At 39.3% G+C, this 144,179-nt stretch overlaps 1 protein-coding gene across 4 annotated transcripts; it reads right to left on the reverse strand.

The window, feature by feature from the left end:
• Positions 1-5,866: 5,866 nt before the first annotated feature.
• Positions 5,867-110,500, reverse strand: edil3a (EGF-like repeats and discoidin I-like domains 3a). Of its 4 annotated transcripts, none has more exons than XM_020100824.2 (10): positions 110,233-110,500; positions 85,330-85,359; positions 73,371-73,499; positions 53,021-53,134; positions 43,257-43,438; positions 35,523-35,678; positions 34,355-34,499; positions 33,719-33,903; positions 16,941-17,096; positions 5,867-6,281 (listed from the first exon to the last, which is right to left on the reverse strand). In XM_020100824.2, the coding sequence occupies exons 1-10, from the start codon at positions 110,294-110,296 to the stop codon at positions 6,132-6,134; spliced, it is 1,311 nt and encodes a 436-aa protein (XP_019956383.1). In that variant the 5' UTR covers positions 110,297-110,500; the 3' UTR covers positions 5,867-6,131. The 4 variants fall into 4 exon arrangements, with proteins under 4 accessions (XP_019956383.1, XP_019956384.1, XP_069379984.1 ...); XM_020100825.2 differs by having other exon boundaries at positions 85,330-85,356; positions 110,233-110,433; XM_069523883.1 differs by having other exon boundaries at positions 85,309-85,356; positions 110,233-110,433.
• Positions 110,501-144,179: the final 33,679 nt, after the last annotated feature.

The raw sequence follows: 144,179 nt of genomic DNA on the forward strand, positions 1-144,179 counted from the left end.
ATCCAAGCCCTGTCATTTCTGCTCACTTGATAACGTTTTACAGCACAGGGGTGGATACGCCCCTGATGGGAACAAGACCTCTAATCTCCACACGTTGCTTCAAAAAGCTTCTTGTGCATTCTACAGACGGTCATGGAGATTTCATCTGGATTATATTGCACTGTCTGCGAGCAGTTTTTCTACTTGCTCTCTCAGTCTGGCCTTTTAAAAACAACCTTCTGAATCATTATGTGCTTTATATCTGTCAGGTTTATGCAGCATCATGATTGAAACTTAAGAAAAATCAGGTAGAAAGGAAAGTGTTTGAAATGAAACCTGATGAGATTTGGTACATATTATCACTGTGTGATATTAAACACTATGTCTTCTCGGGATTTGGTATTCATGACATACTTAAGTACCACTACTCTATAACAGTAAAACTGCTTAGAGTTAATATAGAGCATATGGAAGAAATGAGTGTTTTCTGAAATGACTTTTTGCCACCTGGTGACTGGCTGCAGGTGAGGTCACAAATCTTGCCTCCTCTGGAATATGACAACATAGAGGTCATGGATCAAACTAAAGTCAAAGAACACAAATTATTTGTTTTTAAAGATGGCTTTTGTCATTTTAAGTAGTACTTATCGCACCTCGCTAACATGCCTCCATTTCCCCGATCGCCACTGTCCAGACTCTGGCTGCGCAAAAAAATGGATCTCTGTCTCACCACCACAAATTGGTTGCTTTCCTTTCTTAACTAAAGGCTATTTGTAAATGAATGTGTCTTCGTCTCCTTCCAACTCAGGATTACACCATGCAGTGATGCTTTAATCTGGAGAATCACTTTGCAATTTAATCAGCGGGTCACCTGAATAAATATGATTCGTCTTTTGGTTGTGATAATAGAATTATGCTCCTTGCATGAAGAAGAGATGGAAGAGGTGAAATTGGAACGGGAGTAAAAAGGTCAAGGAGAGAGAGAAATCCAGATAGCTGCACAAATGTTGAAATTGAGATGGTAAACAGTGCGGCTGCTGTATTATGCAGACTGCTTCTCGCATACAAACAAAATCTTGTTGAAACCAGATGAAGAGGCCAGGACATGTTGCACATACATAGAGAGATTGTGAGCGCAGAAGTGGGAGGTGAGAGAAGGAAGTGGAACAAATAAACAAGATGAGAAAATTCTAACAATAACTTGAAACAAATTAAAAGTAGCACAGGGGCAGCAACAGACGCCAACATATATTGTATTTTTGTTATGTATTTAAATGGCATTTCAGGGTAGACACTCAAACATTTTCATGCCACTTATATGTTCTGCTTTGGTTAGATGCAGGCAAAATATCACCTGAGCAACCATTTAAAGAGGGAACAATCCCTCACAAAAATCAAATTGCTTCCACTTTATATAAAAAAAGCTTTTTCTAACCGAGAAAACGTTATCTTTCAAATAGCTTCACTCACTTCAGTTACAGGGAAATTATACCAGAACAGATTGTTTACTGTACATTTCACCTTCCACTGTGCTTGCATGGTGAAAACAAGAATCAGACTAAACACTCAAAAATGTATCAGAAGTAAATAAGCAGATAAACAATACGCTTTATTGTATCTGAGAGAATCCAGTCACGCAGCTCCTCTGTCTGTTCCTGTAAACTCACCTGTGTTGTCAATTGGCCATGTGCAGATTCAAAGCACTAGACTTTTAGATGGCATGCCGTTCAGGAAATTAAACCTTTGAATATATTGAATGAAACTTTGAACATATTGAATGAAACTTTGAATATACTGAATGAAACTTTGAATATATTGAATAAAGTCTGAATATATGGAATGAAACCTTGAATATATTGACTGACGTCAGACTTGCGGCAATCTTGTGTAACGTGTGGATGCTATGGCTAAAAGTGAGTAACAATGAGTTAGTCCACTCACAATCTCGTTGCAGCAATATTAAACTATGAGGACATCAGTAACACACTGGCGAATGCGTGTACGGGCCAAAATCCCCCAAAGCTGTGTCGCGGATCATCAAATACGTTTAATGCTAAACGAAATATTCAGCCTGCATTGGTCTATGAATGTGGGTGATTCTTATTGTATTTAAACAAATTATGAAGAGCGTCTCTTTCAGTTCATGAAATCCCTGTAGCCGCAGCAGCTTCTCCAGTGCCGGAGAAGTGCCTCGTCAGAGTGCAGTGCCATTACGCATGGCCCTTCACTGTGTTTCACCTTCATTAAATCACCTGAAAGCTATATCAAGCTAACCATACAGTGTCTTGGGCCCTTTTCTTGTGTATGGGTGGAGATTGTACACATTGTGTTGTCGGGCACTCCTGTGAGGTTGAAGACATGCTGAGGTTGGCCTGATAAACAGCTGTCTGTTGTAGTAGGTCTGCCACGATTAAAAAGGGAAGGAACTTCCTTGTCAGAAGAACGGCATTGGGCAGGGCTATCGGGGGGATTTTGGGCCGTACACACATTCGCCAGTGTGTTAATGATGTCCTCATAGTTTAATATTGCTGCAACGAGATTGTGAGCGGACTAACTCATTGTCACTCACTTTTAGCTATAGCTTCCACGCGTTACACAAGATGGCCGCAGACACTGCAGTGAATTCTGGCGTCGGTCAAATTTCACTCCATATATTCAGACTTCATTCAATATATTCAGACTTCATTCAATATATTCAAAGTTTCATTCAATATATTCAAAGTTTCATTCCATATATTCAGATTTCATTCAATATATTCAAAGGTTTAATTTCCTGAACGGCATACCATACATAATATATATATTATATATATATAGAGAAGATTAAGGTAACTTTATTTCAACAATTTCAACAGTTCTTCTGTTGCAACCTGTTCGATATTATTACTACAGAACTGTTTGGACATGGACAGTGAATCTTTCATCCACAAATGGAAAGTAATTAACCATTTTAATCATATTTATAAACCTAGTATGTAACCAGAAGTCTATTTTCACACTTGTGATTATATTTATGATCTGGTAATTGTTGCATAAACACATTACGTCAAAGTTACACTTGATGCGATGTCGACACAGAATAAACAAAGATACTGTATGTTTCATAAAGAATAAAGAAAACAACAATGTCTTTTTTCACAGATTTTTTATTTGTCAAACTGAAAGAGCTTTTGTTTGAAGCAACATCTTACTTGACTGTACACAGTTTCTCACTCTCCTCTGCAGGCCTACGCCAGCTCTCTAACAGATTTACATGTTCTAGATAGTGATTGACACTCAGACTGAGGAGGTAAGAAAGAAGATGTGCAGCTGACGCAGAAATACAAAGACAGGATGAGTCTCCCACTTGGCGCCCCCCCCCCCCCCTTTTAACCAGTGAGATGAAGTTTTACAATGCACAAGACAATCCATTGGTGAGTACAAAGTAAAGGCTTGTAGATCTTTTATGATATGCAGGAACATAATGTGCCGGCGGACATCTTTGTTATACGGTACCGTTCAGGTTCAAACTCATACATCATGCAAAACTTCCTCAGAGCTTTGTAGACAGCCTGCTCTGTGATAAGAGCTCACAGGAAGAGAACTACAAAGATCACTCAGAGCAGATGCACGTCAAACTAGAGCCATTTGGAGAAATCATAGTGGAAAATGTTCAAGACAAATAATCTGTTAGAAATGATCTGTTTAGGCTTATTCTGTGTCCATGATCTTAAGGAATGACAATCACTGATTTACACCAATAACAATTTTCACATGGTACGTTACAGCAAAGTCTTTCAGTGTAACATAGAAGTACAGACTGAGTTCGGCAATAACACAAATAAAGTTTTTCCAACATATCCCTTAGATCTTCACATATCAGGCCATTATAATTTTATATCATATTCATTTGCCAAACCAGAAAGTTATTAGCTATACTCAGTTCCACTTATCCAGATACCAGTTCAAACTTTAGTTTTAGTTTTCAGACTTTATATGAATACTCGTCAACTACAACAACAATGATGTTCATGGCGTGACAGCTGGAGAAGCTCTGGAACACGACAGTGCAAAGTGAGCTCCGAAATATTTGGACGGCGACACGTTTCCTGATGTTCTCTGGCTGCGCTTGTCATCAGTGTGGATGCAGAAGTCTGTCCAAAAAACAGTTTGATTCCAATGCACTTACTGTATTCATTAAATATAAAGTGATGAGAATAACTGTGGCACGCTTGCTTATCTAATCTAGTCTATCAACCAAATTCGAAAAGGCTGATTACATTTTTTTTTGTAGTACTTTCTTTTTCAGGCTGTGCTGCAATCTCAGACCAAAAACACTCCATTTCAACAAAATGAAGAGATTGGCTGGTTAACTGACTGAAAGGTGACAAGTAAGTGAAACGTAAAGCATAAAAGTAGACATGGCTCCTTTCAGCTCTTATTGTAGCACTCCAGAGCTTTGGGGAAAGTAGTCAAGAGTGGAAACCACAAGACTAATCCAGGCCTATTTTTAACGCTGCGTAAGTAAAGGCTGTGAGGTTTGTAACCACTGCAAAAGACCTCAGGTACTTGTTTAATTCCATTTATTTAACCAGCCGAGCAGCACTGTTCATTTCCTGCAGGGTAAAACGGTGCAAAAAGAACACATGATCGGTATAACTGCATCTTTATCCCCAATGCCCGAAACCCTTTTCTCACCCTGAACCTTATGAATATGCAACATGCTGCTCTCACGTTTCATTACTGTATTTTCTTATTCCAGTATGGTGATAAAGATTAAACTCCCAGAAATAAAAAAACTTGAAAATTCTCTGTACTGTAACCACGGTTCATCATCATTGTAGGTTTGATAGAATTTCACATATTCATATATTATTAATCTTGGACATTTGCTCTCTTCTGAAAATAAATAAATGTAATAACTTGTCATTTATTATTTCAAAAGTTTTACAGAAATTAAAGGACTCCTTTTAATATTGGAATTTTCCACATATGGACATTATTTAAATAATTATTCTCACTTTTTTAAACAATACACAGAAATCTTGGCCAAAAATAAGACAGTTGTGAGTAACTGTGAACGACATCTATCCTGAGCTTTTGAATTGAATCAACTTCTACAAGACAACATTAAAAAAATAACATAATTGAATGCATCTGACAGCTGTGACAACTAAATCTAAATAAATACAAAAAAAGGGACGAGCACAAACAGTGATTCCAATTATAGAAAAAGCGTAGTGATAATCAAAGAGATAAATTTAAAAAAAATGGGAGCTTCTTATGAGAGCATTAAGATGTTCAACTACAGACAGTCTATAAGCCTTAGTGTCATCGCTGGAGTACCGAGTTTCACTGCAGAGCTCGTTTATTGTCTCGCATTTCAGTCATCTTCAGTAAGCTTTTGCAGTGTGTGGTAATGTTTCAGAACTATTTAGAAATGCAGATAAAAATAGGTCCCTAAATCAAAGCTCTCAGGGCTAGAGGTTTTAAATGATTTGTCATAGTATACATTTATAATTCACGCACCATGCAATTTCTTCTTTCTCTTTTACGTATAATACAGGAGCATTAATAGTGTGTTGATTGATGTAGTCATGTCAGTGTCCACTAGGGTAAAAGCATGGCTTGAGGAAGTGTAGTAATCCAAGTAAAAATATATTTGAGAGTGTGACCACGTGTGATCTCTACATCGTATTTTTATGCTTAGTTATGGTAGAATGACGTTGGTTAATCATGTCCAATGAATCACGGCAGACAGAATTCACATCTTTGTTAAAAAGTGACACTGTACAATAGCTTCCATGGCAACAAGGTAAAACCACAGTGAGACCCCCTTCTTCTGGCTCCACCACCGCCCACCCCCCATCCCGCCCATATATATTACAGAAGTTCATTCCAAACAGGATGGCAAATCTTCAGAAATCAAAAGACAAAGATCACGTTTTAAAGTGGAGAAACAAAAAGACAAAAAGTGGATGAGGGGCAGGTTTTAAATCATTGTACAAAAGAACAAACAGCAACCCACCACAACCAAACACGTATTCTTGAAAAATCCATTGGAAATTGATTTCTTTTTACAGGTTGCACAGTTCATTTTTAAAATACTGGGGGAGATACTCCAGTATGTTGAGGGGCAGGGAACAATGGCAAGAAAGATGGAGGACAGGACCTCACTCCTCCTCTGTGCATCCGAGTATTTCTACACGCAAAGTGATCCTGCCGTACCATGACCAGGGAAGGATCCGGATGAGCCGAGCATAGATGGGCGGGTCTATCACGTTCTTTCTGTGCGTGTCATTGTCAAAGTTCCCCTGGAATACCTGTGAAAACACAAACAGAGGACGTGTTTTGTCTGGATTTTCTTCACAAAAACAAACCCCCTCGAAAAAAAACATTAATTAGAAAATGTAATTTTAACACTGCTGTAAACGTCAATGGATTTTAAGACTCTAAAAAGGTTAACCAAATGATTAAGGAGTCAGCAAGTGGTGAAAAAATAAACAAAAAAACACCGAAAGGCAGGTGCAGAACATTTGGGAGGCTTTTATTACCTGATTTCTCCAGACTCTTGTTACCTTGAAGGCCTGAACAGGTAATGAAATGCAGCTAATCAGAGCCTCTATTCAAACACCGCCTGTACAATCTGAAGGGTACCATTTCTGAACTCAGCCTTATTATTCTCGCTTCTGTTCATTTATGCATCACACATGTGAGCACATTCCCACTGCAGAAAATGTCTGCATTGTTAAAGCGGCACAGCTGTAAGTTCCACCTCCACAATTAGGGACAGAAATCTAACGCAGATTTCTCTTATCTCACTGAGTGCCATTATTAACATGCACCCTATGCCTGTTGGTCCTATTTTTGTTCACTTCTGTCATTGTAGAATTTTTCACAGAGGCAATAAATAAAGAGCGCTAGCAGAGGGCAGGAATGCTGCTCGAAAAGAAAAAAGCCTGTTCCTCATTTTAGCTACAAAATCTCATGAAATATTGTGTTACAGACAAAAGGCTTATTTATGCTTAACTTTAGTTATGAATACAAAAGTAGACGGAGCCTTCTGTCCACACTCTGCGTTCAATTTGTCTTCATTTGTGCGCATCTTTTGAAAAACTTAAAGAAACCGACGAAATGGAGCAGTACCACCAGAAATCAAGGGGGGCAGTGCAGGCAATAGTTTCAATGAGACGACCATAAAACACGAGGAAAAAAAATCAACAATTGCAGAACTTTTTGTCGAGAAACTACGTGAGTTACTAAGTTGGATCCAAGTCGTTTACCACCTCTTATGCCTCTTTACTTAGGAGGTGCATAGTCACCTCCTCTTCCACCGTTGCCATTTTTTTTACCGTTTTCAAAAGCTCTCGACTCTCCGCTGCCCTCAGGTGGATGTATTGCTTAACAACGTAAAGGACACATGGAAATATGTGGGCAGTGACGGTAACACTGAAACAAACACATACATGAACTTCAACCTGTGTTTTACATTGTTACCCACTGACATATCCTACTATGAAAGCACTGGAAATTGTATTATATTTACTTTATGCAGCAAATTAAAGATGTCAAGAGACATTTTAATGTATGAACCACTTTCATATGAATCCAGTGGCCTTTCAGAGTCTTTAACTGGGCCCTGAAACACTGGTTCAAGGATTAACAAGCTGACACAGACAAACAAACATAATTGTTATGCTGGGACACATGCTCTGTTGTTGATTATTAGAAGCTTTGGTGTGAGCTTAATAGACAGTAGAATGAAGTATATTAGGAAGAAATGTATCTACTGGGACTGCTTCATTGAAGGATATGGTCATTTAATTTAAACGGACATGATTATGTCTGTGTAATTGGGATGTAATGGGATTCACTGTTGTGTGGAATGGAAAATCAGCATGCTTAATCCAAGCAGGTGCTGGAGATGGGGGTTGACCTTTTTTTAGAGCACAGCTCTGACAATAGTTTAATTTCAAATAATCAAAGTGTTGGTTCTGGATTGAGACATTCAAAGCATGATCTCAAAGGTTGTACTATAACACATGTCACAAAAAAGGCTGTAAACCATTGAGGTGTACTGAAGAAAAATAGTTTGGACTTTTGGTGGTTGGACATGTTCATCCTTGTGTCCTAAAACAGAAGGATGAACATATTGAAGTTGAAAGTAACACATCCTCTGTTAGGCGATGAACAGAAATATAAACTTATATTAAATTTGACAAAAGGAATTGGTCAAATTAAATGTGTCAGTGCTTCATTAACAAACACTAGCGATACAACGGGAATCCTTTCATTTCATTCACTAGAGACTGGTGCTGCTCATCATAACTTATGACTCTAAAAGGTGCAGTTTAGTGCAGTGCAGTTAAAAAAGGTTATGTAATCTTCTTTACAAATGACAATCTGGCAACAATGTGCCTTTTGTCTACTCATGAAAGAAGCATGGTCTTGTTTTTTTACTCCACTTATTTAGATGAAATTACTTCAAACTAAATGGATGAAAAGCTGAGCGATGAATGAAACGAAAACACTTTTGATAAACTTGTCTACTCTTGTTTTTTGAGACTGCACTCAATTGGCTATATAAACAGGATTTGAAGCAGTAATATAGATCAGTTTGTACAACTAATACTCATCCCGTGTTCTGCATTTTAAGGGACATGCAACCGTTCACTCTGCAGTTGAGAAAATCGTTACAATACTGCAGTTATTTTTAATATATAATGGAAGTGTGCATTCTCAATCACCATCATGATAACCACTAAATGAAATAAAAATATGATTGAGTTACGTACATGATGGTGAAAATAAATAATAAAATAGGAAAACTAAGCTTAATTATTCTACAAAAAAGTAACTCAGTTAACTTAAAGAAGAAAATATGAAACAATCATGCAATTATTTTTCCTTTCCTTTTTTTCTGTTGTTGCAACCATGGAGAACTGGAGTAATTTTTAGGCTGTTTGTAGTTATTCACATGTTCATATATAATAGCTTCTGTGGGGGATATATAAAATGTTTGTGCTTATAAAAACCTGAAATGTTATAATTGCTAATTCCATTTTATTTTTAACCCAATGCTGCTTTCTTGATTCTGTTTTTTAAATAACATATACCTAACTGAAACATATAAATGTACACATCTATACAAGATGAGAGCACTGTTTATATATTATGATTATATAGAAGCTGTAGCATGAAAGAAATAGTAGTGATACGGTTGTGAGACATTTCCTATCTAGTGGCAGCTGGACTCATAAGATGTAATTGTCCCAGATCAATATACAGTAACAAGATATCAAACCTCTGCTTCCTCCTCCCAGCACATGTGTAAGTTTTCATTAGTACAACTACTTTCATGTGATTTTTCTTCATTCAGCACGTTTTTAGTCCTTACTGAGGACTAACATTAAAATCATGTGAAAGGTGACTACTTTCATTACTTCTGATGTCTACCACAAACTAAAGCAGGCCATCTTTACGCGCTGCATTCGTTATCATCTCGTTCTCCCTGAAACCTATTCTGTCCCGTTTTTTTCTTCTTCTTTCTTTAGACTGTAGTCAAACAAAGATTACACTGGCAGGTCATCTCTCCCTCTACATATCCTCGCAACCTGCATGTTTTAAAAATACATTTCCTCATAAAAGGACTTAGTGGTGGAGAAATATCTATCCATCCATTAATCTTCTACCACTAATGTGGTTATGAATCAAAGTGGCAGAAGGTCAATCAAAGTAATACAGACGTCCCTCTTCCCAGCAAAGTTTCCTTGGGGCAGAAGAGTAGAATCCACCATTTTTAGGCAGAGAATCATGCCCTCACACTCTAAAAGGTGAAGCTTCTCACCGCCTCGAACATCTCCACTGCATACTTAAGATCACGAGATAGATTGACCGAATTTGGTGACAATGATCAACCTTGGCAGAGCCTGGAATGTCTGATTATTTGACGTGAATACAACAGAATAAAAGAGTCTGACCCCTCAAGTAACCTTACAAGAGTACCAAGGCTACTTTTTATTTTTGGTACATTGGCAAATTTTGAAACCACCATGCTTGTTTGCCAGTCCACAGGCCCTAACCTCCATGTGACATTAAAGAAGTGTTCTAACCAAGACAGCCTAGAAAATTCCAGAGCCTGCAGCATGTCAGGGTGGATCTCATCTGCTCCTGGTGCCTTGCCACTGAGCAACTTCTGAAATTCCTCAGTGACCTCTGCCGGGGACATAGGTAAGGCTTTTCCACGCTCTCCTACGTCCTCAAACGACATGTTACTTGGTTTCTGGAGTTCCATAAAGTGTTTGTTCCACTGACTGATGATATCCCTTATCTGAGACAGCTGTTTTTCCTGCCCAGCTGAAAACAGCCCGGGCTCAGCCTGCTTTCTCCTCCTATGCCAGAACTTTGGGCTCGACCAACATTCCCTCTAGATGAACTCTCCATTCCTGTTCTACGTTTTAAAACCCAGCAAAAAGCATATAATTCAAAAACGTATATGTAAGTACTAAACCATTTTGTGTTCACTACATTAGTCCTTCTAGCACATGCTAGAGTAGGACAATAAACATTTGACATTGGAAAGAGAGATATGTGTCACAACTAGGTGTGTTGCCAAAACTCTAATGTGACAACCAGGGTGCATGACAGTCAAATGTAAAGTGCTGAAGAGGAAGACCATAAAAACAGTGGCTGATTGAAATAACAATCTCTCCTTGACTGTCTGAGGATGTGCACGAGGCAATGTCTCTGAAACAAACTGTCTGGAACCGAATGTTTAAAGATTCTCCATAAAAAGGCCAAATAATGCGAACAAGAGAAAAAAGAAAAGGGATTAGCATCATCAGTATCCATAATAACAAATAATCTGCAAATAACTGTCAGTGAATCAAAATTATTTTATTTTAGGAATTTAATGGATGCCAACAACTGCCTTGCACTTACCAGTTAAAGTCACATTTCTTGTTAGTTATTACCAAGAGTAAAAGAAAAGATAATAATACAGCATTTTATTTGCAAGTGATCCATTGCCTTACTGAATCATGTTTGCAAATTCCAACAAAATCCATTTGATTCAATATTTTACATGAATGTTTCAAATTTTTGTATTGTGGCCTCTAACCCAAATCTTCTTGGTTTATTTTGGTTTTGTTTCTACACCTTACAACACCTCTCGCCACAAGGTTCACACACATCCACATTTACACCACTGATGGTACTGACTTACACACCTCACAATCCAAGTACAAATACTTTGCTGGCATTGCTGGCATGTGTGTTCCATTTTGTCATGGCCCACAGGCTGGGTTATGATACCATCCAGTCATAAGATTAAAAATTCAAAGTCAAAGTTAACAACATCTACCAAAACAGCTTCTGAGCTGAACTTTTGTTTTGGGGTTGTTAAAAAAAATGTGGTAAATCAGACATTTTCCAGAAATTTGTATTGTTTACTCAGTACTGCTGCTGTTGCTTTAGTTGTTTAATCTTTGGCAGAGCCTGTCGTCTTCTGTAAATAATGGGTTGATTGCACCACAATCAAATTACTGTAACCACACTTAGGGGTTTAATTAAAAATATGAAGTATTTGATATTATTTGTTCCAATTCAGTAATGAGATAAAAAAAATACATTATAAATGCGGCAGCTACTGCAGCTGAAGCCCAACCTGCTGTTTCTGACCTGTGGTCCGCCTGCCTGACATCAGGAAAACACAGGCTGAGTCACCGGCCACTGACATTTGGAGCTGATTGGTAGTATTTGTGCTAGTTGCCAGCTACTCTCAACTGAAATACTTCACCAAGTTTTTCCTGTCAGATTAAGTTAAATTTTTTTGCCAAAGTCAGACATCACAGCTGATCATTCTAAAGTTGGAAAATAAAGTCCAGCAGCAGCATCGACACAATAAACCCTTTGGCTCTTTATAAACATGCTCATCCAAGGTCTATTTACTTCTTATAGATTAAACCTTTCGTCGCATATGTGAGAACTACTTGAGGGCAGGTCTTGCTCCATTGCCTACAAGCATAATCACATTATCCAATAGTCAAGATAATGGCATCCAGGGCATTTCTCTGTGTGACTTCACCCTGAACCAGGAGCCACAACTCTGCTCCCGCCTATTGATTTTCCAGGCTGGTGGAGTCACGGGTGAGCTTAACTATAGTAGGGTGCCTCTGGAGACACAGCACTCCATACTTGCCCAGGCTCCATTATTTAAACCTGGTTTACGGGTCAGGGTAGCAGGTCGCTCACATCTTTTTGCTCTCTGCCCTGTTGTTGCCTGAGCCATGTGTAGCCGCTACATGTGGTTATATGAGGGCAACTCAACCATGTCTTATTTGAAAGGTCAAGACCAGCACGAGAGCTTAGAAGATGCTCAATCAAGCTCAAATGCACAAATGATCAACTTTTTGATAATAACTTATGTAGTTGTGAGTTTCTCTAACCCTCAGGATCATTTAATGTCCTGGCTAATATTTCCAAGACTGCAGAAAAGGAAGATATGAATATTAGTGGTTTATCCTAAGATGACTGTCACCAAACAGTCAGTTACCCTCTGACCTGGAGGGAATTGAAGGCTCTAATGGCTAATTAACCCCGTGTGGAACACTATTAAACATAAATCAATTAGTTTTGTGCTTGATTGGCCTCATCACCTGTATAAATATTGACACCCAGGAAGGGCCAGTGGTGCAAGAGTAGTCAACGTGGTGACCCCAGGTGTAGAAAGTGTGTGCATGTGGGAATGCAGCCAAGCCGATATAATTATGGAATGTATCTGAGTTTAATTATGTTCAAACAATGGGCTGTGTTGTTACTTGTCAGTTGTAAGTGCGGAGCATAGGTATTTGGGATTTCTGTGTAAAAAAAAACAACAAAAAGGCAAACAATGGGGAAGGTTTGTGTGTGTGTGTGTGTGTGTGTGTGTGTGTGTGTGTGTGTGTGTCACTGTGCCCCGCTTTGACAACATCTGTATTCTGACAGAGCCTCCTCTCTCAATCTAGATGTAACCGCCTGCAGCCTCTGCCACACAGGAGCTGGAGGGGGAGCTGAGGAGAATACTTACAAGCCTGTACCACTGTGCCCAAACCAGACACCCAGACACACACACACACATTTACACAAATACACAGTATACCCCTGCCAAGTCAAGCATTGTGGTATGTCAGGAGGACCCTCGGGAATCCAACAGCCAAATGTGTCCTCTGACGCTAATGGCTGCTTCAGCGGACTGAAGGGGGAAAACACCTTGAAGAATCATCTGTACAGCCCCTTGGCTACGCCAGGTACAAACTGATTGACATTTCAGATGCCTTGCTAAACACACCTGCCTTCTAATATATAGAGCACACAGACACTCTCAGATTGACTGGCTATCCTGCCTGTCCTCCTCTGAATTACACAAAGAGAAAGATAAAAACAATTACAGAAATGGCTTGTGTCTCGTATAATTTTTAAATCATGTGTAGCTGGATAAAAGTGCTGTGATACACTGATTTTTATTTTCTGAAAATTAGATGTAAAAATAATACCTTAAACATAACAGTTAGTCACAGTGTGTCACAGTTACTTTTCTCTCCATCTGCCTCAGATGATGCTTGCCAGGTCCTTAGAAGGGAAGCAGTGAGGTTGCCTGAGTGAAAATCGTGCTGAGCCTGCGATTATCCAAAGATAATCATGGGTGTTGAAATTATAAGCTCCTCCAGCAAAGAATTTGACTGCACAAATGGAAAAACATTTCCAACCATCAGCTGCTGTACTGGCTCTGCCACAAGGATAAGGGCATAAATTGATATCGGTGTATTATTTGGTTTAACAAGATGCTGTCATATTTCAGTGTTTAGATTTATCACACTGAGCCAAGCAAAAATAAAAATCTTACATTAAAATGGCAGTGGAAGTTGCCACAAAGCTCCCACAAACGGCTCAGAATCCGTTTTCATGAGAGAGGCAGACATCATAGCTTTTATGTGCAGGGACTGTGGAGTAAAGACTGCAGCACAAATATGGAACCAAATATGATGGAACATTTGAAACTTCAGGGTTTGAAGTTGTTATTAAAAATAATTCTTGAACAAATGTTTGAAAAAAAATTGCATTCATAAATAAATATGTGGCAATATTCTTTAAAGATTGAACCTGGAAAAGTATATCTTCATACAATAAATACAATTCCATCCCAAATGAAGGTTTGTACTTCCACTCACAGTTTCTTGTGAACTTGTTTAACTTGTTTAACTAAGTTACAGAGAAACCAAAAAACAGCACCTTCTAAGATGAAATTAAATTTTGCAAACCATTAGACTTGCTTACAAAATATTATGCTTTCAAATATTCAAGCAGTGGATTTTGGTTTAGAAAGCGAGAGCGAGGCGCTGCGTGGCTCCCACTGGTCTGACAGGTGCTTTTTAGCAGGTAAGAGTAGAAATAAATCAGATGCAGGAACCTTAAGTGTTGAATAATGCAACAACTGTGGAAAAAAACCCACTTAAATTCTAAAAACTTTCAAACAGATTGACCGTTATTTATTCATGAAAATGATCTCACAAAGTTTCTAAATGATGGTTGTGTTATAAAGGATTGTGATCATAAACACTTCAAATAAGTATTTTATTTTAATGTTGCTATTACTTATTCAATTCTAATTGGTAGTCACATTTGCAGCATGGGAATACATACACGATAATGTGCTGGGCATATTATGCCGTATGTTTTAATTACTCTTAATTGTGTGAACACTGTTGCTAAGCAACAAAGAAAAAATTGACACCAAAGTGTTTTAATGAGATAGGTTGTCCACATTTTCATGTTTAGAGTGGGAAATATACTGACAAGTAACTAGCTAACTCATAAATACATTAGACGATTAAAGTAATTTCTATGAGCTACAATGGTTTTGAAAGAAGGCAACTGGAGAAGTTGGACATATCTGCATATGTACAAAAAGGGTTGGTTACTGATGGAGCTAAAAGTTGTGTCGATTTATTCAAATCTCAGTAAATAAGAGATTTAAAGCATGAGTCCATATAGTCTTATTTCTTCAGCGCCAATGTCTCTGTTAAATTGTTGAGGAGCGAGCGTATCTGTAACCTCAGAACTTTTCATAAAGCTGCTAGTGTCGTCGCCTTAGCTCCTTTTCAGGCAACCAATCGGATGGACCAGAGATCATCACCCTGGTAATAAAGAAAACGGGGAGGCTTGTCCTGGCCGTGTCTGTCTATGCTGAGTGGTGTGACATGTCAGACAGAAGCTGTCGCAACAAAGACACGAAAGACTATTTGTGGCACTGACTGTTGATGGGGAGTAGTTGTGCTTTTGTTTTGTTGTCATAGAAACGAAACCCATGGGCAAAGCCTTTTTGATGAAGTGTAGGGGTGAAGCGCTCCCCAGCGCCCATATGCTGTTCTGCCAAAGTGAAACACCACATGAACACACGCCCTGAGATACAACTTCAGTTCCTTGTAATTTCTCTGGGTTTGTAGAGACACTGTAGAAGGAAATAAGCTTCATGCAATTTAAGAGTGACTGTACGTTAACATTACATTTGTTTCAGAAGAATGTTGTGCAATGATTTTTTGCAGAAGCTACTAAAATGTCACAATTTGGAGAGATTGCAAACGAGACACATTTTTTGGTCAACAATCCTGAATTAATACTGATCCACGCACTGGCAGAGTGGATACAGTTTGTGAATGCAGTAATATCCTTAGACAGCATTATTAATATAAAAATACTCTTAGGTCCTGCATGTGATTACTTGAGCGGCACAATTAGGCAGTGATGATTCAATTGGTCAATATAATGTCTGGTGAATTCTGACAGGATCATTTTACGAAAGAGAGTGAGAGCAAAAATCTGAGAGCAGAATTTATACAAACACAGAACCGAACTGAGCAAAAGGAAAATGACTTGTAGGACTACAAACAACAAAGAATCCAACAGTTTGGAGCAAAAGCATATTTGCACGTGTGCAGGGGCTATTTAAGAGGCAGGGCAGAATTCTGAGGGAAAGCATTGCAATCTGAACATAAAGTAAAGAAATGATGCTCACAAAATGAAATACTACTCCCTAATAATAAGAGGAAAGAAATTCCATAGATGAAAACCTAATTTACACAGCAGACTAAAATAGAACATGTTATACAGTAGACTATATTCCATGATCTCAGTATATATCTCATTCAAACACTTCAATTGTGTTTTGTTTTTTTTATGTGCAATATACATGTATGATATGTACTCGATCTCAGGTACTCGATTTTTCAGAGTAAACACATCCCAAATCAGTGAATGAGCAGAAGTTGGGCTTTATCTTTCATTAACACAGCAAGAGAGAAAAGTAAACACTCCCTCTCCTGGTGCCTGCAGCTCTTCCTGATATCAGCAGAGAGGCTGCTGCAGCCTCGCACTGTCGCTGCTGTTGTGGGCGATTGGAACGGACATGTGTACTTTGTTGAAGGGCCGTAAAACAAGATTTACGGCATAGCACTGGCCAAACCAGGTTGACAGCACAGCCTTATCTGATCCCAGACCAGAGAGAGGCAACAGGACAGACCAGGCAACCTCAGTTTGAGGCACAGATAAGGAGATGCTGAGGGGAAGTGGAGAAGAGAAACAGACAGGTCCCAAAATTGACATTTTCAAAAGAAAAACCTGTTTTTTTTTCTTCTCTACATTTACTGCTTTGTGCTTTTGTCTGCTTCAGGTTTCTGTCCTTCCTATTCATCGTTCTGTTGATGCCGTTCCTCTCCACTTAAAAGGGCTCTTTCCTTCTTAGTGTGATATATAATTCACAACTTCAGTACACACAGCACCCATAGGCATGCATTTATAATTCCACTGTATTTTTAATATATATGCCTTGTGTACACGACATTAAAAATGTGTTTGTGTGTACAGTCTCATCACTACATACGTTGATGCATCTGTTTTAAACCTCTTTGTGTTTATCATCGTGGTCTTGTGGTGTGAAGGCCACTTACCTTGTCCTTGCCTTGTTTCTCGTCTTGATACACACTCCACCGCTCTCCATCATTGCTGTACGCAACTTTGTATGAGCCAACAAACTGGACGTGGCCAAAGTCTTTAGCTCCCTGGGTGATGACACCTGTGACCTTGGTTGGCACAAGCAAGTCCACCTGTGAGAGGCAGAGAGAAAAAGTAGAACGAGAAATTTCATTTCTTGAGATAACGTATAAAAAGGTTTTGGAATTGCTATTTTTCCACATTCTCGTCAGCTTCCCAATTTTTTTCCCTTTTGAGGTTATTAGAGTTTTTACTGTATAAAAAACACCAGGCACAAGAAGTCAGTTTCAATTATTCACAGAATATTGAACAACAAGGCTAAGTCCACAACCTTGCCTCAGCAGAAGTGAATTCACACACTGCAGCAGCTTCTGAGCCGCACGTTGCACCACTTGGGTTAATTTTTAATATGCTCCCATTTGTTGCAAACAATTTGCAGCAGGAAGGTGGCAACACACAACACATATTGACATTTAGGATTTAATTATGCTTCACTAAATTGAAAAGCTGAACCCCAAAATGCTCCATGACAATAATAATTACATGGCCGCCATATTTACATATTCATATTTATTTATTTTGTACATTTCTAACAACTTGTTTATTATGTAATGTAAACAATGAAGAGTCATGTGTTAAAAAACGACATAATCCCCTGGAAATTATTGGCTTTTCTTCATATCTGAACAAAGACCTTTTTGCTCGTTGCAAGTGCACAGAAAAAAGGGATGTACTTGACCAAAGCCACACAGAAAATAAGACTTTTCAATCATTTATTAAACTATAATGTTAATAGATGCAATATCTCTCTGTGGAAAAGTAAGTACAGCCTTGGCCTTAGTTGCTGTTATTTTCTCCCTTTAGCAGAAATAACTTCCCGGAGGCGTTTTGCATAATTGTCCACCAGTCTCTGACATTGGCTCTGTAACTTTTTGTGACCACTCTTCTGTGCAGAATCCATTCAGCTACAAGATGTTCAAGGCCGTTCTTGTGTACACAGCCCCTTCAAAAAAGCCCCACAACATTTCAATGGGATTCAAATCTGGGCTTTGACTCGGCTGCTCCTAAAACTTCCATTTCTTCTTTTTGAGGCAATCCTAGTGGATTTGCTAGAGCGCTTACAATCAATACACAGCTGAAAGTCCTAGTTCTGGTACAACTTCAGCTTTTTTGGACAGATGGCCTTGCAGTATCTTGAATTCATAGCTGAATCAGTGGCTGCAAGCTGCCCTGTCCCTGAGGCAGTGAAGTAGCCCCAAACCATAACTGTTTCTGTAGCCAAACAATTTTCATTTTCTTTTCAGAACGCAGAGTGTAGGCTATTTTTGCAGGCAAATTCATACAACTTCTTTCAAATAGCAGTTAAATGCACATTCACACTAACAAGAGTTACCTGCAGATCCAATGATGACATTTTGGTTTGGTTCTTAGGTTACTTTGGTTCAGTTATTTTTGCATCAGATCGTTTATACTCTTGGGTTAAATTTGTTGGGCTGGTCAGAACTGGACAAATTGGCAGTTGATAAGAGATGTTTTTAATTCCCCAACATTTTTTATATTTATATTTTCTGTTCTTTAGATCCTGACATGATGACATAACTGATTCGATATCAAAGAGAAGCCCAGACCCTGGATGTCTGAGGTTTAATTGAGACAACATGTACTTCTTGCTTTATTTATGTCACTTGGATTTTCTTAATTGACTAAGCCAAGTTTTTATTGTTTGAATATATCTCATCTAATGAGCAGTGTTTCAAAGAGGATGTGTTGAAAAAGTCAACATTTCCAAGAGCATCATATGACTGTGTCAACAATGTCAAGTAGATATTAATAAAGTTAGAGCTGCTGACTCAAATAAGTAATTTTGTGTAGTGCAAAAGTATATCTCATACTGTGATGGAAGATTAAAGGTAGTAATATAAAAGAAGTCTCCCACAGTACATTTTAATAAGATGAAATCAGTGGGTGTTGTGTGTAATGTTAATTTAACACGCTGTGCAGAAATACCTTTAGTCTCTAAAATATATTAAACAAAGAGGTTCATTATTCTTTTGAATAGAATAATAAGTCCTAGATGACAAAATAAGGTTCATAATTCAAGATTTCACTTTCTTTAAAAGAGAATTTTGATTTATATTGACGGAAAATAATCTAAATGGTCATAGAAATAATTGCCTGATGTTTTTTTCCAATTTCCCAACCCAGAAATATAATTTTAAAACTGTCTCTCACACACACACACACAGTCAATGCAGGATGAAAAAAAGGCTCCACTTTGCATCTCGCTGTCACATGGAAAGATAGCAGCGACATTTGGAAGCACAGAGAGAGCAAGAGAGAGAGAAACATAAGCATGCAGATTTATTTCCTCTGCTGAATATACACAGCATCGAGACAGCAATACATCAAACTAATTGGCCTGGTCAGAGGCCAACATATACTATGTCACATTGCTCTGACATAACAGAATACAGCCCTGAGTAGATTAAACAAATAAGCAAACAAGCTGAAGTAATGCATGAGATATGGCTCAGTTTCATTCCACATCCCGGTCTCGACACATTGCAAAACAGCACAGTGCATCTTAGTACAGTGCACCAAACCTTTATTCTTTATTTCTCATAGGATTTAAAAACTACTCAGGAGCTTCTCTTTCCCCTCATAGACTTTAAGATTGAGGACTTTTCCCTGGGTATTATAGAGACCCTCCTAAATGCAGAGCCCCCTGCTGTGTGCACAATCAAATATAGACCCTGGGTACTGACTCACACAGACAAAAGCCATCCCTTAGTGACAACAAAGCAAGTTTGTGACTCTTCATAAGACATCCAAGTGGATAAACTCCCAGTGCTCCAATTGTGAGAGGTTGAGCCAATGAAAATAGACAAAAAGGCATTGAAGTTTGCGTGCAGACATAAATTAACTCCTAACAATGCTGCGGTTACAGGTATGCAATTATGCAGATGTGATGCGCAATGCATGCATGCTCCATTTGTTGTCAATACACTATTCATGAAGTTTCTCATTTAAAAGGAAGCTTCAACTCCTCCCTTTCTGTGCTCATTTCTGTTTCTGAATGCAGTCTGGGCTGTGATGTATATGAATAACTATAAACAACCGCTCTGCTATACTGACGATACTGCCACGACGAACCCCCAGTTAAAGAGGCCATATATAAACAATGACACTGGCTGCTTGGTTCATTTAGAGGGGAATGATACCTCACCATTGTGAGGCTTTGATTATGCTCCAATCTCAGAACGCTGAGTTAATCTCATTCTAGCCAAGCATTCAAGTCTGCCACCATAAACAAAGCAGAGTTGAAGGGGGAACCTGTAATTCCTGTCACAGGTTTGAGTCAAAAAATACAAGCGCCCCTAGCAACGTCAAGCTTTCAACACTTTGATGGCTCAAGCTGAATTAGGGAGCGAGACAAGCTTGTTAAAGCAAGGCCTCTCCTCCAGTCCTCTGTCGTCTGCTCTATCCCATCACACTCTCTGCCCCATTCTCTCCTCCATGAGCTGTTAACCCAGACAAACAAGGAGTGTGTGAAAGCTTTGTGACAATCTTTGGATGCTTGTGGCGCTCGCAGTTGTTCCAGAGAAATAAAACATTAGAATCAATTTTAGGACTCAGCCTGCTGTATCTAATCTTATCTAATCTGATCTCCCGGTTTAGCCAACAACACAGCTGCACATGCAAAGTGCACTTTGTCCAGACACACTCACCTCCCACACTTATTAAGACAAAGGTTGGTGTGTAACATTTATAGTGGCTTTGCCATCGTAGGATGAAAAGATTAATACAGTGAGAAGCAGCTTTATAAGAAGACAAATGAGGCCGAGTTTCGCATTTGCTCGCCTTACATATCATCTTGCTGATATAACTGTATCACTGAGACTCATTTCATCTTCACCGCCTGTGTATGCGTTTGTGTGATACATATATTCTCCTCTGATGTAACTGTGCAGGATTCAGAATTGCGTGCATACAACTCACAAAGCCGTGAGGAGAGTACTATGGCCCATCAACGCCACAGCAGGGTGGCTATCATTAAAACTTAAAGCTGGCGCAACAGCGAGAAAAAAACAGCCTGTTCCACTGCTCATCTTTAAACGTGACAATATGAAGTATAATGCCCCGTCACATCTCCATAACAGGCTACATGTAAGAACACATTGTCTGGTTCATGCTCCTGAGAAGAGACCATATCGACACCAAAAGTCAGCATTAAAAACATGAGGTGTGAGTTTATGAAAGGTATTAGCAGGGTCTTATGAAAGATGGTATTGCATTGCATTATGGGGTTTTGGAGCTTTACCCATAGTAGAGACTTTCAGTCATGATACCTCTGCCTCTTGACACTAAATTTATGGAAGTGAAATGCCAAATCACTATAGAACTCACCAGTCACAGTGTAGTTCTGTGAGATTCTTTCACAGCCTGCAGAATAAACTAATCACACAGGAAAACTCCAGTGAATATTCACATGCCAGCACTGCTTGACAGCTTTGGTGCAGTGACCCGACTCTTATTCTGTGTCCCATTTACGTGGACTTTTACATGTATTGTCTGCTGTCTGAACGGGGTGTTACTTTTGCCACATGACGTAATTCTGTTCTGCTGCAACCCTACCATCTTCAGAAAAGCTCCTTAGCCTAACAAGCAACTCCCCCCCCCCCAAAAGAAAAGAAACCAGAGATGAGGAAGGCATGAAGGCACACAATTTCCAGACAAATGGCTGACTGAGGGTAGCACTTCTCCACTGAGTACGAAGAAAAGCCTGTGTGTCATGACACCCCTGAGTATAAAAATGTGCCATTCCACACACAGGCACGCCAGCTTAGCCAATTCTGTATGATGAAGCAGGGGTCTGAGTCTCACTGAGCCTCAGAGGTTGTTGAGTGACATTCTGCTTTTTCTGCATGAAGTCTCAGCAGCAAGAAAGTAAAAAAAAAAGAAAAAAGAATAAGGTTTGTAGCAAACCCACCCCTACACTCACTACAGCTCAAATAAATTAGACTTTAGGTTGTAATAATTTAATTCTGCCTGTTTTGGTCTGCAGCCTTTCCATAAACTCAGTCTGTTGGACAAAGAAGCTTTATTAAAATGGAAAATCTAGGGTCTGATTATAAATAGCTGCAGGTCAAAATGAAAAACAAGAGAAAACATGTTTCCCTTTTCTTGGCTGAATTCTAATATTCAGAGAAAGCACAGCTTCAGGTATTCTTTAACAAAAGGTGGTATTGAGTTTGGAAACCTGAAAAACCCAGAGAATCTGTTTTGGGATGTAAATCTACAAATGAATCCACACGTGACGGATAACGATTATTTCTAAATAATAATAATTATTAATAATACAGAACCAAACAACTTAATTCCATCAAAGATTCCTGAGTGCCACGAGTTATCAAGTTAATTATATAGGAAAAGTAGAAACCCTGTCTGGAAATGAACAACTTAATTTTAGGTTAGAAGAATCACTGTCACTTACTGTGGTCGTCACCACTGACTGAAGATTTAATTATATCACTCAACTAAACACGAGCTATACCATCATGTTCACTGCTCAACCTCAACTATCAACACACACACACACCCACACACACATATGTATATATCGATTCTTTTTTCTAGTTTTACATCCATCGAGTTTCAGAAACCTCGCTCACGAAACATTCTCCAGATAATCTCCTGCTGTGTTCTTAGGTGGGCTCACTCATTTTTTACTACGGGGCTGGCAGGTGAAACCCCGGAGAGTGTCTGCAGCACCTGTCATTTGCAGTGCAGTCCTTCTGGATAAGCTCAGTGCATGCCTGAAAGCAGCTGCAGTGTTAAACCTCAAACAGCCCTTTGGAGTTCAGAGAACATACTGCCTAAAATGTTCTCACTCCGTAAGGTCTATAAGTCAATATAGAAGTACGAGTATCACACACACACACAGACACCGAGACATACACACACACACACTGAGTAAATCTACAGTGTGTCCACATGGGGTGGGGGGATCACAGCAGGTAGTGGTCCCTGCTGAGCGCTCACACAGTGTAAGAAGGGTGTGCAGACAATCTGAAGTGTGACTCAGTTGCCTGGGAGCATTGAGGATAGTGAAAGCAATGTCACAGATATCATATTGAGTTAGACCGGTCAGTGTGGCACTGAAAACACTTTCCTGCATCAATGTCAACACTCTCCCTCTTATTTTTGTTGAAATTTGACATGTATGGCCAGCATCATTTTTTGAAACTGCTCTTTGTGTGACTCAAACACAAACAAACATCTTCACGTGGGATGAGCTGTCCTGATGTGAGGACACACGTCTTCAGAGCGAGATGCTGTCTTGTTTTGGCAGTGCATTACAAGAGTCAACTGCTTGGCTGGTCAAGGCACATCTTTCAGCCAAAAGACATAAATAAGAGAAAAGCACTGTGTAGTGACTGATGGTGAATTGCAAAAAGGTGACAGGCGTACATATTTGTAAACAGTTTTCCACAGCATGAGCTTTGCTATGCATTAAGCATCACTACCTCTCCTCTGTGCTCTGGTCTTCATGCCAGCACACCTTGCTTCACATGTCACAAAAATTAAAATTTCAAATCTTTCATCTTTACAGGATGCCAATTGTGGTTACACAGATAATGAAGAACATTCACATGTCTGTAACCCAATGCAAGAAAAGACAGGATTAAACCTCAAACCTCAAAAACAGAATGATCACAGTTGAAACATTTCATTCATGTTGGTGTCATGGCCGGATGGCTGCACGGATGTGGACATGTAATTTAGAACAGATATTTGTGGGACCAGAGAAGGAATTGTACTCATTTAGATCCAAGTGCAAATCATTATTTCCATGCATTCAGTGAAACATCTCAATATCTACTGGATGGATTGGAACATTTTCAGACATGCATATTATTTATGTCAAATTTAATTCCTATTTTCCACATTCAAAACAAAGTCAGCCCTTTATAAACCATTTGTTTTAAAGCATGGACATCACTATCTGAAATTCTGCTATGCACATATATCTGCCCTATAGCAGATGGAGCCTCAGTTCAGCATGTCAAGTTAAGTCTAGTGGCAGGAGCCAGAGATGGGAATTGGCCATGGTAAGGAAGGAACAAGAAGGAAATCGACCATGGTGGTCTGGATCATTTAGAGCTATTACAGCAATGAGCAGCATCTGTAGAGCCATCAAGTTGCACACCGTGTCATTATGACCGAAGTGAGGAATTAAGATCCATAAGCGTAAAAAACAGCTTTGATGGTGCACAAGTATGGGACATGGAGGATTACACTCCCATGTGTAATGTTGCTGTAATGAGACATGTGATGGACACTTACTGATAAAATCTAAAGTAGTCTGTCTCTCCCTGTGATCTGGAAATCTGTGATTCATGCTGGAGGGGAGAAGAAAACTGCTTCTTGTTGGAATATTAAACAAGTGAAAAATGTGAAATAGTTTAATCATGTAAAGTCACGTGTTCCAATTCTAACAGTGATGATACAAGTTTTTAAAGGTCCTGCAAAATAGGGGAATTAAGAAAGAAAATCTTTTACAACCCTGGCTCCTGCACTACATCATACCTCACTGCTCTCTACCCTCTCCTGCGTCGCACACAGTATATCAAATATTCATATCAAATTCTCACATGTGCACACACACACCCACACACTGCACAAAAACACGGTGTGCTTCACACGCAATGAAAAAGCAACCATGTAATTCCTAATAGATAACAATTCTGCACATAATTGGTCTGTTCAAGAAAAAACTTAACATGGACCTAATTAATGCTTAGTTTTTTTTCTTTATTTCTTTTTCTATAAAGGCTTAGCTTAACTTTATTCTGAATTAATCATAATATTGCAGGATGTAGCAGTGCTGCTTAAGTGCAGGCAATACTCTCCTGGGTGCATAACATAAAGATGTCTGACTTAAACATATGGAAGTGAGTGGGGAATATCCTGCTTGTCAAGAGATGGCTTTCAGACACTCGGAAACCACAAGATACGCATGCAGCAACACACTGGACCCAATCTCGGCTGCACTGATTTAAGCTTTTGCACCTTCAAATCTGACAATTCCTGCAGATCCCACGATTACAGCTGGCACCGCTGCAGACTCATGAATCACTCATCCCAAGATAAAACAGATAAATGCGTCCTACGCTGGCTGAGAGAGAGAGACCGACATGGAGGGCGCGGGAGGGAGATGAGGATCAGGATGCAGTGTTGAAGGATAAGATGGCTTCCTTGGATAATGAAAACAATAGAGCACCATTACAGAGGTTCGAAGTGGACTGGTGCATTTAAGGATATAGTTGGAGGGATGCAACACTAAAAACCACCCGACTGAATCAAGAAAGCAGATGGATTTACCATCCCTTCCCCAACTTCATTTGGCAGTTAATTGAATCCACATGCTAGCTGCAGGGGAAATTGAATAAAATAGAGGGAAGAAAGAGCCATATTGGACAGGATTAAAATGAGGCTCTGACGATAATACTTTAATGAAATTTACATCAGCCATGTTTTCAAATGAGTGCAAAGTCTTTCTAAGATTATTTTTAAATTCTTGATTAATGTTCTCAAAATGATTGAATAGCTGCCGGCAAATTTTCTCAAGCAACATACTGTATTTATGTCTCATTAAATAAAAATAAGTTTTGTAATACGATGGATTCTCTAACTTGGTAATGAGCATTTAGATATCAAGTATCATATGAGCCTGATCTGACAGGCTTCTCTGTAGAAGATTTATGATGACCCAAAATAATTCTCCACATTTTAAAACTTGCCAAGTCTAAGTATCACGTTCATTGTACAAGGCTACATTGTGCTCATTTGATCCTGGGCAAGTGCTGACTGAGGAATTTGCAGTCATGGTTATATCTGTTATTCTGGCTTCCAAGTTGTGTATCAGTGGTTGATGCCACGGCTCAGGTTTTGCTTACAAAGACATAGATCTATATCTGATAACTGAAGGAGGCTGAGATGAAAGATAGTACAAACGTGTTCTGCTTTTATTTATTCTTTTATTAATTTATACTGTGCGCTGCCAAATAACAACGGCAAATAGTTGTTTCAGTTGCAAATGTCTTAATATACCAACGTTGTGTTGGATGAAAAATAGTCTGTGAAGGTTGAAGCAGGATAAAAAGCAGTAGCACAGAAATATAGATGCAGATTAATGTTACTGCCAGTGGGTGCTCTTAATATTTGAATCACCCCACACCCAAATTAAACCTAATGCAAAAAACATAGCCTAAAAAAACCATAACCATAACCTCAAGGCCCAAACAACTACTAATTCAATTTGTTTTCACTCAATATTGTCATTACTTATTTATGGTAGTAGATTGGACCATAAAGGGCAACACTGATTGGTGATTAAAGTGGGAGCAGGTAACTGACAGTGAAATAACCTCAAACTTACTAACACACCTATAGTCCCTCCAGTGGATCCAATTTTGCAGCGACCGTTTGTTGTCTGATCGATGTAAATGTTCCCTCTATGCTGGCACAGGTTGGTGCTTGGCATTGTTTGCAGGGACCCAGAGCAAACACAAAACCTGCACCTATGCACACAAGTGTAGTTACAGCCTGTCATATTAGCAGGTATGCTCAAGTCAGTGTTTCTTTCATTTCTTAAATTTTCATTGTTATTTCAGCGTCACAGCTGTGAATAGATGTGTGCTTCTCGCTGATTGCAAGAGAAACCACCTCGGGACGTTGTCCCTATAACATTGTTTCTTTAATTAGTTCAGCAAGAATACCTGGCTGCAGGTGCTGTTCCTATTGATTCAGCTTTGGGCATAGAGTAGTAGGACAAATGGTGATAAAATGCTGAGCAGCCAATAGAATAAAGAATGCATTTAGTATGCTTAGAACTCTGAATAGTCAGGTCTGCAGGGACATGCTGTTATCTATTTTAAACCAGATCAACGTGTAGGACAGTAATATAAATGCTGGATTTACGATGATACTCTCTATATTCGACTTAACAATTCATGGCTATAAGGACTGCGTTTTCCATTGGGGGGGGGATCAAGCTTGAAGGACACAGAAAACAACTCCCCCTTGAAAGTTCCACATAAAGTCTTACTGTCCATTTTTTCCAATGCAAGTCATTTCAACAAAGTACCAGTCTCTTGCTCTTGAAAAAAAGACATGATAATTGTTATTCCAAATGATCAAAATCCCTCTTAAATCCTTACATGCAACAATGCCTTCATGCTCTCTGAGGCAGCTCTTCTGTTTTTAGAAAGGACACGCTTCATCTTTGCTGCACAAACACTCAAGAAGTGATGATAGTTTCAATGGGACAAATTAAAGGCATTCTTCTCAGAGGATGGATGAAACAAACACCAAGCTAATTCTATTGATTAAAAGAAATAGAGTTTGTTGTCAGCAGGGCTGTATTTGAGGTAGCAATTTGATTAGGAAGCTGTGCCGGGCAAAACTGGTGTAATGGTAATACCCGGTTTGATTACAACAAATGCTCGCTCGCAGGCACTGAGCGGGAATCAATCTCGCATTATGTCTCCTTATTGTTCTTTCTAGCCTGTACTCCACACGGGACAGTGCTCTATGTGAAGTGTCAACATAAACTGAAGCTTTAGTTTTCAATGGCTGGTAGAGCTGTAGTAATGTACTTCTTAATGTATTAGTTCATGCAATTTGAATTACATGATTACTTTTAGAAACTTTTAGACACTCTAGGAAATAAAACCTGGAATTTGTAATAGAGTGATCACTTTTTTTTTTTTTTTGAAACAATGAAACCCAATTAGAGAAAAGTAACTGATAAAGGTCATTTGAAACACATGACTGATTGGAAGCTGATTTTCTCTTTTAAGGTTTAATTAATCCTTTCCATGACAATACCATCATTTTCAAATTGATCACGTATTTGGCTTCAAATCTCAACCCATTATTGCAATCATTCATTTTTCTGAAGTGACTTTAATGATTTTAAATTTCAGATACAGGATGAAACAGATTATAATATGTATGTATTTAAGTAAAGACAGAATTGGTAATAGCAATCTCTTTGGTACCCTCAACTAAAATGTAATGTGATCTAAACTATTATGGTTTCAAAGGGAATCTGAACACTGAAACCACAAAGCTACACCTATAAGTGAAATCCATTAACATTGCTCATTTTAAAATTGGTTTAATTTGACACTTGCTCTTTGCAGAATTAATTTCACTGACTTGAACATTCCGATCCTGCCTCGCTATATGCACATGCTTCTTCTAAACAGAGCGAATCACTAACTGATGTCTGTACGTTTCAGTACCTCACCTCTGGCTGTCTGTCTTTCATGACAAATCATTTATCAGTGGTAATTTGCTGCACATCTGTCACATCTCCTCTGCTTTGTTCTCCTGGTTCTGCAACGTCTAAAGTTATTGTTATTCTGCATATCAAGTTGCCGTACTTGTATTGATCTGACTTCGGCTAAAATGAACTGTTACCTGCTTCCTAGTGTTTGTTGCTTAAAACAAAGAAACACATCTATTCCACTCAGTTAAGCAAAATAACAAGTTGCTGTGAGAGACTGTTAATGAAAAAAGTCATGTCACTCATTGAAGGTGAGATAGAGACACTGTGACTGGGCTGCACACATTTATTTCATAGTTCCAGATCATCCCAGATCAATGTTGCGTAGCATCCTTCTGAAGTGCTGCATGTACTGTGCCCAAGTCTACATTTGACTATACTGACATGCAACCTGCTGGGAGTCTCCTCTGGTATAAGTTATATTAACACCATCAATTACATATATCTGTATTACTTGGATGAACAATCTTTAGGGACGGTCACACATTTTCATCTATGAGATCCTTAGCAGAATAAATTCCAAAGTACAAGATAAAATATAATTTGTCTCCCAAACTCCATTAAGAATCACAGTTCATCCATCAATGTCTTGACAAACCTACGGGCACTGTGTGTATTGGTTATAGGTTATAAAAAGATGAGCACCAGGAGGCAACATTTATCTGACATTTATCTCCTCATCACTGATTTCCTGTAGGAGACTATCATCTCCACACAGCTTGACCCATGATTGTCCATCATCTCATTCTCATTCTGAAAGGGAATAAAGCGGAGGATTGTACTCAAACCACACAGTACGAAGCGATGCCAACTAGTCTGTCTGCTGTGTTCAAAACTATTTCTGCAGTTCAAAGTCAGTAAAAGAAACGGCCACGACCCAGTTCTGTCATTTAGTTTTCTGAGGATTATCGTGACTTCTAGCAACAAGAACTACACTAATGTGGGATTTATGGTTCTTAAATCCTGTCAGCATTATTTACCTGGATTCCAGGGAAATACATATTGATATTGTGGTAATCAGTCATTATGAGGGCAGCAGCATTTCCCCAAGAATCACAGACATTACTTTGCATACAGCTCTAACCAACTGTCACCAGTGGAAAGATATTGGCGATGAAGAAATGCATGCAGGTAAACTGGGACCAGAGTAATAACACTGGCAGCAGCCTGTCGAGTGCAACTGCCAGTGTTATTACAGGCTGTGAAAGGTCACATTACTTATGTGTCTCCAGTTGTCTTTGTCTCCTCTGTCTTGGTTTACAGTCTCCCACTGAGCTTTCCCCTTGGTCCTGTGTGTTCCTGCAGTGAGTCACGTCTTCCCCTCACATGCAGGGCCTTACCTGCTAAGCTGCCACAGTGGAGCTCATCCGCATCTGCCAATGAGAACCTCTACTCTCACAGTCTTTTTCTTAATTGTTACATGTGCTCTGCATTTGCTAAAGTACATTTACACTGTAAAGTTCCTGGGATCCTGTGACTTTATCACACTGCTTCAATAAAGATATTAGTATCCTCAAATCCTGAAGTTATATTTAAAAATACCATGCGCAGGCCTTTACCTATCTGGAAAATATAAAATAGGTTGTTATGTTACAGCCGCACGTTAGCCAGATTGTGCACCGATGTGTTACGGCTGCAAGCTGAATTTAACATAGCACCGATGAACCGTATACACAAGAGATACTGAAGCTCTTTCAAAGTTTTCACACAAAGGTTTTAGCTCACTCTGCTTCGTCAGAGGCAGAGGTGATTATCAGGGTGCCACAGCCACACACCACACTTATTTATCACTATAAGGAGATAATTGGGTGTGAAAACCTTCAAGATAGAGGATAACAAATGCATTGCTACAGTGGAATTACTTTCACAGCTTGTTCTGTAACCTTTGCGGGCCACAGACACATTTTAAAAATTTGCAAATGAAGTGATGAATCAGGGCCGTGTTCTGTGTACACAACCCCGTACATTAGTATGTTACACGTTGTTCTTGACAAAAACCCTAAAACTACAACTGATCATTATTCACTGTAATTCAGATGATATGCTTTTTATTATATAGGTTATTTATATTTATAGGGCCTACTTACACAACATGGCTAAGCAAGGGTTTTAGAAGATGGCAGTGGGAACTCAAACTTGAACCTGAGGAAAAATAGTTACCTAAGAAACATATCAGTTCCTACTTCTTGAAATATCAATAATCCAAGGATAGGACTTTGACCACCAAATTCCAATCAATGAATGATGAGTATGAGTGTTTGTGACTGATGAAAGTGTGTTGAGATATTTCAAGAGTGAGATGGACCGATGGGCATATGACCCAAAAAAATGATGCCACCTGCTGTGGCCATCGTGGAGTCATAATACAAATGGCCTAAAAAAGTCAGTGTAACTGCCTGGACCATCAGTGGAAGTTTTGTGTACCTCAAAGGAAAAAGGGGAGAAGACAAGTGAGTCTTCAGGCTCCCTTTTAATGATGTAGTCGCAAAATCTAAAGAGCGATGGCGCAAGTGCACTTAGGGGCATAAAGAAAAAGAGGGAAAGTGGTTCAAACAGCTAGTATTTAGTCTCTCAATTGTGTTTTGAGCTTAACAGGCAATAAAGCAATCAGAGTCCCATCTCCCTTTCTATTTAAAAGCTAGAAGTGGAGTAGACCATCTGTCTGCGTACGTGCATATTACTTTATCTAAATAATGTTTCCACGTTTTTGTTGTTTTGTTTAAAGTTTTTTGCTTTCCACTGATGATAGAGGGGCACTAACAATGCACCTGACCACACCTCATTTTAACACCAACACACCCATGGGTGCAAGTGCCTTTGCTACTTAAACACTGTGGGTGCGGATGGAAAAATGACAACTTGGTTGATACGAAACACGTGACTGTTTTTCGCCACTTTGTAAGATAGAGCTCCAGATCTGGAGTGTTTGTTCTCTGTCGACAGCAAAAAATTAATTTAAAGTTTTCCTATTCCTTTTTTTTTTTTTCTGTCAGTCGTGATGCTACGTGGCACCAGCCTAGAGAGATGGAGAGGAAGCTAGCTACATGTCCAGGGTAGTCCCCGCCCATTGTCAAAAAAGCAGAAAATGTTGCATTAACAGGGGCACTGTGAAATTGGAAAGTAGCTTGTGTTTCTCTGACAATTTCTCTTTGCTATGTGAATATGTTAATGTGCACAATTAACTAATCAGCTCATGCCAGCTGGAGTACTTGGCAGCTTAGTCTGACAGATTCAGCTCCTCTCTTGAAAGCATCTTGAAAGATTGTGGCTCGGTCTCTCTGAGTAATTCTATCGCCTGCTCGGCTGGAATAAGTTCAGCTTGGACATTCCAGACACAGTTCCAGATCTTAGTGTTTTTCAAATCCTTTTTCAGGGTATTTTAGCTGTCAATTGGATTGGCATGATAATCAGCTAAATTAATGCCTTGACAAACATAGATGGTTAGTGTATGTCAGGTCATCTAAAATACATATTCTACACCTATGACAACAAAAAGTAAAATATGTAATCCAGTGAAAGAAAGTCCTTCGAAAAACTGTTCGGTGCAGGTTAAAAGACAAAACCTTTTCTATTCGCTGGTGTTTAAACTGTTTGCTATTGAAGTAGGATCCTGTCACCTCGGATGCATGAAAGGGTCCAGTTTGATATTTGGTGACTGTAACATCCACTGCACAGCAGAGCAGTAGCCTTGATTGATAGGAATACTTAATTTGTCATTAAGGATGATTCATTTCAGTTATCTTTAAGGTTTAAAGTCATCCGCTAATGTCACTGAAAATCAATTATTTACCATGGCAACCAGCCTAAAGAGGACACAGATTGTGGGAGTTTAACAAATGCACACAAGAAGATCACTAAATAGAAACTAGAATTACCACCTTGCTGTTGCACGCCTCCGCAAATCAGTCAAGTTGCAACAAACATCACACACTCTGTTCCTGAGGTATTCTGTTAAATAATGGCCAGAAAGGTGTTTTTGAACATTATGATGTCACAGTGCAGTTTACCATTGATCTTTGGGATATAAAAAGTCATAACTTTATCCAACTAGACATTTATCTGAAAACTTGTGAGTCAGATATTGCATTCATATGGGTGGCTGTGGGTCAGGATGTAGAGCGGATCACCCACTAACCAGACGGATTGATTTGGTGGACAAGAACACCAAATTGTCATTGACGGCTGAAGGAGATTGAAAGAGCACTTTACAATACATAACTGCTGCTTTTCAAAAGCCAGATATTGTATATGCCTGTGTGCACAGAAATGGACCTCAGCAGTGGAAGCCATTGATTGTCTCACTGCGAGTGTATAGCATCTCCCCCTTTCCTGTTGGCACAGCATGTAATATGAGACCTCAAGTTTTCCTTTACCCACAGCAATCAATTTTGCTCAGCTGAGCTTCCTGGCCGGGATAGGGCCTGGCTAAGTATCTGTCTCCTCCGACACACAGCCCTGCATAACCTCACCCTCGGCAAAAAGCTTTCAGCGTAATAAAAGAAATATCTGACTCAAGACCCGGCCAATCTAATAACAGCCAGACAAGTCGGTCTGACTACAGAGCACTAACTGTGTCACTGCTAGGGGTAGGGATGTGTGTGGAACACAAGTGCAGGAGAAAGGCTAAAAAATCAAAGAGATCACTCTGGTCTTTAATTCCCGGAGAAGATGATCCACATCACAATTCCTTCCATGCAATCAGTTTTACTTTGAGACATAGTTTTTCACAGCAAAGACCATTAATGCCTTTTATCTCAGAAAAGTAAGGAATCCAATATATGAGGCCATACATGATGATATATTTGATTGAGTCAAATTGATATGAATCTTAAAATCCCCCAGCATCCATTAATCTGACATATTGTGAAGCAGAAAGACTGGGGTGTAAATGTTCACTTAGAGACACGTCTTGTCCCTTTCAGGAGACATTTTCAGCCATCAGTTACCGTAATGAAAACAAATGGATTGGCTGGTTTCATAGAGATAGAAAGCCTGGGCTGCAGCCAAACATAACAGGGGTACATGCTGCCAACAGAGGCAGCGTGGGTGTTGGATTCAAAAAGACTGGCATGGAAAACAAACAAAGGATGACTACCTATTACTGACTGATTCCAAAAATGATACTGAGCGCGAGCTAATAGATGTAGGATTTTAAGATGTCATTTCATTCACAGCTCATGAAGATGACGCTATGAAATATAATTGAATTCATTGGCATGTATTAGCATACTGTCAATTACTATGCCAGGGAGGTACAAGCTGATCCTTTGAGTGAAAGTCAGCATCATCTGCAGGAACATGGCTGCCTGTTGTTCTCTCTACTGCTAATCTACACCGTAGCCACAATGGATAACTGATGTAGCTCAGATCACATCTTACCTGTAGCCACTGTGACTGGTCACTGTGTCCAGCTGTCCAAGCATTGACCTTGCCCTGTTTGTCCAAACGGGCCTTCCCAGGCTCCCAGGTGAACATGTCCATGTTGAGCGTCCTGAAGATGCTGGAGGCCGTGACCTGGTAGTCCTGGACGTGGCCTGACTTCATTCCCAGTGGCTCAGAACAGCCTGGCAACAACAAAAACATATTTTCTTGTAACATAATGATCCTGGACACTAATGCTGCCATCTTGAGCTGACGATGTCTTTTGGTGCCATTAGCAATCGGGGATGACGTTTCTGTAGCATGGTGCCGCCAATGCACACAGTCAACCACTTCCAAGGTATTCTCAGCTGTCAATTATGTTGTTTGAACCCATTTTTATAGAATAAAATAAAGTTCAAACGAACTTGTTTGGCCCATATCCCATCCAGTAACATAGAGAAGACGTGTTTTATAACCTATACTGCAGTCCATCTTTATATACTAGTGACATACACCTAAAAAAGTATAACAACAATGAGCATAATGAGGTTTACTTGGCATTGACGGATAATGACGTTTATTTTATTTTTAACTCCAATGATTACATGTTGACTTTGTGTAAACAGTTCACTGAAATAAACCCGGCTCACTCACCTGTTAGCTCACAACCGAGCAGCTCCATGCGTAAGGTGCAGTGCCTCCTGCAGACTTGGGGGTAAATGCGCACGTACTGGGCTTCGATGGGAGGGGTGAAGGAGTTGGCCGACGGAGCATTGTTATCAACATTTCCTCTGAAAATCTGTTGCAGGGGATGAAATAACAGCAGATGGGGGAGGGCAGGACAGTGAAGCAGATCAGTTCTGCGGTAATGTAGCAGGCTATCTGGCGCTGTCTCTAGTGTCTACTCCACACTCAACAAATTGCTGTCATTCAAGGTCAATGAGCTAGAATTACAGGGAAAAATAGACAATTTCTTGCACCATTTGAGCCAGTAATTCATAAGAACAGTGGTGTGGTTTAAATTAGTGCTCCAGTTACGTTGTCGTACCTTCTGGAGTGTTTTATCCTAATGGCCTGAGATACTCAGACAGAGTCTCTGATTGTAGGGACTGATGTACTGCATGTGTAGGGTGCAGAGCGAGAAGGAGGAGAGCAAGAAAAAGCAAAGGACAGATAGAGCGGTGTGTTTGTGTGATAGGGGAAATAGGAGCTGTCAGTGGCTGGCAACAAGTCAAAGTAGAATTTAAAAAGAAAAAAGAAAAGCACTACTATATAGGTATTTGTCTCAGTCTGCTCCTCCAACCTTAACTTCCAAAAATATTGAATACAAATTCACACAAATTTTGACTGACAAGCTGAAAAACAAATCAGACAAGGAACATAGAGATCACAGAATATTCAAGTCCAGACTTCATGTCCTATGCAATAAATGTATGAAGAAGTTTGAAAGTCAGGGTCATTCGGAGCTCGGCCAAATGGAAGACAGCCGTGGGTTTGCTGTCAGGGATGATAGAACGCTGTGTGGCCTATTTGGTGGCTGTTCATCCCCAAATAGTATAAAAATTCAATCTAGAAGTCATAAAAGTGGAGGGGGTAAGGGGCAGCAAGATGGGCCCGGTGTGTGCTAGCTAATTAAAAAGCCATCTCATCATGTCCTCCACCCTGCCCTTGACTGACTGCCTCGTCTCCAGTCAACTTGTGTGTGTGTGCATGTGTACGAGGAGTGTGTCTTTGTCTGTGCGTTACAGCTTAAGGGGAAGAGCGGAGAGCTGACAACGGGTGTGCACGCCTGTGTTTGTGTGCTCGTGTGTGTGTCTCTCACCATATCCTCATCTTTGCCCTTGACTTTGTATGTTCTCCAGGTCTTCCCGTCATCACTGTAGGCGACTTTGTAAGACTTGATGTACTCCGGGCTGCCGATACGCTTTGCACCCTGGGTAATTAGGCCCGTAACCCTCATTCTTCTCTGCAGGTTTATCTGTGGAGCCCCAAAAAAGAGACAAAAATCAAGAAATAATAATTTCATTTTCAGACACTACAATTGTGAGCATCTGTGCCCGTCTGTGCATGAGTGCGCATATGCAAGTCACGGGAAACAATTCACTCCCTTGTATCTTTTGTGTCAGGGCCATCCATCTTATTCAGAAAGTCTGTGATCAAATGGAACATTTAATCAATCCTCACGCTCAAGATCCGTTCTGTCAACCCTGTGCAGACTGTCGATATGGTGCCAATGTAAAGTGGCTTGAAGAGCCAAGAGGAAAAGAAAGAGCTTAGAGAGAGGAAAGTGATGAATGCTTCGATAGATCCTGCTTAGTGTGCACATAGCAGGATCATTATTACCTAAGCACAGTTGATGTGTGACACACCAGTGTGAGGTTTGACGGCTTGTTACTAACAGGCCACTTTGTATCTGTTAACTACATATGAGTAGATAAGCACTTTTTCAAAATCTTCTCTCTCCTCTCTCAAATTAGCAACATCTTCTTTAACAGGATAATTTGCAATCATTGGAGATGTTTATGTTTAATTCATGTTTTTGTGTTTACATGCCTGTGAAGTCTATGAATAGACTTTGCTGGTTAATAGCTTCTAAAAGATCCTTGTATAAAAGGGCAGGCACCTCTCCCAGCAGTCGTTAAAGTGCAGAGGACATGATGATCTCAGTGACTAGTTTCACATCTTCAAATCAAAATTTTTGTTGCAACTTGAAAAAAAAGTCAAGGCGAGAGAAGATATATTTAGAAAAATTGACTGACAGAAGTCTCAGTTATTGTGAGGTGAATCAGATGCAGGTGTTTGAATTAGTAGATTTTTCTGTTAGTGATATAATATGGTAAACAAGCCAAGATCAAACAGTTTTGCCGACACTAGATTTACAGACTAAATCATATTAAGTTGCTCTTTCATACTGAACCTTGGTCCAGGTCTGCGGCTGCCTCTGCACACAGCAGACTTTTTTTACCAAGCAGATTGATGTACTGAAGTAGAATGATTTCACCCTGGAGAACGGCGTGAAAGTGAGGAGCACTTACTTCTGTGACAAATAAGATGAAGCAAATAATCAGTGATGACAATTATTCATGAATCATTTTGGCACTACATTCCAGCCCAACACTTTCATTTTCAGGAAAAAAAAGGACTTGAAGTTTGGCTCATCCAGCTCTTTGACAAAAGAGAGCTGTATATTTTCCAGCTGCAGAACTGAGAGGAGGCAGTAGTACAGTGTTGAGTGTGCATTAAGCACACAGCCATTAACCTGGAATGGAAAAGTTGCATTCAAAAACGAATTGCAGACTAAAATAGGATTTGAATAACTGCCATGATTTGGACTAGTCTGACTCAAGTTTGCATTCTTTCTTCTTTCTACAACAAAACCCCAAAAGATATTGCAAACACAATATATAATATACGATTATAAATACTCTATATAAGAACATGAACACGAGCAATGTCTAACTTCCCTGACAATGTGATCGTATTCAGGATGGTATTCTGGCAGCTTGAGCTCTTTTTCCGGTGCAGAAATGGTGGTAATTCTATGAAATAAGGCAATTTACAAGTAAAATATTTAAGAACCAAAGCTCACAGGGATAAGCAGAGTCCACTGAGTTAAACTCTCCTTTTCTGTTAATGAAAAAACTCCAGGTTGTGTCTCCTGGGGACATTAGAGATTAAAGTATCTGGCTCTTACGGATCCTGGACAAGAAAAGGACTGTTGTTCGCTGACCTTGTCAAAAAACTACCTCAATAATATATAATTATTATATTGTGAATTGCATTTCTTTTCTGATATCCATTTGAAGTGACAAGACTCAATTACACATTTTTCTCTCCACACTTAAACCAATGTATCACGTTAATTATACATACGAATCCTTGTTAGAGCCTCTGAGCTGCACAGACCCACTTTTTCTTATTCACAGCATTTCTTCCCTCTCCTAAGTTTTCTCCATAGAGATAGATGCTCCGTGCACTAATTAGAGGCCCTGTCACTAAAAGGCCACTGCCTGGTAATTGGGGTGATCCTTCACATTTTTAATGACCACTCAGAAATGCACCTCTGCCACTTAAGCGTTAATAATGATGCATTTATTTGTTTGAGCGAGGCATCGTTGGAAACACCCTGCACGCAGACCTTTGTCTACAGAGTTACAAGTGTCAGTTTGAAGGAAAATGTCTCAGCGTGAGAGACGATTAACTTAAATCGCTTCCAATTCACACAGAGGTGTATGATTAAACTGACAAATGACATCCAAACGCATTTTGTAGGCAACAAACTATGATTGCATAAACTAAAAACATTTTCCTATTATAATTTAACAAAATCAGACAAAGTTGAATTTGAATTTAATATATTTTATTTTAGTGAATTCGTCTTTTTGCAGTGGATTATTCTGAAGCACTTTGTCACCTTGTTTAGACAAGTGCTATACAAATAAAGTTCTTATTATTATAATTATTGTATTATTTGTGCAGTTGAACCCAAAAGGAGATTATGCACACATGAAAAAATAAATGATCTTGATGGCTCATATTGTTTATATTTGATTAGATTTTAAGTTCATATTTGCCCTATCTGGGCGGCTGTAGCACAAAAGATAGAGAGGTTGGACCACTAACCAGAAGGTTGGTGCTTCAATCCTTTTGGGAAGGAAACTGAAACCTGAATGCCCCCGACAGCTGAACCAACAGCGTATGATAGAAAATCAGTGCTGTAGAATCAGTGTATGTGTGAATGTGACTTGTACTGTTAAGTACTTTGAGTGGAATATAAGATGAGAAAAGCATTTAAATACACTCCATTTAGCGTATATAGCCAATACTGGAGGTAATTAGATTGGCTTACCACAGATTTTGCACAGCCCATTTTTGTACAAGGACATAAAATGACCAAGATACAGACATCTTTTCCAAAATAAGCATTATATTATCTACAGCAATGTATACACTATGTGTATTCTGTATAGTTTTTGATGCATCAAAGTGCAAAATAAAATGAGAAAAACAAACATTAGCAGGTATACGCCCTCTCTAAGTTTGTGAGGTTTTTTTTCTTCTAAAAGAACAGGGTGAAAAAATTCCAAACTACCAGAAAAAGTTTAGTGTCTTACCCTTTTCTCCTTTCTTATTTCTACATACATTGTTTGTGCGAGGTGATCTGGGTAAAAATGCATGAGCCTCCAAAAAAAATTAACATCTACATGATACCATTCCTGTTGTTGAGGTTCTTTTGCAACAGAGAAGAAATACAGCTTGTTTGCGTGGTGCGATTTTACCTGTTTTCTCTCTGGAAAACATTCACGGATCTGACGAAATGTTCAGCACGTAACCGTCTGCAATATCCTGGAACTGACTATCTCCAGCTGTAATGCACGCCCTGCTTTCAGGAAGCTCAGTGTTGAAGCTTCCCTGATATGTTTGGATCTTGGAAAAAATGTGATACGGACAAACACGTTACCTCTCATTGGTTATACTATTAGCAGCAGGTGTTACAGAGGGTTACTGTGAGCAAAGCTACAGGCTGCGTTAAGATGGCCTGATGATTCTGGATTTAACATTGTTCCGTTCTTTGCATTTTAGATTTAAAGCTTGGTAGAGTAAGAAATCCACATCAGAAGTCATTTAGTTCTTTTAAAGATTATCATTGAAACTACCTAAGCACTGAAACAAAATAGCATGTGAGTACATACTGTACAGAGTCAAGCACATACTCACAAATACACTCTCTTTCCCTCATTCAAATGATGTTGTTTTGTGTGGTTCTTCTGCACCTTCAGTCCTCTGCTGTGTGAAATCCTGACAGTAAAAAGTCTCTCACTGTGCTCTCGTTGTTTAGAACACATAAGGTCAGAGTATCCCAATAATTATCTGGACTGTGGCGGCAATATTCCAATACATCCCACCACAGTTTCAAAATGAATTAGAAAATGTTTACGCTCCTCATGATAACATACGACTTTTGAGTTTCTGCACTGTAAAACTGACTACAGCACCACTCGCTATTAGCAGCATGCTCACTCGTGTTCTTGTGCTATTATCCTTGAAGTAGTTAACGGACAGTTAGACTTCATAGTTTCAGCTGCAACATTGTGCTCGTAGCTGCAAGTGTTTTACAATGCAGTCCTCTCTTTCTCGCCAAAACCTGTCCTTCACTATTTAGTCTGTGTATCTGTCACCTGGAGTCTGCTGTGCCAGGGAACGATGTTTGTTTCTACTGCCATAGATTGAATGAATTCTGTGGGAAACGCTGGAGGCACATATGCAAATTACATCTGTTTTTTGTTTCTTCTCGATTTCTAGTGCATAAACGGAAACACTGTATGCTCTGTACAGTAAAAGTTGTCCCTCAACCAATATTTCTTCTAGATCACTACATGAACACGATCCAGACATTATCAACACACCAGATACGCAATCATGTTATCTTTGTTTTGGAGTCATAGGAGTATTGCCTAAATTATTTAACTCGTTATAGGCAAAAAGCCCAGATAAAAACACCACTGACACGTTGTGGCAGGACCAGAAGAAGTCCGAATTGTTCACAAAAATATTTGTATACAATCCTGTGATTTCTAAATAATCTATGAAAGAAAAGCATTCGTCAGACTCACATCTCAACCACAGAGCAGACTGTTGAATGTTAATTGAAAAGGGAAACGCTCCAGAGACTGACGTAGTTTTATATATTCATACATGCATTTGGCACATGCCAGCAAATGTGACACACAGATGGAGACCTGCATCTGAACATGTGTTGTTAACTGTTTAGCTCACAATAAATGACTGTATGTGAAGACCTCTTTAGCCTTCACAAGTGATTGGGATTCTTTCTTGCTTCCACACACAGGCTGGCTGGAGCTTTATCTCGCTGATATTGGTCAGACCAGCAGCATATTTCCCTCGAGTGTTCAAATGCAATTTAATGTGTGAGCTAGTCTTGGCGAGGTGGTGGAAAACTGATATTGTGACATCGTACATACATGTGTGAAAACCAGCGCGAGCTCACGGACAATTCACAAGCACAGGAACTGACGTTAACAAAAATAAACTCTTTTACAGTCTTTGCTTTGTCTGCGACTGTGTGATGTATTATTCAAAGTATGTTGCTCTATGTTTGATTCATATGTTGAGGTTCAGGGGGAGAACGAGCTGAGGCTGACTGACATCCAGAGTCACGTTTGGCACCTTAAAAATAACCAGACGAATCTCATCCCTTCCCTGATAGGGCTGTCACCTGTCAGAAGAACCTGTTTCACTTGACAGACGTGCAAACACAGTCACGCCACATCACTCTGCACAACAAAAGCACATCACCGACTCCTTAGCATAATCCCAAAACACCGACATGACTGTACACCTCTGTACTCACATCCCAATTATCCAGGCCTTGTGTAGAAACACACAATGCCTACAGCATCCTGCGCAACATCCCACGTGGCATCATTAAAGTCAAACAATGTTTTATGTTCTGTTCTCTTCACCTTCGCCGTGTGCCAGGCGCCTTCTCTTTCGCTCACGTCGACTCTATCTCTCTTATTTCCTCCCTCATTTTTACAAATCCATTTTTGCCCTGTCTTACTATTCTCTTGTTGTGACGTACAGCTTCACTTTCTCCATCACAGTGTCATGGTGCAGTATGTTTTTCTATTATATTTTGTTTACGGTTCACTGTGCATCATGTATCTGGCAGCAGCTCGCCTCTAAGGTTGTTGTCAGCATTTCTGTCATCAAAGAAGTGATTCCTGAGAACGACCAACGTAACAAAAGCCTAAAAACATTATTAACATCATACTTTATCAACTAGCTAAATAATTAATACTACAAATACTATTAATCACCATATTGTTTCATCTGGGACACTGTGAAACATGTGGGACTAAACTGAGCCAGGGAAGAGAACTGGGGTTAAGTTTCAGTGCTGGGTATTGATGCCCGACTATTTGATCAACATAAATTCAGAAAATCAGTTCTGCTCACGCCTGCGTTCATACACTAGAGCCAGATCACTTCAGGTGAGGGGGTGTGGAGGAGCTTCAACATTATCATTTAAATCATTGCGGAATGCAATGAGACCTGGGGTTGAAATTCTGTAATACTACACATGGGAAATGAAAACCCAGGATTAAGAGGCCCAGGAACAAGGGCACTGGGATCTTGGCAGGACAGGATTGGCGAGGGCGGAAGCGTAGGATGTGACTGAAGAAATAATTCAGGGTTTCTTTTTTCAAGCAGCATATTGAACTATACAGAACTTCGCTGCCAGAGGCTTCTTAACTTGAACCTTGAGACATGTTCGGATCACTGCTTATTTTGGCTCCCAGTATGTTTTAAAGTTGATTTTAGGATCTTACTGTTCACTTTTCAGGTTTTTTATTCCCTCTCTATCGCTAACCTTTTAGTATCCTGTGTGCTGGTTCACACTTCGAGATGCACGGACAGACATATTTTATCTGCTCCAGAAACCCGACTGAAAACGAAACGGGTCCTGAGGCTCTGGAGCGATCTGCTGGAGGAAATTAGATTAACTGATTCCGTAATTCCTCTAAATAGCTTTTTAAATATTTTTATCAGCAAACTACCCCTGAAGTGAGTTTTCATTTTTCCTATTTTAAAAAGAAATAATATATATTCCAACTCTGTTATTTGTTTTTATGAGTTTTCAGTGAATTGGTTTTATGCCCTAAACACTTTTATGCATTCTCCTTTTAAATATAATGATTTTATGACTTGTTTCATTTTGCTGCCTCGTGAGGCTCTTTATGATGTGGATTTTGTCTAAAAGGATTATTGTTATCTTTGTGTTCAATTATATTGTTATTTGTTATAGTTTTACAAAATTACAAGAGGCACTGGATTATTAGCTTGAATGCAATATGTAGTTTTATTATTAAAACAAGGATATTACTGTTAATATAACTGCTGAATGTTATATACATTTATAAAGCTAATCTCTTGACACCACAGTGATCTGCACAACAGAATTTACGAAAGACTCGAATCTCTGAATAATTACAACAATGCACCGTAGTTTTGTTTCTCTGGAACCTCTATCGCCAAACTCAACACATGACACAGTGCAGTGTACATGGCAATGCAGGTACACGACTGCGGGCATGTCACGATCAAACATAAAAACAGGAGATGACACAGATGACACAAAGCGAGACGCACCAGCCTCCAAACAGCTATGCCCTTTAACACTGTGCCTCACGCCTGACTACACCTGCATCTGCTCTACTCCCAGCTCACACTCGGATGGCTTTTTATTACCAGTAAATGAGCCATCAATTTTACAGTATGTGTAATTAATTGAAACGTTGAAACTGTGGGGTTTTTTTTCCCATAGTGTGTAGTTTATACCCGCATCAACTATAAGTAAGATAACTTAATATAAGTTTCATATATAAGTCAAACAAAACTATTTAAAGCCACAACAAACAGGAGAATAATCTATAATTAAGATTGTGCCTTGTATAATATATAATTAAGAATGTGCCTTGTGTCTGGCTCTTGCTCCGCTTTGCGTGTCGCCTCTCCTGTGTCTGTGTTTTACCTGGATCCACGGCCATCTGTCATTCTCGGCAGCGGTCCAGGCATTGACCAGGCCCTTCTTGTTGAGGCGTGCAAAGTACGGGTACCACTTCTGCAAGCCGAAGAGAGCTCGGTGGGTAGAAGAGGCTGTTATCTGTTGGTTGGAGATTATCCCGCCCTCCATGCCCAGTGGTCCAGAGCATCCTGAGTGAAGAGAGGGAGAGAAAGGTGACAGATGACCCTTCAAATAGTGCCAGCACACAGAAATGTGTTCGCCTCAGTCTATGGAATGCATACAGATTCTCAAAAATGCCACAGAAACCGCATTTTGTGATGTCACTCTGTCCTTCACATCTTGTGTCTTTTTTCTTCAGTACCTCCCTATCAGAGTCCCCCCCCCCCACACCTTCTCCTTCACCTGTTCTACAACCAGACACACATTAGAACTATAACCCTTTTCTGACTCTGTTATGTATTTTTCATAACCTCCAATGAAAACATTTTCTTTGAGGTCATCATCGATTGCTTCACCCTGACTCTTTCCAATCTTGCCATGCTTGCTGATTTGATTCATCACAACAAAACTCTTAATGTTTCTATTATGGCAAAATCCTTGTGAGTGCATTCATGTTGCAGGGACTAAGAGTCTGCAACTGCACCAGTAACACAGCCCTCAGGGTTCCTCCAAAGAAGCTGTGGCAACCTCTGGATAGCATCATCCTCAAAGTCAACAGGCTTTAAATATTGTACCGGCTGCAGCATTAAAGTGGGGCGCCATGCCATCAACTGAGAAATGCTGTCTTTCTTCTTTAAACAGCTTGTTCCTGCACTTAATCCTAATTGGTATGACCATGCATATCAAGAGCTCTTTAATAGACATACCTGTGGTGAAAGGGATTCTGGCAATGTTTATCCAGGAGAGAATTTATTACTCAGCAAAACAAGTATGTCTTTGTATTTCAGGCTTTTAAAAAAAGGAAATAAAAAGTCTAATAGGAAATCAAATAATAATAGAGAATGCATGAAAAATAATACACAGAAACAGAAGAGATTCGGGCACCCATATGGTGTGTAAGATAAATACAGCACATGCCACAATATCTAATTTCATTGCGGAAAATTAAAAGTCAAAAAGAGTTGCCATAGCTCCCCAAATAAAATCTGCTAATATACACACAAAAGATGTGGCTTTTCTTTCAAAACATATCAAATTTTGTGAAATGTAGTCGGCAACAGGACAGATTCAATCAGGATGTGAAATGCATGCAAATTATAAACTTTGCCTCCACAATTATAAATTAAATCAGCCCGAGGAAAGGCAGCATCACTGAGGACTCTGTGGAGCCAAGAGAACAACCTAAATAGTTCAACTGCTGTTGTTTCAGTTGTCGTTCAAAACAACTGAGGGATTTTTCCATCACAAATGAATCAGAGGAATTGACTGCAGATCTTCAGAATCCTTCAGCCTGAACACATTTGTGCAAATGCGATGAATTTGTATCTCAATCAGAAATCACTCAAACCTTGCATTGCAATATGCAACTTGTTTCTTAAGGTGTGAGGGGTGACATGAAGCAGGTCTGAATTCTGCTCAGGATGCACAGACCCCCACATCATTACATTTGTTCTATAGCCTAGAGTGTCTCTTAAAGATAAACAGCATCACAGCTGTGCTAAAGATGTGCTGAATTAGTTATGACTATTCATTAAGCCTGCATGTCAAGCGTTTATGACATAAAAACAGGGAATTAAACCTGAACACTTTTTCTTTTAAATGTTTTTTTTCTAAATTAACATAAATGCAAAGAAAACTGTATAATTCCGCAGCGTCCACATTCTTACCTATATAACCCATTTCACTGTATAGGGAAAACTGACAGCATTCATTGTCAGTTATTTACAAAAAAAAAGATGAACATCCACCATCCAAAATATTACGACCATTTCTTTGTGAAGGAAAAGCAAAAAAACACTTGAACACAGTCTGAAGAATATTACTCAATGTCTACTGGGTGTTTTTTATGTTCTCTTAAATGTCATGACAACGTGTGTTACACAAGGAAACTACCTGAAGCAAATTCTTTATCTGTAAAATAATGATGTTGGATATAACCCTTCAATGACACAATTGAATTTATAACCCGTTGCTTTTGTTATTGTGCAAGAGTGGTTAACAGGGAGGGATTCCATTTTCCGTGCCATAGGTGTAAATTTAAAATTGGAATAAAACAGAGGAAGGATTACATTTATAACACTGCTTTTTGTTCATCAGCGGTGCATGTGATTAAAATTTTATCAGTCTGGTGACATATGATGGAACAGCTGCGTGCGAGAGCCTTAAAAATCAACAATGTGAGGAAAAGCTGAGGGAACATGGAAGTGACCCAAAAGAATGAGGACAAGGATCAAGTAAAGAGTTCAGCCGCAGGCACTGCTCGCTCATGCTGGGTGAACTGCAAGTGGCCAAGTAAACCAGCCTTCAGGGGTCGCCTGGAGCACTGGTCATCAGAGGGCTGTGATGGCATCCTGACCATTTAGGCAAAAGACTGAACCATTTCAAATTCAGCCCTGACACGCAGACACACAGGGCATCAGCAGACAATGAACCTGGCGGCGCTGAGAGCAGTGAGCTGACTTTCACCACACAAGAAAAGCCAAGAGTAAGAGAAGACTGGAACAATGACAACAACCCTTGCACGACCTATCCAGCTGGTAAAACAGTGGGGTTCTAGTCAACAGGGAGGCAGGGAGACAGTGAGTAATGTCTGAGGACAGTCCAGGGGGATCATCCGAGAAAAGAGCAAAGAGTGTACAGTGTGTGTGTGTCTGTGTGTGTGTACACTGACAGAGATGTGTTTGTTTATTCCACTATGGTAAATCACTCTCGCTTCACTAGTTTTTCCTTGTGTGTGACTCACCGCTCCCAGACTGATGAGAGGATGGTGTAGGTGGCTGCGGTGGCCTACTGCTGAAGCTAAAAAGAAGCTTGGGGATAAACAGCTCTTTATCTTGGGACGTGGTTAAACTGGTTGAAACCAAAAGGCTTGGAGTGTGAAATTAGAACTTTCTAAAATGACATGTGTTGGATTTTGCAGTGACCCTCTCTGCATTTTCCAATTTTGCCCTGGAGCCCTAATGCTTGTAAATCAAAGACAATGGATGTTTGTTTGTTTTAGTGGCTGCCTGTTGCAGATTCTGACTGGGAGTCAGGGAAGAAAAATGTGTTTGCTTCTCACAGGTGAGATTCTCACGTTGGTTGTATTTTCTTTTCCAAATACTCGTAATGAGAAGATTTACTTGGAATATTCACTGGGATATGACTGCAACCATATCATGGACCAACTGAATCCCCCTGAATTAATTCCTGAAAAGTGAAATGCACTAATATTTTCCTTCTTACAACCTGACGTTATGCCTAAGGTGTGATGTTGCATCAGCACATTTGTCGAGATGTTGTACTTCCTGGGTGGCCCTCTTGTAAGATATTCTCTGTGGATGTTGAGGCAAGACACTGTTGCAAAGCCGTGGTCCTTCTCACCTTGTGGCAATGATGGACCACTTTTAACGAGCTGCCTGCCAGTCGTCCGTCAGAGTGGCAGAGGCAGCCAGCCCTGGGGCCTTGGCCTGCTGGCCCCTGAGCATACATCAGCCCTGCGACAGCACACATCACTAACACCAGCACTACGATGATGTGACAGCTAAATCCATCTCCCACAAGCCCTACCTACAGCCTAAACAAATTAGAGTCGCACTGAAATTTATGCCAGCGCACCAATCCTAATGAGCACGCAGACGAAAGAAAGGATGAGGAAGAGAATAATAAAGACACAAAACAGATGTCAGCCATACAATGGAGGTTCCACAGGTGACAAATGAGACTGAATTAAATGCACCGACTTATATAATATGTAGGTGTCTGAGTGTTCCAGCGCATGTGTGTCCAAACATTCATGTGAATTTAGTTTCCAAATGAGCAGGAGAGAAATTGATGTTCAAATGGAAAAAAAAATTTGCAGTATAATAATAAAAAGACGGACATACAGTCACATATGGTCATTGTGTGTTGTCATGTTCTGTGGTGGTCTACAGCATGAAAATGAATAACTAGTGCAACCATGTGCTTAAAATAACAAGGGTGGTGAAATATGTTTTTACAGTTGTGTTCTCAATAACTGATTAATATAGAGCGGCCAAGACTGCTATCAACACCTCATTGTTGCCAGTTGTCAAAGCATTGCACTTTCTGGTATGTGAGTGCCCTGGATTCAAGTCCAACCCAGAGTCAATCAGGAAATGTGGAAGCTACCTTAAGGTGGATTGCAGCTTAAGTATCTCAGATCTTGTTTACGAGTAAGGGGAAGACGATACACAAGGTGGACAGGTGGTTCTGTGCAGCGTCAGTAATGCAGGCATTGTAACAGATCGTTGTGGTAAAGAAGGAACTGAGCCAAAATGCACAGATCTTGAATTCCTGGTCGATCTACTTTCCAACCCTCACGTTTGGTCACAAGATCTGGGTAATGACGGAAAGAACAAGATCACGAATGAAAGTGGCCAAAATTACGTTTCTCCTTCAAGTGGCTCAGCTTATCCTGAGAGCTACGGTGAGTGGTCCAGGAATCCGCAGGGAGCTTGAAGTAGATACTGCTCCTTCAAATCGAAAGGGGACAGTTGAGGCAGTTTGGGCATCTAGTCAGGATGCCTCCTGGGCGCCTTCTGTTGGAGGTTTATCAGGCATGCCCAACCATGAGAATCCAGAACTCATTGGAGGGATTACATATCCCATCTGGCCTTGGAATGACTTGGGATCCCCCCAAAAGAAGTAGAAAGCGTGGCTTGGGGAGGACATCTTACTTGACCGGCTACCTCTACAACCTGGCACGAATAAGCTAAAGACAATGGATGGATGGATGGATGGATGGATGGACAGGGTGAGGTAAACTTGGTGTACTTTACTTTCTGCTAAAGGCAGATGTGCTAACAAGCATGTTGGCCTTCAGATGTTTTAAGTTAAATTAGACTTGGGACATCCACCATGTTTCCTTAATATTGGATCTTTAACCGACTGTTTAACCCGTGTGAGTGTCTGAAAGTAACAATCACAAATGAGTTTCAACAGATTGAGGCAGCTTGTTCTCAATATATTTTAATGCTTCCCTGTGTATTTTACTCACATTCCTGTTGACTCAGACTTAATTGTCCCCTGGGGGAAATGTATTTTCAAAGTCATTTCAGTATAATATACACAAAAGGAAACATTTCAGCAGAGGCAACTTACCGAACATCACATAAAACATAAAACATGTACAGACAAGTCACAATTCACCGTGACAATTTATTTAGTGCTGCAATGGTAGAGGGTACAAAACTCCTACTGCATCGTGCCTGTTTCCATTTAAGTTTTCTGTACCTTTGTCTGGATGGAGGTAATGTGAAGTTGTGATAAAGGGGGTGGTCGGTGTCGTCTTCTATGGTGATAATGGCTCTGTCGTTTAGGTCTGTGATTTTGGATGCGGGAAGGTGATGATTCTCGAAGCGGTGTGTGTGATCCTGGTGAGCTTATTTTAGAAAGGAACAGTTGGAACAGTACAGCAGGATGGGTTTGACTATGCTTTTGTAAAGTAGCAACACGAGGTGGGAGGCAACGGACAGTGCTCTGAGTTTACAGATGACACAGAGTCATTGCTGTGATTGTTTATGGGTGGAAGTGATGTGTTGATCATGAATGGAGGTGGGTTTCAGTCCAGCGTGGGGTGTGTTTGAAGGCGAGCGATAGATCTGATCTTTCCTCCCACTTCTCCCCTTGTATTGGATCATGGGAATCAATAATAAATGCATTGTAATTATCTCAGTAGAATAGGATCATCACTGAAAAGACAGGCAACGGCCAAAACCCCATGACTGCTTTTGCATAATAGCCTCACACTGATTCCAGGTATAATACAGTATGGCTAGAAAATGCACGGCAGCTTAATCTGCAACAGTGGATATGTGTGTGTGGGCAAGTCATGCACTAACACACTGGCTGTGTGGGCTGAAGGAACAAGTCAGAGGAGATGATGAGTTCTTGCATAGAAGTGCATTCCAGGCATTCTACCATTTTTCTGTGAACACAATATTCACAGAAGACCAGACTGCTTCTTATGATAACACTGCGGCATTTTCTACAAATGATGAATTTAAGTATGAAAAGTCTTTAGATTTTAAAAGGGCATCCCACTACTTTTATGATCAGTGTATGCATCACAAGGAGCCCTGGAGAAGAAAATTACAAAGCTTTCAGCCAGCTAAAGTAGAAGCTTACAGGGCTAAAAAAAGCAACGATAGCCCATATTTCTAATCCTGAAGAACCGCCGGCCGTAAAACATTCATCAGATTTGTCATTTACGGTAAGCAAGAGCAACCGTGATGTCTCTCTTATTGGTGAGTCTGTGGTCTGCCATTGTTAGGCACAATGCAGGGCTTGCCAGCACTAACATTAATTGTGGGCGAGCAGAACTATTCTCAAATGGACAAAGCCAGCAGCACTCGCTGTCAGCTGAGCATGAAGACGTGAAGACATTTAATGTGTTCAGTTGCTTCTTAAATTTAAAATAAGTGCACTGCAGACAGAGTGCAGATCTACAGGAGCAAACTGTAAAACACATTAGTTTTTAAATAAATCAAAACTGAAGTCCAGCAATTATTATATATTGTATTGTAGTTTGATTGCTATCAAATAGTTATATTTTATCAATTTAAATTAATAAAGTTGACACATTTTCTTTTTGTCACTGTTCCTTGTAATGAAATGCCTCAGTTTCTGGCAGCCTTGTCAGAAAACATACTGATCAGTCTGAAAGTATTAGATCTGGCGAGTTCAGCTCTAGCCCAGTGCATTTGATTTCAAATGAAACAAACAAACAAACAAATGACAGCTTCAGGAATGTTTCCGGTGGTTAACATCTATATTTGGTGAGCAGTGGAGCAGTGGACTTTTGGCCATTTTCAAACCTGGGGAATATGTATGTAAAAAGACTAGTTTCTCCATCTGCTGTGGACATACGCAGCATCAATTAAAGGTCCAAGATTTAGGTGAAAGTTATCTATTAGCAGAAATTGAATATGAAAAAGTCACAGAGACCTTTTCACTAGTGTACGAATTGTTGTTTTCTTTACCCTTGAATGAGCCCTTTAAATACTTTATATCATCATCAGGGGCAGGTTCTCGCTACAGGCCGCCATGTTTTTTACAGTAGCCCAGACTGGACAAACGAAACACTTTTTTAGTTTTTATGACAACTGAAGGATCCACAGGTTCTCTTTCATATTTGAAAGGGGAGGATAAGGTGAGAGGTATTCAGCTGCAACATGCACCTTCACCACTAGATGTCACTAAATTCTATACACTGAACCTTTAAAGAAAAGAGTCAGCAATTCCAACTCACAGTCATTGTTTCAATCTAATGTGCTCAAGTACATATTGAATTCAGACTGCACTGCAACTTCAAAAATAACAAGCTTACTAAATGGTTGCATTATGTACTGTACAAATATTACATTAAATGAGGAAAGTGGATATGAACATTTTTAAATAAATAACAGAGCTTAGTTAAGTCAGGAACTGTTATAGGGCAATAACATGCAAGTACATTTAGTGTCCAAACGTGCCAGATGCATGATCCAAAAGGCTTTGTATTTACTCTCTTAATCATGGGTGTGTTTTGGGTGTAATGTGCAGTGAGGCAATTTCCCCATTCCCTTTAAATGCCAGGTGCACTTACACCTTGTTATAATGATACTATAAAGATGATTTTCCAGGTAGGAAGAGTGAACGCTTCTCTGCAGAGGAGACGGTTTCACTTCGGCACAAACAGACCATCTGTGTAACAAGCAGAGCGTAGATGCACTTTGCTCGGATCTGCCTATTACTATCATGATGATACATTTTGTCCTATTGACTTCAGACCTGTTTTTTGTCATTTGTCAATTTCCTCTGAATCAATAAAGCAATGCACCAACAATGCGCCTGACCACATCACATATTAAGGCCAACACACCCATGGTGAGATGGGCACATTGCATTTACTATTTAAAAAATATCGGTGCTGGACGGAAAAAATAGACCACTGCATCTGAAACAAGCCAAGCTGTTTTGCACAGAGTGTAGGATATGGCACGAGGAGAGTGTTTTTCTCATTAACCAACCCAATCAGCTTTACTTGACTCGGCTCTTTTCCAATATCCCTCTGCATTGTATCATTCAGTTTTAAAATAAACTACCCGGTTTCCTATTGCCCCAGTGCAGACTTGCTCAAAATTCCTGCGTGTAGAGGTTTAGTCTGTCGCAGAGCAACTGTGCTGCACCTGAGATAGACAACGTGATTCATTAATTTGCGAGTACCAGTGCAGGGGTGGCTCAGAGCTCCAACTCCACTGATACATTAATCATAATATGTTCGTAAACTGAGCAAACAAATCCCCACAATAGCATAATAAACACATGAAGCCCCTTAGAGCTCTTGAGCATATTGGAGAAAGAAAGCCAATTCTGATAAGACAGAAGCTCTCTCCTTTCTCTGTTTCCATAAAGCCACTGGGCAAAAATTAAATGACGGCTTGTCTGCGCGAAGTGACTTCCCCGCATCCAAATATGTAGATTTAGTTTTTTTTCATAATTATGCTTCAGGAATTATTGTGGTGTCTTGTGAACATGCAGAATTCAAGGACTTGTTCATGTTTTTTCCTGTAATTTTTCAACAAATATAAATACCAAATTATATTTCAAAAAATATATATAATGATATTTGAATAAATAGACGGTACATACATTTGCAGATGAGATATTGCCCAGATCTCATATTCATTTGAACATCAATTTTAAAAAATCTTAGTAATTCTGTCTTTTCTGCTCTTGACCGATCTCAGTAGAAGATTTCAGGTTATAATGCCCTTGATTTACATAGTATTGCATGAAATGTAAAAACTCAAATTTCAAACAAACAATAAACTATTATAATCCTCAGTGTCTTATATCCAATATGTATTTTAAGATATAATTAAGAAAGGATCATTTAATCAATGCCTTTTCAATCTTTTTTCTTTGTCAAATTTGAGTGTGGCAGGTTCAGAAAGAGATTATGAAATTATATTCGGTTTAAGGTCAGGTTCAAGTTGGGCTCACCAAATTTTCGCTCAGGCCTGTTTTGAAAGAAAATAGCAGCTTGACCTAAACTTGATATGATATATTGTTCATTTCTTATTTTATTTTCTATCTGAAAAATATTTTTACCTGTAACGGTACAAAGTGAGCACATGGCTCCTGACACACTGAGCAAATATCAATTCTCTTAACTTGATTATCATCCTTCTACAAATCTGTCTCCTTTATTAACAATAAGCAGCCATGATGTAATCTACAGTTTTCTTATGGATGGCCTTATTTAAAACATCTGGATATTGTTGTGAACAAGTCAAGATCAGTTGTGGTTATAGGCAACAAACAATCTATAATAATAATGAAGCATATGATAAAATGAATCCAAAAGCAAATAACTGTCCTCAAGACTTAATAAACTTGTGTAACCTCTGGAAAGTTTTAATCAGAGGTTAATGCACGGTCCAATGAAGCATGCTTAGATGTTCTTTATGGGAATTAGCAGCAAACTGTCTGGAATCGATCAGCCTGCTTGAGTCAATCTGTCCACTGTGCAATTACCTGCAGCGCCAGGTGCCCTGTTTGAAATCAGAGGGAAGCTGTAAAAGAGTTAAAAGAGTAACATTAAAAGAAGACCCAAAAGCACTTACTGTATTGACAGTTCCTCCCCATGTACTCCCCCGGGCACTCGCAGGAATAGTTGGCAACCAGATCTGTGCAAACGCCCCCGTTCTTGCATGGGTCCCTTTCGCATTCGTTAATATCTGAAAGAGCCAGAACCAAAAGAAACGGTGCATTCATTTATCTGAAACAGGCTCAGGCAATTAGAAAGACCCCATCCTCATTAGAATGCATTGGTAAGGAGAGCATATTGAATTTTTCCTGTGAAGCTCTCACAATGACACTGGTTTCTTGAAACTAATAAAACAGAGAGATCCTTGGGAGACCATTAATGATACAATACAGGTTCTCAAGTGTTAAGAACAATTAACCCAGTGTACTTTACATGTACTTTAAAGAATTATATAGATTGCAGTGGTTTACAAAGTGGGGCCCACTGTTCTTGCTCAGTTCTGCAGTTTGCTGGACCATGTTACATATATCATAGGATAAAATTAATAATATATCAACAATGGGTTTGTGAGAATTAAGAATTAAAATGATGGCACTAATTATAAAATTTCGGAAATATTATTAAAAAAAAAAGATTGTCTTTGTCAATCTGATAAATTTTCACTGACAGGGTAGAGGCAGCTACAGGGCTAAACAGAGCACGGTCATTCAAAAACGTGCATCTGTTCACATGAAATGTAGCCAAAGCAGAATAAATATCAATAAACATTAATTATGCTAATGTCAGAGAGAACAGTTATGTAATTGTTGGATAATTAGAAGTTTGTGCAAAATCGTACAAACTGCAGCTAAACCAACCCATATTGATACATACTGCAGGATAACCTACACTAAATAAAACAATAGCAATGACACAAATATTGCATCACTGACAGTATTTTTGCAATGAAACTAAAACCCATCAGTCTCTCCACTCAAGTATTACAGAGACACAGAGCCGGGCAGAAAAGACTATTAATATGATCAATTGTCTCAGAAATATCATCTACTCTGCAGCCACCTTTGCTCTGTAAATGCGCTCTGAAACAGCTTTACTCTGATTGATTCATCTAACCAGTTAGAGAGGGTGACAGACCCCCAACCCCACCCATCACACCAATTTGCACGCTCCTCTATTACAGATATAGATAAGGAAGAGGAGATTACAGGGATAGTTTAGAAGGGGGGGGGGGACTTTTGAGAGGTTTTTAGCACATTTCTAATGATTTCCAAACTTGCCTTTGGCAGCTGCCATGTGCAACTTTTATTCCTCTAAAAAAAATCATCTGTGACTTCTAGATGTCATGCATACATTAGTAGGCTTGAGATTTAAAAAGATTCAGAAAGTGAAACATGATTAAAGTAAGTCTGTCATGGTGTTAAATCTCTCTGAGGGCTCATCAATAAAATCTGTGATAGTCACTTGGGAATATTTGTAATTTCTATAAATATCTCTGTTTTCCTTGAACGTTTCACTATCCAGACAAATACAGTCATGGTCTTCACATAATGGTCACTGAGGTACTGTGACTACAAACAATAGCTTTTTTAATCTGCACCCGAGTGGAATACCAAAAAAGAAATAAATGAAAAGAGCAAAATAAAAGCAGGAGACAGGCACTGAGAGAAGTGAGAAATGTTTTGTGATTCACCAAAAAATGCCATGACCCATGAGACAACTTCATTCGTGTGAAAAGATGTTTGATGAAATTGAGCTGTAAATGTTTCCCAAAAGATGATAAAGACAGACAAGGTCAAAACCTAATATATGTCTGGACTATACGCTGTGAAGATGGACGACATGACAGTTCCCCATAAGTGCAGCCAAAGCTTTTTGATCATGCTCTGTTGGCTGTCTACAGTATAGGTCATAAATCCTGCCTCCTGCATGTTAGTAGATGGGACATTGGCCAAACTAAAAAGTTGAAGTACACAACAAATATTTTTTTCTCAAATATGGTCATTTAAGTAGTTTTTCGTTTTAATTTATTTAAAGCTATAAAAATGGGGTGAAGAGGCATTACCACGGCTACATCCCCTGATCACGACTTGCAGACCCAGGCTCCAAATGCGCAAGATGCTAGTGTTCCTACATTTTTGCTTCATTTCTGGAGAGTGGGAGGAAGGGGTGACAAACTGTCCATCTTTATACACAGTCTATGAGCTGGACAGCATCAGGTGAATGTGTGAAATTAAGGACATAGTTGAAAATTGTTGTGGAACAGCTGTTAACAACTAACTTCATCATGTCATTGACGTTTGCATTCGTGTCAGCTGTATTCACATATACAGTACTCTAATACAGCTCATTAAGTGGTTCTTGTATGTACATTTGCCTGTTTCTGCTGTTACCCGATGGAAAAAGTTTGAAATACTAAGTGAAACACAGCTCATTAAGATGACCTAACAGTCACAAGCCATTTCCATGCTGCTGCTGAGCACTGATAATCCGCAGACTAATTCATGTGAGAAAGGTCAGAAGAAGTCTGATCTTGTGCTCTCTGGGCGTGTTGGTTGCTCTCCTACAGAAAGCAGCTGAGACTTGTACAAAAAGTGGAAAAGCAACTCATGCACACTAACATGCTGTTGTGGTTCAGCCGAAGAGTCATGTGGGTTAAGCGAGCACATTTCAAGACAAAGCTTACTGCAAGACCTCAATCTCAATAAATCAAATAATGTACATGAAACAAAAGTAAAATACCAAAGCTGCAAATGTGCTGTGGCTTATGTGTTGAACAGATTAGATGACATACATGTGCTAACCAGCATGTCCTCTGTGTTGGACAGTCAAATGACATACATCTACTAGCCAGCATGTCCTTACATCTGCGTTAGATCAGAATTTGTCTATAGTTCTCTGGGGATCATGCAGTCCACCTGTAAGTAATGACTGATGCTGAGCGAGCTATATTTATGGCCATGTTCCAGAGAGAGAAATTGTTAACCCTGTTTCCACTGTCAATGGTGAGATATTAAGTAAGACAAGTTGTATCTGGTAAGTAACTAAAAATGTTGAAAATCTCTGGTTTTAAAAACAAGAAGTAGTAGTAACAAGTATTTTTGAAGCAGAATAGGTTTTCTCCTTATTCTGTAACAAAATCAACTGTATCAATGGATTGTGAAATAAGTTTCAGGTTCGTAACCTAACCCTATGCTTACCCTCACTCTTATCTCTGACCCTAACCTTAGTGACCAACATGAGAAGCCTGGTGTGTAGCAGGCAGTGGCTTGTATGCCTGCTATCTTTACAGATCTTGTCTAGAATAGGAAAAACACTCTCCAATATGCCCCAATATGTTCTCAGACGCTGCATGTGTACTAACATACCTCACTGCAGAGACACAATAAAATGTAAATACGTACTGGTACTGGGACACAAATGATTTCATGTTCTTAGTCAAATAATAATGACTTCATTCCATTTTAATAATCGAACAAAAACTATGTATGAGAGGAAGGAAGCCACTCTGAACAGCATTAAACAGTATCTGACTCACCGGATGTATGTTGTTCCATGAAATTGAATGAAATCGTTCAAATTGAATGCCTGTGTCTTATCGTATGTTTCTCTGTCAACTGTAGCTGTGCTTTGATGAACTAGCACAGGACAATCTGACATAATCACAAATCTAGAAACAGCCGGCATGTCCAACAGCAAACGAGAAAGTAGCCTCCTACTGACAACATACTATTTGCACACAATGAATAAAACAACCACTTGTCACAAGAAGACATACATAAAACATTATTACGGTATATAACTGCAATCACTGAGATTTTTTAAAAATATTTAGTTTCAGGGGCCTTACAATCCCGTTAAGAACCACTGCTAAAAAAAAAACAGTTGTTTACCCTGTTAAGAACAAGAATGACTGATCCTTATTCAACAATTCAGCTTTTCAGTTATTTTAATGATTGTAATCCCCAACATCCACTTATTGTTAGTAACTATGACAAAAACAATTAAATTGTGAATGCAATTATTAATTGAAGGTACAGTTGGCCAACTAAAAACATCATTAATACTGTCACAGCAGGGTGATGTGGGTCTTTAGTAATTGCCTTAGTGGAACACTCAAATTAAAATATGATAATCAAGCCACTTGTTAACATTAAATAATTGAATCCACCGACCTATAGATCTGTGAACAAATGTTTCAATAAGAAAATCTCAACATGAATCACAAAATGGAGCTCTCGCTTTTCAATGAACAGTTAACACTTGAGTATATGTGAACAGCATTTCCTTGATAGTCTGTTTCCTTGTGTGTCACAGGGCCAGAATAAAAGAAACAGATACATCCTCAGCTCATTCTGGGCACATAAACTGCTGTTACTTCACCACCGCAGTCATGCCCACAGCTGATATTAATTCTGTTGTTAACCTCTCAGTTCACATCCTGCTTTGTTTCCACCACTAGATTCAATGACAGGGGTGAGCCGAATGGGCCAGCCACTCAAACAGCCTGAAGCGCAACATACCACAGAGAGAAGAAAACAGCGTCATCCCATCGTGCAGTTTGCCCCCTTTTATGAGAGGCCATCAGCCCCTGGGAGATCAGCACAGGGAAAGTGAGACTTAAAAGTGCTGTATTGCCAGTAAATCAGGTGGGAAAAAGGGGATTACTTCAGGGAATGCAGTTAATCCACCCGGTAAAAAAAAAAAAAAGAAATCCAGAGGAAGGGAGAGGGGGAGTTTGGAGAGGATTGGGGGAGAGAAAAACTGTGAAAGAGAGGAGGATGGAAAGAATAAACAGAAATCGAAAGGTGTGCTAGCCCAGTGGTCAGGTACATTCAAACAACTTCTTTAGCACAACAACAGTCACGTGTCCAAGGCGTTTCCCCCACTGATAAAAGTTGGAGATTACCATTTAAATATGTCATTAAAGCCTTAAATGTGGTGAAACAACATTTTGCAAATGATGTCTTCAGTTTAATGAGAACGGTGCTATCTCGGTTATGACGATTTAACAAGCCACTCTGAGTAAACATTTCTACAGAGGATGGACCCAATAAAACTACATAGCGCACCATTTAATGCAATCCCACACACTGGCTCTCCAGTAATACTACTTTAGTGACGCTTATTATGTTCAGGTTTTGTTGAAAATGTGCCAGAGAGGTGCTGATTCATCTGAGACTGAGGATTTCATATATTTGCGGGGTGTTCATGTTATTTTGTCCACTTACTAAACAACGTCACCACCTTCAGACCTAGAAATAATGGAATTCAATTCAATTTGAGGTTAAACAGAACCTGAACACGATCATCAAAAGGCCTCTTTAATGGGCCTCATGTATAGAGTAAATATTGTAAAGGTGTGTAAAGTATTCTACTTCTACATTGATCAATGTTGTTGGTCTCTGAGAAATGTGATAAAATAGTGCAGTGCCTGTTCTAAACCTGCTTGTTTGGAATGGTTTGTTTCCTTGGCCTGTGGTGATGCTGGTGGCAGATTTCTTTGTGAAACTATAAAGGGGACCTGCAGCTATTAGGTCGTAGCAAGTAAAGGTCGACTGCTGTCCACAGAACGCTGAAGGTAAACCACCGCTGCTGCACAAAGAGCTGTTCACCTGTTTAATCAAACTTGACTCACGACGCAGGACCCCGAACTGGAGAATCAGTCGTCGAAGCCATGCTTTAGTCCTACCTATTGCTGCTAAAGGGCTGGTTTCCTGTTTATTAAAAGTTTATTAATCCTGAGCATAATTAATCAAAATACACCTGCCGAGTTCTGCGTTCCTCGTTCACACCAACAGAGGGAGATTTCTGGAATTATTGGATCGATGTATTGGCTTCGCCCAGTCTGTGGTTGGACTCTCATACTGTTCTCATTGGTCCACTGCAACGTCTCGCTCCTTGGCTTTGCTCCTCTATTGCTCTCCAAAATGTGTCTCAGTCGGACAATAATGAGAGCAATGAATGGTGCTATGTGTCAGGAACTGATACTGGCTGTGAGCACTAAATTGGATACAGTGTGTCCAGGGAGCTGGAACAAGGCCTGTGGAGGGAGGGGTCGCCTGTGCCCTCTCCACTGGGCTGCACTGACCTCTGCAGTGGCTGCAGCTGCTGGAGTCACAGATGAGGCTGCTTTCCAGCTCATTCAAAAGTAGAGGAACAGTGTCACATCTCACACATGGGTTATTGGAGAAGTAAATATGCCATACTGTTGAGAAAACAAGTAATACACCTTTTATGCCCACCTGGTTGTGCATAACTGTACTTCATTTTGCAGTCAACATTTATTATACAGTATATATTTCAATTTAAAAGATAGAAATATTTGGAAACAAAACCCAGAATTTTATGAGGTAGGTGTTTGACACATTGTAATTGTGTTACTAATGAAGGGACATGAGCAGACCACTGTCATTAGCAGTGGTGTTGAAACACAACACAATTTAGCATTTAAAGTGAACAGTAGTTTTCATGCTGTTCAAACTGTTAATTAGAATTCATATATGGATGTTTTCTAAAACTCAGATCAATTACAAAACAGTCTAAAAACATGTTCTCACTTTATCAGATTTTAGGTAAAAATGTGCAAAAAGTGCTGGTGTCTGAATATGTTCTGAGGCTACCTAATGTATTTAAGAACCAAAACAAATCTATATGCACCTTTTCCCTTCATGGTTGTTTTCACCAACAGAGAACAGAGGAAATGTAATTTTACAGAGCTTGTTTAAAATAAGCATTTTAATTTCAGCTAGACTTGCATATATATGAAAAAGCTTCAGCCTCAGCTGAACCCAGGCCCAAACAACAACAACATAAATCACACAAATCATTGAAACAAATGCTCGCTAATAGCTTCTAATCCTCTCACACTTGTAAAGTGCCCAAACTTGATTAGCAGATATAAGGTACTGCCCCAGCAGTATTGCCCCTGCTTCTCGCCCACTTCCTTCATTAAATTACAGTCAGATGTTGGGTAAAACTGCTTTTAGCCTCTCTTTCCCCCTCTGTCAAGAGATGTAACCCACACACAATTGGAGGTTTTTCAATGTTTTTCAAGACTTGGCTTTTAAGAGGATATGTCAAATCATGTTACATCTCTCCATCTGGACTTGGTTTAGCATTCATGCACTGTTTCCCCACAGGAAGTTTCATCTTATCCTAAACCTGTTTTGATGTCACAGAACCAGCGGACCCATAAATGTTTGGTAAGCAAGCTGATCCTCATGACCCCTCTGATCCTGATCGACGGGAATGAAGTAGACAACCGGTTGTTTATGCCTGACACACAATTAACCCCTGACCTTCAACACTCGTACTTCCTTGAAAGTAACCATCCTTTTTTTTTCTAGGCTTCCCCCTGGGATACTCCCAATGCTCATGCCCTATGATTCATGGTGGTCTTGCATATGTTGGATTTGATCCTGAGAAAAAAAAAATTGAAAAATTAAGTGGGAGTATATAATGAATTCATGAGGTGACAAAAATGAAAAACACACGAAATGATTTACATAACTTGGATGCTATACTCTGATTAAGAATAATGTAAATCCTTAACTTATAGGCTTGGCACCAGAGTGCTTTGTTAACAAAGTAATGAGATCAAGAATTTAGGAGAATTTTATGTGAAGATAAAGATAATTTGGTAAATTTATGGGCTCCAGCCAAAAGACACAATTTACGAGAGTCATAGCTTTTGTTATGATAACAGAGTGTCATCATTCAGACCACGAACATCACATTTGTTTGTGTTTTTATGTTCAAAAACATCACAATGTGTTCTCCTACAAGTGCCATGTGTCATACACATGATAATACTGTATCAATAACAGGGAACACTATACACATATGTTCAGTTGGTGATTCAGCTGCAGTTTTGATAAGAGCAGCTCATATTGTGCTGCCCTTTTTTTTCCCGTTCCCTCTTTAATTAGTGTGCTCATAAATCAATGATGCAATTTTTGCTCTTATTTATGTCTTTAGTGAATCTTACTTTCCCCCCTCATGTTTTTGGCTATTCTGATGTTCTGAGACACAGCACCGCCTTGAAAGAAGCAGAGATTAAAGAGCCATCTGCTCATATCTCAGGGGAAAAGACAACTCGGTTGGTTGTATGAACAGAGTGAGGGTTTTAGTAGAAGTCAATGGTTTTTACAGCTGCATTTCATGAAATCATATTAAATCCCTTATCTCCCATACATGCAGTATATATATATATAGAATAGATCATTTCGTGCCTGTGTGAATTGCATCTGAGATAGTGCAGTAAAAATACTGTAATTCTGGAGGTGTAGACATATGCTCAGAGCAGCTTCTTTCTATATGGGCGATCAGCCTTGGATGGTGTGTTGGATGGTTTTTTTTAGACAGGTCCTGGTCCATTGAAACGTCTCTCGTCCACACAACACAAGGCCAAGACAAGCTCTGTCTCTCCAGGTTGAGTCAGAGATGGAAGCTAGTACGAGGAGGTGCCTGTCTCTGCTGTCAATCTATCAAGTCCATCTATCGTGGCCTCACCAACGCCATTGAAATTACTTTCACCACATAAGACAGGATTCCTATCTGCTGTCTGATCAAGTCACACAACTAGCTGAAAGAAAGATTCAGCATCACCCTATGTATCCTTGAAATGCATTTCACTGTGATATATTTTATATTTGAGCCTCGCTCCCACGCATCTTGGCTTAGCATGAGTATTGATTTTATTGATCCACCGTCCAGAATTTCTCCAGTCTCATCTCATATGTTTTCACAGTGGCACATGCTGCATGTTTCCAGGGATATGATGATGCATGAAGCTCTGAATGCAGGATTAAGAATAGTGTATTCCAAGGACATGCTTTTTGAAGTGGGATTAGCCCACTGAGAAGTTATTCACAGCTGCACTCCACAAGCCCTTGAAAAGGTATCTTAGGATGCATTGCAGAGAGGTTTGAGTATCTGAGAAGCAAAACACTCATCGTGTCGAAGACATGCAGACCAGGGGGCTGAGCCGACGCTGGGATGTAGACAATGTGAAGAGCCCTCAGTCGGAGTCAGAGTGACACTCGAAGGAAAGCCTCAAGTGTCATTTTAAGCTTACAGATGGAGCCTCCACAGTAGGTGTGTGACGGGAATACTGATCAAACCCAAAACAACACAGTCTGATTTTCAAGCTCTTTAACATCACTAGGGAACATTTACTGGAATGTTTGAGAGACACAGACATAGAGTGGAAGTAGGTGGTAATGAAAGAGCAAATAACGGCTTGATATGGAGGGAAATATGGGTGAGAGAGACATCGATATTTGTGTATATGATGTTTCAACACTGATGATGGCACATTGGGATCACCAAAGTTATAACAATCCATCCTTGGTGGCAAAGTGATTTAAAAGTTCCATGGCAACCCGTCCAATAATTCTGGTGTATTTAAAGAAAAAAAACAAAAAAACAAGAAACAGTCAGGTGCATCACATGGGGACCGTAAATTGCTGTGATAACAAATTTGACCTTGGACATACATTAATGGATTTACGAACCACAGGGTGGCGCCAGAAGAAAAGTCAACAGATCACTAAACTCATTAGGATTCATCCTCTATGGACAATGCACATAATTTAATGGCAGTCCATCAAAAGCTTATTTCAGTGTGGACCAAGGTGGTGGACTGATTGACCAATAGTTCTTAACAGTCAAATACAAGACTTATACAAACATGACTAAATGACTATATATTTTAAGTCATATCTAGAAAAAGAGAATGATCTTGATAAAGGTCAGATTCTGAATGACTCATGTAGAGTTTAATATTGATACTGCTGCCAAGATGCATCAGTGATTTCATCAGAGAGTAATTTCACACTGATTTTATTAATTCATCTCCTTGCAGACCCTCTCGCTGAGCTACCCTTTTCTGTCTAACAAACACAAGAGGACATCCAGTGAATGCCTAGAGTGCTATCATCTCCATGACAACCATTTATCCATCTATATCACTCACTGTCCATGTTGAGTCATATTTATGATTAAATTGAAGGTGGATCAATGATATAAACTAACCTCTCCAAAATCCTAGGTTGCGGTTTACATAGTACACAATACGTTGACCATTAACCTTAAAAGACCAGTGTGTATGATTTAGTGACACCTATAGGGGAGGTTGCAGATTGCAACCAAATTAATACACCCAAGCCCTGTGTTTCAAAGTGTATAAAAAACATTTACAGTGCATTGACTTTATCAAAATCCAAAACATGCAGAAACTGAAAATCAAGCAAACATATATTTGCAGTTAAATAAATGCTGAGCTGAATGAACATTTGCATTTGTGTTTGCGTTGAGTCATCAAAGTGTAGGGTAATGCTAAAATGGTGCCCAGTTAATCAGATCCAATCTCTTTGACTCTCTTGCAATGTTTTTCTTTTGAACAATTCGGCTTCTGCCAAAAGATCCTTAAATCCCACATGCTGGCCCTTTAATCTCTTTTTTTCTGTCACACTGAATGAACTTAGTTTGTAGTCAAAGAACACTGATACTAATTTGGCCACACACTGACCATCCTGGATTAATGCAGCTCTGTGAAGTCGAGCTGAACATTTATCAGTGTTCTGTTTTGGCCTGCAGTGGCAGCCAAACGCCCTGTGCAGCACTGAGTCGAACTCTTTTTCCACCACCTGGGATTTGGAAATGCATCTCTATTCATGCTTTGGCCATCTGCCACCAGGTCCATCTCTACTGCACAGGCTAGGAGGTGACAGTGCAGCTCAAGTGACCGAGGGGGTCTTACACAATTAGGCCCTAGTAACAGCTCTCTCCCTACAACTCCTCCACAGGAAGGATAAACCAGATGACCGGGCGCTCAGGGAGTGGAAATAAGAGAACAGAGACAAACACAAACACTTAAGTGAACCAATGCAGGCCTCTATTGGGCAATTCTCATCTCATTATTTTCTTGATAATGTTCGACATAAAATCCAAAGTACACATTTTGAAGGCTTTTTTCTATTGTTATTTCATCTTTTAATCTCTGCAAATGTAATTTAAGAAACCAGGACACAAATGAAACATTTACTGAGGCACTTCCACACATTCTTTTAAAAGCCATGGCCTTTCTCTCAAAGACTATGTTTTATGAGCAAGACGATAATTCAAGCCACTTACCTGACCATTACATACGGTAGCTTCAACTTCCTGAAGGCATTCTCGGTCATTATAATTGGTTTCAACTGCAAAGTTGTGTGGTTGGAAAAAGTTCTCCGTAATTTTGCAGAAAAGAAAGATTGTCTTAAATCAAGTTTTTATCTCAGGCTTTGCAGAACCTGGTGCTTACTGAGGTCATAAGGGAAAGGTGACATCACTTTTAAATTGTCAGTGATGGGCTGGAGCACAGAAAGACGAGGGTGTGAGAACACGCATGAGGCTAACACCAACAAGATGAGGGTCTTTGTTTTCTATAAACCTGAGGAAAACAAGGTCAGTTTGGATCTGTCAAGCATAAGGCTTCAGCTAGAAGGCTAAATCAAATATATTAAAATGCCAGCCGCGCAGGAGAAATGGTCCTAAACACCTTTCAGCTTGTTATCCAAAATGCACTTTGACAAAGGTGAGACACGGTCAGCTCCTCCTGGGATGAGGAAGAGGCAGCACGATACCCGAGCAAATAGAGGTTTTGAGTAAAACACTGATCTTTGACCAGGTCACTTTTTATGTGGATGTACACAGACACATAAAAAACTAACAAAAAAGATATAGTGACAAGAAATATTGACATTAATATAATGCATTTACTCTATGATTCAAACTAACTACAATAGTGTAAACTGCACAATAGCTGAGCCTGGTTCTCACAGCTATTGTTCAATAACTGCCTTTATGTTGTTTTTATTCTCAAGTAAACAAGACAAATCCTTAAAGCAGATTCAGTCCATTAAACAGTGGAAGAACCATAAACTACCCCTGCCTCTTTTAAGACATTAAGACATAAAGAGAAAAGGGACAAGGACTTTAACTTGGACATAAAATAAACATGAGGGCATGTTTCTTTGCACCTCATAAGGAGGATTATCATCAAATTTGGTATACTGTCAATGGAAAGGTGATTTTTCTAGAGTGTACAGAGTCTTGACCTCAACCATTTTTTCACTCACATGTTGACAGTTAATACTCTATATTTATGAAGGATATATGAGACATACTGCAAAGAGACATAACGAGTGTTGCCCTTCAACCTCTTCCATATGTTTTTAGTAAAGACAATGCATTCAGTTCATGAAAGACAATTCTGAATGGAATGTGTTCTACCAGTGCCTGGTCCAAAAGTGCTTTGCTCTCCCTTGTCCCTTTACTACAATGAAACTATCGTATTTTGCAAAAGAAACCACTATTCAGACCGTCCTGTGCCACTACAGCCCCAAAGAAACCAGCAGGTGAAAAATACCTACTCTTTCCAAAAAGAATGGCCCATGGATCCTCCTGTGCATTGCATAGGATAGCAAACACTGCCATGTACAAGTGCTGCAACATCAAGCTGATTCTCCAGATGCTCCCACAACCCTTGGCAGCTTTGCAAGACGTTAAGAATGAATTAAGTGTTGAGGCTGCACAAGCCAACCCATCGGACGCAGCTAAGTAGAAAAGATGGTCGCCACTCATCTGGGACGACTGATTTACCAAGCTCATCTGGAGAGTCATCATGGATACTGTATCTACTGGTGGAAACTGCAGCTACAGCGATACAATAGAAATGAGGTGTAAATGTGGATGGGGCAGATGAAATGGCAGTGATGCATATCACAGTGAAACTGGCACCATGCCACAATGTCTGTGATGTCACTTTGCCAATGATAAAATCAAATTTAACAGAACATGCAGTAACATCCATCCACCCATATTGCTTTGAGGATTGTGAGGTGAGCTGGAGCCAATCCTGAATAACATTGAAAGTCTAAATTAAGGGTTCTTACCGTGACGTTTCAGTGATTTAATGATGTTACCTTTGTCAGGTCAACATGCCAGACACACCTTTACAAGTCACCAGCCAAAAATGAACTAGAAAGTGTCAATAACACACAGCAGTCAGTGTGGGCAGAAGCTTCCCCTACTGGATTCTTCAACTAAGGCCTCCACACTTGCATAGTGCAAAACCCTTTTTCAGAGGAATATGCCAGGTACGCCTTGAATAGTCCAACAATGCAAATAATTATGCATCTGTCAAGTAACTGAATGCTGGCGACATTCTGCAAACAGCAGACATCTGCTTCCACTACACGGTTGTTCAGTGAAATCCCAAGAGCAGCCAACTCATAAAGTGCCAATCAGGCACCCTGAGAAACAGCTGTAGCACTCAGTAAATCTAGGAGAGAGCTAAAGACTCCTGCCAGCTCACATGCACACACTCACATCCAATCCATTTCAACCCGCTCTTTTTTAAATGACCATAAAGGGTTAAGTTTATGTCAACAGGCATGCTGTTTCAGGGATTTTCAACTGGTTCACTCTCTTTCGTTTCTTACTGGTGAGAATAATATATGATTATCTGCATATGATATAGTATAATAATAATAACTTTATTTGCATAGCACTTATTTAAACAAGGTTACAAAATGCTTCACAAAATCCATACTGACCTGGACATTCTTTTGTTTAAACAGCAAACACATGAATCATCATACATTATTATTAAAGTTGAGTTGATCTTTTCCTGATTAAAACAGTTGATCTGTGGCTGCTTTGTAATACATGACTAGCAGACATAAAGCATAAAGTGGTGCAATGATTGAGGAAATATAGTGCCAAAGAAAAGGTATTTTTGAAGACACGATAAAGCAGTAGGAATATTCAGAATGTAACAGAACAGATACTTTGTTTTTAGGAGAGTGTTTTTTAAGTATGTGTTGGCTGCTGGTTCCGCCCACAGCAGACCACGGCTCTGCTTGTGTACCGGTACTCCTGCCTGCTCCTCTCAACTGGGAGAGTTCCAGAGAAAACATACTGCAGGTAATAAACTGACTATAAGTACTTCAACCCCACTTTAAATAATCCAAACTACACCTTAAAGGTGATCATCACAAGTCACACTTCTGCTGCTTTAGCATCCTCACAGCCATTAAGTGTTTGAATAAGCCAACTTGTTATACTAATGGGAAATGTTGCCAATAAAATAAACTAAATAACACAATTTTATTTTAAAAAAAAGGGAGTTCTTTGGGCGGGACCTTTTGGCTGAAAAAGTATCAGAACAAGTATGAGGAGGACCATTCATCTAAAACACTGACAAAGATAACATTCTTTCCTTGATTCAATCTTTGTAAAGTAAATATCAATGTTTATTTTAAATATACCACCCTGTTATGTCTTAAAGCTGTTTAACACACCGATCTCTATTCCTGCACATAGATCTAAAAAAGCAAACACATAAAATTCATCTTGAGACTCGACTGGCTGAGCAGATTATAAGTGAACCACCACATAAAGAGGTTCTCCGCTGTTTCCAGTGACAGGAATGTGCGGTGCTTTGAAGGAAGAAACACCAAATGTGCAGGGAGCTAAAAAAACGTGACTGCTGGCCCACAAGCTTATCCATCTTTCCATTTTGATCTGCAGAGACTCCTGTGAGACAGACAGAGAGAGCACAGACACACTCAGTGTCTCTCTTCGGGTTGTTGATCATTGACGTCTGTCGGTTTGGCTGTGTGATTGTGGTGTCTTCTTTGGATGTTTGATGGACTATGGACCTTTCCCCCAGGACTATCTACACTCATCCATTCCTGTAAATGCAGCCACAGACTTTGAGCAACGGGTGAGCTGTGGGATCATGAATGTAATGTTGAGAGGGTGTCTGGAAATGGCCTCGGCACAGCTCGGGATCACAGTAACGGTGCAGTAGAGAGAGCTTTGATACTGGAAAATAAATACATTCACAAAACATAGTACCACACTGGTGTGTTGACGTACTGCTGCTACAGACTGAAATAATGCAACACTATGAGCAGGGGCTGTATCAGTGTAGGTTTCAGTATTCTGAGAAAACAAACCAGTCATGCATATAAATATAAAATTGGAAAGCAGATTATCATAAATTCAGGAAAACTTCCCAACACTTGTAACCCAGAGGCTGTTGAGAGGAGATACATTTATACCTACAAGGGCAGACCCCAGGCTCTATGACTAAACCGATGCCACTTGTTTATCTTAAAAGTAGTTTGACTTTCTGTGGACCAAGTATTCCTTCTGCCTGTTTACCACGGAAACGTTTTTTTTTTTCTTTAGCAAACTATTTCACAAACTTTTAGTTGTGCTTAAATCTATCCTAATCCGTTTAACTAATCCTGCCCCCGAAACGTAATTTCTTTTAAAACCCAAAGTGAAAATCTGCCCTGAAACAAAATCCAGCCATACTGCGTATATGATCTAAGACAGTAAGAATATTTCTGTATCTGAACAACTTTCCCCCGGAGCTACAAACAAAAAAGCGAGAGCACTCTGAGGAGTTTCGGTGGCGAGATGAATGGGAAGCTAATTTTGTGGACGCAGTGACAATGTGCAAAACCATTTGCTGGAAATATGGTCTATTCACTGGTGCTGTTATCATTCTACAAAATGACGTTTACTGTGAACAGAAGGAGCAAACAAACACTCATTTAGTCCATATGTTCGACATTCTGTTTACTGTCAGAGAAGCAGCTTCAGGAGAACACTGCTAACACTGCTAATATTGTTTGATGAGATGTAAACTCCCAGCAACTATATAGTGTCACTCACACTCCTGCACATATATACATATGTGTGTGTGTGTACATATATTAACATATATAAATTCTATTCATGGGATGAGTGGAGCGACCCTGCTTCCCTCCCCCTAACATCGTAACATCCTGAAGATCTACTGCTGCAAAGTCACCTCCCGTGATGCAGTGGCTGGTTTGTGAAGGGCGATTCATTTTTCGCTTGAAGAGGTGCAGGTAACCGCTCAGAGGTGCGCCAGCAAAGAAGGTTTTCACGAGGGCGGAACGGGCGATGGGAGAAGCTGTCGGACCTCTGCCTCTGCCTTGTGTGTGACTAATAGAGTCTATTGTTCTGCTTTTGATACCCGCTCATGCTGCCTCTGACTATGCGATTATCCTGCTCTTAAGCAGTAAATTGGGCACAACAAACAGATGAGGGTGGGAAATAAGTCAGATCTAAATTTCCTTTTGCTCATGTGCCATAAAAATCCATGTGAAGGCGTGGAGTCAGAGGGCCTGATAAAACATTAGGGAGGATTGAAAAAATAACACGAAAAGCCAATGTAAGCTCCACTGAATGCCTCCTTACCGAGAGTAAAATACACTAAACAGGTCACTGATGCAGTCCTAAATGTGCTACCAAAGAGGAAGCACAGAGCAACTCCTCATGTAGTCTCCTTCTTTCTGATGAAAGCCAGTCCCTGATCTGCCCCAGGTGTATTGACTAACAGTAATGGCTCCTTGTGGCTTTACACTAGGCCACAGTCATAAACACTGGCTGATTATTGTGTGGTAAGAATCTGCGGAGGCAGCAGGGCTAATACAGCATGACAGCACCTGTCAATACATGGCCAAACAAAGGGGGCGTACTTTGAAAAAAACCTTTTTACACTTCCGAGATTTAGCCTCGATCAGTCTCTTTGTGTGTTTCAGAAAGAAAAGCAAAGACATCTATTGATCAAGGAGCAAGAATCTGCTCAGAGAAATTACCAGTCATGGAGTGATGGAAAGAGACTAAGTTAGAAAACACTAGTCATTTAAGAGACAATTTTGCCAAATCACCTTATTCATTTATTTTTAAATATTTTATAGAGTTGGCATATGTTTCTGCACAAATAACCATTAGCATGAAAGCATCACTGTGTGAGAGGGCAAACAGTATCGTTGGGTATTGAACTTAATACTTTCAAGAACCGATCTAATTACATCATACTACTAAATACTAATTAACATTAATCAATGTTTGCCTGAAAGCGAATCTTGGTGAGATAAAGAGAGAGAGGTCTACATTTTAAATTTTCTGGTGGTGGTAATGCACATGGACAATGGATAGTTGAATTAGACTAATGTGACAACTCAGTGTATTAGAGCAATGCTGAGCTGAAAGCTGTTGCAAGTTTGGTTACACTTTTCAAAAGTCAACACAGACAACATATGCTGCCATATTTATGAAAAGCTGGACAACTGGCCCAACATGTCTACCCTGAGGAAACAGCCACAGGCTTACATTAGCACAAAGGTAAACCCTCAATGAATGATGAAACATTTAGTGAAGCATTGAAAACATCATCACCATCTTCAGGTTATTCATTAACTAGTCATCTTAAGTTACTGAAGGAGACAAATGGGCTCTCTTACTGCTGTGGGTGAAGCTTGCTTTATATCTTTAACAAGCCAACACTCATTTTCACTAATTCCTTATAATGATTATCATTATTAGTGAAATGCTGCTAGTGAAGTCATAAATGACCAACTAGCATGTGTTCAAAAACACCTTCAACCTCTCCCTACAACAGGCTGGAGTCCCCATTTGGATTATTATTATTAAAAGTGATTAACAGAACATTACAATATTTGGCTACATGCCGAATAATGTGCCACTTGTTGATATTTAAGGGAGATGATACCTCACTATTCAGAAGCTGAATGACTTTGTGATAATGAGGCCTCTAATAATGAAAGCAACATATTTAAAACAGTCTGGAGAACAGAGTTCAAAGAAATCAATGCTAAGGGAGAATACTATACAAGAAAGTGCAAAAAAAACCCTTTTGAAACAAGCCTGAAATGATATACTATGAGATGTTATTGAATATGAATATAAAGTTGTATATTTTATTTCATCACCTACAGCTTGACTGTCGGATGTCTGACCTGCAGGTGGAAACATCAACACCTCAAGTTGAAGTCATTGACAGCTGGGTTGTAACCAAAGAGAAGAAGAAATAAAACCAAAGAACAGAAGTACTAAAAATAGCTTGTACTTATCATAGCTGTCTATGTGCGACATTATTTCTGGGTGCGCTACATAAAACTGGTCTAAGAGGCGGGATATGTAGTGCCTGTATTAAGGATAACGTTCAAAGGTGTGAAATTAGATTCAGCTCTGACGGAGCAGGGAGATAGAGAGAGAAAAGGAAGAAGCCAGGGTTGGTCTACACATATTTTATACTACACACTATAGGAGGCTTAACCACTTAACAACTAATTCAGATGCTGAAAGGTAATCCAATGCAGGATCTTGAATAATAACAATCTATAGTTCGCAATGTAGGGCTTGTTTTCTTAAAATGTTTGGCTTCATAATTTACGATGAATGGTAATAATCTAAGCAGCAGACATCCATTCTGATGAAACAGCTGTGAACTTTTTAAAACAAAGGCTAATGAATGCATTCATAAATTTATAGTATCGACAGATGAAGTATTTAAAAGTTATGTACTAGCATGAGCCGTCATTAGCAGTGAAAAGGCTTGCATCATTATCCGCCCATAAAATTGGGTGATATTCATTAAAAATGACTCAAAGATTATGAGACAGATTGTTCATGAGGTCTGCCTTGTTTTTGTAGTGATTCTTGTTCCAGCAGAATTTACATACAATATTTTCTTTCTCACTTTAATCCCATTCATTAAGCTATCATTAAATGCCAACATCATATCATAACAAAGCCAGCTTAGCTGTCATTCTAACAGAACAATTATTCATGTGCCTATATTATTTAATTGCAGGCATTATCCAGACGCTGGATTGGATTATTGTCTTCAGGTACAGAAATCTCCCCCTCACTCTCACTCTCCCTCCCCCTCTCTGTCTTTCTCACTCACTCTGTTCCATTCAACTGTAATGACCGTGAGGGAAATTGGCACACGTTAATGTGCATTCAAACCATATCGAATCAGTTTCTCAGCACCCTAAGGGCTTAATAGGAAACAATGACTGAATTATGACTAGAATGCTATAGCCATTTGACTTTCAATTCTGGCTGAAGACACAATGACACACTGTTGATATAGTGATTTGCTCCATTTACTTCTATGGTTTCAGCATTTTATTAAAAAACAATGATTTGGAAATGGTCCTAGAACAAAAACTCATTTCTTATGTTATTTTCTTGTTTAACCTTGGTATGAATGTGTGTTGTTTTAAGACAGATACAGATGATTTGTGTTCAGTATCAGTTAAGATCTGTCTCTCTCTCTGTCTATCCCTCCTTTTCTTTCAAACCTCAGAGGATCCATCTCAGCATGGCCTGCACCATGATACATTAAATCCATTACTTACAAGCACACCTGTGATGAAGGACAAGTGTGTTGTGCGGGCTAATGCAATGCTCAGGCAAGCACACACTCATACAGGACAGCCACGGGCCTTGGCCTATATATCATACTGCAGGATTAACACAATTTAGTACTTGAGTACAAAGCTACATGGCATTTCCAAATCCTGGGATCTATTCAAAATGCAGGGCATGAATGTGTAGGTTTACTGCGCATTGGTTTTCTACTGCTGGCTAGTTAATCTTCTTTCTACCTGTCATATGGTATTTATCCCTTTTTAATAAAACAACATGTTAACAAGGTTTCACTCACTGACAGTAAATGCAAGACGTTTTGGTACACACTCCAAGTAATATCGACATAACCAAGCCTTGAAAGCATCCGATATTTGCAGTGAAACTGACCTCACAATTGCTGAGAGCAGAAGGCACTATTTAAAAGTGAAACAACCTGCTACAGGAAGAACAAATAAAGAAGAGAGTAAGTCGACCTTTTGAAACATCAAAACCGCTGCCTCCGGCAGCTCATGTTGTTGCCATTAACAGTTATCGAATCAAACAGCTCAGTTGTTGTGGAATTTCAGGAGAAGGAAGGAGAAATCAATACAAGTTTTAGTTGTTTTAAGAAAAGGAATTTTCTCAGTACATTGCGTATAGGTAGGTCCGACCTCTAATTGCATCCTGGTTACACACAGTTTTAGGCAATGTGTCCAGTTTCAGGATGTTTGTGGCTGCAGAGTTCACAGAGTCAGTTTTACAATCGAGCATAAATTTTAGTGGGGATGAGAACAATGCTCCCGGACTAATGTAAGTATTATCTCAGAGGCAGCAAAAACCTTCTGACACTAACCTTTATTAAGAGCATGCTCAACAAAAGAAAGCCAGTTCAGCACTTCTTTTCTCTACCAAACCCACTACCCTTTTGCTGAGCTCGCCCTTTAAGCAGCAATTTACTTCCTGTCGCATTTTCGACTTTTATTCCCCGCTCAAGGTCATTTTTTTGTGCTAGGAAATCTTTCAGATCAGACAGAAAAAATCACGCTTCATGGAAATATGTAAAAAGGGGCAAATAGGTTTTCTTCTAACTCACTGTCTGGTATTCAATTTTATGAAAAATTAAGCATTTCCAAGGTTCTTTGGAGAAAAAAGTAGACAGAGGTACAACTTACTGTGTTGGCAGTGAACTCCACTGAACCCTGGTGGACACTTGCAGACGTATCCTATGAAGGTGTCGCCCCTGTAGGTCTCACTGATCTCACATGTTCCTCTGTTGTGGCAAGGGTTTGGATGGCAAGGGCCTGCATGGGAAAAGGAGGAACAATGTGTTTAGAAATCAGTTTGATCCTGTTAAACAGTGTGTAAAGACTGAGAGACACTGATTATTGGTAGCATCTCTTTTACTTTTTAATTTTCTGTGTATACAAGCACACAGTGCTCTAGGTAATAGATTCAGCCTGGTGTAACACACTGATTTTCAATGTGCGCATGATTTAAATGAATATCACCATGCCGACACAGACAAACACAGTCTTACGAAACCTTACCAAGACTGCGAATGTAAACAAATCAGATGTGTGTATTGGCTGTGCAGTTGAACACGTTTACAGTGAAAAAGTTTGAACAAATTAATTACATTGAGTTTGACCATATAAGACATTGAATAAATAAAACAGTTTTATGGGAGGAACTGAGGATGACAGGAGAGCGGGGGAGAAGCTGGTTTGCTGGTCGTTGTGGTCTGGAGGGCGGCCCAAGGCACCGTCTGAAAATCACTGAATATGTCCCCTCCAGGAAGGTAACATTTCATTCTTGCATTGCAAAGTGGGGAGCTCCAAGGTAGAGCACTATCACCTATGAGTGCTGAAATGAATTCATGCCATCTTGTGTGCACAAAACTGAGAGTGCATAAGTTGAGTGCAGAATACTAAGTAGATCCACAATGAGTAAAACTGCAATATTAGAGACATCAGTAAGTAATCATAAATAAGCAATGCTTATAACTGTAGGGAAATAAAAAAAATATATATATTAATGTAATAAAGACTAATATATACAGTGTAAAAACAGAATATATGTGTGATAACACATACAATGGAATTGACTGACATAAGCCATTGAATTTCACAGGCAGAATGAATATTGAACAGTTAAACCAGAGTTAAAGTTCAGTCTATAATGGCTGCATGTAATTCTATTGGGAGAAGAGCTGGTTGTACTGTCTCACTGCTGCAGGAAGGAAGGACCTGCTATCCTCTCCTTCAGACAGTTAGGGTGAATAAGTCAGATGCTGACGGAGTTGCAGAGTGCTGTGATGGTGTCCTGCAGGGTGAGGGACTGGTTGTCCATCAGAGAAGACAGCTTTGCCATCATCCTCCTCTGTCTCACCACCTCCACTGAGTCAAGTGGGTATCCCAGGACTGAGCTAACCCTCTTAATCAGTCTATTCAGTCTCTTCCTGTCAGCCTTTGAAATGCTGCTACTGAAGTCATAAATGACCAACTAGCATGTGTTCAAAAACACCTTCAACCTCTCCCTACAGCAGGCTGGAGTCCCCATTTGGATTAAATCCATCCAACCATTGTCTCTGTACCAAAACTGCAGCAATTAAAAGCTTAATGACTATCGATCCATTGCCCTAACACCAGTTGTTATGAAGTGCTTTCAGAGGCTAGTACTCTCTCACAGTCAGGCCATCACCCCAACTGATCTGGACAGCCACCAGTTTAACTATTGATGAAACAGAGCTGCTCAGGATACAGTCAGAATCACAACTCATATAGTCCTTTTCCTTCGGCAGGATCCAAACACATATGTCTGGGTACTATTTGTTGAGTTTAGCTCAATTTTTCAGTTCCATAATCTGCTTTAAAACAGCAGACATACTCAAAATTCTGGGTTTAACAGTTTCACTCTCTTTATCGGTTATGGACATCCTCACAGACCACGTAATGCGAGAATGGACAAACGCACATTCTTAACCTTCATCCTGAATGGAGATACTGTACATCTCAGGGCTATGTGCAGCTCTGTCCTCTTCACTCTCTTCACTCATGACAGCACCCTCAACCGCTCCTTTCCTTCCTGATGACACCACTATAGCAGGACTTTTATCCAACATGCAGCACCCTCAAGAGAGAAGGTACAACATCCAGTTGAGTGGTATCTGGACAATAATTTGGTCTTTAACACTGCAAAATCGAAATGTACCGGACTAGTGATTAAATGTGATTAAATGCAGAGGTCTTAGCAAATATAACCCTTGAGTGTTCAGCAAAGCCATAGTAAGAACATATATTTATATCTCAAAATACATAAAGAGAAATTTGATAAGAAAAATAATAAAGCATGCACTGGATCTCCAATGAGGACTGTCCTGACCTCTCCAGTACTACTCAACACTGTGTCCCACACATTTCAGCGGACAGACATGCATAGGTAGTACATGATTCAGGACACCAGATGAGCATCAACCTGCATGACGGTCAACTTCTTCCCCATTAGGACAGGTTAAATGGTTTTAGAGGTGCTGGAGAAATCACAAGACATAATCTGGGCACACCACTTGGCTTGTGAAGGTGGGTAATGATGCATGGTGGAGTGGTTATCATGGCATTAATAAACTGAAGGCCTAACCAATGGCCAAAGGAAATCCAGGACCAGTCTTTAAAAAGTGTCTACCAGGTAGAATCTACTTAGCACTCACTTAACCTGGTTAGCAGATATGGTCAGTGGGTAGGAGGTATCGTGGTTGCTGGTTGGTTTATAATTAAAGTGGTCAGTGTGAGGCTGCATGCCAGATCTATTGGAGAGACAGTCCATCTGATTGGCTCTCTCAATGCTTCGGTCTATGGTCTGACTGCTTGTAAAAGATGAGGTTTCTTATACCTCCGGACCACTATGGCATCATTTTGCTGCTCTCTTTTCTTTTGCAACCTCCCTCCCGCTGATATTCAACAACAACTGTTTCTGGATCCTCCTTATTGTGTTCTTGTACCCTGACCTAAACGCCCCCTTCTTGTTCAGGAGTGGTTTGATGCCCTTGCTAGCCCAGGGTTGGTTGTAGGGAAAACAGTGGGGAGTTGTTTTGAATTTGGTGAAACAGTTTGTAAGTCCATCTCTGTCCTCACCATTTGGCATGAGAAAACCATCAGAGTTAGTGCACTGAAAGCTGTGTTGCAGAGTACCTGTCTTTAGAAAACCAGCAATGCAAACGGGGCATTTCAGGAGCAGTGTTTTCTGCTGACTTGCCTTTACGTAAGCAAAAGTGACACACTAAAGGAAAAAGAAAACCCCAAAACAGCACAACTTGGGTACTTAAACATTGGCAGAGAGCAGCTCCAGGGCCCTGTCTCCTCCAGTAGTACAGTCCACAGTGAAAGTGGGAACATTTAGTGTCATGTGATTTATTCTTTGACAGCCCTAAGCTATCACACAATATTTGATCTTTTTATCTCCTTTACTCCTTTACATGCTGAACATATATATATATATATAATATTTACATTAATAGTAAATAAAGAAATAAAATGAATAAATACCAGCAGAATGACATGTGTTATTGCTCTAGATGCAAATGTGAGTTCAAGACATTTTGAGCGAGTTTAACTGGTGTTTATGTGTGGTTAGTAATAAAAATTCAGTGCAGCTCTCTTCATGTTATATTATCTTTTTAAAGATGGCTCTCTGCTAATTCAATACATGTTTCAGTTTAATGAGGTTCTTCATAAAGAAGTCAATTATACAAAGTCTCAATATTAAGTTTATTTTAGTGGTAGAGTTTACCCCTTTAAAACGCATGAATATGAATGCGTCAGTTTTGCATAATTAGTATCAACTTATATTTTCTCACTAATGTTTTTGTGTTCTCCAGGTTGTGCCACAGCTTTGAATACTGGCTGACTGTAAAAAGCTTCCACATGTTGGTGTTACATAACAAACACATTATAACAGATCAGCATTCCTGTTGAAAATCAAAGGGCGTTTATGCTGTTCCTCTGTCCAAGGGTCAGTACAGAAGAGGCCCTTGTGTGCATAAAACTAATTTGCAAGGGAATTAATATTCATAGCCTCTAAGTACATGTGTTCTTGCTGTGCATGCAGCTCCACATTCATCATTACCATAGTTTACTCTTCAATGTTGGCATGTAGCGAGACCTGGGAGGCTTTGCGGCTGTTTAATAAATGTATTTTTTTAAACACATGTATATGACTCAGCTGTTCCTTCGCTGGCAGTGCCCATGACATGGTGCCACAGTCCTGCCATCTAAAATCTTCCTCGCACCAGCCTGCACCGAGGGGCTCAATAAATAACAAGGCTTTGGTCCATGGATATTGGTTTCATAACTCAAGTGCCTGCCAATAGCCATCTCATATTTTAAACATCAAGTTGTACAACTGCACCGAGGCTTTCCAAACTTTGGGGATTGAGATTGGATGGAAAAACTTTTAAAGAACTTGCTGAAGCTAAGCACGTGTTAAACTTTAAAAGACCAATGTGAAAATAAAGCGCCGTGGGTCACGTGACAACTGATGGTCAGTCCGAAGCTTGTAAAAGTCTGATGACTGAAGAACCAAAAGAAGTGAAACCATTTGCTCCTAAGAGCCTTTTTAAAGCTCCCGGTCTCTTATTTCAATTTTTATTCTAGTATTTTACACTCATATTTCATTGTTGACGGGTAAACTATGCTTTGACAGGTCTCTTACTTCATTTTAAGTGATAAGCAACAAGAAGAAGTCTCAAGGGTGAGAGTATCATGCCCTCTTAAGTCAATTTGACAAATGAACAGCCATGAGCACAGAATTTGACAATGTCAAAACGGGCTTGGCCTTGAATTGTATTCCACATAATCTGCTCAGGCATTAAAGACTAGCCAAGACCCAGAACATGTACAGGCTAACAATGAACTCAGGAGGGGGAAATAAATAAATAAACCCCACTAGCTTATTGTTCTCTCATTGGAATTAATAGGCCGGTGGATATGAATTACAAACAAGGTAATCCTATCGAAGTCATGCCATTTCAAAGCCAGGACCTGTATCAGTAATGATGAGAGTGGTGGCTAATCAGTTGAACAGAGGAACGTATAATAGCTTTCACAGAGGCCCTGTTCTCTGAGGGACAGGAGGGGGGAGGGCGTGACAGGTTTCAGGGCTGTTTTGACGTGACGATCTATAGTCACACCAAAGCATACTGACAGTCTCCCTAATGGAAAGTGGGGGAAAAAAGGGCAGGAGGGAAGGAGGCAGAGTCAAAGAGAATGTGTGGGAGAGGTACAAAGAGAGTGAGCTCTGTATGACATCGATGTTCTTCTGTCTTGGATAAAAAAAAAGCCTCCAAAACATAACAAAGCACCATTTGAAAATAAATAAATATTGATTTCACTGATATTGATTCAGTGATACTGTGATTCATGAGGCTGGATGACACTCCTGAAAAGAGCACTTGAAGGTGAAGAAAGCGCTGCGTACTTTCCCTACGTGATGAATAACTAAAAGCAGGCAGCAGTGTTGTGAGTGTGGATCAGACACCACAGTCACATTAGCATAGACACAAAAGATTTTACATTCACTCAGCATGTTTTATCAAAATCAAAACAGCACAGACAGGATGCAAACTAGCTTTGGAAATAGAAAAACCTCTTCTGGAAAAATATACAAAAAAAAAAAAATTAAAATGTCATCTTCCCAGGGTTTCTACAGGTTTCAATAAGTTAAACTTATGATTATCAAAACCATAATGGATGCAATTTAAGACCCATGCTAAGTACGACAGATGTGAAGGAATATCGTAATTTCAGAATAATTGAAGATATTGTGAAGGAGCCTATTGTAAAGAATAACCTTTAAAATGCCACAATATCTCACAAACTACAGGCAGAGACATCAAGTATCTATAGTCTTTACTGTCTCACAGAGGTGTCACTTTTAGGTTACACGTGGGTCTTGTTTGTAGTTTTAGCATTCAGCGAGCTAATATCCTTATCAGTAATAGAGAACGACAACACACAGAGACAAAAATAAAATGTTTTTCTTAAGAAATAGAAAACTACTAATATAAAGCACAACTGAAATAAGGTTACATGAATGTTGACACATTGAGGATCTACCCAAGTGTATTTAAGGCATAGTTTTTAAGACCAATAATTGTGATTACTGAATTTAAGAATATTATAGACATTTAAGGCCTTGTGGAGACTCTGTGACTTTGTGCTTTAAAAAAAGAAATTTGTTTGCGCCACCACCTGACCATTTTTGTATAGCATGAAGTGATAAATGGAGGAGAAAACAAGCCCCCTTTTGAAAAAAAAGCAAGGAAATGGACATAGTGTGTCATCTGTGAAGATCTCAACAGGCTGTCCGTGGATGCTCACGTCACCCTGCAGGGAAGTTGCGTGTTGCGTGTCTGGAGGAAACATTGGCAGCTTTCTTGTGTGAATGTCAGCTGCTGCTCTGCTGTACAAGCAGACCTGTGATTGATGTGAGCCGGTGCTGTGTCCAGCACGAGCACCTCTCTGGCAGCAAAGAAAGGCCAATCAATCAGTCGTGGAAACCCGACCATTGGTTAAACACAGAAAAGCATCCTTTGTTTCCTCGCAGTTCAATCAAAAAGAGGCCTGACGTTTTCAGGGTCAAGGCTCCACACACAATGTGCTCTTTCATCTCAGCTGACGGCTGTCACCGACGTTAAATCCATCTAAATGTACAAGTAACGCTTAGTTCATGTAAGTGAGAAGGATAATCTGGTGTGTTCTGTATCTATAAACATAGCTGCTTATAAATTATACTATTTACAACACAAAAGTTGACTGTCCGCCAGTGAAGCTGAGAAGCTTGAGGTAATAAGACTTACTTGACTTTGTAAGAGGGTTCTAATTAAATACTGTGCCTCTTGTTCTTCACTTGTTTTTCTATTACAGAGTCCCAGGGAAAATGTTTCTCTGAAGGAAATGTGAGTGATGTCTTACAGGTAACATTTAAATGCTGGGAACAACAAAGACGTCTCGCTACCACTTTCCCCCAGTGTTCACTTAATCTAAACAGTACCTCATGATTGCGTGGGGTCACGCGGAGGTCGGACAAAGCATTATCGACTGTTCCATGACAAAGATTTCTACTGATTCCTCTGGCAAGTGGGTCATGTTGTGCGGCCGGCTGACCATTTACTGCAGAGCAGCAGCAGACAGGGTGCTTTTAATCTAACAGCTGTTCAAACCACAAACTCACATCTGCACAGTTTTGATTGGTTTCCAATGAGAATTGCACTGAGCAACAATCCCTGTGTTACAACCACTTCCTTTAAAAAAGCCTTTCACGGATAGAAACTAACTGACAATTAAAAACAGCGCTGGAAATGAAACTCTCAGTACTAAGTTCTCTGAGTTAACAATGACAAGCAGGTGCTTCATCCACCTTGTTAACGTTCTCTTTAACTATAAACAGAGGGAATCTGTCTGTTTTGATTTTCTCAAAAACTGTTCATCTGATTGACAAACCCAAGGAAGTGTTGTTAAAGTTTTTAGGGTTGAGCGATTGTCAAGAAAATTCAACAGAAAAATGTTCCTCCATTTATTTAAAACTGCACTGGCTGTTACCATGGTAACCTTGTTATCTTTTTGATTGAGATATAACCTTTTGATGATGTCAAAGTTTGACAGGCACTACCCTAGGGGAAGAAAGAACATGTTAGGCTACCTGCGTCAATAATATGAGATTTACATTAAAGCTCCTCTGCTCTGAATGTGCACCCAGCCACATCCCACAGAAATGATGCATGGCCTAATTGTGTCAAATCTATTTTAACCCAGCCTTCTCCTATGATGGCTTCACTGGATCACTGACTCATGGTCACTGCACCCACCCTTCACCTCGACTGATGAGAGCTGGCACTGTACCACCGACATTACATCAGTGCTCTCAGCGTGAGCCGCGTCCGTTCATGCTTTCACAGAGTCCTTGGCCTTCCGTCCTCCTCTGCCATTTCAAACCCCATCAGCATTTGACAAAGACAGACAAATGCACTTTGAGCAGAAAGTAGTGTGAATCACGCAGTAACAAAATGGTTTGGAATATGTCAAATACATTTCCAAAGGGAGAGGCCACATTGAAGATCAGCATTATTCCTGAGGAAAATCTAGAGAAAGGCAGAGATGGAGGTTGCCTTGTCAGTAAATACCATGAAAATGTCAATGCAGTAACTGTGCCTCTCAAAGGTCTTATCTAAAAAAGGTATTTTCCTGATTCTAATGGTGAGCAATGCTGAATTATATACAGGGAACTAGCTGTAATCTAATAAGGCTGCAGATAATGAGCCAGGCTGTCTCTAACCTGTTCAATGGAGGAGTATTGTCCTGTGTTCTGCTTGCAAACTTGAAGGGATAGTTCACCCAAAAATGAAAATTCACTCATTATCTATTTCAGTCCTAGTGGGAAACTTGTGGGCATTGCGATCACTTGTGATAGCTGCAGTTACCACAGCAGTCACTAGGAGAAGGATAATATAGGACATTTAGGTTAAAATCACAGTGTAAATTATGCTGTTTAGAGTCAAATTTGAATGTTGGGGCTTACGGACACTGTGATGACACCACAGGAGCAGTGTGGAGGCATTTGAAGAATCTATCCCCAGTTACTTCAATTTTATCGGATTTGGCTGAAAAGCTGTTTACCTCTGAAACTCAAAAAGTGCTTTGTGGACTTAAAACACTTCACCCATCCCTCAATTGGCATAGTAGTGAGTAGATAATTAGAACTTTTAGGAACAATCTCTTTAAGGCTCAATTATACTGTCTGCCCTCTCAGTGGCATCTGCCGTATTAGAAGTGTACCACTGAGCTTTCACATTTAAAATACAGTGTTTGTTGAGGCACTTGGTAAAAATTAATTTCAGATTGTGTACATTTCCCAATGACCTCATCCCCGGACCTTTTGGAATGAAACAACTGCATTTGTTTTTCATATGTGCAGCCTCTGCAATGGGGTTTACACAGTTTTAATCTGTGGTTGTTAATGTGTGTGGGAGACAGAGCTCTCCCCTCATGGAGCCCCTTGAAAGAACTGAACCCTGCATACCACAGAGGCCACTGTGAAAAATATTTGATCAGATGATCTGATGTTCAGCCAAACATTTGATTGAACAGTAAGAATCCAGCCAGTGAAAAAGAAAACATTTCTCACTACAAAGAAAGCCATGATGAAGCAGCACAATTTGTATGCTACTTCAAGCAGGCAATTCTAAAGTCGAAAGGTTAATTTACCATTTCAAAAAGCAAGTTAGCGTGTATAATATGTGTATAAAGTATCAACAACAGTGCACTGAATTATATATACATATCAACACATGTCAAGCTAAATATAAGTGAACTTGACAACTGACATATGGTTACATAGCACCTTCATTTTCTACTTTATTTACTTTACTTATTTTCATACACACATATTCAATATAGATGAATGAATATCTCATAACTGTTTTGTTTACACAATAAGCTCATCTGCTGGTGCTGAAAGTCTCTGAATAACTTCTAAGAGGAAAACATGTTCTTAATGTGGAAACACTGTTAAGATGTGAATGTAACACATGAACATTTAAGGTTAAATTCAGGTTTTAGAACTGTAATATTCAACATTAAAATTATTCACTTAAACTTGACTTAAAATTATTACTTCTGTAATTGGTATGACTTGGATACATTGAAAGGTGCTATATCAATCAGAATTATAATTACACTACAATAGACAAGAAAAGGGCTCAGCACTTGATTTTTCAGAATAAGAAAATCACCCAGTGTTTTGTATTTTTTATTAAATCAGGAATTTTATATTTCTCATATATTCATATATAAATAAAAAATTCGACCTTATGTAGATAAAATGTCGCAGATTTTCTTATTTCAGTAATACACTGTGGCAGCAGACAAATATTAATATTCTGCTAAGGTTAGCACACTAAGCATATATTCTCTCCAAACTTCAAACTTTCTATTTTAATAGAAGCCTCAGAGGCCATGCAGATGGTTGGCAAATGTTCACAGACTGCACTACAATAAATTCAAATTAGCATAGACACAGAGATACACACAGGAGCTGAAGAAATACAGGGCAAAATATACAGAGGAATAACCCCCCCTTTATAAGAGCTTAGACAAAGGATGGAAATACAGAGATTAAAGATATGAAGACTGTGAAAAAGCAGCTGATATGCTAAATGCTTTAAACCTGTCACGAGTAATTTGGCCCTGCACATCACCCTGTCCTATTTTCTCTCTAAGTCCAGTTCCAGGTCAGTGGACACAAGTCGCACCTAATTCAGGTCATTTTCAAATCAGATAATTATTTCTTGAGCAGCATTCTCTCTGTTGTCTGAGATGTATACAGTACATAGAAATAAAACAGGACAAGACTTTACAAAAACCACAAGATTATAAACATTTATATCTGCCCATGTTCAATGAACTCCTCGACAACAGTATGTAGTGTAGACTCTGGCCACAAGGGATGTGCAATATGTCACCTCTTTGGCAATATTTAATATAAAAACGTTGAGCAATATGTCAGAGGGAAATATGTCGTCATTGTCAGCAGATGTGTACGTGAATATGTGAACTGTGGCATGTGTGTAGAAGTATTGAGAGATTTATTTTCATTTTATGTCAAATTGCAAATTTTATCTCATCTTATCTTAAATTATTATTATTTCAAAATACTACTTATTGATGCTTAAATCTATAAAAAAAGATTTGTATCTATATAATATATTTGATTTAGACTCAATTGAACATTTAGTCCGGCCATTTATGTACATATAGTTCCTTGAGAGTATCAGCTCAATTGTTTGTCCATTGTATGAAATTTAATAAATCAGACAGTAAAAATTTAATTGACACTTTTGACTTTGAACAAGTGGACATTTGAAAGTTAAGTTTGCATTTTCAATTGTTAAAACAATTTCTGTTAAATTGCAGCTGCTTTAGTCAGAACTGTATAGTCCCATTGTGTATGTAGCCTTCTCCTGTCTATGCACAAATACGTTGTTTCTATTTTCTGTTAGTGATCAGAGCCTGAGATTATATTATGTTTAGCATTACAACAACAAACTGCTGTGATTTCCGGGGCATTACATCTTATCTACATAAATCGGTCTTGTTTTAACCCATATGATCTGAAACAATCCAATGGAGATTAATATTAATACAAGACGCAAAGACAAAGACAATTAGACGCTGAGGATTCACTAAGAAGTGGAAAGTTTGTATTCAGCTGTGGTACTCCCCAAAGATGTGAAGTGACATTTTAATTACAGCAGTGATGAAGATAAATCAGGTTCTTGTTTACTGTTGTCCTCGGTGGTCTTGCTTTTGTAATAGAACTCTTGTTACATTTGTTTTTTTCAGTAATGGGGAGCAGGACTTCTGGATGTTGAATATCGTCTTCAACAATATGATTTTGAAAAGGAGTTTCTGAATGATAATTCACAGTTCTTTACTTCCCTGCCAATTATATGCATATCAGAGCAGAACAAAACACACTCAATGCACTCTTCAGGGACTGGATTCACTTCACATTCAGATGGATATACATTTTAGGTGATGGTGCATTGTGCTCTGGATGAAAGACGGAGACGTTCTGAGATGCAGAAATTGCTGTTGATTAATTCTACTCTTACAATAACGCATTACTAGTCAGTGCTGCATACACTGGGCGTCATTTTCAAAAGCAGCCGTAGAAATGATGCTAAATACTCAGATACGCAGGAAATGTCGCGACGAAAAGCAATCAAGCAAAAGCAATCATTTCACTGGACTGACTGTGAAGTTCAGAAAACAATCTCAAAAGTCTGTACCAGAGGAAAAAGACGAGGTATTTCTCTGGAGTCGCGCTATTAGAGGGGGTTAAAGAAGGGCTGCCTTGTGAAATGAACTATCAAATGATGTAATCATGAGTGCTGCTGACCAGGCACAGTGAGTCAATGCAGGAATTAAGAGTCTGTAGTGATGAAGAAAGGACGAGGCTGTAGCAACCGAAAAGATCTTTCTCCCTCTCTCTCTCTCTTTCTCTCTAATGTACATGCACCCACAACAGACATACTGAAATGAGGGGGAATCACGTTACCAAGCATGAAAAACGTCCCACCTGCTGAAGTTGGTTCCTCACCATCTGCTGCTGTTGAGACACAGATCAGAAAAAAAGGTGGGAGGAGGAGGAGGAGGAGGAGGAGGAGGAGGAGGAGGGGGGGAGAGAGAGAGAAAAAATATATTAGTTTTATCTCAACAATGGGTCAGTGTATGTTCAGTGCTGCAGCTGCACACAACACTGCTGATTCGACGACATTATTAACTGTGCTGTGCACCACCATGTGTGCATGTTAAGGGTGCGAGCGTGCAGCATGTGAAGCCAGATGCACCTGCTACCTGTAGGGTGCAATATCCTGCCGACAGAAACAGCAACACCCCCGCCATAAAAAACGAAACCTGCCACTGTGTGGGAGCCCATCTCCCATTCATACGTTGCCACTACGCTACGTCCTGGTCGGTGGCCTCTGACTAATGTGTGTTCATCATTCTGAACCGGCCCCTGTGGCATACATGATCTCGCTTTCTGCATCCTTGGCTTTCCGAGCCCCAGTTGAGCTCCGTGACTGAGATTTGGCCTGTCCATCGCCATTACCGCAACCCTCTATCTCCATTATCGCATGTGGAATTACTTGAAAAAAATGTGCCCGAAAGCTGGACCCAGTTAGAGCGGCTAAGGCCATTAGATGCACAGGGTTAGGACGGAATTGGGGCATGAACCAGATCCATTAGAATAGGGAGGGAGGGATGGATGGATAGACAGACAGATGAATGGACAGATGGAATGATTGGTGGAATGATTGATGGACGAACATATGGACAGATAGATGGATGGATGGACAAACAAAGCCTGGACATATTGGGACTTGCTGCCTCATATTTAACATGCATGTCATTTCTCAACAGCCTAATGATGCAGCCTACTACTGAGCATGCTCACTTAATTTAAGTATGATTGAATGTCATGTACATGTTTTCATCTATGACACTGAATACTGATTATGTATTAGCATATGGAGAGCGTTAATGATACATAGATCATGAAGCAGACTGGGAGACAGTTATGGATGCCAACATTTCATGCAGCTGCAAATGCAACCAAACCCATCACAGACAACCAATCAAGTCTCATTTCCAATCTTTACACAGGAAACATGCACTGTGCAGATTTTTCTCCCCTTTACAACCTAGACAAATAAAATCACCACACAAAGTGCTCTCTGAGGGGTAAAAACTTTTTTATTACCAATGTATTTAAGGCAGTACCTTATTTCTATAGGTAGGGTTGGACTGTAATCAGTTTATCTAAAACAAAAGTACAGCACTCTTACACTCTCAAAACACAGCAAGTCAAACTTAAGACAAAACTTTAAACTCCACTCCATATTTTCTCATTCTTACTCATATTTTCGCAGCTGCAAACTGAGAGAAAAATGTTTTTTACGGACACTTTTGTGATAAACAGACAAAAAATGAAAGCGCCAAACTCTGCATTAAATGTGAGCGGAAGCTTTAGGTGAAGTCACAAGGAGCCAAAGTCTTGCACTTCCCCAACCTCTAATCTGTTTGGCAGCAGAGGCTCGGCTTTGTGTTTTCCCATGCACACGGGCCAATGTAATCCCAAAACCAAGCACATTCCACGCTTCACTTAGCTTGGTTTTCTTTCTTTCTGCCACTTTCTATCTCTCTCTCTCCTCTCTAGCCATAAGGGGTCAAGACACACACATGGAATCCCACAGACACATGCTGTCTGCAGTGTATACACACAATTACACACTCACAAAAGATAAAACAGGGAAAGACAGAAAAAAAAACATGTGCCTCCGAAGGCTGACAAAGATTCACACCCACACATAAATACACATGCTGAGAAGGTAGAGGATGAAAGGAAGTTTGTTTTGTTTTTGCTTATTCAAGTGTTGAAATGGTGAATCATATGACTGCATGAAATATACTGAGTGTTAGATGCAATATACTAGGCCGAGAAATTCTCCTCGTGGTAGACAAAACTGGCTTAAAGCTGAATTCCAGGATTGTCACACATATGAACATAAGGCCCAGGTTGAACAATACCAGAATTCCCCTTTAATCTCACATTCATGCATGTCCAGCATGAGAGGCAAATCAAATAGTGTTAGAGACCAACGTCATTACAACAACAGCAGAGGGGAAATTTTATTTAAATCATATTATAACAATAATGATTATGAATTGTTTTATACTAAGCAATATTACTTTCAATTATATTACTGATGCTTATGATTTCCTGACAAATGACCTTCTGCAGTCATGAGAGTATTTACTATTACCTCAAAGAAGTAAAAGCAGAGATTATGTGATATTTTTAGAATAAAAACTGTTGAAGGGAGAGTCGGGATGGATGGTCGGGCTAACGAGGTATGTGACTTTGACATATGAGCACAGTTCATGGACCATCTCGTTCTGACAGGCAACACTGGTTTCTCTAAACCATGACAGGTTTTCTCACCATATCTAAATAGTTTCAGTTGCCAAACCTCATCCGGATCTTAACCAAATAGCAGCCATGTGTAGTCACATGGTTAAAACACTGAAATGTGACCTTTTCGTTGTCGTGTAGTATGAAGTTTGATTGCAGTTAAGGTTTTGGTTTTCATTTAGCATTTTTTCTTTACTCTTCAGACATGATATTTTCTGTATCAGTGGATCAATAAATGGCTTCACAGGCTGGTTTTGTTCTTATCCGTCTCACTTTGCTGCTGGAGTCACTGCTACAAATACACAAAGACATAAGAACACAATATGTAACTATGCTGCAGAGAGAACAGAAGGATAAAAACAAATAAACAACGGACAGATTAACCAACAACTCCTTTATCTTGGTCACAGATTGAAATTTAACTGGTCGAAATTACAAAGCCAGATAAAAAGAGACTACTGTACTGGCATACATACAGTCAGCAATGAAAGAAAATGACCGCATGAACATGTGTGGCCTAATTTCTTCCTTTGAGCAGTAAAACGTGCTGTTCATAAAATCCTGCAAATCTAACAGATCTGAACATTTCTCTCCCCATAAAAGTCGTCATCAAAGCTAAACCAGTGTGTTTTCTCCAGCAGTGGGACTATAAACTGATCTATAATGAAAAAATTGTGATTTAATACTCATGTGTGGCCTTTTTCAGACTGTGTCTCAGAGGAAAATAATAGGATGACATAAACACTGACATCAAGGAATTACTAAAAACTAAAACCTGTGCATGTTTTCTAGGGTTTATCATACAGCAACAATATTGTATAGTTATTTTCCTAATGTTATTAAGATAGACAGGTATATATAGTCAATCTTAATGATATATTATGTTATTTCAAGTTCTTTACACACACAGAAACAAACATTACATCACATATTCCTCCAATTTGTACAACAAACACTCTACAAGCGGCTACATCTTGTGACGGCGCTAATAAATGTGTAAAACGTGGAAGGTTGTGGAGATGACTTATTCAAATTGCCCCTCCTCCTTCAAAGGAGAAGGTCCTCTCTGTTGCACGATAAGCCTCCATCCTGGGACATATTGGTTTAATCTGACTGACAGCCAGGAGACAGTAATAACCATCCATAATCTAAATGGGAACCAGCCAACCTGTCCAGCACAGGACTGATATGACCGAAAGGTGTTCGGCAGAGATAGAGGAGCCAGTGTGCAGGTAAAACAAGTACAAAACACACACCTAGAGTACACACACGTGTGCACACATGATCATGCACAGGGAGGAGAATATATATGCATATATTGAAACATACTGTATATTGAGGCATGACAGGTTTGTTGATTGATTGTTGTTTTGTCTACATTATCAAGGGATAATCTCTGAAAAAAAGTCTGTCCACAAAACCTTAATTTTACAAAATATCACTGTCCAGACAAAAGAAGCAACCGCAAAAGCTCAAACAAGCATGCCGCGTCAATAGGTGGTGATAGAGTCTACAGCAACGATCAGTTAAATACAAGAGAAGAACGCTGTGGTCCAAATAATATTGGGCAATGATACCAGTGAATGTTGGTAGTGTAGTTCAGTAACACTCAGCTGCATAACATAATTAGACCTAGCAGTTCTAACTATTAACGTAGGTAAACTGGTATATAGGTACTATTGTTGTTTCTGGTGCCCGCTCATGACGTCATTGTTTCCCAAATACACAGATTCAGAGACACAAGGTTTTAAAAATCTTTACATGGCAAGGAGTTTGTAAAAATCCCTGTTTTAGTGAATTAAAATGCAGTTTGCGTGTGGACGAGAGGCGCAAACGCAGAGGGAACATTTAACAACCCATTCCTATAATAAGATAAAATGTATACCAATGGGTATAGGTCAGCTAAGTCATCTAGTCATCTAACTTGTCATAGTTCTGCTACAGCAAGTTGGTGAAAATGTGTTAGGTGGCGTGTCACAGGAGTGAAAGAAATAGTCACAATAGTGTTTAATAACACTGCATCTTCAGTGCTGTTGTTCCTGAGACACAAGGCGACAAAGACCTGCAATGGATTTTCCTCATCCAACAAACATAGTAATCATCAGGCTGCAGTTTATATCATCTGTGACTGGCTCAGTGTGAATACTGGGGAAACAAGTCATCAATACCTGAGGTTAGCCTCAAAATCCAGCCACAGTATCATATCCTGCAGAGCTAAACACTGTAGTAGTTATTTTTACCACACAGTCTACTATGAGGGATGGCTATTCAAGATGTTGCACTGAGGAGTGCAGGGTTAGCAGTGAAATCTGCCTCAACAGGAACATTTCCACTTAGTTACGGCTGATCAGCAGGGCACGGATCATAGCCAGTGATCAAGAACTGATTTCCTCAGCCAATCATGTTCAATTTAGTGCAAACTTGAACTGGAATTTCAGACAAATTAGCAAATTAGAAGTCCTGCCCTTGATACATACCTGACACACATACATACAATGTGGCCTTCTAAGACCGAGCGAGTAGATTCTGTTAGTTCATCATCCACGATTTGGAGATTTATAGAGCTGATGTAAGATGTGGTAGATTTGTTTGAAGTGCCGAGGGGAAAGTGGGACACTTGAAGTGGGGTGATAACCATGTGATCACACTTTCACAAACTGACAAACATCTCGAAATGGAATTGGACAATTTTCGTATATGTGAGAAAAGCTTGAGATTTTCACAATAAAGGGTGTGGTTTTGTTCGGTTTCTCTTTTTACTGTGAGAATGATTAATTTTAACAAGTAACAACTCAGCCGCACTGAAACTCTTGACAGCTATGTGTCAAAGCAAATGATGTACGAATAAATGATTTACAAATTATTTTTTTCGGACGTAAATGTAGACAACAAAAAAACTTTTCTCTCAACGTCAGATGCAAAAGGTTTGGATGAGAACTTTTTTTTTCTCGTGACCTGCTTAAAATACCACTATAACTGAAGAGCAGTGATGTAATAAGTGGTGTGAACTCTGAAGAATACAGTTATTTTATAATGTCTGTGTATATGTGGCTTATATTGAAAAAATATGAATTTTAAGAAATAAATGTCTTTTAATCACTTTGACTTGGACCTTTGAATTGACCCTTTTCTCTATGAGTGGTAAAATCATTTCAAATTTAAATTGTTGATTTAATATTGTGACCAGCAAATGAAAGTAAGCTGCAGTGAACTTCTTTGTATGGATTATTTGTGATAAGTTTGGCTTTAATAACAGAACATCCACCATTATTAGCTGAACACCAATAAAATAAAGCTCACTCTGATATCATGGCTCTTACCTTCACAGCCAGTCAGCCCCACGACAAAATCTGAAACAATCTGGGTAATGGATCATATTCCCATTTAGCATTGTAGCATTTAGAGTGACAGTTGGCTGTCACTGCTAATGCTGGCAGCACAGACACCACTCGCAGGGGCTGACAAATCCGGTTTACGTCTGTCAAGTGTCTCTTGTTATGAATCTCAAGCAGTGAAACTTCTTTTGGTCTGAGTGTTCATGCTTATCTCCAGCATTTGGCACCAAGAGTTATGAGCCCTTTTTTATCAGAGTAAAGTAGTTTGAAAAAATATACAACCAGAGAAATTATCACAAGAGGTTTAATTTAACACAGGACTACACTTACTACAATTACTGTCATTCAAGTCACACGCTTAAAATGTTCCATGTGTTTTCAGCCATAAATGAGAGGCATTAACTATCACTGTCGACATGCCAGGCAGCTGCAGAAAAAGAACGATATGAACTGTAACAGACAAGTTGAAATGGTAATTTTAGGTAAGAGCTGTCATTAAAAAACTTGACTGCCAAATATTTCATGGTCAGAATTTTCGGTCGAGGGAAAACATTGTTTGTTTGTTCTTTTTGAAAGACAACAGATACAACTTTGAACTGCTTCAATGTAAATGTGGATTAAGTGTGTACATGTGCTGCAGTAGCACAACAGATATCACATTTACTTGTGCCCGCGACCCACACAGCACACACACAGGCATGCTCAGACACACTCAGACACACTCACTCTCCAACCTCCAGCAGATGCTCTCTACACATCTATCTCCCACATAATATCACCCTTAAAAGTGTGCACTCCATCACAGCGGCGCTTATTAACATTAAATCATCTTGCTGTGGAGTGGGTGGCTAACTGTGAAATGACTCACAAACAAAATACCAACAATAATTAGGGAGGCATTGTTGATGTTCTTCCAACTAATGACAAGGAAGTGCAGTAGCATACCACTTTGTATCAAGTGCAGTGGTAAACACTGTCTCTCTGTGTGAGCTAATACCATCAATCCTCATTTTACTTTTTTGTCAGTACGGGAACTGAGCAGGTCAAAGTCCTAGCTGTATAATAAGAAAAAGAAACATCTTACTGCAATTCTGCTGGCTACTAGCTACTGCAAACAACATATGGTTAATATCGTAATATTATATATTTGACTTTATTTCCTAAAGTAGCAGTGAAAACACTGCCAAAACAAGTTTATAATGGGAATATGGGAATATATGTGCTGTTCTATAAAACAGTAGTGTACGTTGTGGCTCAAAATCCAGATATCAGTTTATTAAATATTAATAATGGCTGCAGAGTGTAGGAGAGTATGCCTAATAATGTGTCTTATACAGGAGGAAATGTTGAATAATATCAAATCCTTCTATATTAAATTGTCTTTAGGCATTTGGTAAATAAAACAAGCAAGAAAAATGTGTTTTTCTTTTCCGCAAAATTAATTTCCCCTAATACAATATATACAATATATATATATATATATATACTGACCGAAATGACAATGATATATGTTTTCTCTACTAATAACATGTCTTTTTGTTTGTATTTGTTGGCATGTGCCAATTCCCCTTAAATACAAATGTAAAAGGGGTATATTCAATATTCAGATATCATAACCTTTGTGATAACCTTTGTGATGTATTGTTCTCTCACACAACACAACTGATTGAGCTGGGCTGAAACAATCTTCTTTTCTCATGTGTGCCAGATTCAAATGAGGGAAACCATAAAACTGTGTAAAATCCATAACATCACAGACTGTGCGATTGTTTGTTGGGGGAATATTCACAAGAGCATCGTATTGCTATTCCAAGCATAACATAAAGAAAAACCAATTGTCTCAGACTGTCTTCACAAAAGTGTTTTTGTAATGTGGTCAATACAGACTGCAGACATATCCGAGATATGTGTGTGTGTGTGTTTTCGACACACAGTCAATATGTTTTTTAAAGTCTGCTCCTAACCAAGTGTCAGCAAATAACATATGTTCTCAATAGTGCTATGGCCATTATTGATTGTAAATACCCAACAGAAGGTTACCTGAAGAATACAACAAGTGCCAATAAAATGTGATCTCTGATGCTGGTAAGTGACGTCGTGCACACATTTAGAGATTTGTTCAATTCCTCTAGCAATGGGTAGAAAACTCAGACATGTTGCATTCCATCCAGTCCGATAAGAGAACTATTCATTTACAGAATATTAATTACTGTTACTATTCTTGCAGAAATAATTCCAAACTGAATGACGGTTGTTGCTCTGTTTAATGAGCAGCGACCAGATGCCTTGGCAGAGAGGCTGATTTGCATGGCGGCGCCATGGAGGATGCTCTTTTCAAAAGCATTTTTCTGCATCCCGATTTTTTGCTCCATGTTCTACTAAGCAGAATAATTACCTTGTAACCCACACAGCTGTAGTTTATACAAAATGGTATATAAATATCAACAGGGTGATCTGGGTGAGTCTGACGCTACAAAGAATGTGCTACAACTCGCTGCATTGGATAAATTGTTTTATGTGTCTGAACAAAGAAAGTAAAGAAAACCACAGAAATAGTAAAAAGACAATTACTGCAACAAATTCAAAATCTATCACAACACAATATGAATATTGAACTAGAACTGCCACCTGTGGTTTTATGCCTCCACCAACCAGTAAAGTTAATACATGTTTTCCAGATTCATATGAGGTCACTGTGACCTTTGACCTTTGACCACTGAAATCGAATTAATGAATCCTTGAGTTTTAATGACAAATTCCCTCAAGGCAGACTTGAGATACTGTGTTCAAGAGGACAAATTGTGTATTGTGAAGCCACCATGACATTGACCTTTGACCACCCAAAAATTAATCTGTTAGTCGAGGTGAATAGCTGTGCCAATCTTCCTCAAGGCATTTCTGAGATATTACATTGTTTTTTTTGTAAAGTCAAACTCATCTTGACCTTTTAAACCAAATTCTAATCAGTTCATCTGTGAATTGAACTAAACCTTTGTACCACATTTAAAGAAATTCACAAGAATGAGATGGTCTAAGGTACAGACGGACGGACAACCGAAATCTATAACTGGGGATTGAGGAATAATGTATCCTTGCATTCAAATGATTAATGCCACGCAGTTTAATACAAGAGAGTGAAAAAGAAGAAAAATCCAGAAGGTACAGAAGACAGAAGGGAAGGAAGAGGAAACGCACAAGCAAAGGTCCCAAGAAGAAAACCATCATAATTGTAATAGTACACTTCACAGCGGAAAGAAAATGCTCATCATTACCTTCAAATTCTACCCGATTGTCTGACCAGCAAATAAAAGCAAATAAGCTCCTGAGTGCTCACAGCACACTGACCCCATTAGGTAGCACAAGCAGAGAAATGTTATGGTAATTTTCTGCCTCTTTTGGGTCATAAACCACAGTTTACTTCAATTATCTGAGAGGGAACTCAAAAGGTTAACTCCTACTGTCTTAGAAAAAAACAAGCTATATAAATGTTCCACTGACATACTGAGGATTTTCATTTTTCACTACTGGGTCAAATTTAAAACTGGAACACTTTAGCACATGTAAACATGATTAGGGCTGGGTGATAAAATGATTTATAACAATAACAATAAGAGAAATATAAGACATGGCCGATAGAAATTATTCCATCCATGTTTTGACCGACAACACGAACAGCCAATGATAATGAGAATAGTGCCACGCTGAAACAATAGAGCCACGTCAGGTTAGGTTGATGCACACAGCACAGAGCGTGTAGGTATACAAAAGATATTTCAGTGGAAAGAAAACCGTATGTAAAGGTTTTGCATAGGCCATGGATTTTGCAAAGGAAAGAGAACTTTAAAGATCATCGTGGATACTCAAACAATATGCAGCCCTGCTTTATATTCAAGTGAAGGGCCTCTGAAAAACATTGTTCATGCGTAAACTGGGTTCATTCACATGTTCAGTGGAAAGAGAAAAAATCAAGAAGATATAGATTACTGACATTATACCCATCAGAACAGCAGATATGTTCATGGTAAAGCTGGTAAATATTCTTTATAAAGAGAGTTAAGCTGTGACCACTACAAATATACATTACAAAGGCTGTGCATATGCATATAAGAGAATAGCTGAAATGAAAAGAAGGCATCCATCCACTTCAAGTGATAACTTCTTCCATTGTGTATCTTGTTGTTCACCAAAAGACACAGAATCCAAACTTGAAAGAGTAAACTAGATCTTTGTTTCCTTGCCAAGTGCGCGTATGAAGTGTAATTTGTTGACATCAAAGAAGAGAAGAGAAAACCCTGACTCATTCCACTGTATTCCACATTGTTAGTGCAGAAATGGGAGGAGGGGCGGAACTCTCACTCCTCCTAATTGGATGTAATAGCTAGAGGGAATAAGCTCGCTTTGGCCTCTGGGAGGTGAAAGCGAGAAGAGAGAAACGATGTTTAGAGAGGGCTGAAAATGCTAAACATCCGTGGAGGAGTAGGAAGACAGACAGTGGTCCTGGTGAGCCAGACACATACAGAGTCAAATGTTAAGAAACAGCTTCAAAAAGGTAGGGCAGATAGAACAATGAAAACGAGCATAAAGGAATGTGGACTGGAATTAAAAGACGCCAGAGAGGGAGAGACGGAAGATAGATTTGAAAAGCATGTGAGACAGATGAAGTGGGTGGAGATAACAGACAACCTGATGGCTCCCTAGCCTGAGAAAGCTTTGTGCAGGACCTGGTCCAGGGAGAAGAGATCAAGGTATTTTGTAGGGACATTTGAAGATGAAAGAAACCTCAGGTGCTGCTATGAAGTCAGTCAATTGCTGAGGGCACTGCTTAAAACGTCCCCCTCTCAATGAGCTAAATAGATTCTACAGTGGGTGGAGCTGATGCAGCAAGCCTAACTGAAGAAGAAGAAGAAGAAGAAGAAGAAGAAGAAGAAGAAGAAGCACTGGAGCTGAGGCAGAATATTAGTGTTTTGAGACGTCCAAGCAGTGATTTTCTTATTTCAAACAGTTCAGTGCAGTGTTTAACAACGGAAATTTTAAACTGAAGTCATTTAATTGCTGTGGAATTCACAGCAATCAGTCATTTTGCTCATTGCAGATGAATATTTCTTCATAAGCTTTTGTGGAGAGACACATTTTGGTCAACTTTGACATGCAAATTTGAGCCGAATCTGAATAATTGCAAACCCTTTCCACAGTGCTGATCTTTGAGGGACCAGTGACCAGAATTCAAAATGAAAGAAGCTGTGATATCAGCTCGGTAAATCAACCAATTTCATCTACCCTGCCGAGTATGTAAAGCTCTTAAAAAGAGATGCAGGGGGGTTTAAGTCAGGCACGACTATGAGTTAGGAGGCAGTAGGCTTAGCAAAAACACTGGAAATGTAGGGTATGTGGAAAATAAAGCTTATTTTGTCTCATCTTGATTACTCTCACAGCCATGAAATATGATGTAAGCTCCGAGCAAGCTTGACCAAAAACCTACAGCTGCCATGGCCCAGAATCAGCACCCATAATCAGTGTGTTGGGGTTGAGCGTTGGTCACTGTGAGGTTGGAGGCTTCACCCAATGTAATCTTCACCTCAAAGGCGCACACACACAGAGTCCTCTCTTTTGAGTCCTTGTCATAAAAACAACTTTTGTTGCCACAAAAGCCTCTAGCCCAGAGCACTCAAAGGAGAGGGATCTTTCTTCCCAGCCAGAGGTATTCTACCCTCTTAGGTCTGGGTCTCCAGGAAAGGATTTTAATCGTTTAAGCCCACCTTCACTGCTCCTCTGACTTCATGCTGCAAGTAAACTAAATTTACTTTTCAGACAGTCTCTGTTGAGATATATTCCCACAGGACTTCTACATTTCAGATAAGACCGTCAAGGCTAGAGTGCACGGTGTGGTGAAGACCTAAACTGTACTCAGAAAGTAACAAAAAAAGGAGCAGTGGCTATAAGGGAGGGGTTAAAGAAAAAAAAAAAAAGTATTTATTTTCTTTATGTGTAAAGGTCTCCATCCTTGTTAGTAACAAGCTGGTCCCCCATTCGGCCCTCTATTGCTCTCATTACTGTGCATCCTGCCTCAACCAACTCTAAGCCCTGCAGAGGTGCGCAGAGGGCTTTTGTCTGAGGATAAGATCAATAACGCTCCTCATCTTGGGCCAGGGGCAGCGATAATGCACTCAACCCATAGCCTGGAGGGTTCACAGGATTTTGCAAGAACCAGGGACAGAGGACTCTGGCTTTTCTGTGGTGAATCTATTACCCATGTACAGGATGAATCGCATAGTCATATGGAATCAAAATGTGCTGTGGTTCCAAACTGTGGTGGCATTTTAGATGCACATATCATAAAAACTGATTTCAAGGCTTAATTTAATTCATATAAAGGTGATTAAAATGATGCCACTATAAATCAAAAACATCATAAGTTGTATTAGCACCACCGAGTATAAACAGTACACGGTCAATTCTTCACAGCCTTGATCAAGAGCCTTTTGGTTTTGATCCAACTATATGGATCCAACACACAAACAAGGTACCCGAGCAACCTGCCGTTACACTGCAGGCTCCATACAATGTACTATCGTCCAAGTCTCAGACAACAACACCAAGTTGAGACATAAGTTAGATAACCTTTAACTATACTTAGTTGGTCTCACATTTTAAAAGCACTGATTGTACATGACGGCCTCGGCAGGTAACCACTAACCTCTTGGACAGTATTTCTTTGAGGTTTATGATCCCTACAGGCCTATAGCAAGAAATAATTGATGCTGGTTATTATGCTGTTTATGTTGCTGCTTATGCATGTGAAGGGAGCTTTTAAACTGTGACTGGAATAATAAAATGACAAATGACTCCACATGCTAGAAGAAATGACAGAGGGACAGATGTAGTAAAATCAATAACTGACAAAGTTTATCCCAAAATCCAAAATATAGGATATAGAAATTGAAATTAATATTTGTTTTATTCATACACATCTCATGTACTAATTAAGCCTCTGTTAAAGCCAGAAATAAATGATATGATCAGATGCTCAAGTCACTCCTAACTTTAAATGAATAAAAAAATACAAGTAGCAAAATAAACAGCGTCTTAAACCTAGCTGTTGTAAAGCAGAGAACAGTGAGAGAAGTCTAAGATCAAGGCCATGAGATGGATGGTGTTAATTATTTTAATAAATAAACATCTTGTTTCAGGTTCTTGATTAGTAAGAGCCAGCAAAGCTCATTTGGTTTAGTATTTTTACTGGATTTGCAATATTAGGGAATAATGTCATTTTAGCAAGTGATTGCAGTGGAGTTTCTTGAATTCTATAGTAAATATTTAGCAATGTATATAATTATGGTATCTTTATAATATATATATATATTACCCTAACATCTCATTAGTGTTCAACAAATCATAGATTTTTTTATCTAAAATGATGCATGTTCAAAAAATGTCCAAACACCCACTGGGCAGCTCAGTCAATATCACAACAAACCTCTATCTCCGTTCCGTGGCCCCCTCCTCCTGAACACACACACACACACACGCCTCTCTGCACGCTCATTACAGATGCCCTACTTTGCTCGGGAGCCAGAAGAGCCTTGCTAGCCTCATTACAAACTTGGGTACCTCCCATCTTTTGTACCTTTTTTTTCCCAGACAAGATTTCCTACATTCATGCTTGTATCCCTGAAGTCGGACAAAGAGATTCATCAAACATGTATAAAGAAGCGGAGCTCACAGCTCATCTGAATCTTCACTGTAACCGCTGAAGAGCAAGGTGTCTCTGAAGGAAAGTGCCACTGCACATTAATAGGCGAGGAAGAAAATGGGTGAGAGAAAAATGCATTTTAGTCAAAACTGTGTCACTAATTCACAGGATTAATGCATATTCAGTAGCACATGAAGAAATCTCTGTGACCCTGTTCGTTAAATGTTTACCTCATTAGCTCTCTTGTTGTCACAATGTTTTCCATGTGGCATTTTGGATGAAAGGGAAATTATGCCACACAAATGCACTCTGTGACTGAGCGATCCTGATTCAAAATTCACAAAGGATTCACTAGTACAGAAAATTCAAATGTTTAGTCTTTTTTTCAAGCCTTTGTGAGGGTGTGAAAGAGACAGAGAGACAATGAGAGCCTCAAAGAACCCAACACAGGTTTGATGAATCGAGAGAAAAAGCATTGAGAGGAAATCTTCCGCGTTTTACTTCCTTGATCATTACATTGAGGGAAACATATGTGGACAATATGCTTGTTCAATTTCTTCCATAGCTATAAATGATCAATTAATACCACTCTCATATCTGTTTGTTCAATATGTAAAGTTAGTGGAGCTAGCAGCTAATTAGCTTAGCATAAAGACCGGTAAAAGGAGAAAATGTGTCAAAATCTGCCTACCAGCATGTCTGAAGATCAATATTTATCATCTCGTTTTTTGTTTGGAATCAGTTTTTAAACTAATTCACTCATCTAAAAACTACTATTTATGTATGTGGTCCTGAACATAACTCTTTCTCTATGCCATGTTTTCAAATTTTGGAAGCTGGCAGATCTTGTATAGTCACAGCTAAAAGAAAATAGGAGAATGCTGTAATGGGAAAACATCAGATTCTCTAGGAGATTTAACATTTTCTTATTATTTTCTAGGAACCCTGAGGAGTGCATAATCTCTTCTAGAGTTTTTGAGTAAACTTTACCATTCTAACCACTCAGAAAGCACGAAAGTCAGGGTCGGGAGCTCAAGAATGGCAAAGTTAGCTCTCGAGTCTAATACTACCACTAACTTTAAGTACAGAATGTACATATTGTAGCTTTAAATGTGCACATCACAGCTTTGTTGCAGATAACTGCATTGCCACTGCAAATAACACTGGTTTTACATAAAAGCTCAAAAACACTGGACCGCCTCTTAAGTCTATAACAGTACTTTCACATGCCACTTCTCTTTGTTTTGATTTACTTACAATCTAAACTGAGACAAATGTTACACTGAGATGCATGTGGCATTTCTCTAGTATTAGCATTATTGCAAATACATGTTAGGAGAACACAGATAAGTTGTTACAAAACATTTTCTGATCCTTGGTCCACACTGTGTCTACTGGCTTCACACCCGCTGGCTTAAGCACAGCATTGTGTATAGTGAAAAGGGCAGGCCTTGACAAATTGAATTTCTGCATCTTGCTTACCTCTTAGTCAGTGGATTTCATGTAGCAGCCGTTACTTACTGAAAGAGCCTTGGTGCTGAGCAAGACAAGGCTTAGTGAACAGTAGCTTCATCAGTGATAAGGTACAATCACTGGGGATTACTGAACGTCTCCATTATACATTGCTTGTTTTGTGTCAGTTATTATCAGCACTCAGTTAATTTCGGCTGTAGAAGCAAAGTTTGCCTGGAGAATGGAAATAATCTATTCGATTGGAAATGAAGAACAGATGTTTGACTGAATGACAGAATAAAACACAATCAAAAGCATATATCTGCTGAATAAATACATGCTACACAATATAGCACAGCTATAAAACACACAGCGAGGACACAATCGTCCAGTAGTTTTAAACATGACATTAAACCAAATCACCCAGTTGCAGCAGCCATGGTTCGATGTGTTATAATTATAACCTTGTGTGTGTGGGTGTGTGTGGTAGGGAGTGATATATCCCACAAAGATTCCTCTTTATTGCACTGAAGCTGCTTAAAAATACACTGAACTTCTTCAACTGCTAATTTAAATGGTCACATCCTTTGCCGCTTCGACACCAGATACACAAGATTTACGATCGCTGTTTTCTAAGATGCACTTTCAATACGACTTTGCCTGCGTATGCAGTGGAGCACACCTACCTACAACAGCTGAGACGGGTTAGAGAGATCACGCTGGTAAATATTTCATACACCTCAAACGGTGGTGAATAATAGAGACACCATATTGTCAGACTACCTGGTTTAAAAGCAAAAAAAAAGAGGGCCAAGTTCAACAGGGTCAAAGATATTAATGGAGCTATTTTTGAAGTAGAGCAAGGAAACAACACAAAGTGAGCGAGGTCTATACAGTCGAGCGGTTCATGAATACTATTCAACTTCATGTTAGAGTAAATGTCAAATGGGCAAGTGTGCCTCCATATGGTACAGCCAATAACACATTATGAGCATTCCTTTATACATCCTGTGATTTCACTTATCATGTTAAAACTGAAATACATTTTTATTTGGTCAAATGTTAGAATCAATGATAAACTAGAGAGAATACCTCTGCACAGGCTAATGGACTTTCTCCCCATGTCAAAGCACTGTATGCAACAAAATATTTAATAACATGAGAAATCTAACTTGTTGCTCCATGCTGCCATCATAATGTTTCTCGCTTCACTGTCCATGGAGAGGATACTTCAAAACAGATTTTCATTTCATTTAGTTAAACATCAGGATCAGGTAGTTTTTTCAAGATCAATTTGACATTCTATTCTTTTAAACAGACAGTGCCATATTCAACAATTGTCTTCCACAACAATCAGTTTGTCCTTGGTTTTATTAATTAACTAAAAAAGGTGGAATAACACAAGCTGAATTCTGCTCATGTCTAAACTACATCACTCCTCAAGTTAAAATTATATTCCTTCACCAAGTCAAAAAAGACCAGCAATCTGTGTCACTCCCTGTTTTTCCGTGCACACATGAAACGACATAATAAAGGCTGCTTCGTCACTACTGTCGTGGCCTCAGCCTCAAATGAACATTGCACATACTCCAATTTGAACTGGCTTCTGTCAGTCTGTGATTGCCCTTATGCACCTAAAAATAATAATTTAGAGAAGAGTAGAGAGAGAGAGAGAGAGAAAGAGAAAGAGAGAGAGAGAGACAATGTGACTCATCTCTGGCACGTGATCAAACCCAGCTCATTTCTGATCAGATCACACAGTCGGAACAATGCGAGTCAATGGCACAGACATCCAGGGAGCCATGCATGGCGCCGGGCACAGACCCAGGGAACCATGCACAGCTCCACTATGTTCACTTACAGTGTTCATTTGGGTCTGTGTATGGACAGTAAAAAAGTTTTTCATCCGTCAGTAATTTACTGCTCCTCTCTGTTCTTCTATAATTCACAAGCTACACACTTATTTTATAAGCAACCGCTTAAAGTGATGAAATTAGACCAGGACAAACGTGATGACTATAAGTAGTCACTGTAAGAAAAACCCTGGTCAGACATTTGTTACACAGTGAGAGTGAATTACAGAAAAAAGCACTGATGGGTACCGGAACTGTATTGGTTCGAATGTGAACGGTACCCTACTTACAACTCATGTCCTTTATGTAAGTGACAATGGACCATGATTACACGATCGAGGTGATGATCCATTTTAGTTTTTGAAATGAGCTTTACTTTGAAGTATAGAGGTCAGCGGTTGCCTGCTACTGATCTTCATATTAAAGGGGATTTTCATTCTCTCTTTAGTTACACACCCCAAGGGTAATCTAAAACATCTGGACTCATGACATTCCACTTTTAAAAAATTGCACTTCAGTTCTCAATGGAAAGCACATACTTCATGCCATTACCTCAAATGACCCTTCTGAAAAGTACTTGGAAATGTTCCAGAACAGTTTGCTCATTTGGATTGAAACTTGAGGCTTTCAGTTGAAATTGAGCATGTGCAGATTTGTGATATCTAAAAGCATATGAATATCCTTTTTTCACTCCATCATTTAACTGATTTATTCCTTCTTGCACTCAAACAATCACTCACCAAACACCCCCTTGTTGGCATTCAGCACAATTTAACGTAAAAAGCAGGCTGGGCTGACATGATGAAAAAGGGGAAGCTGTTTTCAAATTTTTGGCAAATGAGTGAAGCATGGCTGCACAACCACGCTGTGCAAAACAGCCAGAATCGCTGCCTAGACTTTGTGTGATGACATTTCTGGGTTATCTCTCTGAGCTTTTAACACAAAAACCCATAGGCCTGTGCATACATTTCAATCAAAGTAAAGCACACGGCAGAACAGGTATTGACTTAATCAAATATACGTCGAAACGCTGTAAACTACAGAAGTGATGAGTCTGGGAATGAGATGAAATGCACGAACAAATCCTCCAATGAGGGCCTGTGTCTATTACTGTGTGTCTAGAGAGGAAAATGAAAGAGGGAATCAGAGCGAAAAATGGGTGGAGAGAGCAATGTACTCAACTAAATGACAGGACACTACGGTATGAAGCCAAACATCTTTCGATCTTGCAATAACAATCAAGGCCTTGTGAAAACAAATGAATGGATTGGGTCAACAGAAAGGTTGGAATGCTTTTATTTTGAAACAGGCACAGGAAGTGTTGCCAATATGTATTCGACATATCCGACAGATAAACATCGCACAGGGTTCATAGCAGAATAAACAGGAAAAATGATCTTTCACCACAGTTAATATGTTTATCTGTTAAATTACTGTCACTTCCTGTACCCGTTTCAAAATAAAAGCACTCCAGTGTCTCTGTTGACTGAATCCATTAATTTGTTTATAAAAAGTGCTTCACACTGTATTGTGCTGTAAATATGAATATCTTTTATTGAACATATATGAATGTGAATATGGTGCATTGAATAGATAAAGTAGTATACATGTTTTTCTTTGTGTGTATGTATACTTGTTCATTGAGCCTGTTGTAACAGAAATTGCAAAAGTAATACAAATGTAGGTAAGTAGGTCTTAAGTAGGTTTTTTGGAAGATATCAGGGCAGTAGATATCAGCTTACATTTGGAATGAAATAAATAACGTTGATTACCATTGACGTACTGAAAAATAACGCAAGGGAAAAGGAGGGTTAAAGGTTCAATTTACCTCTATAACTCCGGTCAGGAGACTGTGAGATGGGGTTCATGATATAAGTATGTTTTCCGAATGGGAATGAGAAGCCAGCGTCTCCTCCAGGCTTGTTGGAAGTAAGAACTTAAGCCACCTGCATCCATCTGATCTCATCTAAGTAGATTTGGCTTATTGAAAATTCAGTTGTGTTCCAGAGCCCAGCGGAGAGAGTTTATCAGACCAAAGCAAAGCTCATTGCTTTAACTCCTCAATCTTATTTTGACTAAATCAGCAGCTTCAGTCGGCAGCAACTGCAGCATGGCTGTCCAAATAAACACAAGCAGAAATGACACAAGCTTTGGGTTTATTTCAAAAACAAGAATACCCACAAAACCTCCACGCATTACAAACTAATTCTGAGCCTGGGTGGTCTACACACACCTGACAATGCTATAAAACTGAAAACATTACACAGAGTGGTAGGACAGAGGCTTTGAGAACTGGAAAAAAAACAATATAAATCACAGGCACATACCCAAACACTCAACAACAGAGATTTTATATCCTCACAGAGACCAGATGTTACATCGCTAAAAATGTGTCAGGAGCTGGCTTTCTTGTAGAGATAAAGGATTCAAACATCCAAAGGTCTATGTATCATTCATCCATCCATGCTCAGACTTTAATCTTGTTTTCTTAAAGCTTTGGTCTCACAACAACGTTTTAAACAAGCTCAAACTGATCACAGTCTGTCGTTCACTTCATGCAAAAGAATTCATCCAGTGTATAGATGTGGTGAGAAAAGGTGGGTCCATTAACTCACAGCCAAAACTAACTAATGATGGCTGATACGAGTTCAGACAGGTTCACAACAGAATGGGTGGGTCCAGAGTGTTCAGTAGCCACTCCCACCGCAATACAAGAATCTGCTTGGCTCGGTAAAATTTCTGCATCTAGATCCACCCTGATGCTTGAGATATTTGATTCCTGTTTCCCACCTCAATTCCTCACACACACACACACACACACACACACACACACACACACACACACACACACACACACACACAAATATGTACAAGCCATCTAAGCAATACCTTAAGAGGCTGACTCACTCTTCATTGATAGAGCTAGGTGTTGACGAAAGAGATTAATTACACAGTAAATTACATGGCCCTTCTTTACTGTTTGTTTGCAGTGAGCATACATAGTGGTTGAAAGGGATAGTTCACCCAAAAATTCAAATTCACTGATTATCTACTCACCACTATGCCGATGGAGGTGTTTGAGTCCACAAATCACTTTTGGGGTTTCAGTGGTGAACAGGGTTGCAGCCAAATCCAATACAATTTAAGTAAACGGCAATCACTCCTTCATAACTTAAAAAAAAACAACAGAAAAAAAGGTAAAATGCCTCCATACTGCTCCTGTGGTGTCATCCATGTGTCCCTAAGCCCAAACATTTTAAATGAGACTCGAAACGGTTTCATTTACACCATGTTTTTAGCCTAAATGTCATCTGTTATCCTGCTCCTAGTTGCTGCCGCAGTAACTGCAGCTATCGCAAATTCTCGTGATAGTCATGAATTCTCGTGAGACAAGATCTGCGAGAACTTGCAATATCGGCAGTGAAGACATTCCTTCAAGCTGATCTTAAGATATCATGTTCAAGAAAAACAGACTTTGTGCAGACACTGTGACCTTCCCCTTTGAGCACCAAATTCAAATGAGTCAATCCTTGAGTCCAAATAAATGTTTGTGCCAAATTTGAAATTATTCCTTGAAGGCGTTCCAAAGATAAAACCATCAAAAAGCATAAACTGTGCTTTGTGAGTTCAACGTGGACTTGAGCTATGACCCATTACCACAAAAATCATTTAAAACATGCAGTTAATCCTTGAGTCCAAGTGAATATTTGTACCAAATTTGAAGAAATGCCCTCAAGGCGTTCATGAGGTATTGTGCTCAAGAGAATGGGACGGACTGAAAGACAACCTGAAAAACATAATGTCTCTGGCCACTGGCTTTTGCCGGTGCGAAGACAATGTTATAATATTATATTATATATGTGTATATATATGTTATAATAGACCTGAGACAAGACATTAGTGAGTGTCAGCAATCCAGTAAGTTATTAGAATTTGTTGTTTTTTTTCTCTTTTGCCACACGTACTGTGGGCTCGCTCTGTGGAAGCCAAAAGTTGAGTCATTAATCGTGACCCAGTGGGATTACTTTAAGCCAGCATGTGGTCTTGTATTTAAACTACAAATGGGCTGCCGCATGTTGTGTCGCTGAAAAAGTGAAGTACACTCACCATGAACTGACACTACAAACAAAACAGTTGGGTTTGCGCTTTCTGCTTTTTTCTTGTTTCTACACTGGCAATAATAGAATGATAAGTAGATATCTGTGTACACAGTCATCATAATGTGCTGCATTTAGTAAACGAAAGACCTTTAACAATTTTGGTTTCCAGAGTTTTGTGAATCAGACATTGATTTGAGGATTTTGCATCAACAGCCAGAGCCTTGTGTGAAAAGTGGCTATTTTTACTGCTGATAAGTCCTTGTGTTCTATTTGATGTGTTCAAGCACGGCTCCTTTTCACAGTCGTGTAAAAATATTGTTTTCATAAGCCTTGAAAATCTAGAACTCGACCTGAAGCACAGCATGTTGCCAACACCAACACCTCAGTTGATTGACATGCTTTTGACTAGAAGGATGCAAACACATATTTCAACAACAGTGACACGTTTATTTTGTTGGTGTCTGAAGGCTTATACGATTGTGTTTGCTCCAACAACTTATTTTACCACAGTGCTGTCCATCCTCACGTCAGGGCCATATCTAAGTTTGCTGAAAAGCACTTCCTCAGTGTGTGTCCTTGCAACCTCCATAACCATCCCTCTCGTGCCCTCCCAATAAGTCAAGCATGAAATGTAGGCAGGACAACAGAGGCCTGACCAAAGCAAAGACAAACAGCACTGTATCCATTAACTTGTCAGCATGGCAGACAAATGAACTCTCCTTCAAGTATTAATGGGATTAAGGAGCATCTGCACTGACAATGAATAGCCCGATCAAGTAGCACAAACACACACACACACACACACACAATAAAAAACAAGTTAAAGACTATAGCTCATGTCACCACAGTAGCAGGAGAAGACTTGAACACTGAATCCCGTGCTGGGATATCCTGTGTTTTGCATTGACGTATGTGTGGGTTGTCGTCCATTGAGTTGCAGTGATTTCATTGGTTATCATGTCTACTGATCTGACAGGGGTCTGACCTCTCTCCACTGATTGAAGACTGTGCCATTTAAAACCAGAATGAAGGGCACAGTGGAGGTAGGTTGCCAGCCATGTTAAAAGTCATCTGTGCGTCAACCATAACCTTCTGTGACCGCTGAACATAATGAGATCTGAGATAGATGGCTATCATCTGGATTCATTCAAGAACATCTTCCTTTAATATGTCCAACTGTTTGAAAACAGTTTGTAATTAATTCAAAATAAAAGTGTATTCAGGTAACTCTCTCAAGTGTACAGAAAGCAAATTCTCTTGTTTTTTTTCAAACTTATGTCCAAAAGGCCAGAACAAGGGCTGCAACAAATTACTGCTTTCAATATATTTTATATTATTATCCATTATACTATTGCTTTAATTCTTATTTTTGTCTGTAAAATCTCAGTAAATTGTGAAAGAGGCAATAAACGAAATTGGCCCATCTCAAGTTGCGTCCGTGGGTTCGATTCCGAACCGGCCAATTGCTTTCTTGTTCTCTGTCCCTATTTCACACTGACCACTGTCATATCAATAAAACAAAGGCAGAAAATGCCCATTAAATATCTGTTTAATTCATGCTTGAATTAATTTTCTCTTTCGGCTCATCAACCAATTCGGAGCTCTAGATAATACTGTGCTACGACAGTAATTTGTTTACAAACCTAAGGTTGCAGTTTATTTCTCTGGTGATCAATACATTCATTATCTTGGACAATTATAGCCTATTATTCATATAGTGTGGCAAACTGCTGCCTGGTGGAAAGTTTCTGTGAATTGGTCTGTACTGTATCTTATCTATTGCCATGATATTCAAAACACTATTAAGTTTCATCTGGCCAAAATTTGAATGTCTCTCATTTCCATCCAAGTCTATTGTTTATCCAAATGAACCAGATGTCATTCCTGCTAGAAGGAAGAAGCTACAGTCTGTGAGCCCAACGACTGAGTCCATCTGAAGCCTGAACTATTCTCAGAATCAAACTTTCTACATCAGCTTTGCATTCGACAAACTTCATCAAGTGTGTCAAGCCAGCAGAATCTTTGTGAAATGAACAGTACCCACAATATTAAGACAAATCATGATCCACCAACAGCAGACAATCACATCCTATCTCCAGATGGCTGTCCATTTGCCACAGAGGCTCTAATTACTCAACCATTAAAATCAAGAGCGACTAAAATTAAGATGCATGAAAATCCATTAGAACTCTCTCTGTGTGCACAGGCACAAAAGAATCTTACATTTCCATAGAGCGGGGGCCCGTGAGTGCAGTCATGTGCTTTGTCCAGGCGGACAGGCAGCGTCCCAAACAATGTGTGAGAGTCAGCACCAGTAACCAAACGGAGGAAGTGATGTATTGCACACTGACTTGGAACAATGCAGTCTGTTTTACCTGAAGGCGAATGTTTCTACCCCATCAATTTGTTTCAGTGGACAGAGGCGGCCTGTGACATCCTCGATTGTGTTTGTCTCAAGACGCCTGCTGCCTTTGAGCAATGACAAAAGCCAAGTAGAACGTAGCTTTTGTAGAATTAAAAGAGACGTCAGATAATCAAATCACCGTGTATTGTTTCCATCTGTTTCTTTGTAGGAAGGACTTTGAATGCTTTGGGGCCATTTTCAGTCTGACTCTGTGATGCTCTTTTTCTTTTCTCTCTTTTAAGAAATCTTTAGAATAGACCGACCATGCTGTTAATGTTGCTAAAGTAGCTGCCAGCTTGACCATTGTGGCTAGAAGCATGATCACACAGAGATCAAACAGTGTTAACACCCTACATCTCCTCCTCAAAGCGGCTCCTCACTGTGGTAGAGGTTACAGCTGGGCTCAGTTTGGAAACAGATGGACAGAAATCCCATTGCAATAGCACAAATTTAAATAGGATATGATTAATTGGGGAGGGGGCTGGTTCAGGGTGTATTTTTAACTCGCTGAGCCTTGAAACTAGTGGACTCACAGCACCACGGCTCCCTGGGTTTTTTCCTGTGTATTCATTATTCCAGCCTACCGGGGAGTATTATGTCTTGCAACGGCTGACTCCAAGTTGACACCGCAAGGCTTAGGGAGCCGTACAAACTCTGCTCAAGGCACACTCCAGCTGTAGAGACTGAGGTCTGTCTGACATGTGTGACTCCTGAGGCGAGAATGTTGCTAAATGAATAGAGACAGGGAGGATGGCATGACCCACTTCCATAAGGGCTACGCTGCTTTCTTTCCACAAACCCCACAGGTACAGTTCGGCACTGTTCCATGGAGAAAATATGTACAGCTGGCAAAAAGCTTAAATATCTCCATCAGCAGACAAAAGGGAAGGGCAGAGGAGGATGTGAGATGGCCTGAATGCTGATTCACTGGGTCAGGTGGATGCAAAAGCTTCCAACAACCTCCTCTCCACAGAAAGCAGCCTGACAGTTTGTGGACATAATCAGACTTGCAATGCACAATCAACCCTCTTGTTATGTCATCCTAGCCAATATTATTATAACCATGCAACTAATGCAGGCGGCTCTGATGCATATCTCCTCTTACTGATAGCATAGTCTGTCTGAAGCCAATAATTCAGTTACTCAAAGGGGGAAGTGGCGTCTTTCCTCCGTTCTGTCTTAATGGAACGGGGCCATATACAGTAGGATATCACTGGACGCACAGCTTCCTCCGTTATCCATGGAAGCATCAGGGAGAAGATGGAGCAAACAGCTGAGGATTATCAGCGTGAGGGCGCACGAAACACAGGAGCAGAGCGCTCTTCTACCTTCAAATGTGCGCTCCGGGCTGATTTCTCTGCAGTTTGGCGAAATTACGCACGGATCAAGCATTCAGTCATGTGTTTGATAGACTCAAACAAGTGTCTTCAAATAAACAAATGGACAAACGAGGTCGTGCACGCAGCCTACATCAAGCTGACAGAGCGGTCACATTCCACAAGCGCTCCACAGACGCGCGTTACATTCTGATCAGCGTGGGCTCAATCTATTCACTTCCAATATGAGAGGACGCAGCGGTCGCCATCGATCAGTGCGTGTTAGGAGGCTCCCACGCCGATGAGCCAGTCGTGATAAATGTTTCTTTTCTCACTTTTGTTTTCTCCCCACTCACCTTCCACACGCTGCGGGACAGCGGCGCTCAGACACAGGGCGATGGAAAGGAGCAGCGGTCCCATCCTCTCTCTCTCGATGAACAGGTCTCTGACTTCCAAGGTTACGGGGCCAAATAAGCCAAAAGTTCTCCCTCCTCGCGTCGCTGCAGGGTCTGGCCCGGGAGCTGTGTGCGTAATATGTGTGTGTGTATATGTCCTCTCAGGTGAATCGTCCCCCCCCCCTTGTGAGAGGAAGTCTGCAGAGTAAGAGACGCGCACTCGCCTCTGTCGCGCAGGAGCAAGTGAACGATGCCTGCCAGGTCCACCTCTCACTCTTTCTCTCTCTCTCTCTCTCTCTCTCTCTCTCTATCCTACCGCAGTGGTGCGATGTGCTGGAGCAGCGACGTGTGCGCTCAGCGCTGCCGGACAACTACTGTCAAAACACCCGCAGTCAGGAGAGCCATCACTTCCTGTCCACACTTCCACAATAAAACACGCTGATTAACACTTCTTAAAGGTTCAGTGTGTAAGATTTAGGTGAAAGGGATCTATTGGCAGGAATTAAATATAAAATAACTCGAGTGATGTTTTCCCTAGGTTTCATCTAAAATTACAAATTGTTGTTTTGTTTAGCCGAGAATGAGCCTGTTATATTAAATATTTAATATTTACCTCAGGAGCAGGTCATCTCTGTGGAGGCCGCCATGATGTTTTTACAGTAGCCCAGACTGGACAAACTAAACACCTTTTGACTTTTTATTACAACTGAAGACTTCCACATGTTCTCTTTCATGTTTAGAAGGGGAGGGTGAGGTGAGGTGAGGGGTATCCCGCGGCAACATGCAAATTCACCACTAGATGTCACTAAATCATACACACTGTACCTTTACACCAAAAATCCTTTCAATTAAAGGGGCGGGATCAGTAGTGGGACACTGGACCCAGATGAAATCTGATTGGCCCTTTAAGTGCTCCAGTCTTTTCACCGGCCTCTTTTTTGTTAGTTTTTTAAAAAATACATTTGTCTCTTACTTACAACAGTGTCCTGACATTACAAAAATAAAGTTGTTATTGAGAATAAACTTGCATGAAGTTGTAATTTTAGGCTACGTGCCATTTTAGAGATTATCCGCCATGTTGCTTGCATTAAAATGAGGAATATCAGCATCTTGTTAAGTTATACTTTAGTATTGGTCTCAGAATAACGTTATACTTAATTTCACAGAGTACTTTATTATCTTAACATTATGACTTCATTCTCAAAATCTCAGATTGTATTTCCTGTAACGTGGTTCTTATGTTCTGTCATACTAAAAATGCTATTGATAACTATGAAGAGTTTGTATGAATGAAGAATTTTTTAGGTTTGTTGAAGTACACAGTATGGTGTACCATTGCCATAGAGTTAACAGTACTGAGGAATTACTCAGATTTGCACCTTACTGAATTAGGAACTGTGCATGGATGTTGGACATCTGTGTATGATGTTGCAATACTATGCAGAGTTTGACTGCATACATTACAATGTCATTGCTGTAAAGGCCTAAATAGCATGCTGTTCAATTATTTTTTACAGAACTTAGAAACATATTTAAAAAATGACAATTCCGTTGCTCTTATATTCTAAATAAATACAATATAATGATAATATTATATGTAAGATTTCTCTTTTCAAAGTAAAACCACTAGACATCCTCATTAGGAAGTGTGGATTGACAGCTTCCAGGAAAGTGACCTGGGGATGTGTGAGCTTCACTGTCGGTCACAGCAAGTGGGGCATCGTCTTATTGATGGAGACAACAGATGTTGTCTGTGGTTCGTGGAAAAGACAGGTTTAAGAGTGGTGTCACATTATTGTAACACTGCAAACAGCTTTTCCATGCTTATGACTCCATGAATGACATTAACACCAGTTTCACAGCCTATAGACTTTGCTGTTTGTGTTACTTTAGTCATTCAGCTCCATCAATTCCGACTCCACTGACATGGCCATAATGAAACTGGAATGAGAAAGATTGCAGGTATCTCGGCATTTCCGAAATGAGATTATTTCAAAATTAGATTATTTCACACAAGGCTGGCGCCACACTGGTTGTTCATACATGTGCGGTATTACAGCCAATTGGATTTTGATGAAAACTGAGGTCAAATGAATCAGACAGATTCGCTTTGGTGATTTTAGATTTACACTAATCAACCGAAATTATTATGATAGGCCCAATCAAGTGGGTGAAAAAGTGCATATCTGTCAAGTCCAAAAGACATTTGGAGCTCTGTGTTTATACTATAATGAGCAATTATATATACAGTGATATTTACTGGTGAAAATAGGAGAGATGAATGCACAGTAATGTCATTCCACACATTTGCAATAACTTTAACTTTTGGATTTGAATGTTCTTCTTAAGTGTATGTATTTGTATTTTTTTCATCAATTATTGGAACTGTAAAAAAAAAAAAAATATATATATATATATATATATATATATATATATATATATAATCTGTTTAATACCATACTTTCTGTCTTTTCTTTCCGCTCATTTTAGTAAGAATATTCGACAGCTGAAGAAAGAACAGGGCGAAGCTCAGACTCTGAGCTGATGTCATCATCCAACATCCCATAGTTACTTATCTGCCTGACCTTGAGGCGTCTCTGAGTTCCTCGTCATGAATCATGTAAGATATCAAGTGTCGTATGGTTTAATGTAGATAGAGACCTATAAGTGCATGCACTTGGTCAAGACTAATAAATCATTGGCAGTAGCCACAGTAAAGTCTGCTATCATCTAATGAGACGCCGCCCTATACTATCATCCAGCCCCTCCCATTGTTTCAGGTTACCAGGCGCTGTACCATTCTCCGTGGTAAATGCGGTGCCTTTAAAATGTATTATCAGTACGGAGGATTATTAATAAGGAGGAAACCACAACTGTGAGCTGAAATGTCTAAAACAGCATCGGTTACAACTGATGAATCCACAATGGATATCTTATGCTAATCTTGTAAAGGGGATCAATAAATCAGAGTTCATTCAATGGTATAACCTAATGTTTGGAGCTGGATTTAGCTTAAAATCAGAAAAACCTAATATCCCTTATATCGAGTATCCATTTGTAGTGTCCATTTACGATCATAATACTCCACTAAATCCTCATTAGGCTTCAGTTTCATCTGTGCCAGAGAGAGAGAGACCGAGAGAAATCAAACAACAGAGAGACGATCAGAGGATTGGCCACTGACACCACGGCTTGCTGGTAAATCTGTACACTAAACACAGGCCCCTTGACCTCCTCCCAGTTTCGCTGCCAGCCTACACTCTGAACACAGCTTCCACAACTGTATTCTCTAAATCCTCCACACTTGTACATCTAAACCTCGGCACAGCCAGGTCTTTCCTTCGAGCTCAACTCCCCTCGTCTCTTTTGCCCTTGTCTCTCCCCTGGCTTGCAGAGAGGCCGGGCTCAGACCAGCGGATCCTCTTCAACTCACATCCATCCTCATTTAGACCACGGGGACCCATTTAGGATGAGCAACGGGCTGGAAAACACAGTGACCTTCTCATATTTGACTCATTTACTGCTGTTTTTATTTCAGCCACTAAAAGCCAGCGCCATGTTTTTATTATTTGCTAAAGTTGCGGAGTTGGAGAGGAATGGCTGCGGCGTCGTTTCTCTTCCAGCAATAATCCACACCTTCAAGGGCACAACGATTTTATCCCTTTATCCAAATGAATGGGGAGGCTAAAGCACCTTTAGGACACAGAAATAATCTCAAATTGAAACATAATGCGTGAAGAATCTTTGAATTCACACCAAGCATGTACTACTTGGCGCAAGGCTTTATTATCTTTCATGCCCTCAGCATTTTCACAACCACAATTTTAATGAGGTTAACCTCTTTAAAATAGTGGATCAGGGATATAGTTTTTTTTGTTCCTTGCCCATCCGTGGTTCTATCCTCTCGTATAGCTCTGTCTCTCACAGTGGGAGAAGAGGTTTTTTTTCATATCCACTCGCTCCCCCTCTCTCAACTCCCTCGTCTCCAGGTTCTTGTGCTCTCCTTCCCAATCAGACTGCCTGAGTTGTGTTCAAGGCCTCCCTCTCTCTGTCTGCTCTTGCCACAAAGGCCTAAGGGGGAGAAAGACAGAATGAGAGACAGTAAAGGGAAAGAGGTGGCGATGGTGGTTAGAAAGGGTGGTGGTGGTGGGGAGGTGGGCACTCAAAGCGGGACGGAAACAGTGCGATAGAAAAGGAGATGGAGGAAGAGAGTGGGAGAGGCAGAGCGAGCGGCAGAGGGGCAGAGTGAGATGGTAAAGAAGGCAAGCAACACTGAATTAGATGCTCTTGGAGAAGAGACAGTGAATTAATTCCAAAGAGAATATTGCATTGTGTCTTCTTTTCTCTTCCTCTTTCAGCACTGGGACACAGAGCGGAGTTATGTTCCCCTGGCAGCCTTCTCTATTCCTCTCTTCTTTTAGTCCCAGGCTGTTGATACCACTGGCATCAACTTGTGCTTTCCCCATCCTTGTCATTCTACTCATCACTGTAGTTTATATAGAGTTATGTTCAGCACAAATCTATTTTGAGTATTTTGTCATTCATGGTATAAGTAATGCACAACTTCCATTATGGCGCTATGCATTTCATTTCTAAATTAGAAAAAAAGAAAAGTCAAGTGCATTCACATCAAAGGTATTTATCTTTGTGCTTGTACAATGTGTGAACAGTGTATTTTTCTAGTCTTCCAGAGTGAATGAACCATGATACACAGCCTCACAGGAAACACTTTCCACAACTCGCCCCCACTGTGTTTCCATAATAACAATGATCTGCACCCCATCCCATCGGTTTCCACTATGAATATGTTTAAGCAAAAACCTGGTAGTTGCCTCAAAACACTGGCTCAGGCCTCCACATTTAGAAAACAATTCTCATTCAAATTACAGTTGAAAATCATAATATTTGACTGGGCATGCTGAGTAGTACAGCTGCGCTCCACTGACTTTTCACTGTAAATCGCTGAATACACAATAAAGTGACATGTGTATATCAGGTTTCAGTGAATGAATGACAGGAGCTTTCACACTATTCTAAACTCTCTCTCATGTAGCACATGATCACTGCTTATTTACTGAGTCACAGTAATAATGCCCTGACAATTAAGTCGCACTCTCACATTTGTGTTGTGATTTGAGCTTCTGTATTCTTTCATTTGTTAGCTGGCCGGTTGGTCAGTGCAAGTCACTCCTGGTGAAAGCGTTGCCCCTAACCCACATTTTTAAAGCGAGGGGGCTCCACCTCTAATCGATAGGGATGTAAACGTGGCATAAATACATTGTAGACACATCTGTCACCTGCCCATGATACTGTGCTGTTAAAGGTCTGGCAGGCAATTAATTTGTGTTGGTCCAAGATGCTGTTAGTAGCACATCATCTAATGGCAGAACATAACCTTTAACTCAATCAGTCACAGTCAGTGTTTGAAAGTAGTTTCACTTAATTTAATGCAGCTTGAGAAACCAATGATCATCAACTTTAGGATATGAAAACATGGTTCACACAAACCACCAATTATTCTTAGTCAGGCTCAGCATGGCTCCTTTTAGCTAACTTCCACTGATCCTCAAATCAAGAGGACTTATCTGGGTCTAAGACTCAAGCTTCTTAGTATCTCTTGTGATTACAGAGAGCTTTGTTTATTCAAGATAACATTTTTGATAATTTTTGTTTACGGGTGTCCCATAAGTGAAGTCACAGTTTAGAATTTGTTCATGTTGCACAACTGCTGAGATCAAGAGTAATGTACCGTCTGCGAGTCAAAGACTTACAGTTTCAGCCTCAGCAAATATTTTCTTCACCTGCTAAGGCTTATTTATAGAGATGGCACTCAACTCTTTACTGAGAACTTAACTTCAAAGCCTGGGTTAGCACACTGCAATCATGACACAGGAGACTCCAACAACTGATACTTTATTACAAACGTATACATTGACTGATGGTGGAAACACAATGCAGGGTTACAGAGAGTGGTTCTGTGAGTTTGATGTCCCTGAACTCATTTTCCACACCACAATCCCGCATATATCAACAATGGAAAAAGGCATGGAAAGACTATATTTCTTGTGGAAATATCACTATGCTCTTCAGAAGAACTCATAATGTCAGTCCTGACACTTTCCTCCCCCACTAAAAACCTACCATTCCAAAACACCCATTCCTTCCTCCTGCCATCCATGTTAACTATTAGAACCAGAACGTGGAAAATATTCACTCTTCAGTCTAAAAGGGATAATTTACTGATAGAAAGTTTAACCTAGTTTTGTTGGGAAACTGAGTGAATTAAGTTGATTATATCTGCTTTGGTTTGATTAGATAAGTATTTTATCATGCAACTGTCCCATTGCTGGCAGGTTGAGCAAATTGCCAAACACAGTTTACAAAGATATGTAGCACTGCTCTATTTTGCATCTTTTCAGCTATAAACAGGCACATGAAGCAAATGATTGAAACCAAATTTAGGTATTCCTAGTGAGTATACAATTTGACAAGAGTGGTTAAAGGCAGTATTGTTGCAGCGATGATGAATCTTGTTTAAATTTTCTTTTCTTTCTCACATCAGCAGCTGGCCAGTGTTTGCCCTCCACGCTAACCTCAGTCTAGACAAACCCTCTTAAAATCCATTCAGCCACGACCAAACATATCTGCTGAAAACTTGAGTCACAAGAAAATTGGGCTCAGATTTGGATTTTCCAAATGTAGGAGTTAGTAAAGCTCTGCTGTCAAGCCAGTGTCACAGACACACGGGTGACTCAGTCTCTTTGAAAAGTAAGGACATATATTTCTTTTAGACGAGGCAATGGAATCAATCAACAGAATCACTGGTCTGTGCAACAATTGCCTGAGAGTAAATTGTATCAGTGGTAATATGTGAGGGGTAATGGTACAGGGTTTCAGGTAAGGAGACATCATGCTTCAGTGAACTGCTTATAAAACCATTTACTGAGGCTACTTATGGTCTCTGTTCCAGTGGAGCCATAGAAAGTATTTACTGACACCCACAGGGTCTCATATATATTATCAAGGTTCATACATAAAGGCATTTGGCAATCGCAATGAAGAGTATTTGTATATTATGTGTTTATGGTGGATTATTTGCTTGTGCTTATATGCATTTGTGTAGTTACATTTCAAAAGGAGGCCAAATAAAACCATAGTTTCCGCACTGTCTACATTACTAGAATAATGGAAAATAATGCAAAGTACATACCATCACCAGCATCGTTAACTACCTTAGCTGTCTATGTCAGTGTATTAAGATAATTATATCTCTTTATCTCACACACACTCATTAGTAATTTGAAAACATTTAAGATGAAATAAGGGTACTGATAAAGTGACAGATCAGGGCTGTGAGAAATTAATCCAGAATAAGTTTGACATTTTGGGAAATGTGCTCATTCAGTCTCTTGCCGCTTGTTAGATGATGAGATTGATAGTGTATGCTAAACATAAAGCTGCCACCAGCAGCCAGATTACTTAATTCATCTTGAAGATTGGAATCGGGGTGGAGTGTGGCATGGCTGGGTGGGGGGCAATTTAGCTGGCCTGGCCCTCTCCATAAAATGCACTGTTGTTTTTACCCTTGTTGTGTTTGCACAAATGCAGTGACTGGGATATACCTAAAATCTGTGAGCTTACAGATCCTGGCTGGTGGGTTTGGTTCCTATTCCCTATGTTGCCCAAAATATCTAACTATTATCTGAATACAAAGTAAATACACACCACCCTGTGTTTTCCCATTTATAGTGTGTTAGATATTTTTACGTAGTCTCCGACTTTTTTAAACGAGGTACTGTTTATTACTGAAGTACTGATGCTTTTTCATAGTATTTTTTAAGGTTGAGGAGGGATTCCAAAGGCAACTACACCTTCTGTTCATGAATCATAGTATTGAATAACCAGAAAAGTGTTTTTGCAAGACATTATGATGTCTCAGTTAAGTTGACCTTTACTGTTTGGTTATAAAATGTTATCTCTCCATCTATTTCCTTTTTGTGCAATTTTATCATAATGAACTTTTGGGGGGATTACTTATGTCCAGAATTGGTTTTGTGAGGTCACATTAAACCTGACCTTTGACCATAAAATTCTTAATTGTTGAGTCCAAGTGAATTGTTTCATCCAATTTGAAGAAATTAACCCCAAGCATTCTTGAGATTTCTCATTCATAAGTATGTAGCACACAGACAATCCAAAAACAATGCCTCCAGCCATGGCTGACTCCAGCCTGGAGGCATAAACACACTGCAGTAGGAGGTAATGAGCGAGTTGCCCTGTGGCTCTTTTCTGCTTAGAATGAAGAGAATAACTGGGTCTTGATTGTGCGCAATTTAAGTCATTCATTTCCAATGATATTTTAAACCTTTGACTCAAAGTATGAGCAAACGTTTCTGTGCCTCAGAGCACTCCTAAAGATGTTTTTTTTCCCCCCACAACCCAAGCACAATGATGATGATAATGATGACACATCTAAAGCAAAAGCACATGCAGTCATCCTGTGGGTGGAAAAGGTTAAAGAATGAAAAATACAAGATGAAAGAGGAAACAAGAGGTGACACTGTACATGAGGGTTCCATTGATAGAAAATCAGCTCAGCAGTGTTTACTTACTCACATGCAAAGACTTATTTTTTTACTGTGAATTAAACATTTGAGACACTTTCACATCTTTCTTACTTGGTCCAGACTTTTGGAATTTTCACTTTAGTCTGAAGTGTGAAAAGTTCCTCAGACCATGGTTCAGATCGATGGAGCACAATTTAGCCCGACCAAAACAGGGAGGTTTGGTCCAGATTAAACTGAACCATGGTTCACTTCATTTGCAGTGTAAAAACACTATTTGAGATAATTCAGACTTTTGGACAAATTGCAGGAAGTTTAAACGCAGTGGCTCAGGCATGCATGATTACTTGCAATCTTCACCGATGAAGATATAATGTCTTACAGTGAGGATGTTTGAACTTGTGTAGAGTACTGCACCTATAGTTGGAGATGCTGGAAGTAATACTATTATTATTTCACAATGACAACAATATTGACACAATGTGCCAGTGGATTCACTTTCTCCATTCAGAAGAAATACTACTACCTGCCAAATTGACAACATGCCAACATGCCTGTCTACAAACCAATCAATGTCAAGTATACTTAGACACAGTCCATGAATCTGATGACTACAGGACAGATGTATAACTTATAATGGTCTGGACTCTCAGGTGTGAACCCTACCCTAAGTTCAGGAAGATTTTGACAAATGTTGTTCAGCTGAGCTCAACATTTGATCAATTCTACAACTATGAATCATTCAATCAATCAAATTTTATTTGCTCAGCCCATATTTACAAATAACTATTTGTCTCATGGGGCTTAACAATGTGTCACACACCCTGCCCTTAACTCTCAGTAAGAGTAAGGAAAACTACCAAAATATACATTTAATATAATATTTGCATTCCCAATAATAGCAGTGTATGTGAGTAGGCATATTGCATCTAAGCAATCTTGTTTCAATCATAATCAACAATCAGCTGCCACCATGGTCCACCATCATGGTCATTATCCACACTGCAAATGTATACTGCAAAGTTTATCATTCATCAACTATGCAGTACGAGTATATACTATACAGGTCAATACCTCACAAACAAAGCTGTGACGATGTGTTTTGAAAAATGTACCAGGAAGGACACAAAGTAAGCAGTGAAAAGCATACCAAACTAGGGATCTCATATATAATAGAAACACGCGTCTGGGTATATGTTCGATTTTCCTTTAAGTAGTATTGACAGAGCACAGTGCTCTGAAGCAGCATCTTTGAAGAGCTTAATTTTCAATGTGCGTAATCAACCAGAACAGAACTGATATGTTCACATTTAGATTTCAGGTTAAGCCAAAAAACTAAAACACTTTTGGTTGAAACAGATCAATACTACAACACCCTGTCATTATACACTCTAGAGGTTTACTCATAGAGACAGTGGGGTGATGACTTTAGGGATGGATCCTTGCATCACCATTGACTGTCTTGGCAAAAACTATTAAATGATCAATAAGTGGAGCTAGGGTGGCCACTGACACGACAGTGTTATTGGTCCCTGGGTTATGATCAATGTATCAATCAATATATGGACCCTGCTTGTGGTTACTGTCTTCCTTCTCAGAATTGACTTTTTTTTTCTTTTGCATTTCCTATTTAGTTTTAGCTAAATGAGTAAAACACTTTTAGTAGAAACAAATCAATAATAGATGCCCTGACATGATACACTCTGCGGGTTCATTCATAGGGACAGTGGGAAGGTCTGGACCCCAGCATCGTAATGGACTACTTTAGGTAAAAACTGTTAAAAGATCTATTAAGTTAAGTGGAGCTAGTGTGGCCACTGACATGACAGTACTATTGATTACTGGGTCATGATCAATATATCGACCCTGCTTGTGGATCTCTGCCCCTGTTTGTTTCTTTATTCACCCTCCCAGCACGACATGGTCCAAGGCTAAACACTGGAATATGACAGCCATCAAGAAATGTTTGCGTCCATTCTCGCCCAGCCAGGCATTAAACAGCTATGTTTATGCTGCCCCAGCAGAATATGTAAATAATTTAGAGGCTGTGCAAAGGATTGTCTTGGCTGTGCCTGTGTCAGTGCAGTGAGAAACTTTGTGCTAGACAAAGGAGGATTCTCAATTTTCTCACAACATCCCCCTAACTTCCTTCCATAGCAACACACTTGACATTCTATAATCCCAATTCAAGAGCCATCTCTGAGCACTGCAACTCTTCAAACATGTATTGATGTGTAATCCACTTTTCCTCATTGATAAGAAGAGTTCAGCCTTTCAGAATAAAACACAAAGACTTTATTCTAATTATTTGTTTCTCATGAATCTGGATACAGTTCAGTAAGGCTCAGCCCAACATTGAAGTATATTGCAAAATAAATGGAGACAAACTTAAAATGTAAAGAATCTGCTAATGCTTTAATACCACAGAGTAGTAGTATTGTTTTCTTTCTGTCTCATCTTATTGCTGAGCACAAGTTGCTGAATACATCATATTGATAAAATCATTAATGAATATTATATGTAAAGACCTGTAACTTAATTTGAGAGAACTTTAGAACTACAGTCACTTCTGATACTGCCTTTCAAATTCTTACAAAAAAGTTCTTGAGTTAGTGACTGAGTTTAATCAAAGAAACTCAAGAAGATCTGCAGTCAAGTCTGTGCAACAAAGATCATAAAGCAGCTCATAATAGCACACAGCAGCTTTCAATTTGCAAAAGGGCTTTGAATTAAAAATATGTATCCGGGCTCCAAATGATCATTTTGCAAGGCCACACACAATATCTTCTGTGAGTCAAAGCTGGCCCATCGGCATAAAACAACATGAACGGGTAAAAGGTCTCTCCTGAGGCCCCCCTACCACCACCCACGCAGGTTTCCATAGAAACCATGGATCTCAGGGGGCGTGAATGAGATAAACAGACAAACAAACACATATCTGTAGTTGTGTTCTGCATCTTTACCACAGTTAATTACACACGTGTGGATTACAGTCCACGGTTGATATTTACTCATTTAAAAATTTCATCTGTAAAACTGTCACCAGGTACAAAGGTGTGAGCACAGACGCACGAGTAGAATCAGTGAATCTTCTTGAATGTCAGTTCTGGATGAATGAATGATAAGGTGGTTTAATAAGGTGCTTTGATCTGAATCTGGTATCAGTCGTCTGACAAGAGAACGCCTTTGAAACCACAGCTCAGATAACAAACTCAATTCCTGTGTATAAATATTCTGATTGGTTCAGATAAAGGACACTGTGCAAAATTAAAAGGGAAGTCAACAAGAAAGTCATAACTAAACTTGAAACAAATGATAAATGATAAAAAGATGATGCATGAAAAGCATTGGAGGGGTGATACAAACACAACATGCACTGTGTTTATACCCAGATGAGACAATGCTAACGTTTTTAATATTGTAATGATGTGATTTCATGATGTTATCATGATGTCAATTATACCAAATGAGGCTGCATGATTGATCTAAATAAGCTTTCGACCACAGGTAACAAAGGTTAATGACTGGCTACTCTATATTTCCAACTTTAGAGTGATGTGATCCTGATCTATTAACTTCCATATGATTATCATTTATTTTTCCATCTATATGAGCCTTGGGTTGTTTGTATGGTCCGATAGAAAGCAGAGACACCTCAAAAAATAAGTTTGAACTATTTGTGATGTAATTTTCTCAGCAACCTCTTCATGACATAACTTATCATATGCTATATAATAAAGAATCATTATCAGATCAATATAAACCCAGGATTATCTTTCTAGCACTATTATTTTCAGAGATATCTTGTGAAAGGTGTTTTGAGGGCCATGTTTGTTTTGACCTAGACCTCGGACTAATCAGCTCATCTGGAGATACCGTCCCAATATAACAATATTTCCACCAACTTTGGTGAGAATTGGTCCAGGCATTGTTGAGTTATTTTGTCCATACACACACAGTGGTGAAAACAATCACCATCCCTGAATTGAGTAAATTGGATTTAAAAATCAACTAATATTTTGTTGAGACTGCAGACCGCATCTCAGGTGTCATTGTTTGAGGACCTGAGAGCCTCGTTGGCAGCCCACATCCTGCTTGACTTAGAAATCACAGTCTCTATCTATAACAGCCAAAAATGCATGCAGTGCTGTCAACTGTAAAAGCTGATAGAATCAGGGATCACTTTTTGAGACCACAGCTTCAGGCCTAATCCCAACAAGAACAATATTAGATTATTGATTTTATTTATTTTCTTCAGAATGAAAAAGAAGAACATTAGAGTTCACTCAATGCCAATTCTTCTCAAACTGCTCTCACATTATTGTGTATCTCTGTAAAACAAATATGTTTGCGTCCTAATAGCCGAGTCTCTGGCTTGGTTATGCCTCCCATACAAATAAACATGCAGTTTTTTTATAGGTGGTAGATGGTGAGATTGTAGTCTTTTTACAACTGTTAAGCTTTTCTTTTCTTTTCAAATTCTCCTGCTGTGCCATAAAAATGTTACAGCAAAATAAAATGCAAAGGACATGATATTTCATAAGTCAAAATGATTCAATTTGCAAAATATGTTATGCATTTAATGAAGCTGTCAATGGCAAACAAATATAGAACCAAGTGACTCCACTTAATGTTGGTGGGTTTTTTTGTTTTGCGCCACATAAACTAATGTTTGCCTGATTTACATGTTCAGTTGAACTAGAACAAAAGTTAATGGACAATAACTAACGTACAGCATTGAGATGCACTCATGTATGCAGAGTGACCAGCACAATGAGGAGCAACTGGCCTGAGACAAGCCACATTTGCATGGAAGAAAACTATGCAGGCCACCACATGTTTGAAGTCCTGGCAGCGCTCACGAACACAAGACTTTTGGGATTTTCACTTCCCAAAACGGTAGGCGTGTTTTTTTTTAATCTCAGGAATGGCAGCTGTTTTCCATTCAAGTGTGAGGTTATTTGCCTTTGGGATTTCGCAGGGTTTTTGTTTTTACTGTCAGACAAGGTTGATAACATGTGTGTGTGCGAGCGCATGTGTGTGTTTGAGTGAATAATTTTACACGTTTAAGATAAGTAGAGGAGGAGAAGTCGACTTGGCACATCAACGTACTGTCAGATTCCAAAAGCTGCAGTCTATGTAGGACAGAATGCTATTATTTCTGTTTCTTTTTTAACTGTTGTATACAGTGGCACATGTTCAGTTGTATCTAAGCTCTTATTCACTGTCAACTACTGTTAGCGTTCATCTGTTCAAAGTACATTTGAGCTTTTATATTTGGAACAATAATTTGAAAACAAAATTGTTGATGGGATAAAAGATAGTTTTGATGAGAATAATTTGGACTGCAGACTCACACAGTCGTCTAAATCCCTGAAGAGGTTTTTTTGTTTGTTGTTAAATGGAATTTTACACCCATCAATTTTTTTTATCTAAAGTCAAGCATAATTTTCAGGACTACCCAACATATCTAGTTGATGGACTCATACCTTTCTTTTTATATCTGTCTAACTAATCTTTAGAGACACCACCAAACTGACGCCAGCATCGGAAATGCTTCAAATGCTGTCAACAATGTTAGTTTGGGCATCAGCAAGCTTGTGCATCCATGATCCATTAATCCATGATACCACATCTTTAAAGTTTATTAGTTGCACCCTCATAAAACTGTAATTTTAGTCTCAGCCAAAAAGACAATGTAATTAGCATACTGTATAGAAGCAAGGGAAACTTTGTGCTGCATGAGCACAACTGGTTTGAATGAGCAGCCGTGTTTGTGTATCTTATTATTGTAAAATAAATTAATATACCTACTTTAATTGAAATCCACCATCAGATGTGGTAGCAAAGTCAGTACATCGCTTCAAGAAGACCTGACAAGGGAACGAAGTGGCACTTGTGACTGAGTGCCACTTCAAAAGCTGGAAACCAGTATTTTCCTGCCCACTTCATCTTCAGTATAGAAGGCTCATTTCCAGAGGGTCTGCATGCATAATGTCACATCACCGCTGAGCATGTTTCGAATATCCAGGCCCCATTTTCTGTCTCTAACACAGACTGATAAGTTATTTGTGTCGGTGCCTTGTGGCTTGGTTGTTTCTTCACTCAGGAACAAGGACAGGGGATCCTCAGCTCGCCACACAGAAATTGAAAAGTGGCCAGGCGATTCAGGGGCTGGAACTTGACTAGTTTAGGGCCATTTATGCTCATCAATATTTAGTTCTGTCAAATTATTGCACTCTGCAAAAAGTTATTTTTTTAAATTGCATTTTTTTTTTCTCTTGCCAGGTACCAGTCATGCCCTTTCGAGCTGTTTCACAACAGCCTCTCAGGCCTCAGAGTCTTAACTCACGGCACAAATTTGCTTTGACAGGACATGGCGTCTTACTGAAGACATTTTCTATGAACCCAGGCAGAAGATGAATAATACCATGGCATAAAATTAAAATTAAATGTGATAATTTTGACAATAGCATACAAATATTTTATAGAAGTGAATTATAACATTACTTGTCCATTATTTACTCATTGACTTTGACGTTAAAACAGGTGATTTGAGACATTGGTGTTTTTAACAGAGATTGTTTATCTTTCAGTTAGCAGTATTGAATATTTATAAACAGAATCTATATATAAATATTCAGAGTCAGTAAGTGAAGGAAAAGATATTGGGTTCGGAAGATTTACCTGCATTCACATGTAGATAGCTGTTAACAGAAATAAGCCAAAATGTCATCTGGACCTAAAACACTTGGTGTTTTGTTTGTTCTGTTAACAATTTACTGAACGGAAGAATGATACTTGACCCGGATACCTGTTGTCTCCACCGCAAAATATTGTCTGTTACCCCCAGAGGCAGTCAAGCTTCAAGATTGACAGCATAAAACAAAAACTCCTGGATGGATCACCACAAATTATTTTACACTTTCTTTAACAGTGATAGATAAAGGCATATGTTGGGAACTGATATCTGAGTGTTTACAATTTGATGCAGCTTGATTTGATGATGCAGATTTTATACATAAAGCACATAAGCACAAAAAGACAGAAGAAGCGCCTAGGTGGTAGAATTTGAAGAATTTATTTCTAAAAGCAACAATGATGTTCTTGGTTTATACACACAATCATCTGGGGATCCACAGTATGTTCAGAGTTTTGCTGTCTCTACTATTGTAAAGCGAGTGCTCTGGTCATACATGTGTATGCATATTTGCATGATCCAGGATACTGTGGCAGCATCCTGCCCTTGGGGGGTTGTTAACTAACATTACAAATAATGCTGTGAATCTTTAAAGGTAACTAGATTCCTGCTCTACAGAAATACTTAATTTTTACATGTGTTACAATTCCCTTTGGAAGCAAAGGTATTCCATAGCCAGGAACACATGAACACGTGCTAACTTAACGTAGGGTTTTGCTCTCCGGGGATCATGAGATGTACAGGCTGCAGCAGAGTGGCTTTGCAATTAACACTGAGAGATGTTAGAGATGTCACACCATTTAACAATGCTGCTTTGGATGTTGTTGAAAACTAAATGTTGACGATGGAATTAATGAAACTTTAACCTCTTTTTCTCCATGACCTTTTAAAGAATGTCCAATCAGATTGCAGGTGACCCCGGATGCCCCAAGTCTGTATTGGCTTTCCTATAGAATGGATTTAAAGGAATAGTTTGACATTTCAGAAAATGTGGGTATTTGTGTTGGGAGTTAGATTTAGATTTCACCACTCTCATTTCTCTGAGGTAAATATGAATCTATCACCTGCAGCTTAGTATCTTAACTAAGCACGACCTGGAACCGGACACGAAACCGCCAGCCTAGTTTGTAGAAAGGTGGCAAAATCGGCCAACCAGCATCTCTACAGAAACAAAAGTCATGAAATCCAAAATGTCAAACTATGTCTTTCAAGTTCTTGAGTTCAAATGTCACAGATTTCATCAAGTACTGCCATGATTTTACTTCTGTCTAAGGTGGGTGTTTCTATCAGGAATATAAATGTGTTGAGCTCCATAACTCACATTTTATCATTTTTAACACCTATGCCAAAAATAAATTACTGTTAAGTCTCTAGTATACCATGTTGTTAGTAGTCCCTTAAACATTTTAACTTTCCTGCTTCAGTCGCAAAGTCCTTTCGTTTCTACGGCCTCAGTGCTACTTACAGGTAATTACAGAAGAAGAATAACTAAACCTTCACACAGCATAGAACCAAAGGCTGGGAGCTAATGTCCCACACTATACATAATGTAATTAAGGTGGTGTAAAAACTAGACTGGACATTCAAGACTTAAAACATTTATCAACAGATCCATGGCACTTTGTTGTATTCATATAAGAAGCCACTGTATTATTTTCTTTTCATGTCTTGGACCTTGAAGACACAAATATGATGTTGTTAATGGACACCTCTTCACTGTGTAACACATTTCTCTCATCTCTTAAGACTGTGCTTTGTTTTTGTTCCCTTATCCCCCACTCACAGCTTCACACTCCAGGGACTTATACAACAAGCTGGTGGCATCGGGTTTGGTGAGTTGTTGCTTCTAATGTGTCCCTGTGTGTGTGTGTGTGCACCACTGTGTGTATTACAGTATTACACCAATTAGAGCTAATCAAAGCATTAAAAGCATGTGTTTGTGTGTCAAAGTGTTGGACCTTCTGTCAATTAATGGCGGGGTGTATACAGTTACACATGCAAGGGTCACAAAATGCTATTTGTCTTTGTACAAGCTCCTGAGTTAACCATGTAATCGTTTATATCCTTGACTGCTTTTAGCCGTGACGTGGGGACTATTTTCTTTTTTCAGGACATATGACAAATAAGTAGAATTTATACTGACAATCAATTATTTGTAAATTCATTGTCGAAATAATTGTTTCATTAGCAAATAATTAAAAAATTAAAAATATATCATTATATCTAGATCATTTTTATAATATAATATTTATATCATAGCAAGTTGAGTGTATTTGTATTTTGGACCGTTGAAGGAACAACCCATACATTTATAGATGCCATGTTTTTAATTATTACTTTTAATATATTTGGATGAAAACAAATATTGGTTGAAAATAATCAATTAAATAAAAACAATAATTGCATCATTAGTCAATAGCACAGCTATTTGTCAGGTGCAGTCTGGAATTAAATTATGTTTTTTGGATTGTTTCAACCACACTCTTTCACATTAGTTAGTTTGATTTGTTGTTAGGTCCATTTCATCAGAGAGAGTCGAGCCTCAAAGTGGCTCAAAGTGAAAGCATCGTTTATAAAACCAAAACCGTGATGTGGGGTAGAACAGAGCTGAACCCTTTAAAACCACTGAGGTCTGTGGAGTAATGCATTTCCTCTGCAGCAGATTTAGTGTGGCGATGCTCTTTAAGAGCCTTGCGAACTCACCACCATGAACCTTAAGACCTTTAGAGGGATGGATCTCTACAGCGAGTGGCCCCTGCTGCTGGGTATTTTATCACAGTCAATTTAATGTTTCCATCGAGACTGGCCTATGCAAGTATTTTAGCTCATAACCTCTACTGCACCTACTGTAAGCCACTGTAACTCTTCTTTTCGTCTTCAAGATATACAGCATGGAGCTGCAGGCTTTGCAGTTGTCTATATAGCTACTCGTCTATCACACACATGTTTTCTGTTTCTTTTCAGTGTTGATCTTATCAATGCCCTGTACCATACATTTAAAACTAATATTGCCGCTTGCAAAAAATATCACTGTCCCTCAAAAACACAAGTGCACTGTATAATCCAGCACATCAGGCAAAGCCAAACTGCTGAGTCCAAGAAACCTGCTTTCTGCATCCCGTTGCCTTTTCTGCTTACTCCCACACTTTCATCTGCACGCAATATTTACCCAAGACATGGGCCTAGAGCACAGAGACAAGAAGATGCTGGCCTCTGACTTGTGATTTCTCCGTTTCCTGTTGGATCTGAGCTTGATTAATATAGCTTGCCCATTGAAAAACCTATACATACATAAAGTTGTCTTTGATGATAAATGGGAGCTGTGTAAACAGGAGACGTGGGATATGTAGATGATTTTGTCTTTGGTGTGCTGCCTGGTCCCCAGTCAGATATCACATGGGAGGATTCTCCATCTCTTGGATACAGAAGAGAGGGAGCATGATATGAAAGGGCTTCTTGGGGATTTGTGCTCATGCAAGCATGTTACATGGGAATTAGCCTTCAAACTGACGCAGGCAGTTGTTTTATCAAAGGAGACTGTAAAATGAACCCAACATGAGATAGGACTGAATCATTGATGTCTTACACTTAGAGCAGCAACTTATTTTATTTGTATAGAAGGGTAGACTTGAGGGTCTCTGTGTGACTTTGGCATTAATTCAGATTGGGTGGTTGTTGATGCAGTGCTAAAAGAATAATGGTCAAAAGCAAATTTAGGATTCCGTCAGATTGATAACATATGCTGCCTGGAGATATCACAGGCTGAGCGGCTGCCAGAGGAGATAAAAAGAACATGTCACAATGAAATAAATATCTTTAAGACCTTGTTGAGACCATAATGAATGAAGTTTGAGACCTGAGTTAACTACCACATGAAGGAGTTTCGGAGTCACAGAATTATTTACACTTCAAGATAAGGTGAAGAAGCAGAGAAGACCCTCCACACGACGTTAGTTTGCAAACTACAGGCAGAGAAAGATCTTTCCGAAGGCCAAGCCAAGTGTGAGATAAATTCTGATGAGGGTGTTTGAAGACTATTATTAATTAGTTCCATGTTGGTGTGGTTGTAATATGATCATGTTGTGCTAATATTTTTATCAGTGAGAAAGAAGTACAACACACAAAGACAGTATGGCATACTGCCACAACAGTTCTGTTGACAAAAAAAAAAACTGTGATGAAAGCAGTGTTAAAATAAAGTTAACAATATTTAGAATTACTCAAAAGTATCTAGGACCAAGTAAACAACATTTTAAGATATTTAAAATTCACATTATCAAATGTTGAGACTTTCTTAGATGATACCCTGAACATGTATTGTATATTTAATAAACATTCCCTAGGATTTCAAATCCTCATCTTCAAAACGTACAAATAGTGCACGTATACTGTTGTGAAATGTTTACTGCAAAACAAACAGCACTATTAAAATGTGTCCTTGAGGCCTGATGTGCATTAGAGCTAGTATATTGGAAATATAACACAAATACAATGTTGGCGGTAAACAGATGGAGATCACATTAGAGGCTGTTTAAAAGCAACCACTCAGATCAGATTGCTTTTAATGTCCACACTCAGTGTTGTGTGGGTTTGTCTCTGCTGTTCAGTTACCTCCACACCACTGCCAGGCTCATCTTTTTTATTAAATAACACAACTTGGCTGATCGGACCTGAAGTGAGACAATAGTGCAGTGTTTAGAGCATCAAACATGACTCATGGGAGCCGGCGTCCATCCACTGTCACACAGCTCTCTCCCCACTGAGATAGTTTACAGTCACCACAGGAACTGTGGGAAAAAGATATGGACCTATTGATGCCTTTACAGGGAGATTTACAGGAATTCACAAACCCCCGCAGACCGGGCAAATTCCTCAGGATATGAGAGTAAATTTATCTGTGGGCAGTGTTGAAACCGAGTAAAGACTTTGATTAACTGTGAGGTGCCCAGCGAGCCGGATTAAAAAAAAGGAAGAGTCCAGATTGTGGAAAGACACAAGTTCATAAAACTGATTGATCCACTGGATGGAAAGAAAATGTTGCTTGTAAATGTTTCTTTGCACTATAGTTTATGAGATACATACAGTGGATGTTTTGCAATGTAAATGAGAGTGATTCTGGTTTGCTGTTAGCTAAAGGATCTGCACTAGGGAATGCTGGTGTTTTTATTAAGAAAATGTTGCCTTACACTTAATTTAAATTCAAACCAGAGCAGGGTCAGATAGAGTATTCACACTTCACTTATCCCGTTAACATGGGAGATGCAGCACTGGCCAAAAGATGTGACAGATACAAATATAGAGGAGAAAACGAATGAGGCTGTTAAATTTAGACAGAGAGCGTTTTAATGGTTCAGAGCTCTAAGCAGTTGTTTAAAGCCCTGACATAATTTGGCTCATACAGTAGCCGAGCGAGTTTGGCTTATTTGGAGTAAGCTCTCTATCTTCTATCTGGCAGATGAATAGTCACTTGTTTTCCAGAAGGCCATCTTGCCAAATGTGTAATAGTCGGATGACTCCTGACAAACATAAACCACTAAGCCTTAATGAAACCTCCTCTCTCCTTCTCTGATGAAGTGACACACTTTCTTCCCCCTCTCTTTTTATTCCAGATCTGAAAAGATTTATCACGATCATCTCAGAGGGTCACTTCCAGGGTGGTAACAGTAAATCAAGCTTGACTTAATCTATGTGTTTCACATCGTATATGTGCAAAGACAGAAAGAGAGAAAATGAACGATTATAGAGACCGACTGTAGAAACAGCAACATGTCGATGATGAGTGGATGTTAGCTTATTTATGATTTAATAATTTTCTTCGGCTGGCTCCACATGCCAAAAGTATTTTGCTTCTCTGACCCACATTACTGGGAGTATTTCAATGAATGTGTTCAACAAAACCGCTGCAGCGTCAACCTCAAGGATTTTGGAATAAAAAGGTAGATTAGTGGTTGTGGCTGCGGAAGAACCCTTCTGTTCGAACTCGAACAACACAACGTTTGACGTGTCGGATCTCTGTGCAGTTCACACGACTTGCTCTCTTGTGATTTATGGTCTTGCAGTTGTTGTAACGTCATTGTGCATGACTGACTGACAACTGGGGGTCACACACTACAAGACCTTTCACCAGGAGAAACCCCTGACCAGTATATGTCTGTTTACCACGTCTTGCGCTCTGATTGGTTGTAGTAGTTGCTGAATTTTCTAGTATTTTAGCATTTAAAGATTCTAGATATTTAGCAAGAAATCTAGTCAGTTCAGGTGAGGTGCTGGCGAGTCTCATGAATCGCATCTTCACACGCTGCGATTGCCTGATTTGGCTCCGATCTGGGGCTTTTGTTGGCAAATTCCAAAATTTGCCAGTGATTAGAAAATCACACTAAAATTGTATCATGAACTATAAGGGAAAGAGAAATACAAGCTTCAACTAATGCATGATGTTATAGTTATTATTAACAGTAGTAGTAGTAGTGGTAGTAATAGAAGGTGTACTATAATTAATATTAGTAGTAGTAGTAGTAGTAGTAATATGCTGATTGATTAGCATGATGGTGTGTGTAATAATGTAATTAGTGTTAGTGTGGTAATTCTGTATAGAATAATAATAAATAAAACAATATTAACTTAAAAAATATATTTAATTGTATTATAATGGAGTAACAACTGCAGCTAGCGATTAAAGCAGGTAAAATATTAACAGGTTCCACACATGCAACTAATCTTCCTGACAAATTGAATTTAGTTTTGGTGTTGAGCAACTCTCCCGTACAGATTTGTGCTGCTGCGTCTGTGGCGCGACGCTCTGCCATCTGTGAGTCTTAAAAGTGTTTTCTGTACAAAACTTTTGAGTGGAGATAGAGTCACCAATGGTTTGGTTGTGTGCCAGGGGACAGGGACACTGGCAGAGAAGTAGCCAAACACTACATGATTCAATGATGATTGGCTCAAGCAGCAGCACTGCGAGGAAAACCTCTTATCATGTCTGAGCAGATTTCCAATACTTCAGCAGCTAATACTGCATTAGTGTGCCAGGCCAACATTTCATTGTTTTGCCAGTGTGAATTACATTATATTACAGAGAATGAATTCAAAACAATCAACTGCTGTTCCTCAGCCAGACTGACTCAGCCGCAATAAATCATGTGATACACTGTTGCTCACACACTGATCATAAAACAGAATAAAAGAGCCTGTTTAATATCTCCTGGAAAACCTGGCATAAACTATGGTATATAAACTAAAGTATTTATCGTTATTTTGAATAAGCACTGAATCACAATGAATGACCTCTTAAAGTGAATGTAAATTCATTTGCATGTTGACAAAACAAATTAAGTTTGTTTTATTTTTATTATACAGCCTATTTGTAACCCACAAAATTGATCTCACACATAAAAAAAACATTTAACCCCACCAAGGAGGTTGTGCTTCACGCATGTCTGTTGGTTTGTTTGTGTTTTTACAGGATTAAACATAAACTACTGGACAGATTCTGATTTTGCTGTAGATGTGGACTGATGGGTATATCCAGGTTTAAAATATATTTCAAGTTTTATGACAAATAAATGATCTAGGTTAACAGACCGCTTCCTCTTTTATATTCCCACTATAAGAAGTAAACAATTGTGTAAGATGTTTGGCCTTGAGTGACATTCTTGTTTTTTTTGTTACATTGTCAGAAGTTGTTTTCGTCCTTGTCCATTTGTTTGCTGCATTGTGTGTTTGTTTTATTGTAAGCAACATCACGCAACAACTACTGAATGGATAACCACTAAACTTGGTGGAAGGCTGCGGTATGGGTCAGGGAAGAAACCATTACATTTTGGTGCGGATCCAGATGAATTTCCATTTCATATTGCGAGTTTTTCAACAATGTGGTTGATTTCTCAGTGAATCATTTATTCATTAATTCTATACCACTGATATTTACTGTGTGATAGTGTGAACTTGGTGAAGATACAAATCAGGATCTAGTGAATTTAAAGTAGGTTTCATGAGGAGACTTTTGGGCCTTAGCGGAGGTATGTACTCACCGAGAGTCATGGCCTGACTGTGATGTACACAAAGCATAAAAGAAAACAAAAATAACAACGAAACAAAACGGATCTGCCATGTCATTTATACTGATCATGTGATGATGACAATTATTTCCACTTCTACTAATAGTAGTATATTCAACTTTAAAACTGCTCATTTTTCATGACACCACAGACATTCTTTGTAAGATACGTGATACCAGGGATGGTGAAGCACACAAGACCAAAACGTTAGTGAAACACCATTCATCTGTACTCTCTGCTGACAAAACTGTTCAGAGAGATATTTGAAGATTTGCATGGTTACGCAATGTACATTTCTGAATAGCTGCACCACAGAGTGACAGTAACTGATGTGGATTTACACCAACAGCAGAGCAAAGTGATGCAGCAGGGTCTTTAAGCTTTATGAATATCTCTCACTGCTGATGTTTACAATGCATTCTACATTATATTACGATACACCCACACAGGAGATGAACATCTCAGAGTATCATGCCAGATGAATTCATTTCGAGAACTCGGCTGATAAAAAATTTGAATTAATTAAATTTAGCACTTTTACGACCTCATCGAGACTTTCACTGTGAAGTTAAGAGTTTGTAATAAAACTCAATGACTCAATAACAGCAAGCAGCTTGAGTGGGTACGACTCAGATTGCCACAGGTCACTATAGTTCAGAGCATTTTTTTACAAGATACAACTGATGTTGCTTCTTAGGAAGATTATATATATTATTATATGACAGGCATGTGTGCTCCTGTTTATTTCTCTCAAAACACATAAAGGTCCAGTGAGTAAGATTAAGGTAAAAGGGTTCTGTTGGCAGAAATTCTACATAAAATAATCATATATGTTCTCTCTATTGTGTTTCATCTAAATTGTTGTTTTCTATACTTTAGAATGGGCCCTTTATATTTAAATACTTTATATTTACATCGGGAGCGGGTCCTCGCTACAGAGGCCGCCATGTTTTTGACAGTAACCCAAACTGGACAAACTAAACACCTTTTGAGTTTTTACGACAACTGAAGGTTCCCACAGGTTCTCTTTCATGTTTGGAAGGGGAGGGTGAGGTGAAGGGATATTCAGCTGCAGCATGTTGTGCATAGAATTTAAATATCAATTGTGCAGAAAAAATTTATAATATCATCCATATCAAGACTTGAGCGGTTCCGTGCAAGGTACCTTATCTCACAGCACTTTACATAGTAGGGTCAAGACCTTACAGTATTACAGAGAAAACAAACAGTTGCCACAGTGAGTGAGTACTTGACGACTCTGGAGACCATATGCTGAATTACCTGTGAATACCTCATAGAGGCTTTTGTTTTCAATGTAAGTGATGTCCAGCAAGTGCACAGATACGATGTCCAAGTCTGCATGAGTTCTGACACAAATTACATGGTTGTAAAGTACCTTAATAAGAGCTGTGTGGCCAAAGCAGTGCTACTGCTGACACTAACTGTGCTGATAAATGGACTAAATCAGAAGGACAAACTACAATAACTTCGTATTTTCAGAGCACCTGCATGAAACCGCTCCTTTCACTGTTACGAACGCCTCTTCCTCCTCACCCTCCCCAGGGAAGGTGCACCTCACAGTTTGAAACTCCTCCACAGTGTTAGGATGCACCATTAAATACAAAAACGGATGTTTTTCCAGCAGGGATATGTTATAATAATATAACTTTTAATTCCATTTTTGAAGGATTAAATAAACATAAAAATATGCTGCATTGTAACAATCAAAGGCAATCAAGACAGATTTTTTTTAGCTCAAGGTACAATTAACAAACTTTTTAAATTTTAAGGTAAAAGCTTTCCTCTACCCTATCTTTGCCACAGGGATTCAACTGTGTCATTAGGTTTTATAGCAGCACCATAAACCAAACAGACAATCATCATAAATGTGACACATTCTGTGAGCGCCCTAACATTACATTGGCACCTGGGTCTGTTTATTGCAAAAACACCTGAAACACTTTGAAAATGGAAATTGAATTTACTCCCCTGGAGATTTTTGATGAAAGGATCTTAGCTGGAAATCAAAGTGCTTATCGAGAACATGGTGTGGCTGGCAGCTGCTACCGAAGTAAGATTTGGGACGACCTCATAGATTCCCATGGTTCAACAGTTGGCTGAGAATAAGAGATGATGATAGATGGGCAGATGGGCATGGCAGCAGAGCACTGCAGTAATACAGAGGTCGGAAAAAAGTTAGTATCGAGGGGGAAAACAAAAGTCATAAGCTACAGGCAATTGGACTTTTTTTTTTAAATAAAAGTGAAATCCAATACTAAGGTTTACTACATTAATGTTCAAATACATCAACATTAAAGATGAATGCAAACGAAATGATGATTAATGTGTGAAATGTGTTACACGCGTGGAGGTTCTGCCATATTCTGAATAAATCACATTCTATAGAAGGTTAATTGATAGCTTATATCCAATACATAAGAAATAAGTGAATTCATACCCATATGTCGCAGATGTAAGCACATGTCTAAAAGAAACCCTGTGGCCTGGAGCAGCTTAAATAGCAAGTATTTCTCCTCAGCCCTTGATCTAATGAAACGTTCAAAAAGTTGGACAAGGACCGATGATTATTCAACACAACTCACGCAAAATTTTGCTCATTCAAAGGTAAGAAATCCACTGCAACCATGAAAAAACTACAATGTTACTATTGCACAGTTTTCTTCGCTGGGAGAAACATCTGTTCTGATATCAAAAAAGAAAAAGAAAAGAGAAAATCAGACCGAGTACATTTAAATTGTAGATTGATTTTCTGAGTGAGAACTCACAAAATTGGAAATTCAGCACATCTTTGATTCCATTAATCAGGAAGTGAGGGTGTTCTGGCAATGCTGTGCAAGATGCATCAAAGGCGGGTATATTGACACTGCTGTCAAAAAATAAATCCATAGCATAATTTTCTGTGTAATATGCACTGAGCCCATCTATTACTTCAAGGGCGAAACAAAAGGTAGCAACACACAAACTGATTGTACGCAGTCGTCTTGGCACTTCATCATCCCTAATGTCTATTTTCTTCTGGGTTTTTTTGCAGAAACACCCACAATACTTCTGACGTTATTTCAGCTTGTTGATGAGATTCTGTAACATCTCTGTCGTGCTTTTCAAATCACTGGGTGAAAAGGAACATTGTCATCCTAGAAAACACAGTTCCCATCAAGACATAAATTCATCACGGAGTGAAAGCATTGCATCCAATTACAGTGCAGAACTACCAGAGGCTTTTGGTTTGGGGGGAAATGGTGTGTTTCCTTTTTCTCAACTTTCCTTTCATGTGCTTTTGTTCACAAGTTAATTAAATGGGGACTGATTTTTACAAGGAAATTAAATATAAAACATCCAGATGATGCCAACAACAACACAAAGACAGAGCCACACTTACACAGTCCTCACACATACGCGTTGTGGGCCTCAATGGACATGCTGCCCATTCATTGGTGAAATCATGTGGTGCCGAACTGCACTGTGGCTCTGTTGTTCAACTTTTCAGGCGGCAGCTCAGACAGCAGGCAAACAAAACGTGGTTCATCTAATACTCAAGCTCAGGCCCGTTAACTCAAATACAGGTCCTGTCTGACATTAAACGTGGGAATGAGCCTGGAGAAATAATGCAGAGGCAGCTGGTGAACCGGGTGTGTGTTATTGTATGACAGTAAGCATGGCAAGTTAGCACAAAGCCGGCTATTTTGTGCGTTCAGAGCAGGATACTGTGATTGGTTGTTGTCCTTTTGTTGATTGTGCTGAGCACCAAGCGCTGAGCACGGTCAGCACCAAATGTTCGAGCGACCCGTACACGTGAGTCCTGTTTTACAGTTGTATTATTGAAGACAGATACTAAATTATAAGGTAAAAAAAGTAAATTTTAACTTATATAAATTCATGTGATATTCTTAAAGGACACCGAAGCTGAAATGGACCACATATATATATATATATATATATATATATATATATATATATAGAGAGAGAGAGAGAGAGAGAGATATAGATAGATAGATAGATACATATATTGTCTATTTTTTTCCACACACACACACACATATATATATATATATATATATATATATATATAGAGATAGATAGATAGATAGATAGATACATATATTGTCTATTTTTTTCCACACACAAACACACACACACACACACACAGGGATGAGGGCCAAATGAAATACATGTCTCTAGACGTTTTCCATAAACAGCATTATGCTGTCCTTGAGAAGAGGCATTTTTCTATTGAAAGCATACACTTTATATGTAAATGCCAGAAGTGATGATTATATTATTCTAATCAAATATCCCTTTAATATTTTATAAACTGTGGGTGGGAAGCAGAAAACAAACTGTGGCTGGAGCACTCAGCCCCACGCCATGCAGCCTGCTGTGACTGCTAACTGCAGCTTTTGTTTGTTGCAGAGGTTTAGAGAACGCGAGCCATTTTTGACGTGAATTTTTTTTCTGGCTCCAGATAAGTGACTGTTACACTCCTAAATTAGCATGTTTATTGCTTGCTGTTGCCCTGCCATGCCTGTTTGCATATCAAGGCTCTTAGTCCACATGCCCTCCGTCTGTTTGGTTTGAAGTTTGGTGGGATTGTTAGGCACACGTTAAGTGGAACTATCCCTGCTCTCAGAGCGACAATTGTTTAGCTGAAACACTGAGTTTTCACATTATGCACTATTGATCTTCTCATATACTGCGTGTGCTCTCTTGGCCTCATTACAACATTTTAACACCTTCAGAAAAGGAGTGATAATCCAAAAATGGGTTTGAGTTCAAATGTGCATTAACTGACATTGAGGTAAAAAAACAAGCCCTAAACACATTAACATTATCAATCTGTGGTGCGTGTGTTAATGGACAACTCGCTGTTTTCTCAGGTGATCTGAAGAAATAATGCATTCATTAACTGCAAGCTGTTTGTCCTGAGAAATATATATTCAGCCACACTTTTGTCAGGGATCAAATCAAAACAATAAGCTGAACGATATTAAAATGCACCATAGAGTGTGAAAATGTTCGCATTGAATAATATACCCATGATAGCATGTGTTACAACTGTTTTTTATTGTTTCAGCTCAGTATTTGTAGAGCGAATACTTTCATCTGTGACGTTAGATTTTGCTACAAGCAGCCTAAAACTTGAGGTGCACTACAGGGTATGATCAGTGTTTCTCATTAATTACTTATGTGGGGGCTTTCAATAGTCTCCTCTGATTCATAATCAGAAAAGGAGTTGTGAGCCGTTACCTAATTGCAATTGCAACACTGTTGCCCGCTCACTCATTCACACATTGACTAGTGTGTTGGTTTGCCAGTGGACTGTCAAAACTCCCATAATGTTTTTACTGTCCTTTGACACCAAATGTTCTATTGTGATGGTGAAATCTTCCCCTCCTCACATGATTAAACTCTGTAAATCTGTGATGACTCTGCTGCTTTCAGTTTCAGTTGACAAATGCAGCATCAGATCAATAATTGATTGATAGTGTTTTTTTAAATTAATGAACGTGGGCCATACTGTTGATACACAAAACTTCACCAAACAGGTTTTCTGTCTATTAAAAAATGAAACAGATGGTTTAGCTAGTGGTGGATAAGTTAGGTAAACGTGCTTAATGCAGTAAACGTGTAAATGTAAACCTGCTTAATGCAGTAAAGAAATGTGATTTACCTTTTAACATAGAGTAAGTAAGGACTTAATATGATACTAACCTGTCTCTCAAGCAAACACACTTATTTAACCCACATCATACACCACAGGTAGTCGCTGAGAATGGGTCATTATTCGTTCTTTTGCTTTCATAACCGAAGCGCTTTGAAAGCTCACTCCAGACATTTCAGCTTCACCACACTGAAGCCAGATTTTGACCCATGCTGACCTGTGTTTTACCTCAGGTCATCAAAGTCCCTGTTCGTCATGTTCTGTACTCTTGTGCTAATGCATTCCCTCTGCGTGAGTGTTCGAATATGAGACAGAGGGGGGGATAAAGATGCTGCCAGGTCCCCCAGGTATAAGAAATTAGGTCACATAGAGTAATACATAGAGATGAGAGATTTCTGTGTACAATATACTGTAGTAATTTATGCAGGTTTTCAGGGTATCTCTCCCTGCAGACTTGGGTGTTCTATCTAAAGATCTTTCTTCTTTTTCTTTTCTATCTCCACATGCCTAAAACGATTTAGTCTGCTGGTTTATTTTTGGCATAACTACGACACAGTTAATTAGAAAAGAGGAACAATGCTTTCTCATAACTACTGTATAAAAACTGTTTTTTGAGGTCAAAGTTATTGAGACAAAGCCCCACACCACATTTCAAATTGTTACATAAAATGACACCCTGAGCTGTTTTCGTACATGATCACCGGAAAAATTGGGTCCGGACATTTTACAGAATTTGCCTGGTGGAGATCAACAGGAGGAGGACAAATTAAAAACTGCTGAAGATTGTCCAGGTCATTAACAAAAACAAAGGATCATTCAGGCAAGTGGGGATGTCTGGGGAGAGCATGCAGGAGACAGAACATGCCGTGTAAATTCCACTGCTGAAATGGCAAGTGTAGGGTTTACAGCACAGTGACACCAGTAACGACCCTTATCACCAAAAGATCTTTTTTGACGTCTTCTACATGCATGGCATCCTCTTTTCTATCCTTGGATATTTGTATTGTTTAAGTTTCACTTCCATCATATGTTAGAAACATCATCAACATGCCAATTTGCTCACTGTGAACTTTGCTGCTGTACTCTCACTTGAGTTCATTCATTTTCTGGATATGTTACTCGGGGAAAGACTTTTGAGTTCTCAAATACAGCTTCTTCAGAAAATGTCAGTGAAATGTCTGCACTTTAGTGCATGCTGAAAGCAACTGAAAGGTCTCAGGTGGCCCTAAGGAAACCATGGTCAGTAGCTGTTTCTAACAATGTTGGCTCTGTCCACTTCAGGGCACTGACTAAAGGTAGCTTAGTGTTTGGTAAACAGGAATCAGAATTTGGGAGTAAAACATAAATAAATGCAACAAACACAAGCCCTAGTTATTCATAAAAACTGTAAAACAGAAAGGAAATCAAACCAAATGCTGCACATAAAAGGTCACATAGCTACAAATACAGTAACATCAATAAAATATGATTTCAGTTATCTAACGCAGCCATGTGTAATGACTCCCTTTTGCACTGAGACATGTTTACATAACTAAAACAAAGCTCTCACTGAATGAGCAAACTGAGTTCAGAGAAATATACTGTGTCACACTGAGAGACAACCTAACATGACCTGAAACAACTTTCAGATAAAAGAAAACATTTTTATGTAGTTATCCTAGTCTTCACAGAGCAGCATAAAAATGTGTGCACTGCAAATTAAATGATAGCATCCTGTGGGCTTACAAAGAGGAAATGACAGACTTCCCATTTCTCTGGGGGCTGTTTTATTACATAGCAAAGTAAATACATAAATGAATAAATAATATTCTATTAGCAATGTATTTCACAAGCCACGTATTGATTAAAATGGGTATGATCTCCATGATGTAACATGTACTGTGGCAACAGAGGAAATAAATAAAAGTGAAAATGAGTTCTTAGCATCTCCATAATCTCCAGTCTTAACTAGAGAAATAAAACTGAGAAAATCTGTCAAATAACCAAATGTTAGGTTTGTCGCAAATGATGAAGTAAAAAAGATTGAAAAATCTTTATTTGAAAATTATGTATGATTAACGAGAGTGAGAGAAGAATCATCTCAGTCGAATAACTCAGGTGACTGGTTGCCACCGGTACACTGAGCTGTCTATGGACGTCCAGCTGAACACTCAAATGCTGTTACACTGTCAGATGGCTGTGAGAGGATGAGGAAACTGCAGTCCAAATCGCCTCACTATCACTATAAGGCTTGTTATACCCCCCATTGTTTTGTAAAGCACACAGTGTGATCATTCACAATAATCCGAGGACACAGCTCTCCATCAGTGAGCATATGTTTTTTCTTCTCACCGCAAGCCACCACAGAGCATAAACTCTTCCAAAGACCCAGAGAAAACCCTGAACCAAGGCAACAGTCATCACATTAGACAAGCAAAGCCCAGCCTTCCTATCTGCACTGTCTGGGACACTCTGAAAATGGCAAGCAAAGCCAAATGGTCAAGAGGTAGATAAACATGCTCCAATTACATTAGCATATTAGCAGCTTGCAAAGTTGTTTTGTTGACCCTGTTCCTAAACCGTTTTCTATCTACTCATCCACTTGATCCAAAGCAACATAAGCATTAATTTACGTTCTGTTTCTCCACGGTAAAATATCTTCAGCCACTCGTTAGCTGCTAAATACTCCAGCTAGTCAATGACTTTGCCATTTGGTAATGTAGGTAACATAAAGTTTAAATCCTCTGTCTGCTGCAGCAGGAAATTGCAAATGTGCAATTCGCAAACTAAATTGCAATGAAAGCCATTCAGCCATTCCTGAGAAATGTCATAGTAATCATAATTTCACTAAGTACTTTTAGAATGTACAGAATTGTTAGCTTAAGCTTTAGTCAGGTGTAGCTGCAAGATTTCACAAATTCTCTCTTAAAAATCAAGAGTTTTATGTAGCCTAGACTGCTTTGAAGAATAAGTCGCCTCACTGGACAAACACAAAATCTCCATAGCAGAAGGTTATGGTCTTTATTTCTAATGGCGAGGCTCTCACAGTAACCAAGGCATACAGTGTAACCTCATTAGAAAACTAAAGCCCAGCCTCCCTGTCTGCAATGTCTGGGACAGTCTGAAAATGGAAACCAAAGTCAAACGGTCAAGTAGCCAGACAGAAGCAATTTCATGTTTCATAATGGATTTCCTTTTTTTTTTTCCCCTCTCTGCTGGCTCGCTATCACAAAACAAAGGGCTGCCATTTGATGCTATTGTTTTATGTCTCCTGTGGTCAAAGCAACTTTGTACGCCAATACTGTCAGGAGGTTTCTAACCCATAATGACAGCTACACCGGCTCATAATTCACATCAGAGCACTTCAGTGATGAATGCCCTCTACCATTGAGTGAACCCTAACGCAGATCCTCTCAGTGGTCTCAACGGCAGGGCTGTACACAAGGACATAGAGCAGTGACCCAGTGGGAAAACGTAGCCAGCTAGAGGGGGAGTTCAGGGACATGTCCCTTCTGACACAAAATATGTCCATAGAAGCCCAAGTTAAATGGTTTCTGGTACAGTCTGATGCTGCTATTCCATCACATTCACTGATTTTAATTATTCCATAGATTTTTTTTTTTCTTGCCTGATTGTTGACATACATCAAGATAATCGTTGTAAAGGAGAATGAGGTGTTGGAAAATGGATATGAAAAAGGAATGTATATACACTTCATTACTGCAGGATGTTCCATTATATCATATTCTTCTTTGCAAACATGATTTGGAGCAGATGAGGTTTCAACTAAAAATGGAACAGGAATGTCCAGAGTCACTGTTAACTCAATCATTCTATCATTCTAGCTGGAAACAAATCTAATGAACGATATTCCTGAATGATGTTTAGACAGAATAAAGAACAGAGGCATGAGTCAGTATGAGTCCTTCCTCCTGTCCTCCCCTCTCTGCTGCTGAAGTGATTTACCATGGGGGGGCAGGCAGCCAGTTTTCAGTTCAGCTTCTCCATAACAATTTGCTATTAGCTTAACCAGCAAAGAACATCTTTGTCTATCTATGGTGTAGAACATTGTTTTCTGCACGTTTCTTGAACTCATGGTTTGAGAAAGCACTTTGTTGGGCTTTTTATTGCACTGCAGTAATTGAGGTTGTTGTCGTTAACTCAGGTTATCTTTGCTTCACCTGGGTCACTGTGTCCAATGTAGCCTCTCCTCTCTGTTTGTATGTGTGGGTGTGTGTGTGTGTGTGTAGCATGCACTGCCATAGAGAGCTTTGACCCTTCACAATAATATGGCCAATTATACTCAAACAGAGAGAACTCAAGTCCTCTCTCTACCTCAATTAAAGGCCTGCAATCTCCTGCACTTGAGGTAAATCAAAGCCACGGTCACTATTTGGAAAAATAAAGGAGCAGGCTCGACTTCAGTGGTCATCTTTTTGACTCTCAGCCCTGCAGTGCTTATATGGAAAGCTCTGAAATGTGCTGGTGTTGATCACACATATATATATATATATATATATGAATAACCACACACTCCCAGCACCACTAATTCATCTGTAGAATACAAACCCAATGTAGTTGAAGGAACGGAGTAGGGGCGGAAAAAAGACTCCATCAACATATTGCTGAGTGCGCTAAAAGGAATCCCATCAACTGTGAAGCTGTCTGGAGTGGCTTATACTCACACACACACACACACACACACACACACACACACACACACACACACAAATATGCACAGCTCATTAAGGTATTAAGCTATTGTTTATTCTTTCTCAGGCTAGTGTGGTCATATTTACAACAGTTATGTAACAAGGCGACATATAACAGAGATAACTCCATCACCAAAACATTCACTTTCAAATAAAGTGTAAGAGAAAATCAGGTCATCTTAAACCCTAGAATAAAGTCATCGTGCATTTACAGGT

This window comes from Paralichthys olivaceus, chromosome 4, assembly GCF_024713975.1.
Source record: "Paralichthys olivaceus isolate ysfri-2021 chromosome 4, ASM2471397v2, whole genome shotgun sequence".
NCBI lineage: Eukaryota > Metazoa > Chordata > Actinopteri > Pleuronectiformes > Paralichthyidae > Paralichthys > Paralichthys olivaceus.

Bases quoted from the DNA above. Each gene is read 5' to 3' on its own strand.
- edil3a (XM_069523882.1), bottom strand. From the start codon at position 110,296: ATGGGACCGCTGCTCCTTTCCATCGCCCTGTGTCTGAGCGCCGCTGTC. The intron at 43,439-53,020 runs GTAAGTGCTTTT...CTCTTCACTCAG, and splicing joins GGGGAGGAACTGTCAATACA to GATGCTCTGGACCACTGGGC. The intron at 34,500-35,522 runs GTGAGAGACACA...CCCCTGCAACAG, and splicing joins AGGGCAAAGATGAGGATATG to ATTTTCAGAGGAAATGTTGA.